The following is a 144,179-nucleotide window of genomic DNA, read 5'->3' as shown; positions in this document are numbered from 1 at the left end:
GCCGTGGTATGGTGTCTGCACAGAAAAAAGGTGCGGAACAATTGTCTGCTGTTGCCCTGACGGAGGGAGGGGCGACTGACAACATGGCTTACCAGGTTGGCTTACAGGGAATTAAAATCAACAAAGGGGGTGGCTTTGCAAGAAACTGAATGGCTGCCTCAAGGATAGAACTCAAAACTGGGTTTAGCAGCCCATTGATTTCACAGAGGGAGGGAGGGAGGAGAAAATGAATACAAAACAAATCTGGTTTATTTCTTGTTTTGAGCCACTTCATCTATCTTTATACATCATGCTGGCAGCAGACTGTGCAGTACGACCGCTAGCCATTGTCACCTCCTGGGTGCTTGGCAGAAGACGGTGCAGTATGACTACTGGCCATCGTCTTCTGCTAGCTGCAGATTAAAAGACAGTGCACTGCCGGTAGGATTCAGTCGCCATGTGACGAAACAAGGGAAATGACCTGGCTGAGTCACTCCCATGTTTGTCCAGGCGCCCAGTTAAAAGAGCACCCAGGACTACATTGACGACGGCTACCAGTCATACTGCACTGTCTGCTGCCAAAAGGCAATAAACTGCTGCTGTGTAGCAATGCAGTACCACGTCCGCCAGCACCCAGGAGACATACGGTGACGGATAGCTGAGCGGGCTCCATGCTTGACCTAGTATGGCATCTGCACAGGTAACTCACGAAAAAAGGCGCAAAACGATTGTCTGCCCTTTCTTTTACAGAGAGAGGGAGGGAATGGGGGCCTGACGATATGTACCCAGAACCACCCACAACAATGTTTTAGCCCCATCAGGCACTGGGATTTCTACCCAGAATTCAAATGGGCAGTGGAGACTGCAGGAACTGTGGAATAGCTACCCACAGTGCAAAGCTCCAGAAGTCAACGGTTGCCTCGGTACTGTGGACACAGTTCACCGACTACATGCACTTAGAGCATTTGTATGGGGACACACGCACTCGACTGTATAAAAATGCTTTCTACAAAACCGACTTCTGTAAATTCGACCTAATTTCATAGTGTAGACATACCCAAAGTAAATAAGGCAAGGCGCATTAGATTATCTTTTGTTTTTACCTTGTGAATTTTCCCTATGCTTAGAGTTTTCCCTTTGTCTCTGTTTTTTGTAACTTTAAAGTTTTGTCTAGAGGGGAATCCTCTGTGTTTTGAATCTGATTACCCTGTAAAGTTACCTTCCATCCTGATTTTACAGAGGTGCTTCTTTTACTTCTTTTCCTTTATAATAAAAGTTCTGTTTTTTAAGAATCTGGTTTACCTATTTGGTTGGTATATTATTCTCAAGCCTCCCCAGGAAAGGGGGTGAAAGAGCTTGGGGGGATATTTTAGGGAACTGGAACTCCAAATGGTCCTTTTCCTGAATCTTCGTCTAACTCACTTGGTGGTGGCAGCAGTACCCATCCAAGGACAAGGAAGGATTTGTGCCTTGGGGAAGTTTGTAACCTAAGTTGCTAGAAATAAGCTTAGGGGGTCTTTCATGGGTCCCCACATCTGTACCCTAGAGTTCAGAGTGGGGAGGGAATCTTGACAACAGTGGTTCCCAAACTTTAACAACCTGTGAACCCCTTTCACTAAAATGTCAAGTCTAGCGAACCCCCTCCTAAAAATTTCCAGGGATTTTCTCCTTTACCTGAGTATAAATTATAAAAGCAGTGATCTTGGAAATATAAAAATTGTTTTTATGACATGCTTATTACACATTATTTATTATTAATTATTATGTATCATTACAGTATTTTTATTACATTATGAAAACGGCAACACTCTTCCAAGATCTCACTTTCGTAGCTTGTATCACTTTGAATAAGCCTGTTATAAGACAAGGCTCCTATGTTTCATCAAGGAGTATCAGATATGAAACAGCATGAAGATATTTAAGAAGCCAGCTCAAAGGATACACAAGCATTCAGGTCTTGAGCAGTCTGGGCAAACAACGCACGGTACAACAAAGCTTAAACTTGTTCTTCATCATAATTTTAAAAACAATACTAGCAGCCTATTTAATTTTAAAATCAGCAAAAAATATCCACCTCCCTTTCCATTTCTAATAAGGAGTCTTGAAGTTTAAATCTCCTCAGTGTGATAGATATGCTTGCTTTGATCTGCTTAGCTCTTGGAAGTCCAGGGGCTCTGGGCTGCTGGCCCTGTGCTGCCCGGGATCCCTAGGGACAGCTCTGTCCGCCATTAGGGAATTTTTCCCCGAGAACCCCCTGTAACATTTCACGAACCCCCAGGGGTTCATGAACCCCAGTTTGGGAACTACTGGCTTAAGACAATGCATTCCTCACTGTAGCCAACTAGCTCTGTGGATGGAATGCTGGCCCAGCAAAGCTAGTTACCTTGGCCTGTTTTTAAGAGGTCTGGAGTTGAATCCACAACACAAGAGCGGGAAATTGACATTGTCTAACACATCCCAAGGTGGGATTGCTGTTCCAAATGCAATTTAGGCTCAAAAAAGATGATGAGGTAGCAGCTCTGGGGCTTTCTGAGAAAAGCTTGAGAAAGTGACTTGAGTGCACCCTAAAGACTCAAAACTTGAAGAAAAATTATCCAAATGTCTCCAACTCAAGGAATATTTCCAAGACACCTCTGAACAACATACTAACCCACAGAGACCTTCCTATCAAGACTACAAAAAGAAGGATTCTGGGCGGACTCCTCCTGAAGATTGAAACAACAGACTGGACTTCTACACAGAGTGCTTCCGCCGACATGCACGGAGTGAAATTGTGGAAAAGCAGCATCACTTGCCCCATAACCTCAGCCGTGCAGAACACAATGCCATCCACAGCCTCAGGAACAACTCTGACATCATAATCAAAAAGGCTGACAAAGGAGGTGCTGTTGTCCTCATCATGAATAGGTCAGAATATGAACAAGAGGCTGCTAGGCAGCACTCCAACGCCACTTTATACAAGCCATTACCCTCTGATCCCACTGAGGATTACCAAAAGAAACTACAGCATTTGCTCAAGAAACTCCCTGAAAAAGCACAAGAACAAATCTGCACAGACACACCCCTAGACCCCCGATCAGGGATATTCTATCTGCTACTCAAGATCCATAAACCTGGAAATCCTGGACGCCCCATCATCTCAGGCATTGGCACCCTGACAGCAGGATTGTCTGGCTATGTAGACTCCCTCCTCAGACCCTTCGTTACCAGCACTCCCAGCTATCTTCGAGACACCACTGACTTCCTGAGGAAACTACAGTCCATTGGTGATCTTCCTAAAAACACCATCCTAGCCACTATGGATGTAGAAGCCCTCTACACCAACATTCCACACAAAGATGGACTACAAGCCGTCAGGAACAGTATCCCCGATACTGTCACGGCTAACCTGGTGGCTGAACTTTGAGACTTTGTCCTCACCCATAACTATTTCACATTTGGGGACAATGTATACCTTCAAATCAGCGGCACTGCTATGGGTACCCGAATGGCCCCACAGTATGCCAACATTTTTATGGCTGACTTAGAACAACGCTTCCTCAGCTCTTGTCCCCGAATGCCCCTACTCTACTTGCGCTACATTGATGACATCTTCATCATCTGGACCCATGGAAAAGAAGCCCTTGAGGAATTCCACCATGATTTCAAAAATTTCCATCCCACCATCAACCTCCGCCTGGACCAGTCCACATAAGAGATCCACTTCCTGGACACTATGGTGCTAATAAGCAAAGGTCACATAAATACCACCCTATGCTGGAAACCTACTGACCGCTATGCTTACCTGTATGCCTCCAGCTTTCATCCAGACCACACCACACGATCCATTGTCTACAGCCAAGCTCTACGATACAACCACATTTGCTCCAACCCTCAGACAGAGACAAAAACCTATAAGATCTCTATCAAGCATTCTTACTACACTACGCACCTGCTGAAGTGAAGAAGCAGATTGACAGAGCCAGAAGAGTACCCAGAAGTCACCTACTACAGGACAGGCCCCACAAAGAAAACAACAGAATGCACTAGCTGTCACCTTCAGCCCCCAACTGAAACCTCTCCAACGCATCATCAAGGATCTACAACCTATCCTGAAGGACGACCCATCACTCTCACAGATCTTGGGAGACAGGCCAGTCCTTGCTTACAGACAGCCTCCCAATCTGAAGCAAATACTCACCAGCAGCCACACACCAGAACCACTAACCCAGGAACCTATCCTTGCAACAATGTCCGTTGCCAACTGTGTCCACATATCTATTCAGGGGACACCATCATAGGGCCTAATCGCATCAGCCACAGTATTAGAGGCTCATTCACCTGCACATCTACCAATGTGATATATGCCATCATGTGCCAGCAATGCCCCTCTGCCATGTACATTGGCCAAACTGGACAGTCTCTACTTAAAAGAATAAATGGACACAAATCAGACGTCAAGAATTATACATTCAAAAACCAGTCGGAGAACACTTCAATATCTTTGTGCACTCGATTACAGATCTAAAAGTGGCAATTCTTCAACAAAAAAACTTCAAAAACAGACTCCAGCGAGAGACTGCTGAATTGGAATTAATTTGCAACCTGGATACAATTAATTTAGGCTTGAATAAAGTCTGGGAGTGGATGGGTCTTTACACAAAGTAACACTATTTCCCCATATTTATCCCCCTCCAGCCAGCCCGCCACTGTTCCTCAAAAGTTCTTGTCAACTGCTGGAAATGGCCCACCTTGATTATCACTTCAAAAATGTCCCCCCCACCTTGCTGGTAATAGCTCACCTTACCTGATCTCTCTCATTACAGTGTGTATGGTAACACCCATTGTTTCATGTTCTCTGTGTATATAAATCTCCCCACTGTATTTTCCACTGAATGCATCCGATGAAGTGAGCTGTAGCTCACGAAAGCTTATGCTCAAATAAATTTGTTAGTCTCTAAGGTGCCACTAGTCCTCCTTTTCTTTTTATCCAAACTGTATGATTTTACATTAAAATCTCATAATTTATAAGACAATAATTATTTTGGTGGGGCAGGGAGCTGACTCATTCTCCTTGAATATTTGGGGTTAGAAATACTGTGTATGTTCTGATTGCCACACAATTCCCATCTCTTTGCATGGGCTTTGCCACAATGAGCTGACTGAAGAACCTATGAGCCGTTTCAGAGGCAGAAAAGGAAAACTTCAGAGAAATAAAAAAAATCCATCCAAGTAGGTAAGAGTAGTTCAGCACAACAGCAGAGTCTTCTGTAGTTAAATCAATCTGGTCCTTTATTTTGTACCAGTGCTTAGGCAGTGTGATTGGATGCTTGATAGATTGACAGATAGGTCATCCATACTGGTGCAGTGTATGTGTAATGTATTTTTACATTGTATTGGTTTGTCTCAGATTAGTTAGTTCACAGATTCCTTGCCTGATTTCCTCCTTGCTTGTAATTTTTATCCCATCTTCTACTAGCTCTTTACAGGAACATCAGAGCACTAACGTTCATTAACTGGTATATGTTAGAGGGCAGATGCTCTTGTGCATTCTGGCCCCTTTTCTTTTTCTCTGGTGTTACACAAAAGGCCAGGAAGCAGCCAATCTGACTAGCTGAGAATTCCTGTGGAATGGTGGAGAAAGATTTGTGATGGGGCATGGATGTACGATAGTGCATTGAGCTCCAACTGATGCAGTCAACTGGCATAAGTTAGAGCAGCCTAGGGGCTGCTCTAACCAACCCTGGGTTTAGAATAACCCTGAGATGCAGGGAGCTGTCCCCTCTGCTGTGCCACATAGAAACTCAGTGCAGCAGAGAATTTGGGCCCCTATGTTTCCAACATTCTCTGTCCACTCTTGTTAAAATTTATGTTATCTCTTGTGTCTGGTGGCTTATTTTCTGTTGTTTTTTTTTTTAAATTTGTATTTCTTTATTTAGCCTCTAATCCTGGGAATTATTTCCCCTTACAGTGTCTTAACACATAAGTGCACAGGTCTTTTCTCATCCATATTGTCCCTGCATTGTCCCAGAAGAAATAAAACAAGCCTTATATTAATATTGGAACAGAAAGGTTTTAGACCTGAAATGAAGGCAGATTAAAAACTTCTATTATAGTTCTGGTAGATGGTCCTTGGCAGACATGTGCTGATGTCTCTAGTCCCTGGAGGGATCTGTCTGTCAGCCAGCAAGTGACTCAAAGTAAGAATGACCCACAGTTGAGGGAAAAAAAATAGACTGAAGGCAGAACTCTTGGTCTAATGGGAGAAGATGCCGTCTGACATAAGCCAGACATTATTCACCCGTCATCCATAAAAATGCATGAGAGCTATCTTTTGTGGGAGTAGTAACCGTGAGCTGACCATAGAGGTCTCTTTGTCACTGGAGGGAACATGTATGTTTTTTTTTTCTGTATTCTTTCCATGGTATAGTTACCTCCTGGACATTTACCAAGTGTGACGGGCTATCATGCCTGTATCCCGTACAGGATCTCCACAGCAAGGCCGAGGTTATGCTAACCAGTACTGCAGGTGTGGAAGTGTGCAAGTGGTCCATTGGCTCTCTGCCAGTTCTTGCCAGCCTTTCCTCCAGTACATCCATTCCCCACCCTTGGCTAAACCTCTTCACAGAGCACATCTCACACCCTTTGGCTTATCTTGACCTAGAAACTCCAAGGAGATTTTGTTCTAAAAGGATGCCTGACAAAACCAGCTATTCTTCACTGCAAACAGCATTAGGGCTTCTTTAAATGTGATAATCAGACATTCAGACAGGAAGAAGCATCTCAAAAAACACTTTCTAATGTGGGTTTCATACACTGTCTCTGGCCAACACAGACTCTTTTGAATTAATGTCTTAAAATAGGTTCAGCTCCTGTGGATTTTTGTTTGTTGGTTGGTTTGTTTTGGGCACTGTACCCAGGAACTGTAATGTAGGCACAACTTGATGCCCAAAGTACTGTTTGCGAGGGAGTTTATTTTTCTAAGATCAGGGCTTATTTCAGTATGAATTAAAAATAGCCTTGCAAGTTACTCCAGACTCTCTCTCTCATGCATCATATGAGATGGAGGAAATTCCTGCGGGCTGCAAATAAACCTATAATCATTTAATCTGCAATAGGTTATTGTGAAATCCAAACAGAAACCATCTTTCGTATAGTTGCACAGTACTTACAGTTACTCAGAATTTCCAAGCCCTAGTGTAGAATCAGAAAGTATAACAGGAAAGAAAGAAGTAGATGAGCGGCAGGCTGGCCTGGGGTAGTGCTTTGAGCTGCCATGCAGGAAAGCTGAGTGGGAGTCCCAGCTCGGTTAGCATTTGGGAATACTATATGGCAGGACGTTCATCCCAATTAAATCTCATCACTACAATGAAAGAAAAGGCAGTGTATAAAAGTGGCACAGGGTCCTGCCAGTTTCATCACACACTTCCACTTCACCCCCTGCAGCACCATGGCAACCCATCTCCTCTAGGAATGACAAGAGCCAGGGATTTCGGCTGCAGCTGCTCTCTGAAACTCCTGTAGGGGGTACGTGTGGAAGGGGGCATCACAACATAGGGCACTTGCTCTGCTTTGACGACCTACAGTTTTAGGAGGAAGGAGCAGGATGCCAAAGAGAGTAGCCAGACCTGCCCGTCCCACAGAGAAGTTTCTGTGGGAATCTGGAGCCATATGTAGAGCTGGTGCTCCCGCGGTGACCTACTCAGATCCAAGAGTTTAGTTTCCTCTGCATTGACAGAAGCAAAGGGAGTGTGGGGCCAGCCCTATATAGGAATCACCTCACTTATCACTGAAACGCAGCCGCCTCTGGCGTGAAACATAGGGTTTGTCGTACAGCACACAGCAGCAACACAACAGTTTAGGACAGGAAGTGAAGAATACTGTATCTTACGTTTGTCCTAGATTTACATATCAGTATAAAGCAAATATCTACCCACACAGCAACAAGCTTGACCTGGCTTACTAATGTAATAGGAAATTGGATCAGAAACATAATTATGTTGCACATGATAGACTTAGCTCAGCCTTCACTTCCTATTGTGCCCGCTTCTGAAAATTTGCTTTATGAAGAGAGAGAACCAAGGAAACAGAACAGTACACAGGCAGTTGTAGAACAAAGAAAAACACTGTCAGCTATACATATGAAAGGCTATCCTCATTTATTTCAACACAACATTTGGCAAAAGGGCCAGTAAAACACTTTCTTACACATGAAACTTACTTTAGGTACCTGCCCACTGACATATTCAACAATGTATAACAAACATACGGTACTCAGGATAAGCAATGAGCACAGTTGTTGGACAATGAAAAAGATGCAATATTTATATGCTTTTTACAAGAAAAACTACAGAAAAATATAAAAGTATAGTCTGCAGTGTTTACAACCTTGCATAGCGTTATCAGTGTTGGGCCTTAATTGTGCAAAGTACAGCCAGCTCCAAGGGCCCACCAGGAAGCCTGCAAAGATGCAGGGATCCATGCACATGATTGGACCCAAAGAGTTTAACTTATGGTAGCAGTGACATTTATTTAAAAAAGCATTGAACTTTTGAAAATGAAATCTATTTGCTTAGCACGCCACACACCCCCTTTAAAAAACTACTTACAGTGAAAGTAAGAAGTTCACAGCATGTTGGGAATGCAAAGCCCTTGCATTAATGTTTTAAAAATACCGCTTTTAGCGAAGCCTGGAAATGACTGATAGAATATAAAATATTTGCCACGCTGAGTCCTGATCCTGAAACCTCTTACTTGGGGGAGTCAAAGACAGTGCTTGTGAGAGTATGGACTGCTCACTCCAGTACATATTTGCAGGTTCAGGCCCCCTTAGGTAGTGGATAAGCCTAGAGAACTCATCACTAATATTTCTGATCAGTGGAAATTTCATCCTCCTCTGCCCTTGGCATTACTACTATTAAGAATGCATTGACAGCGTGCTTGGTTCTATACAAGATACAAAGTATGGAGAATCTCTGCCCCAAAGAGCTTACAGACCAAACAAAAAAAGACACAGTGAAGACAGGATGCATTGGGAAACCTATAGGAGAAGTGTTAATTGTTATTTGTTAATATTATAGTTGTTGACTTGCTTCTTGAGGTCACCCTGTGAACACAATTCAGGCTTCTGCAGCTGGCAAAGATAGTGACTTATTTTGCTGAATAATCAGGTGCATGTCAAATAAGAGCACTGTAGAGTTACAGAGTCATCACTGTCTTTACCAACCCCTCCTCCCAGCATCCAATTAACCTCTTGCTCGCTGAATGTGTCGGTATGCTGGAGACTTTCCAAGTGGCTGCAGGGAGTCAGTTGCCCATCTCCCATTAGAATTAATTGGGAGTTGGGTGTCTATCTCCCTTATGCTCCTTTGAAAACCCCAGCCAGAAACATCTGTGAAGCAGCAAGATTCTCTTAAATGCTGGGAATGTAGGAAGCATGCGAGTTAAGACCGGGAGGGTGATTTTGCCTAACACAGCAGTTTGGTGGGTAGCACTCAAGTTAAAAGTACCTATTATATACATTGTCAACCTATTATATATACCATTATATAATTAATTACAACATGTTCTTTAGATAAAAATTAAGGGTGGGATTTGCAATGGAATCTAAGAGACTCATTCACCCAAATCCAAATGAAATTCAAGGAGAATTGGGCATTTAAATCCATTAGGTACCTTTGAAATTCCTATGTTCTATATATACACCTGTCATATCACAAAATCAATCTCTCTTTCTCTCTATATGTGTGTATATATATATTTATATACACATACACAATTTATATCCAATGTAAGAGATTATGCAGGGAAAAAGTCATTTAACCAATAATACATTTTCGTTTAGTCAATGTTGCACTTGGTTAGTTAGTTCACTGACTTTTTACAAACCTGTTCTACAATCTTAGGTACTTCAACAAAGGTGGTCATTCTCAGGCCTGCAGTCAAAGTGCAATCCCAAAAGATGAATGAATCTGAATGTTTTTAAGGTGCAGTACAAATAAAAGACAGGATTTGGTGGCATCTCCTCCAACAATAGCTAACAATAGAATACTATTGCAAATAAGACATGAAAAATGTTTTTTTACATTGCTCTTGGCCACAATTTATGATAGGCTAAATTTTTCATAATACTCTAAGGCATTCAGGAACTTTTCCCGAAGAATCTCTTCATTGCTGTATCTTGGGAGCACCAAGATGTGATAGCAGGTATTGGCAATAGGATGGAAAAGGTCCGGGTTTTCTTTTTTCAAGTCTGCAATAGTGAATTGAAAATGTCTCATCCCTTCGGCAGGGATTCGATCCGTTCCTGTCAGAAAAGCTGAGGGGAGAAAAGAAAAGTCAACAAGATACAAACAGAAAACACACTAAGATAATATTATTGGAGGACAAATGGGGGGGGGGCAGAGAATCACAAAGTAAATATACAGGTAATTGTACAAGTTACTTGTTTTGTGTTTTTTGTTTTGCACTTCGTGTACTTGAATATTTTGAATCCTTTTACTTGCTGACTTATAATGAGCATGATCCCTTCTTTTCTTTTTTAATTAAAAATATTTTTTAAGTTAGAAAGGCGAGGCTAGGCTTTCTGTGTTTAAAAACTATGAACCTCATCCAGCAACCTTCTTGGATAAAGCTGGGATTACTTGTGTCAGTAAGGACCACTCACATAATTAAGAACTCCTCTTAGGCCCCGACCAAGTCATCTCTTTTGTGCCCCCTCCTTGTGATCTGTGCCACAATTTCACCTCAAAGTTTATAAAATTAAATACAAAAAGACACACCGGAATTTTGGGGGGGCATACCCAATGCTATCTATGGTTATCTTGCACTAAGGTACTATGGCGATAGATGTCTTGAAATACCTTGGAAAGAGAGATTAATTAATAGATCTAGCAGAATTTCTGTTCTGTGGGGAATTTCTGATATTTTGACATTTGTTGTCATCCCAAATCAGGAAAAAATGTCCAAATTTCAATTTTTTTCATGGACTGGAAAGATCATAAACATTTCAATTAGGAAATGTCTAAACATTTTGTTCAACATTTTCAATCAAAATTAAATGTTTCATCACTCCCAAATTTGAAACTTTTCATTTTGGTTTGGTGAACCAAATTAAAAAGTTTCATTTTGACTTGGTTCAACATTAATCTGGGGCCTTCCTTAAAATGTCAAAGCGTCTCATGGGAGTTGTGGTGCTGGTGCCTAATGCCCAAATTCTCCTCTATGGATGGGGCTCCCTGGCTGGACTGCATCTCCCATGATGCATCTCCCTGCTGGTTGAACCATTATGGTGCATCATGGGAAATGCAGTCCAGCCAGGGAGCACTTGCCCATAAAAGATAATGGGGGCATGGGGCAACTGAACTACAAATTCCATAATGATCTAGGGCTGCTCTGGTGAGCATAGATTAATGCTGAACTGACCCGAAACTAAACATTTTGATTCATTTAAAAAAATCAAAATGTTCAATTTGGTACCTGACCCAAAACATTTTGTTTTGATTTTTCTGGAAAATCAAGGAGTGTCAGCAAAATATGAGTTTTGCCTGTAGAAATGGCATTTTCTGTTAGAAAAAATATTGTGACAGAAATCTGCACCCCAGCTGTACTAATAATCAATCAATTAATCCAATCAAAGAGGGAGCTGGGGAAAAAGGCAGAAGTCTTGACTCCTCGTCCTCTGCTCTAACCACTAACACATACTTCTAAAATATTTCCAGCAGAACTACCTGTTACACCAATGAAGAATTAAGAAGTAGATATTCTTCCACTTAGTCAAACTAAATACTCCCATGAGGTGTGAAGCTAATCAAATACCTCCTGTGTCAGCTGCATGCTGATTCATGACCCATCACCTCCACAGGCTCTATATTAGCCTTAGGTGGAATAAAGTTAGGATACCTAGGGATGTTCGGGATAAAGGAAGTATAGAAGAATCATGGCTAACTCAGATGCACTGGGGCAGAGTCTAAGAGTGAGACCTAGAGGAATAGAACTAAATTTGGCAGGGAAGGCTCTGGCATGGAAATGATGAAAACGAGACCAAATGCAGTAAAAAGCAATTTAGAACAAAATTATTTTACAACCAAAATGGCTTTTTGTTTTTTAAATAGAGAGAGAATATTTAGTGTATTCTTTAAAGTGCCTGTTTTATTACCAAGAAAATTCTTCTTCTTTTCTTCTGGGAGTTCATGAAACACAGCCCAAAAGTTCTTGATGGTTTGATCAGACTTTTCATAATCTGTGTACTTTGTATTCTGTCAAAGAGAATAAAAATAACCCTGCCCCGTTAGTCTAGAAATATAAGACCAGAAGGCACCTTGCTAGGTATTATCTAGACCATCCCTGACAGGTACTTGTCTAACCTGTTGTTAAAATCCTTCAATTATGGACATTAACCAAGATGCCTAGGTAATTTGTTACAGTGCTTAACTACCTGACAGGAAGTTTTTCCTAATGTCTAACTTAATTTTCCCCTGCTGCAGTTTAAGACCATTACTTCTTGTCCTGTCCTCAGTGATTAAGAAAAACAATGCATCACTCTCCTTTTTGTAACAGCATTTACATAGTTGAAGACTGTTATGTCTCCCATCAGTCTTCTCGTCTCCAGATTAAACAAACCCAGTTTTTTTAAGTCTTTCCTCATAGGTCATGTTTTGTTGTTCTCCTCTGGACTTTCTCCAATTTGTCCACATCTTTCCTGAAGCGTGGTGCCCACTGCCGAGAACTGGAAAAATACTCCAGTTGAGGCCTTCTCAGTGCTGAGTAGAGTGGAAGAACTACTTCTCATGGCATGCTTACAACACTCCTACTAATATATCCCAGAATGATGAACACTTTTTTTGCAACAGTGGTACACTGATGACTCATTGAGTTTCATCCTATTTACTTCAGATTTTTAAATACCCCTGTACTAATGCAGAAGTTCAGAGCACTCTAATCAAGGGTCTGCCTCAACCAGCTATAGAGAAGGGAGTATAGTACATGGATTTCAGATCTGGGAATGGATTTCTAACATGCCCACTTTGCAGCTTGAAGGTGGTGCGAGGGAAGGACTCAGGTCAGATCTGGGGTATTGCTTTAGGCCCATCTCTAATTCTTCTCGTTTGTTTGTTTTTTTTTATCTTAAGAAGTGGTACCAGGAAAACCGAAGGGACGTCTTTCATATTGGGCAAATTTCCAACAAGGGTGTAACGGGTGGAGCTCTGAAAATTGTTATTAGTATTTGTATTACAGTAATGCCTAGCAACCCCTGCCCTAACTGGGGCCCGACGGTGCTAGATGCTGTATATACGCGTAGTCAGCAAAGGCACCACTTTTCTACTGTCTTTGAGTGCCCAAAGCATGCTCGGTGCAGTACTCTGCAGCATGGACCTCCAGATCATGTTTCTTTGGCTACAGAGCACTAGAAATGAGACAACAGCACAACCCAAAAGAATTTAAAGGAATATCATCAACCTGTTTAGCCCCAAAATGACTAGTAGCCACAAGGAACATTAAATTGGGTCACTGGCGTGAACCTAAGTGAAAAGCCCCTCATCTCTTACCAGGCCCCTGAACCACCTATTCTCTCATTCATGGAGTATGTACTCTACAAAAGAACAAAGACAGGGAACCTATATTCAGCAAGTGAAGCAGGTGCATGCTCTGCTGGACTGCATTACCTCTTCCAGCAGCTTCCAGTCATATTTTGTATGTCCACGGAAAACAGTCAGGAATTCGATAGGAAGGAAGAGCTTCCACTTTTTAGCTGGACAGCCTCTTAAAAACCCATTCCTGAAATCCTCAAACGGCTTCTTTACCGATTCATTGAACACATAATTCACGTATGCATTGACGTATTCTTTCCTGCAAAAGTATCAACCGAATGCTGTAGATTTCTTGCTTTTAGTGAAACAGAGTGAGGGACAACTTTAAAGGGGAAACCTACAATAGTTCATTCCTGAATGTGGCCTTAATCCAACACATGCAAGAAACTTTGTGCACATGAGTAGCCATCCCACTGAGTTCAATAGGATTACCTATGTACATAAACAAACAGGAATGGCCACTACAAATGACGGTCAATTCAGTCACCCCCATGAATGCATTTTATCTGCTATTTTTATGCATTATAAGGTCATTCTTATTAATTATTTATATTATAGTAGTAGCCAAGGGTCCCAGAGTAAGACATGGTAGGTATTCTTTATTTTGTGCTGCATGCACATTTATAAACACTGTTCCCTGGTCCATATTCTGCTCTGTTTTACAGCAGAATAAATCCAGAGTAACACCCATTGAAGTCAACAGAATTATTCTGGATTTACACAGGTTTAACTCAGTTTGAGTCTTCTTTTTATTTGTGACAGGAATGATTCACTGGAATTGTAGTTCTATATCATCTACCCACTTTAAATATTATATATAGGGCTTAAATAGGACTTTCAGTTTCAGAGATTTTAAGCCCAGCTGGGACCATTTCTGAGCTTCTGCATAACACAGACCAAAGACTATCATCTCCCAGTTACCCCTGTGTTGAGGTTATCCCTGATACACTGTAAGGTTAATGAACTTTTACTTCCAACTATCTTTCTGTCCTATGTAACAAACACTTTGCTCATAAGAAAAATCTTACAGTTTAAAACCTATATATATATATATATATATATATATATATATATATATAAATAAATATCTATACCTCTTCCAGGACAGAAACTAAAACACTAGATGCTTAAAGAAAAGTGTGTGTGTGTATATATATATATACAGAGAGAGAAAAAACAACTACCTATTATGCTTTGTGATTGGAATGTCTGCACCATTTTCTTTAAGTTCGATGGAAACTATAGATCCTCCTTGTTCCTTCATTATCTACAGTCAAAGGCAAAGTAAAAAATTGAATGCTGGTTTACACATACCATTCTTATTTTTTATACTGAGCCTGATACTGCAAACACTTATGAAGGTGAAGACTTAACTTATATGATCAGTTGTGCTCATTTCAATAGGACTACTCATAAATCAAGTTACTCTGTGTATAAGTGTTTGCAGAGCTGGGCCCGTAAGTAGGATGATAATGGCTTACTGTGAAATCCATCATCATGTTCTCAAGGATGTCATCATAGTCTTCATCCAGCATTGCTTGAAGATTCCTGTCAGACAAGAAGCAATATGGAAATAGACTCTAAATAATTTTGTTAATGCAAGTTAGCAAAATATTTTCTATTTCTGTACATATACACATTTTTTGTCTTGCATCTTATCTAGCACCGTTCATTCCGAATGACCCACAAATTGGTCTACAACTGGTCTATAAACTTCAGGCCTGATCCAGCAATGAGCTTCATGTGGCCTGAGCAGAGCCCCCCTGACTTTAAAGGAATTCCATGCAGATGTATAGGTCAGCTTACACCCAGGTCATCGTAGGACTGGGGCCTCGGACCCCCATCCTACAGTTATATATGTGAATAACCTTACACACATGAATAGTTCCACTGACAGTTACTCACATGTGTAAGTGTGTGCAGAATCAAGGCCTGAGGCTGCTATGTTTAGTGAGTCAAGAGAATTCCATCATGGACCAGGGGGATGATAGATAAGAACGATTTTGTCGTGCACAGCAGCACCACACAGCAATTTAAGACAGGAAGTGAAGATTTTTTGGTAATTTGGTTCACTGAGGTAATTCATAGTTTGTTTGTTCTTTTAATTTTTGTGTGAAGCACTTAATTGCCATGGTGATAAGTGCTGTGCAAGTTAGTGAAATAAGAAGTGAAACAGCAGGGTGAGGAGGTTGGGTAGGCAGAATGCAAGTAACCAAGTTGGAACTTGTCCCAGACACTGGAGGAAAACAGACATGCTATTAAAAAACAAACAAAATAAATTGCCATGCAATCTTTGTGATCCTGGTCTCTTACTTCTCAGCCAGAATGAGCACCACAGTATCCCCATTGGACATTGGTTCAAAATTAAATCAAAGAGAAAAACACTATCTACTGAATCACCACCACCATTTCCTGCTGTACATATCTGAAATCTCTTATTCAAACCTAATGCAACCAAAGCTTAGTTTCTCAGATCTCACATGATCACAGCATAGGGAAATAATTCTGTTATACTAAACATTTAAGTTGGTTAAAATGGAATCACAACAGAAATTTATAACCCACCAATCAGGAGACTATTAAATGAGACGCAGCTTTGTTTCAGCCAGGCCTAAATTATAGCCAACAACATTCTTAGGGCTTGTCTACACTGGCAAGTTTTGTCACCAAAAACTGCCTTTTGGCGACAAAACAGCAAGAGCGTACCCACTACAATGGAACTTTTGTCGCGAAAAACACCCAGTTTTGGTGACAAAAAACTTCCACCCCTACGAGAGACTTGTCTTTTCCCCTCCCTTTATTGTCCACAAAGAGCCAGTATCCCACAATGCCTGCCCTGATCGGTCTGCTCAGTGTTGTGATCTCTGCTTCCCTGCAGCCATGTGCCCCTCCCCTTTCAAAGCTCCGGGAAGTATCTGTCGGCTGCTCCGTTTGGGGAACAAAGAAAGAGCAAATCACTGGAATGCTCCTGTTCTGCCTTGTGCTAGGAACACAGCGCAGGCAGACTGCTGCTGTGGGGGAGGGGGACAGGCTGCTGTGCTGTTTTGTCATTGTGTCAGCGCGGAGAGCTCCCAGAGCTACTCAGGATGCTGCTCTCGGCAGCTGAGGGGGCTGTGGGAGAACCCGGAGAGAATCTCAAGATGTGCAGCGATCAGCTCTTCCTTCCCACAACACTGCACGGTGGGATACATACCCACGGTGCATTGCTCACCCTGTCGATGATGGTCTCCCCAATGAGGACATGATCGGTCAACAGAGGGAGCAAGCGTGAACACCCTTTGGCGATTTTTTTGTTTTGTTGACTTTTGGGTGTCGACATAAGTTTTGTCAACAAAACTTGGTAGTGTAGACAAGCCCTTAACTTGTCTGTTTGCAGGGGTGCAAGTCAACCTTCCTGCCTGTCCAATGCCCATTTGGGGTGAAATCCTGGCCCCACTGAAGACAAAGGGAGTTTCACTATGGACTTCAGTGGGCGCAGAGTTTCACCCTTAGGGTGTGTCTACACTGAAATCGAAGGAGTGCGTGCAGCACATGTAGACATACCGAGCTATCCGCAATCTAATTAGCGTGAGTATCAATAGCAGTGAAGCCACGGCAGCACGGGCATCAGCATCAACTATACAAGCCAGCCCAGGACTCTGAGTACTGACCCAGTCAGCTAGCCCACACTGCTGCAGCTTCACTGCTAGTGGTACTCGTGCTAACTCGATTAAAGCTAGATCAGGTTTGTATACACGTGCTGCAATTCACTTGCAGAGCAAATGTACCCCGAGCGTCTCATCTCTGGAGCATGTCCTTGTCCTAGTATTATCATATCAAAAGCAGTATGGTATTATAAGTTCATTGAAGGCATGTACTTGAATAACTGCATTTAGCTTTGTTTTTAGTGGTTTCTATGCACACCACAAAGTAGTAGACTCCCCCCCCCACTTTTATTTAATGGCACAAAGCTTGGGAAATTGTTTTATCATACCTCCCTTCTATAGGAGACAGCTCTTTTAAGTCTTCTAGAGTGGGTGGGATGTCCAGCAACTTTTTGTACAGAGCTAGAGGGAAATGAAAGGGAGCGATCTTCATGTTATACAGTGCCATTCCAAACAGAGTGCCAATCAGGAAAAAGGTGTCTTCGCTTCCTGGTACCTAGTTTGTGTGTTTAAAAAACAAAATAAAACCCTTATTACTGACTTTTTATTATGGTGGGGAGGGAGCGTGTCTAGTGGCTAGAGGCAGAGGACTGGGTATCAGGATCCGTGAATTGTATTCATCGTTCTGCTGCTGAGTTCCTGGGCAAGTCACTTACACTCTCTTATAGCTATGTCTCACTTGCAGTTGGGAGGTGTGATTGCAGCATATGTAGGTACACCTGAGCTAACCTTGATCTCACAATAGCAGTGAAGCTGCAGCAGCACAGATGACACTCACTCAAGTATACGCCCAGGGTCCTGGGCAGACAGGGCTAGTCCGTGCCACTGTGGCTTCGCTGTGATTGTTACTTGAGCTAACTTCAAAAGTATCTCATGTTTATCTACGTGTCCTACAGTCACACCTCCTGATTGCAGTGAACATACCCTATGCGTAAATAAAAAAGTAACTGCATACATATAGAACCCTATACCTGCTATTTAAAAGAGGAAGCATTTCTGAGGCCCAAAATATGAACTGGAAACTCCTTTAACTGAGACTCTGGTTGTTGGTGGGACTCCAGGATTTCCCCTAATGGAAACTGAGCTTGCTCAGTGGGATCCAAGCACTGCCCACAGGGAGACCTGCAGGATTTCTAAGTCTGTTTCTCACAGAAGACATGACCCAGATGGTGAGCCAGTTCATAAAAATGTGAAGGGGTGACAGTCATGTGGGGAAATACCAGCTAAAAGGAGACTTTTTTTTTTTTTTTAAAGTGAGGTTAAAAAATAGTATCATCTTAATAACTCACCTGAGAGGGGAACCAAATCAGCTTGGAGTCCTCCAAACTTCTGAATATCTGTGCTTCTGGACAACACAGTTCCCTTGTAATGATAGTGAAGAACTCCTGGGACAACCCTCCATCATCAATACCTTGTTCTCCAATGAACTGCACCTGAATAGTCCAAAAAGACCCCAACAAAATCACTGCTCTTGTGTCCATACTGAAACGATCACTTGCACACTAGGCAGTTACTTGGGCCCTGAAATCTGCAGGGAGCTCGATGCTGGTGCAAGGGACTGTCAATGCATATGAAATTGCAAGATTGGAGCCCTTGTTTGCAGAGGTGGCAATAACAAATTGAATACCCATAACTGCAGTGGCTGTTCAGCATGAAACACTTCAGTGTGTTTACCCTTGAATGATCATCATCTGTTATACTGGACAGGAGATGGAGATAGAAGAAGGAAAAGGTATAAGTGATACCACAGTGTTGTCAGCTGTCAATTTTATTATGAGTCTTGTGCTAGTTGGTATTTTTCTGAAAGCCCCAACTCTTGGAGTCATGTGCATATGTGAAAAAACATTTTGAAAAAAATGTCTAGCCTTTGTAGTTGCAGAAGCAAGCTTGAAAAACATGAACGCAGGTTCCTAAAACCAGAAAGCAAATAAAAAGAATCCAAAATGTATTATTTTTAAAGATCTTATGCATTTCAAGACAGTTTTATAATTTTGGGGGCCTGACTAGTGATTTTTTTTGAATGTTTGAAGTTGGCAGTACTGGTACTATAATCTGACAAATTAGATCCTTATCCTTAAATCCAAGGCACGAATTTTTCCCCTGCCCAGTTTCCACAGGTTCCTTTGCTTCACCAATATTTGCTCGTAGTGCTGTTGAAAGATGCCAGCTAGACAGCTATTGACACCCCCTTTAATGATGATAAGCCACACGTGAATGTTAGTACGCATGAAGGGTGAAATCCTGACCCCAAAGAAATTAGTGACAACGCTCCCATTGATTTCAATGGGGACAAAATTTCATCCCTAGGATATATATCACTGTTGGTCTGCAACCTGTGCAGTTATTTACATCAGGGCCAAGTAGGTGTAAAAGGCTATCATTCTGACTTGGTAATGTTCTACACTCCCTTTGCCCCAATGTAAAAGGCTACACAAGGGGCAAATTTGCATTGCGGCTTTATGCACCGTGCCTGCTATGTGAATAAGCAGGAGACTACTATTTCCAAGGCTGTCTTTTGAGATGGCTCAGTGGGAGAAGAGAATGGAAAGGTGGCACTGGCCTTTTGATAACAATACATTCACTTACCGAAAACACTACTGGTAATTTTACAGCATCGGAATAAGCACAGAAGCTTGAGCTTAAACCTTATTTTATAAACAGCATAGCACCATCTAGTGGAAATCAGTTGGTATTACCTGATTTTAATTCCAAATAATAGCCATATCTGCATTAAAAAAAAAAACCCTGATATTTGTTATATATAACACACACAATGCCATTTAAATAAAATAATATGTATTTACTGTTCTGCATCATTTGTATATTGGTTCTCAGAAAACTCTATATTCCCCAAAAGTGGATTGCTGTATAAAGCTGTAATTCCTTCTTGCCATTCTAGCGAGAATAATAAATCACATGATCTTTTGGGTCATGGTTTCTGATAATCTCAGAACCCCTGGATGGAAATAAATTACCCAGCTAGGAGTTGCCTGAACAACTAAGACTGATCGTTGTGTAAATAAATGTAATACTTTGTTAATTTAAAATGAGTGTTAGACATGCTTATGAAAAAAAATTATAGCATGTATAGTAGTCACATAGGCCTCAACTTGTCAAGTATAAAAGAATCCAAGGAAATGTCCTCATGCACATCTGTAATAAATTCAGGCTCCCACTCCCATTATTCTGTGCTCTCTCATGCCTGATACAGTGTCTCTCTCTCTCTCAAGTCTTCTCTTGTGGTGTGCTTTCTTTGAAATGCTCTTTCATTCTATTCTCCAATGTATTTTCTACTTCTCCAATATACTTCTCTACTCCTCCAGTCTCTCCCATATGTTCCCTTTCCCTCCTTGCTCCTTCACTTCACCTCCCAGTTGTGTTTTGCTGCTCCATCCCTGTCGTATCATAGCAGCAGTAAATAGCATTTACAAAATCCAGTAGCCATGTCCACATTTGGAAGCACATGTGGCTTCCATGTGCTTCAGTTACCTTTTATACGATTACTGAAATATTTGATAGAGTGCCCTCTTCTGGCGGGGCAGCTCTGCGACATCAAACATCAAAGCAAGTGCTGCACTATCTGGGGCATTTGCTGACCCAGTTTGGGGAGTTGAGATTTTTTCTGTATGTCAGCAGGTATTCAGGTCAAAGTGTGGGCTATGGGGAAGCTCACTTGCCAAAATGTAATCATTTTTGTCTCATTTTTATGACATTAGGTTTGTTTTTCTTCCTTTCTTTTTTTAACTGAGTTTAAAACACCCTAGATTCTCTTTTTCCAGTTTCCTGAGCAAGTTATACATCTCTGAAAACAAAGGTTTAGAGCAGTCAAGCTGTCGTATGTTGAACAAGGAAGATGTCAAAAGAAATTCCAATGTCCCACTGAAATCGACTCAACAAAATTCTTTCCTCATCAGTGAGATTAAAAATAAAAATAGACTAAAAATGAACTCCCCACAAGGAAGTATTGCTGACACTCCCTCCACACGAGTACAATTTGTCAACTCTGGGGGAGTGTATATCTGGCCATGGTCCAACAACTTTTCCTAGAGGTGCACAAATAGCCGTAGCCTCAGCTTGTAGACATAGAACCATAGAATACCAGGGTTGGAAGGGACCTCAGGAGATCATCTAGCCCAACCCCCTGCTCAAAGCAGGACCAATCCCCAATTTTTGCCCCAAATCCCTAAATGGCCCCCTCAAGGATTGAACTCACAACCCTGGGTTTAGCAGGCCAATGCTCACTGAGCTATCCCTTCCCCTGGAACTGCTCAGGGAAGTGCTTCAAATGCATCCGACGAAGTGAGCTGTAGCTCACGAAAGCTTATGCTCTAATAAATGTGTTAGTCTCTAAGGTGCCACAAGTCCTCCTTTTCTTTTTGCGAATACAGACTAACACGGCTGCTACTCTGAAACTACTCTCCTTACAGTGTGTACGGTAGCACCCATTGTTTCATGTTCTCTGTGTGTGTATAAAATCTCCCCACTGTATTTTCCACTGAATGCCTCCGACGAAGTGGGCTGTAGCTCACGAAAGCTTATGCTCTAATAAATGTGTTAGTCTCTAAGGTGCCACGGGTCCTCCTTTTCTTTTTGCGGCTACAGACCAACACGGCTGCTGCTCTGCAACCTGTGGAATGAGATTAAGTGCCAGCGGGTGGCCGTGTTAGTCTGTCTGCACAACAACAAGGAGGAGTCCGGTGGCGCCTTCCACAAACTTCTCCTCCCCCTGGTTTTAGAAGGAGATTAGCTGGCCACAGTCCGTGATGGTGCTGGTGCGGAGCCTCCGCGAGTCTCCCAAGTATTTAGAAAACAGAAACCACAGCGTCTGCCTCCCAAACCGCGGGGGAGGCGGCTCCCTTCGCGGCCAGCGTGGAGAGCCAAGGGCAAGGGCCGGCGGAAGAGCTCGGGCGGGGGCCGAACGGGAAGACGAGTCGCTAGCGAGGAAAGAGCCGTGGCCGCGACTAGCGCGGTGCGGGGGGGCCGCGGCCGGCGCCGCTGAGAGCAAGGGCAGCGCTGGCTGAGGACTAGGAACCGACGCGCACGCAGCCGGGGCTGCGCAGGCAGGCGGGAGCGGCCGACGGAAGCCGGCGGGCCCCGGGAGTCCGCGCAGCCGCAGCTCGGCCGGACCATGCGAGGGCGGCGCGCGAGCAGGACCCTCGCCTCCGCGCTGCTGCGCAGGCAGCCCCAGGCCGCGGGAGCCGGCGCGGCAGCGGCCGCTAACAGACCCTGCCCGGGGGCAGCCCTGAGCCGCTCCTCGGGCAGGCCGCAGCCCAAGGCCTTCGACCCGGCTGTGCTGGAGTTCCTGGTCTGCCCGCTCTCCAAGCAGCCGCTGAGGTGAGGCCGGCCTCCTTCCCCCGCCCCGCGCCTCAGAGAGCCTCGGGGACCCGCGGCAGCTGCTGCATGGGGCAAGCCCGAGAGCCGGGCCCCGGAATTCCTGCCGGCAGCCAACGCCCGTCCCCCGCCGCCGCCCCCCTCTTCCCCCCCTTTCCTTCCCCCGCCGCCCCCTCTTCCCCCCCGTCCCCTTCCTTTGCCGGCCCCCGCCCCCTTCCCCCGCCGGCCCCCTCTTCCCCCCCTTTCCTTCCCCCGCCGGCCCCCTCTTCCCCCCCTTTCCTTCCCCCGCCGCCCCCTCTTCCCCCCCGTCCCCTTCCTCTGCCGGCCCCCGCCCCCTTCCCCCGCCGCCCCCTGTTCCCCCCCTTTCCTTCCCCCGCCGCCCCCTCTTCCCCCGCCGGCCCCCTCTTCCCCCCCTTTCCTTCCTCTGCCGGCCCCCTCTTCCCCCCCTTTCCTTCCCCCGCCGCCCCCTGTTCCCCCCCGTCCCCTTCCTTTGCCGGCCCCCGCCCCCTTCCCCCGCCGCCCCCTCTTCCCCCCCTTTCCTTCCCCCGCCGGCCCCCTCTTCCCCCCCTTTCCTTCCTCTGCCGGCCCCCTGTTCCCCCCCGTCCCCTTCCTCTGCCGGCCCCCGCCCCCTTCCCCCGCCGCCCCCTGTTCCCCCCCTTTCCTTCCCCCGCCGCCCCCTCTTCCCCCGCCGGCCCCCTCTTCCCCCCCTTTCCTTCCTCTGCCGGCCCCCTCTTCCCCCCCTTTCCTTCCCCCGCCGCCCCCTGTTCCCCCCCCGTCTCCTTCCTTTGCCGGCCCCCGCCCCCTTCCCCCGCCGGCTCCCTCTTCCCCCCCTTTCCTTCCCCCGCCGCCCCCTCTTCCCCCCCTTTCCTTCCCCCGCCGCCCCCTCTTCCCCCCCTTTCCTTCCTCTGCCGGCCCCCTCTTCCCCCCCTTTCCTTCCCCCGCCGCCCCCTCTTCCCCCCCGTCCCCTTCCTTTGCCGGCCCCCCCCCTTCCCCCGCCCCCCCCCCCCTTCCCCCCCTTTCCTTCCCCCGCCGGCCCCCTCTTCCCCCCCCTTTCCTTCCCCCGCCGCCCCTCTTCCCCCCCCGTCCCCTTCCTCTGCCGCCCCCGCCCCCCTTCCCCCCGCCGCCCCTGTTCCCCCCCCCTTTCCTTCCCGCCCCCGCCCCCTTCCCCCGCCGGCCCCCTCTTCCCCCCCTTTCCTTCCTCTGCCGGCCCCCTCTTCCCCCCCTTTCCTTCCCCCGCCGCCCCCTGTTCCCCCCCGTCCCCTTCCTTTGCCGGCCCCCGCCCCCTTCCCCCGCCGCCCCCCTCTTCCCCCCCTTTCCTTCCCCCCGCCCGGCCCCCTCTTCCCCCCCTTTTCCTTCCCCGCCGCCCCCTCTTCCCCCCGTCCCCTTCCTCTGCCGGCCCCCGCCCCCTTCCCCCCGCCGCCCCCTGTTCCCCCCCTTCCTTCCCCCGCCGCCCCCTCTTCCCCCGCCGGCCCCCTCTTCCCCCCCTTTCCTTCCTCTGCCGGCCCCCTCTTCCCCCCCTTTCCTTCCCCCGCCGCCCCCTGTTCCCCCCCGTCCCCTTCCTTTGCCGGCCCCCGCCCCCTTCCCCCGCCGGCTCCCTCTTCCCCCCCTTTCCTTCCCCCGCCGCCCCCTCTTCCCCCCCTTTCCTTCCCCCGCCGCCCCCTCTTCCCCCCCCTTTCCTTCCTCTGCCGGCCCCCTCTTCCCCCCCCTTTCCTTCCCCCGCCGCCCCCTCTTCCCCCCCGTCCCCTTCCTCTGCCGGCCCCCCGCCCCCTTCCCCCGCCGGCCCCCTCTTCCCCCCCTTTCCTTCCCCCGCCGGCCCCCTCTTCCCCCCCTTTCCTTCCCCCGCCGCCCCCTCTTCCCCCCCTTTCCTTCCTCTGCCGGCCCCCGCCCCCTTCCCCCGCCGCCCCCTCTTCCCCCCCTTTCCTTCCCCCGCCGCCCCCTCTTCCCCCGCCGGCCCCCTCTTCCCCCCCCCTTTCCTTCCTCTGCCGGCCCCCTCTTCCCCCCCTTTCCTTCCCCCGCCGCCCCCTGTTCCCCCCCGTCCCCTTCCTCTGCCGGCCCCCGCCCCCTTCCCCCGCCTTCCTTCCCCCCTTTCCTTCCCCCGCCGGCCCCCTCTCCCCCCCTTCCTTCCCCCGCCCCCCCGCCGCCCCCTCCTTCCCCCCCGTTCCCCTTCCTCTGCCGGCCCCCGCCCCCCTTCCCCCGCCGGCCCCTGTTTCCCCCCCTTTCCTTCCCCCGCCGCCCCCTCTTCCCCCCGCCCCCTCTTCCCCCCCTTTCCTTCCTCTGCCGCCCCCTCTTCCCCCCTTTCCTTCCCCCGCCGCCCCCTGTTCCCCCCCGTCCCCTTCCTTTGCCGGCCCCGCCCGCCCCCTTCCCCCCCGCCGGCCCCCTCTTCCCCCCCCTTTCCTTCCCCCGCCGCCCCCTCTTCCCCCCCTTTCCTTCCCCCGCCGCCCCCTCTTCCCCCCCGTCCCCTTCCTCTGCCGGCCCCCTCTTCCCCCCCTTTCCTTCCCCCGCCGCCCCCTCTTCCCCCCCGTCCCCTTCCTCTGCCGGCCCCCGCCCCCTTCCTCTGCCGGCCGCCGGCCCCCTTTCCTTCCCCCGCCGCCCCCTCTTCCCCCGCCGCCCCCTTTCCTTCCCCCCTTTCCTTCCTCTGCCGGCCCCCCTCTTCCCCCCCTTTCCTTCCCCCGCCGCCCCCTGTTCCCCCCCGTCCCCTTCCTTTGCCGGCCCCCGCCCCCTTCCCCCGCCGGCTCCCTCTTCCCCCCCTTTCCTTCCCCCGCCGCCCCCTCTTCCCCCCCTTTCCTTCCTCTGCCGGCCCCCTCTTCCCCCCCTTTCCTTCCCCCGCCGCCCCCTCTTCCCCCCCGTCCCCTTCCTCTGCCGGCCCCCTGTTCCCCCCCTTTCCTTCCTCTGCCGGCCCCCTGTTCCCCCCCTTTCCTTCCCCCGCCGCCCCCTCTTCCCCCGCCGGCCCCCTCTTCCCCCCCTTTCCTTCCTCTGCCGGCCCCCTGTTCCCCCCCTTTCCTTCCCCCGCCGCCCCCTGTTCCCCCCCGTCCCCTTCCTTTGCCGGCCCCCGCCCCCTTCCCCCGCCGGCTCCCTCTTCCCCCCCCTTTCCTTCCCCCGCCGCCCCCTCTTCCCCCCCCTTTCCTTCCTCTGCCGGCCCCCTCTTCCCCCCCTTTCCTTCCCCCGCCGCCCCCTCTTCCCCCCCGTCCCCTTCCTCTGCCGGCCCCCGCCCCCCTTCCCCCGCCGGCCCCCCGTTCCCCCCCTTTCCTTCCTCTGCCGGCCCCCCGTTCCCCCCCTTTCCTTCCCCCGCCGGCCCCCGCCCCCTTCCCCCGCCGGCCCCCTGTTCCCCCCCTTTCCTTCCTCTGCCGGCCCCCTGTTCCCCCCCCTTTCCTTCCCCCGCCGCCCCCCTCTTCCCCCCCTTTCCTTCCCCCCTTTCCTTCCTCTGCCGCCCTCTTCCCCTGTCCCCCGCCTCTGCCGGCCCCCGCCCCCCTTTCCTTCCTCTGCCGGCCCCCGCCCCCTTCCCCCGCCGGCCCCCTCTTCCCCCCCCTTTCCTTCCTCTGCCGGCCCCCTGTTCCCCCCCTTTCCTTCCCCCGCCGGCCCCCGCCCCCTTCCCCCGCCGGCCCCCTGTTCCCCCCCCTTTCCTTCCTCTGCCGGCCCCCTGTTCCCCCCCTTTCCTTCCTCTGCCGGCCCCCGTTCCCTTCCTCTGCCGGCCGCCGGCCCCCGTTCCCTTCCTCTGCCGGCCGCCGGCCCCCGTCCCCTTCCCCCGCCCCCTTTCCTTCCCCCCTTTCCTTCCTCTGCCGCCCTCTTCCCCCGTCCCCCGCCTCTGCCGGCCCCCGCCCCCCTTTCCTGCCTCTGCCGCCCCCTTTCCTTCCCCCCCGCCCCCCCTTCCCCCACCGGCCCCCCCGTTCCCTTCCCCCACCCCCCCAGCCCCCTTTCCTTCTTCTGCCACCCCCTCTTCCCCCCGCCGCCTTTCCTTCCTCTGCCGGCCCCCCGCCCCCTTCCCCCGCCGCCTTTCCTTTCTCTGCCGCCCCCCGTCCCCTTCCCCCCCCAGCCCCCTTTCCTTCCCCCGCCGCCCCCTTCGCCTTCCCCGCACACGCCGCGCCCTCCGCACTGCGGCCCTGTCCAGCCATGTGGCTCCCGCCCCGTGCTCCGCAGAGATGAGACTCGAACCAACAGGGAGCCTTTTGTCCCGGGCTGAGTTCAAAGCCTCAGTGCAATGTCCCTGTCCTGCTGGGAAACACGGCAACAGCCTCTAAGCCAGGGGCGGGCAGACTTGCTGGCCTGAGGGCCGCACCGGGTTTCGGAAGTTGTGTGGAGGGAGGGTTGGGGGGGGGGCTGCGTCTCCCCCAACAGCCAGGCGTGGCCCGGCCCCCCCCGAGACCCCGCTCCATCCCATCCCACCCCCGCTCCGTGTCCCCTGACCTCCGCTGCCACCCATCCAACCCCTCCTCCTTCCTGTCTGCCCCCCGGGACCCCTGCTCCATCCAACCCCCCCCATTCCCTGCCGGCCCCCCCGAGACCCCTGTCCCATCCCACCCCCGCTCCGTGTCCCCTGACTTCCGCTGCCACCCATCCAACCCTCCTCCTTCCTGTCTGCCCCCCGGGACCCCTGCTCCATCCAACCCCCCCCCATATGGCTACAGTTTGCCATAATTTATTTTTACACCTTGTTGCATTGCAGACACAAACACAATCCGAAAGTACCCTATGAATAGCCTTGAGTACATAATTGTGAAGTACAACTGTGCTGAATGGCATTTTCTACACAAAATCTTAGTTCACAACTGCACTGCTGTAGGGTGCCCAAGCACTTAAGGAGAGTTTTCATTTTTATAATTTAAATGTTATGAAGAGTCACACCCTACCTCCATTCTAAATAGTATCTTTATCTAAAGGCATGATTTCCTGCTTTGAAAATGTGTCCTGGTTACTTTCTGTTAAGATAATTCTACTAGTTCCATAGTTTCTAGCTACATACTTCTGTTGAGATGTTCGTTTCAGTTGTCTTTCACTGCCCTCCAAAAAAAATAAAAAACCCCAACCCAAAATCTTAAACAACAACAACAACCACCACCACCACCCAGGTCATTGTATCTACTGTTGAATTTTTTTAAATTTTTTTTGACCAGGTACGAAGCATCCACCAATGAACTAATTAACAAAGAGCTGGGCATCGCGTATCCGATCATTGATGGCATTCCTAATATGATCCCTCAGGCCGCAAGGATGATTGATAGAAAGGCCCAGGGTGAGGAACCGAAGCAAACCTAGATAGCCGTTATCATTCAAAACAAAACCTGAAGACTAACCTACGCCCACAGTAACTGGGAAAGAAAGATGTTTCTGTCACTGCCTACGCTAACTGTACTTGTTCCACTGTTGTCCTTAGCGGGTCTGTTTTATTCAGCCAGTGTGGATGAAAAGTTCCCAGAGGGCTGCACCAGCACAACCAGCTTGTGTTTCTACAGTCTGCTTCTTCCTATTACCATACCAGTTTACGTGTTCTTTCACCTTTGGACCTGGATGGGTATTAAACTTTTTAGACACAACTGATAAGGCAAAAAGCTTGACAGGCACCACAAAAATAGACTTGCCAACCTTGTGGCTGCTCGAAGAGAGCAATATATCTTCACCTACCCACACCCTAATATTCCATGCACTTGCAATAGTCTCCTAGCATAAGTGGTGGTCTTTATTAATCTCCCAATGATGCCTGAAAATGTAACTTTCTGCACAAGCCTTGATGCACAATGGCCTCATTACTGCTGAGAGAGATAATTAAACAACATTTCTCTTTTTCCTCCTCCATGTTAGCGTGTCCCCTCAAAACCTATGGGTGTATTGTAAGGCTATGCTACTAGCCCGTCAAAGCTGTTGTGTCTCTTTGAAAAGAATAAATGTTGTGCACTGCTTGAGACGAATTTTTTTAAATAAGTTATGGCGAGTTTCACTATGCCTCTTTAAATGAGCAGCACTGTAATTCAGTAGTTGCCTTGCTGCTTTGAACTGATGTCTGCAGTAGAATGCATTTGTCTTACTGTACTATGGAAATAATGGAGTACAATACATCAAACCTTGTATCCACATGTGCTTTGCAGACTCTGTATTAGGAGCTCTTCAGTCACTACTGAAATGTAGCTACATTGTAGGTGGCATCCATTTACGTGCCTGTAACACTATAGGTCTAATTTTAGATGGAGTACTGAAAAGTAATGTCTCTAATTAAATTATAGGGGGAATGAAGACAGGGCATTTGTTATTACTGAAATAGGCATTATTATGATTGCCAGGATAGCAGAGCTGGCACGCCTATTCATGGGATAGTAGCCTGGGGGCTCCTGGAACCTGTGCCAATTGGCAAAGGTCCCTACCAGCTGGAGATAGCAGTAGTGTGGCATGCAGCAACCATACCCTCTCCCCAGCCCCTTGCCAGATCTATGCTGTCTGGGGAAATGCAGTACAAAGGGAGTAGAGCAGGGCTCGGAATCTGGCCTATTAAAGTACCCACTGTTTGTTGTTAGGTGACTCTTGGTTCTCACCCATTTCTAAGTCTTAGGACTTATCTACATGGTGGGGTAATGCACGCTTTGGAGGTGGAGTGTTTTTTTAAAGCACAGGAACGTGTTGTGTATTAATTGGTCTGGGTACACCCTGGTGGTGCACTTCAACATAGTTCTGTTTGAAACTACTGTGTTAAAGTGCACTACGAGGGAACCGTTAGTGCGCAAAAGCAGGGTCTTCAGGGACCAATTAACACACAACACATTTGTGCGCTTTAGAAAGCACAGCCACGTTTAATGTATTACCCCACCATGTAGACAGCCCTTAGTCAACCAGTGCCTGTCATCTTAACTTAAATAGGCACTCCTAGCTGGACAGAGAGACAGCTGTGATATTGAGACACAGAATGGTGGCAGCAAAAGTGACTCCCGTGCATGAGCTAGAATATACATGTACAAATTGTCCTTATGCATACTGTTGCCACCTTGACGTAAAATGCAAGAGGGTAAAGGTGAAGGAGCAGAAAACTCTCCCTACGTAACCTTTTAAGCTTAGGTTGGAAATGTGCTTCCATTTACAGCTCAGTAACAAATATCTCCATGTTAAAATTGAAGAGTAACATCTTTATGTTGGATACCTATCTGGGTAGTGAGATTTATATACGTTCCTGCAGGGTGCACCTCTGAGCCTGTGATTCTGGCTGGTCACATATATAGGGACTCAGAGCCATCCCTTGGGTATGGTGAATGGGGATGACTGCTAGGAGCCCTGCAGGAGGCAGCAGGGGTAAGTGGCAGTGGGGGAGGGGTGAGGAGGAGCCCCCTTCCCCCCCGAACCTTCTCCTGCCCACCCGTAGGTCTTGCTCCCTCTCAGTGCCTACTGCAGATCAGATATTTCGCGGCGTCAGGAGGTGCTGGTGGGGAGGGGAGAGAAGTGAGGGTGCAGTGTGCTTGGGGGAAGGGGCGGAACTGGGTGTGGAAGAAGTGGGGCAGGGGCAGGGTGGGGCCTTGGGGGAAGGGGTGGAGTGGGGAGCAACCCCCAGCAGATTAGAAACTCAGCGCCCATGTCCCAGGTCCTGCATCCCCCTAGGGATGGCCCTGTGGGGACTGGTTAACATTGGTTATGGCTTCTAATGGGGTGGGGAAAAGCTATTCCTTGCATTGGGATGGACTCAGTGATCTGTGGGGTGCGTCTATAACTAACTACTATGACTCTAAGTAAGATGGAGCCACTTGTAAAAGTTGACAGAACAAATACAGCAATAAATCAGAGAATACAAGTCTATCAGATTCATTCTTTGCTACCTCCCTGCCCCACAAGTCTAACTCTGGGAAACAAGAGCTGGCCCCCTTGGGATATAGCACAAGACGACAGCAAGTCATGACACTGCCCCACACTATGAGGTAGAGAGGAATCAGGTAGCATATTTATCCCATTTTCACAGAAACCAAACTACAGGTAAATATTCTTAAAGACTTAGCTACTGAGAAATCAGAAGACAGTAATAAGATGCTCTAGGGAAAAGCAACTAGTTATAATCTGGGAGGGCAGACAATATTTTTGATGTGTTGCTTAATGAAGCAAAGCTGTAAGCAGGGCATTGGATGCTGTAACTCATGGCATAAACGGCAGTGAGCCTGTGTGTTTGCACTGCTGCGGTAGATGCGCGGTGGGAACCGCTGGCAGGGAAGAAGGGCCACCACCGAAAGAAAAAAAAATATTGGGTAACAAGAGTTACTGCATTTGCTGTCTCTCGTGGCATAGATCTGATAACCAGACCACTCCAGTGCGTAGTGCTGATAATATGAGTTTGGAACATAGAACCCTTTATGACCCTATGATGCTGTAGTGAGATCTATGCAGATCCTGATCCTGTGCCCATGCTGAGCTCCATTGAAGTCCACTACCCAGATTTCCTGCAAGGTCAGGACCTAAATTCACTCATCCATCTAATTGTTTTTCCATTATAGTTGGTGCCAGACCGACAGAAATTGAAACTGAAGCCTCCTTTGTAACTACATGATGGTACAGCAGAGGCAGCAACAATACGATCATCTCCCATGCTGTGCCACTGGGGCATCTCATCCATGGTGGGCGGGGGACCATCTCCAATAGGGACAGCAGCAATTAGTCTCTGTGGCCAAGTCAATTCTTGGCCCCTAGTGCTGGTCAATGAGATGACTTGTGTTGTACAGACATCGGTTTGCCTGGCCACTACTTTCACATACACCAGACTACCCAACAGCCATAAGGAGGTGACCTAGCAGTGAAAGTACTCCGTTGGGCAGTGCTAATACGAGTTTGGAAAATACAAACCTATACGTAGTGAGATCTATGCAGATTGCCCATGACCGTTCCCTTAGTCAGTGAGTCATCCCCCGCACCAAGCTATTTCATAATTAAACCACCTGCCATTCACTGGGTATTTGTATTAGCCACTTGCTTTAGTCAATCAAAGATTAATTGCCAGGTGTGCCAAGATTGAGAAGCTAATTCTAGCCTACATGGAACATGCTTTTCAGTAATTTCCGTGATACTTTTCCCTCCTTCCTTTTTAACTGGATTTTAAAATGCCTGATGAATGCTGAAAAGATCTCCTTGTTGCTTATTAGCTATGTTAAAGGCGAAGTACTCTAGAGCAATATACTCAGAGCTAACAAAATAAGCAAGCTTGATTTCTTACTTTCAAGAATTTCTCAAATGCTTTAGGTGGTGCGCTCCTCAAACACTGCCACACGTCATCCACAAGGTGTGCTCTTCTGATCTCTAAACACCATGGACCTCGTGGCACCAGGAAAACATTTGCCTACAAAACAAAATAGACAATGCATTACAAGCTTTACATTCTTTTAGTTTATAAATTTTTTAAAGAAACTTCATTGACTTTGGCAATACTTACGTTATATATCCTGAACAGAATCTGGCGATCCATTTCATAAACCACAATCTTATCTTGCATGTCAAAGATGCAAGGGTATGCAGTCAGTTTCAACAAAGCCTTCTGAAATGACAAGAAAGTTTCATTTTCAATTAGGAAAATGTATTTAAAATGTCACTGTGATAAAGACAAGCTGGATTATCAGTTCTTCCTCTGTCCTATCTCAGAGTCATGTTATGTACATAAGGCAGTATTTTTAAAAAGGAATGTCCAGAAGTGAAATCCCCCATTTCTCTGTTAAAATAGCCACTTACAGGTTCTGTTCCCTACTGTGAGTACCTTAGCTCTAAAGCCTGATATTCTGCACCCTTATTCACAGTGCACCATACCTCATTACCAAGTAGTCCCATTGAAATCAGAATCAGGACCTTTGCATTTTGCATGCACAAATGCAAGGTTTTCACTTGCAAACTCAGTACACTTCTGAAAGCTGCTTTCGAAATTTGGCCCCGGGCATTATAGTTATAGCAGTGAGCATGGGCAGTAGAAATTCCTGGATAGCTTATACAAATTCAGCGTATTTTCATCAAAATCTATTGAATTTTTTCAGAAGTTTTCAGCTCCCCCCATTTCTGTTTGTCACTATTCTTAAATTTCAATGCTAGCTATCATTAAAGGAATAGCGATGAACATTCCGAAGCAATACATTAACCAACTAAAGGGAACAGTGGGCATAGGTTATAAACACAAGGGTGACAGATATTTGTGGATTTCACCTAAATTGCAAAATCTGAAAACAACACCCCAGTCTCTGAGAATGGACCATTTTATGAATAAGTTTGCAGCAAATGTGCGAGAAATGCTGCTGATATGGAGACATCTGAATGGTTTGAGAACTGTGCCACTCACTATAGCAACTATGCTTATTCAAATATTTCTTTGGTAAGTTTCTGCAGGAGGTTTCAATCTGGTATACTTCCAAAACTATTTTGGACAGGTTGAGCCTGTTCCTATCATTTGCTGCTTGTGAGCCAAGTCTTTTATCATCATGGAAACCCCTTGAAGTCAACAAGGCTCAGCTCTGTTGCAACAAATTAGAAGATCGGGGCCTAGAAAAGATAACAGTCCAAAAGAATGCACAGATTAAACAAAAAAAAAAAAAAATCAAATCCCTCTCTTGGTTATATCTCCCCAGCTGCAGAGCAAGAAAGATAGCAGTGTACAGATTTATACTAGGAGGGTCTAGAAAGAAAAATGTAGTGCTTGTATATATTTCTAATGAACTATTATACTCTGTGGAACATCACAATGTTTTTCTACCACTGTGGATGAGCTCTTATTAAACTGCTGTAACACAGGTATAAAAAATGGAAATATTAAGTGAGTGTTGAATACTCACCACATGAGCCCATTTTACACCTTTTTTTGTTTTAAAACAGAGGTTTACAATTAAGTTTTATTTGTAAAAAGCTGGTGCAAGAAGAACACTCAAATATTTCCCTTCTCCTGCTGCCCTAGAGAATGGACTATTTCCAGCCCAGTGTTTCCTCTTGTAAGAACTGGAAGGGACAGTAATTCTTCCCTGTCAATCCCTGAAACTGTATGTGATGGAGATGCTGGGGGAAGCTATGGGGAATCAGACCCCAAACCCATCTCAAAGAAAACCGAGGTCAGGAAAGGGTGTGTGTAGGGCAGGCGGTGTGGGGCTCAGGCCAGATAAATCTTTACAGACTTAGGCAGACGTGTTGAAAAGACTCAAATCCAAACCCAGCTTGAATTCTGGTGGGTTCTGTGTTCCAACCAAACATTTTGCATCACTCTGTTTCTTATAACTAATTTTCACTCAGAACCATCTCTACTAACTGTCTGGGATTTTTTGAATGACTGAGTGTTCCTGTAAAGTTCATAGAGACAACAAGAAGTAAGTTTTAATGCTAATGCTAATGTCCAAAGGCCAGTTTATAATTGGATATGAAATATCGCTCACCATTTGCAAATGCTGTGAAATCAGGTTTTTGTTCCACTGCTCTACAGTCTAAAAAAAGAATAGGATTTTTAATAGCACCTTTCATACTTCAATCCTGCAAAGCACTCTACAAAAGAATGAGTTGCATACCAGTAATGTGAACTTCCAGACCAATGAGTAATCATTGAACAAATTTACCAAAATTATTTATCACTATTGGTACCTTTTAGAAAATATTCAAAAATAGATATTATTATACAAAATAGTCTAATTCAAGATACCACATCAAAAAGAAAAAACTGGAGTTACTAGTTTCTATACTGAATAGGGAAAAACCTCAGACGGTGTGTTATTTAGTGTTTGCCTCGGTATTATTTCTACTCTCCCTTCCCCTGCTCCCTTCTCTTACCTTGTTAATTTCATTATGCTTCATAATACAGTGTTTGTAATTTAACTGCAATTGCAGTGTAATCACACTGCTGTTTTTTTTAAAATGACTTCTTCATAGAACCAGAGGGTGAACTATATGACTGAACTGCTTATGTAAAAGCATCACTGCAATTAGAAAGTGGATTAGAAAGTCACTAGAAAGTGTAACCAGTGGATTTTATTTAAGGAGAAAAACCACAGTAAAGTGCATTGTCAACATGATGAACAATATTAGGCTATAACTGAAATGCATTATTTCAAATATATTTGGAGTTCAAGAAGAGGAGGCAAATATTCTAGTATCCCTCCTTTCTTTCTCCCCTTACTTTATATATCAGCAAGTCTGGTTTTCACCAGTATTTAAATGATAGGGCATTTTGATTTCTATGACTCATTGCTGGTAAGAGAGTTTTTTGTTCATTGCTAAAAATGTAAGAACATAAGAACAGCCATACAGGATCAGACCAAAGGTCTATCTAGCCCAGTATCCTATCTTCCGACAATGGCCAGTGCCAGGGTGCCCCAGAGGGAATGATCAAAACAGGACAATTATGAAGTGATCCATCGCCCGTTGTCCATTTCCAGCTTCAGGCAGTTAGAGGCTTACGACACCCAGAGCATGGGGTTGCATCCCTGACCATCTTGGCTAATAGCCACTGATGGCCCTATCATCCATGAACTTATCTTAGGGTATGTCTACACTGCCCACGTTACCCGTGGCCGTGGCAGCGCTGTGACGTGGGCAGCGTAGACACTCTTTATCGCCGGAGGAGAGCTCTACTGGCAATAAAAAAAACACCCTGAACAAGCGGTGGTAGCTTTCTTGCCGGGATGAAGTGCGGTCTATACTGGCACTTTTCAGCGCTAAAACTTTTGTCGCTCAGCGGGGTGTTTTTTCACACCCCTGAACAACTAAAGTTTAGCGCCGAAAGTGGCTGTGTAGACACAGCCTAATTCTTTTTTGAATCCTTTTATAGTTTTGGCCTTCACAACATCCTCTGGCAACGAGTTTCAAGGGTTGACTGTGTGTCGTATGAAGTAGGCCTTCCTTTTGTTTTTTTTAAACCTGCTGCCTTTTAATTGGGTGACCCCTGGTTTGTTGTGTTATGTGGAGGGGTAAATAACACTTCCTTATTCACTTTCTCCACACCAGTCTTGATTTTATAGACCTCTATCATATCCCCCGCATTGTCCTCGGTTCTCCAAGCTGAACGGTCCCAGTCTTTTTAATCTCTCCTCATATGAAAGCTTTTCCAGCCTCCTAATCATTTCTGTTGCCCTTCTCTGTACCTTCTCCAATTCCAGTATATCTTTTTTGAAATGGGGTAACCAGAACTGCACACAGTATTCAAGGTGTAGGTGTAGCCATGGATTCATATAGTGGCAATATGATATTTTCTGTCTTATCATCTATCCCTTTTTTGATGATTCCCAACGTTCTGTTTGGTTTTCTAACTGCCGCTCCTCATTGAGTGGATGTTTTCAGAGAACCATCCGCTATGACTCCAAGATCTTTCTTGAGTGGTAACAGCTAAGTTAGACCCCATAATTTTGTATGTATAGTTGGGATTATGTTTTCCAATGTCCATTACTTTGCATTTATCAACACTGAATTTCATCTTCCATTTTGTTGCCCAGTCACTCAGTTTTGTAAGATCTCATTGGAACTCTTCACATTCTGCTTTGGACTTGACTATCTTGAGTCATTTTGTATCATTTACAAATTTTGCCACCTCACTATTTACCCCTTTTTCCAGATTTATGAATAAGTTAAACAGCACTGGTCCCAGTGCACATCCCTGGGAACATCACTATTTACCTCTCCATTCTGAAAACTGACCATTTATTCCTACCCTTTGTTTCCTATTTTTTAATCAGTTACTGATCCATGACAGGATCTTCCTTCTTATCCCATGATTGCTTACTTTGTTTAAGAGAACTGGATAAATTCATGGAGAGTCCATTAATGGCTATTAGCCAGGATGGGTAAGGAATGATGTCCCTAGCCTCTTTTTGTCACCGGGAGGAGATGGATGGCAGGAGAGAGATCAACAATCATTACCTGTTAGGTTCACTCCCTCGGGGGCACCTGGTATTGGCAGGATACTGGGCTGGATGGACCTTTGGTTTGATCCAGTATGGCCATTCTTATGTTCTTACGTTCTTAGAGCCTTTGGTGTGGTACCTTGTCAAAGGCTTTCTGAAAGTCCGCATACATTATATCCACTGGATCACCCTTGTCCACATGCTTGTTGACCCCCTAAAAGAATTCTAATAGATTGGTGAGGCATGATTTTCCTTTACAAATGCTATGTTGACTCTTCCCCAACAAATCGTGTTCATTTATGTGTCTGATAATTCTGTTCTTTACTATAGTTTCAACCAATTTGCCTGGCACTAAAGTTACGCGTAATATTGCTAGGATCGCTTCTGGAGCCTTTTAAAAAAAACTGGTGTCACATTAGCTATCCACCAGTCATCTGGTACCAAAGCCCATTTAAGTGATTGTTTACATCACACTTAATAATTCTGCAATTTCATATTTGAGTTCCTTCAGAACTCTTGTGTGAACACCATCTGGTCCTGGTGGCTTATTACTGTTTAATTTATCTATTTGTTTCAAAGCCTCCTTTATTGACACCTCAATCTGGGACAGTTCCTCAGATTTGTCACCTAAAAAGCATGGCTCAGGTGTGGGAATCTTCCTCACATCCTTCAGGTGCAAAGGATTCATTTGGCTTCTCCTCAATGGCTTTGTCTTCCTTGAGTGCTCTTTTAGCACGTCCATTGTCCAGTGGCCCCACTGATTGTTTGGCAGGTTTCCTGCTTCTGATGTACTCAAAAACCAACTTGCTGTTAGATCTTGAGTCATTGGCTAGTTGTTCTTCAAATTCTTTATTGGCCTGTCTAATTCTATTTTTTACACATGACTTGCCAGAGTTTATGCTCCTTTCTAGTTTCCTCAGTGGGATTTGACTTCCAATTTTTAAAGGATACCTTTTTGCCTCTAACTGCTTCTTTTACTATGTTGTTTAGCCATGGTGGTACTTTTTTGGTCCTCTTACTTTGTTTTTTAATTTGGGGTATACATTTAATTTGAGCCTCCGTTATGGTGTTTTTTAAAAAGTTTCCATGAAGCTTGAAGGCATTTCACTATTGTGACTGTACCTTTTAATTTTCCTTTAACTAGCTTCCTCATTTTTGTGTAGTTCCCCTTTCTGAAGTTAAATGCTACTGTGCTGGGCTTCTTTGGTATTTTCCCTCCCGCAAGGATGTTAAATTTAATTACTTTATGGTCACTATTACCAAATGGTTCAGCTATATTCACCTCTTGGACCAGATCCTGTGCTCCACTTAGAACTAATTCCGGAATTCCCTCTCCTCTTGTGGGGTCCAGGAGAAGCTGCTCCAAGAAGCAGTCATTAATGGTGTCTAGAAATTTTCATCTCAATATCCCATCCTGATGTGACATGTACCCAGTCAATATGAAGATAGTTGAAATCCCCCCCAATATTATTGAATTTTCTACTTTTATAGCCTCTCTATTCTCCTAGAATCACCATCCTGGTCAGGTGGTTGATAGTATATTCCTACTGCTATACTCTTGTTATTCAGGCTTGGAATTTCTATCCATAGAGATTCTCTGATACAGTTTGATTCATTTAATTTTTTTTTTTAAAACTATATTTGACTCCATGCTTTCTTTCACATCTAGTGCCACTGCCCCAACAACATGATCTACTCTTGTCATTTCTATATATTTTGTACCCTGGTATTACCATATCCCGTTGATTATCATAGTTCCACCAAGTTTCTCTGATGCATCAAAATCCTCATTTAATCCTCATTTATCAATATCCTCATTTAATACCAGGCACTCAAATTCACCCATCTTAATATTTAGACTTCTAGCATTTGTATACAAGTACTTATAAAATGTGTCATTTTTTAGTTGTCTGCCTTCCTGTGATGTAATTGAATGGGACACTTTTTCACTTGACTGTTTCTCTTCAGTTCCTACCTGTAATCTAGCAACTTTTATCCTCTCATCTTTTTTAGGATATAGAGAATCTCTGTTAATAGAGTCTCCTCTGTGGGATGTCTCAATCCTCTGTACTGTCAGCTTTCCCCCAGCTCCTCTACAATCTTCTCAATTTTACATGCCAGCAATCTGGTTCCGTTGTGATTTAGGAAGAGCCCATCCTTCCTGTAAAGGTTCCTCCTTTCCCAAAAGGTGCCCCCGTTCCTAATAAACTTAAAACCTCCTCCCTACACAATTGTCTCGTTCAAACATTGAGATCCTGCAGCTCTCCCTGTCTAGCTGGCCCTGTGTGTGGAACTCAAAGCATTTCAGAGAATACTACCATAGAGATCCTGGACTTCAATCTCTTACCTAACAGCCTACATTTGGCATCCAGGATCTCTCTCCTATCTTTCCCTATGGAATTGGTACCTATGTGTACCACGATCACCAGCTCCTCCCCAGCACTGTACATAGGACAGTCTAGATGTCTGGAGAGATCCACAACCTTCGTATCCGGCAGGCAATTCTCCATGCAGTTCTCCTTCGGTCATCACAAACCCAGCTATCTATATTTCTAATGATCGAATCTCCCATCACTATTAGCCATCTCTTCCTAATAACTGAGATTTCTTCCCCCAGAGAGGTATCCTCAGTGCAAAAGGATACCATGACATCATCTGGAAGGAGGGTCCCAACTATGAATTCATTTCCCTCTGCGCCAGTTTGATGTTCTCTTTCCCCAAGACTTTCATCCTCCTCAACAGCACAGGGGCTGTCAAACTTGGGGGCGGGGGAGGGGGGGAAGCATTCTACACTGTCCTGGTAAGTCTCACCTATGTCCCTCTCGGTTTCCCTTAGCTCCTCCAGTTCAGCCACTTTGGTCTCCAAAGCCCACACTCTGTCTGTGAGGACCATGAGCTCCTTGCACTGAATGCACACATGTGCCACCTACCCACAGGCAGGTAATCATACATTCCATGCAATGAACTGGATTGACCCCACTCTACTGCTGGACTTCTGCCTGCATTCTTTTATATTCCTGCAGCTTTTTTGGGTGGGGTGGTGTTTGTTGGCCTAAACCAGAGGTGGGCAAACTACGGCCCGCAGGCCACATCCAGCCTGCAGGATCGTCCTGCCCAGCCCTTGAGCTCCAGGCCAGGGAGGCTAGCCCCCCCCCGCAGCCATCCCATTGCACAGGCAACGCAGCTTGTGCCTGCCCACCTCCCAGGCTTTCCAATAAGCAGCATGTTAAGGGGGCGGGGAGAGGGGAGGTTGGATAAGGGGCAGAATATCCTGGGGGGCAGTCAGGGGACAGGGAGCAGGAGGCGGTTGGATGGGGTGGAGGTTGGGGAGGGGGCAATCAGGGGGTGGGGAACAGGGAGTTGGATAGGGGCCGGGGCAGTCAGGGGACAGGGAGGATTGGATAGGGAGTGGGGTCCTGGGGGGGGGGGGGGGAGTCAGAGGACAAGGAGCAGGGGGGAGGATGGGTCAGGGGTTCTGAGGGGGGCGGGCAGGAAGCAGGGACCAGGCTGTTTGGGGAGGCACCGCCTTCCCTACCCGGCCCTCCATACAGTTTTGCAACCCTGATGGGGCCCTCGGGCCAATAAGTCTGCCCACCCCTAGCCTAAACTGAGAGAATGTTAAACTGAGAGGGAGAGTAGCCCTGCTCCCTCCTTAACAGTTAATGGATCCTAAAGGGCTTAGGGATCAAAGCCTCCTTAAGAAGCTGTCAGCCAGGCCACTAAGCTCAGCACACTGGCCCCTCAACAAATCACACTGCATACTTCAGTCAAGCAGCAAGCACACAACAAACAGACATCAAACTCTGCAAACTAAGAACCAATGAGACTCAAAACTAAAGTCCACTATTAGATAAAGATAGGAGAGACCTCAAGGGTGAAGTTTAGGCCTTGTCTATGCTGAGGATTTCAGCCATCAGTGTCAAACCATGGATATAACTGAACTAATGCAAACCCCTAATATTGACAGAGAAAGCAGCTGTGATCTGCACGGGTGCACCGTCCCCTTGCATAGTGCAAATCATCATGGCTTATAACCCACTCTCTATGGTAGGGGTTGCCCTGATGCGGCTGTATCAGTGGCTAGTCACTGATATATGGAATCAGGGAATATTCCCCAAGAAAGAAAAGACCTGATTAAATCTATGACTAAGAAAAGGTGAAAAATCTATAAAACAGCCTCATGTAACAAACACTTAGTACTGTGTGCAGAATTACAGCTGCTAGTTAGAAATAAATGAATACACATCCAATCAGCATGAGACCTGAAGTCATATCCCGTTCTCCCGGATGCGACCTCTGCATATTCCTGTATGAGACTCATTTAAATTAAAGCAGTGCAAAGCCCAGTGTGGACACTCTTGAATCAGTTTAAAAATGGCTTATGTCAATTTTAATATCATTCAAAAATGGGCTTTGTACCAGTTTAACGACAAGAATCGGAAACAATGCCTTTGGTTAAACCGGTGAAAATTAGTTTGCAGAGCGGGTCTCAGTAACAAACAAAATCTGGAATGAAAATTTGTTTGAAGTTGTTATGTAGCGCCCTTCCATGACTCAAAGGAAATTAAAATGTTCTGTTGGCTTCCTGGTGAAAAGTTTCAAAGGGCTGTATAAGGGTACATTAATTCTGAATGGATAAACACAAAAATAAGAGGAAATATAATGGGCCAGATCCTGGCTCCCGTCGCAGCTGCTTTGCAATGACTGGCCAATGGCTTGGCTACGTCAGGCATGGGGGAATCTCCAGATCATGTAGCACCAATGTTTCCTCCTATGCTAACTCTGCTTCCAAGCCCTCAGTGAAGGGGGCATGTGGCCATGGAAAAGGAGGGGTAGCTGGGGCGTGACTGTGCCCAGTCCATCTCTGACTGCCAAAACAACCTTGGAAGTCACGGGCAGCTGGCACAACTTAGAAGAGCCTTGCTGTTCTGAACGGCGTATCAGGGCCAGCCTAATGCCTAGCAGCCACAGGACCGGAGAGGTTGTAAAGCTTTCTAAGCTGTACTGGGGATAGAAGGGCTGGACCCAAGGATTTGGCCCCAATATCTCTAACTTCCTAAACAAGAAAATATATTGCAGTTTTGGAAACATGTTATACTTACTGTTACTTCATTCAAATTCCAAGCCTGTCCCCAAATGCTTTTCACTTCAGGTACATAGAAGTTGTTTTCTTGTATTTTGAAACCAGCACTGGAATTCACCTGCATCGATACGTACAATGTTAAAAGGAAATGGCCAGCAGATCCTATGAGCTAGGAACACTTAATCTGTAAAACAGAACTATATTGCAAATGTACCATAGCACTTTTCACAAAGGAGCAAAGCAGTGTCCAAGAGCAGAAGTGCAAAAACAATACAACAAATATAGAACCATACAGCTAAGAATCGTAGTATACTCTGTGCATTAATTGAGAATTCCAGGCCCTGATTTTCTTTTACACCAAAGCTCCTTTACACAACTCTGACAGTGAGCACATATTGCATTTATACTCATTTAAGGCCCTTCTTTACTATGAGAATTGGGAGAAGGGGCCTTAGTGTAAATGAGAATCAGGCCCTTTGTATTATGCCATATCTTAGAATGACATAATGAACTTGCAGTGTAGATGACCCAAGGGAGAAAATTCTACCAAATGGGGATGAGAGGGACAAAGAAAGACCTTTTACTTAGAAGTGGCAAATATGGGGAGACGGAGGAGGAATCAGAAGAGAAACAGATTCTAATCAGGTCAGTAAATAAAAATCAAGCAGAGCTAATTCAAACAAATCCAGGGCTTCCAGCAAAGATAATATCTTAGGGTCCCCATGATTTAAGGCCCAAGATTCAGTGTGTAAATTTACTCCAGTTCCCTCCAACTTCCCATCTGCCCCCAAATCCTTGCCAATGGCAGAGCAAATCCAGTGGGGGTGGTCAGAAAATCAGGTGTCTGGAACTGGTGCACGGGCTTGTTGAGAGAGAGTTAAGAAAGTGGTGAATGAAACAGGAAGAGGGGGTGGAATCTGTGATGCTGCAGGTCCAGGACAGTAATAAAAGGGGAGAGAACCCCTAGCTCTCCAGAGGATTCAACTTATTATGACCTCAGAGCAGCTGATCAGTGTGAAAAAACTTCTGCAGCATTAGAGTGCAACCAACAAACATCACACTCACATTTCAACCTGCCCCTGGGATGGGGCCCACAAGACATGGGGCAGTCCCCTAATGGAAGAATAAGAGGGAAATAGAGTTCAGACTCACTGATTGCAGACCCCTTTGCAGGTTATTCTTGTGTAGTGGACCAATGGGGCCTGGTAATGGGGCAAAGCAACAATGATCTGACATTACAGTTCCATTCTCTTAGCACTGATGGGACAAAGTGCATACTGCTCTGTAATCAGCAATTGCACCTCAGGTAAAAAAGCCATGTATTCGTAAATTCAAGAAATAAATACATGAAAAAATATTCTAATAGTATGTGTATTTTCTAACCCACCAGAGCCAACTGCTTTTCTACCTGGTAAAGAATCTGCAGCATTTTCAAAGTCCTATTCAAGTGCGGTTCACAGGTAACTTCTTCAGAGTTTCTAACTTGCATGATGAAATGAAGTAGATTGATTCTGGAAACCCTTTGATACATGCTCACTAGGTCCTTGAAAAAGGATATTTCTAGATTTGACCACAGGGATTCTGTAAAGAAAACAACTGTTGACATCGCTACCTTAGACAACATACAAATAGTCCTTAGTAAGATCTGTCCCTTGGACAAACAGCAGCTCGTTTTGTTTTTAAATGAACCGAATAAAGCACTGGTATTAAACTAAACTAGTAAAGCTCAAACTCATATAATGCTTTTATCTGTAGACTGCTCCAGACAAGTTATCTCCTAGCATGTCTTTCTACATAAGCAGCTTGTCAAAACCCTTTTCCATTGTAGAAAATATCTGGGGTGAAATCCAGGCCCAACTCAAGTCAATGGGAGTATTTCCCTCCTCCCTCCCCAGAAAGTGCTGAAGAATTCAGGTGATCCAGCTCTACTGCTATCAGACCTTACCAAGAACTTTCAGGTCTTTTTGTTGGAGACTCAGGATGGCTTTTGCTAGCTGATCAAGACGACAGTCAGACACTTTATCCTGTCCCCGTAAAAGGACAGGAATGATCAGGTAGATCCTGAGAGCTTCAGGTAAACTGGGAGAGGAAGACAGTGATGACAGCAATTTCTCAACTGCAGAGATCATCTGGGGGATTGAGGGAGCAAGGGGACAAGAGAAATTAAAAAATGCAGCTGAGTTTTGCCATAATAATTTATTACTTATAGCAGCAAGACCAATACAGAATTCCAAATTTCATGTACCATCTTCTTTCATACGCTGAACTGGGACTCAGGAGATCTGGGTTCAATTCATGACTCTGCCACAGATTTCCTGTGCGACTTTAGGCAAATCACTTAATCTGTGCCTCAGATTCCCTATCTCTAAAATTAGGATAATAATTCTTCCACCCTTGTCCAGATGCCTGCCAATTTAGAGATTGTAAACTCTTTGAGACAAGCACCATCTCGCACTCTGTGTTTGTACAGTGCCAATGCACAATGCGCACCTTCTGCACCACCATTTTGCAGATTGATCAATTTCACTTTGTCAGTTTCCCTTTCGGCTTCTGTTGCTCTAGCCGGGAGAGTTTGAATTAGGAAAGTAAGCTTAAAAACAAAACACAAAACAAAAATACCATGAAAACATTATGTCAACTTCAGTCATTATATGACCTTCATCGCCATAATATCTTGGCAACTCCTAATTTAATACAAAGAAATAACAGCAAACAAAACTCTCTTTGCTCCACTGGAGGCAGCTCTGAGAGGTAGTAGATTTGTTTTTTTCCTGTTTATGTTAGGGTCTATAAAGCACTTGAAATACCCAGACCTACATTTTGTCAGCATCCCTTTATGGAAAAAAATGCAGTGATCCAAAGCTACTGGGTATCAGTGTAACAAGTATCATTTCTATGCCACGTCTTACCTCCTGCAAGACTTTTGGTTTCTTTTTCATCTTCTCATAAAAAAGAAGCACTGCTGACATATCTACGCCTGAGATTTCTTTGGAGGTTCTGAAATGTTTGTCTCTACTGGAAGGGAAGAAAAATCAGGGATGTGAAACATCTGCTCCTCTGCTGTGTATTTCTGGCTCAACTTTGAAGCATTTTAACAATCCCTGGGTGTGAAGGGAATGTACATTCTGAGAAATGCTAAACCCTAATTCCAATTAGTATAATTATATTCTGCCTACCAAGAAATTCTCACTGCAGCCTCAGTTGAATGCTATTCCGTACTTCCTGTTCTAAACTCTCACATAGCGTGGCTGTGTGTTGTTAATCAGCTGCTTGCCATATTTCACCCTAGAAGTGGTTGCATTTCAGCGCTGGGTAAAGTAACATTTGTGAAATGATTTGGAATCCTTCTGGGTACAAGATGCTATATAAATGTAAGTTCATTAACAGTAAATGTTAATATGTGACAAACCTGTCCGATCTTCATTTTGGGTAAAGTGCTTTTCTCATATCCATGTGATAAATCTCCGCTCAGATCCTCTGCCCTCTCTACATATGTAAAATACCCATTTAGTGGGAGATGGGAGCATAAAAGGAGAGCAGAGTTCTGGAGACCAAGAGACAAATTTTCAAACTTGGATGCCTAAGTCTTGGCTCCTACATCCCTATTTAGGCAACAAAGTGATTAGATTTTGAAAGAGTGCTGAGCACCCCTAGTTCCCATTGACCTCAATGGGACCTGGGTTTGCTCCGCACCTTTGAAAATCAGGCCACTTATTTAAGTGCCAAAATGTGAATTTAGAAGCTTAATTTTAGGCACTCATTTTTTAAAATCTTGGTCAAAATCTATTATGTGGATCAGAGGAGAATTTTAGCCTTTTCTTGAAAAATATTCTATAGACTTGTATTTTACAAATCCAGATAATCCTATCAATCTCTACATTCTTTGTAATGTAGCTAATTTCTGACCAATTTATACACAGCAGATGTACTATTTTGTTTTCAAATTAGTGCTCTCTACCTTTTGTCCAAGAAACTTCCATTGACACAAGCCACAGATGAAAAGATCAGGTGAATATTCCTGTTAATTTAAAAGAACAACAAAAACAACCCAGAATTAATCATTCCAACAAAAAAAGCAGCAACAGCTATTCAGTCTGAACAAACAGCAAAGATGTGCACAAATTGGTTTGTGATTTAAAGATGCCAGTTGTTCTAAATGCCACTTTCCTTACCACTTACCTTAGATCACTGGTTCTCAACTCTGGTCCACTGCTTGTTCAGGGAAAGCCCCTGGCGTGCCAGGCCAGTTTGCTTACCTGCCGCGTCCTCAGGTTCGGCCAATTGCGGCTCCCACTGGCTGCGGTTCGCCGCTCCAGGCCAATAGGGGCTGCAGAAAGCGGTGTGGGACGTGCTGACCACCTTTCCTGAAGCCCCCATTGGCCAGTGGGAGCCGCGGCAGGTAAACAAACTGGCCCGGCGTGCCGGGGCTTTCCCTAAACAAGTGGTGGACCACAGTTGAGAACCACTGCCTTAGATTGAAAATACTTGGAAAATCACTGAGCTACAAATTAGCCATGTGGGGATAGATTTTCAAAAGAGCCAGTTTTTGAAGTACTCAGCATGGGTAATTCGGGCCAGATTTCCTGAAAGAAAGTCAGCTCTCTTTCAGGCACCTCAAAAAGGCGAGATTTTTCAGAAGTGTTCAGCATTCCAATGTACCAAGTTATTGGAATCTGCCCATTTCTTTCTGTGCCTAAAAGAGAGCTGAGCATTTCTGAATATTGGACACCAATTGTGAATGCTGAGTCCTTCTGAAAATTCCAGTCGTGCTGCTCAATGGACTTTCATCGGGCTCTTTTGTTTTAAGGCCACCACTCTTTGGGGTTCAGTTTCCCCCTGGATGTACGCTCTTAATTCCCAATAACACTAGTGGCAATGATATATTTGCAATAAGAGGCGGACACACTCCTAAAGCTGGCTGGTGTGTCTCAACCTCTGTACTTGTGAAATGTCCACTTCCATCTCTTTGCAAGAAAATAGTGACCAAGGGCCAAACACGAGGGCCCTTATTTCATTAATGTGAGTTTTGCCTGAGCAAAGACGAAGTAAAGCACGCTGGACTGAGTCTCAAAACAGCAAACAAGCAAATATCCAATACTGCCATACCCCTTTTAATTGCGCTCCCTGCAAGATTTTTTGAAAGGGAAGAAAATATAGTGTTTTGAAGGTTTAGAGTTTACAGTATTAATGGAAAAACCCACCAGGGATCTGACTTACTTCTTTATATTTTCCCACTGTTTAGGATCCGAATTAGAAATCCATTTATCCACCTCCTTGTCTTCCGCTATGGCAGTTCCGTTCAAAGTAACATATGGATTCTGTATAAAAGGGGCAAGAATGTTAATGAGGTTAGAAGCCCAGTAGATGAGACTCTGGTTCGCGAGGATCACAGCCTTCTGTGGGCCAAACTGGGAGTGAACAAATGGGCTTCAAATCAGTAGACCAGGGGTGGGCAAACTACAGCCCATGGGCCAGATCCGGCCCCTCAGGGCTTTGGATCCGGCCTGTGGCACTGCCACTGCTCCACTCTGGGAAGTGGCCAGCACCACGTTCCTGCGGCCCCTGCGGGAGTGGAGGCAGAGAGCTCCGCACGCTGCTCTTGCCTGTGGGTACCTCCCCCAAAGCTCCCATTGGCCATTTGCTCCCCTCCCCCAGGGGCCGCAGGGATGTGGTGCTGGCTGCTTCCTGCACCCCAACCCCCTTCCCTGAGCCCCTTCCTGAACACTGCACCCTCTCCCACATCATGCACTCCCTTCTGCACCCCAACGCCCAGCTCCAGCTCTACATTCATGGCCCTGCAAGCAATTTCCCCATGCAGATGTGGCCCTTGGGCCAAAATATTTTCCCACCCCTGCAGTAGACAATACCACAAGCATAAAATACAGAAACGATGTCATGAGAGAGAGAGAGAGATTTGCTTTTCTAACACAATTTGGTCTCAGTGAAGGGATGGAGGGAGGTGTGGAGAGTGCTGTGATTTTGGAAGAAAAACCTATTATGGGGCTAGATGGCAAATCCAAATTCATACATGGCTCAACAGCAGCAAAGCAGAAGCCTTGGCCAGGAACTACATTGTTAAAAACCATGTCAGATACTTCGCATACCTTTTTCTTCAAGCAAAGCACAATGCTTTGGTTTCCTCCAGCAATAATTTTAATCACCTTTTTGGAGGTACTGTTTCCTTTGAAGGGATAAAGAAGAAAAGGATAAGCCAAACCCTTATCTTTGGAAGTTCAGTGCATGGACAAGGCATATAAAAACAAACCTTTAAAAACTAATCAAAAGCTCCCAGTCCCAGAAGTGATTCTATATAACATTTATTTATCATGATGAAGCAGTAAATATGTGTCTATGATGGGATCAGCAAGCAGCATGGGGACATTGGAAGAGGTGGCTGGCCAATCTAAAAGCAGCATGCAAGTTCCTGCATCTTCTGGTGGGCAGGAAAAAGCCAGCTGTGGAGAAGCCCCCGCTGCGGGGAGCTGTGTTTGTCTCTAGTTCATGGAAGGTCTTGGTTCCGGATCTGCAACACAGAGGCAGAGCTTCTTCCACAGACGAGTGGGATACTAGTGGTTATCAAGCCTAAAGAGACCCAAGGAAAGTCACTGTCTCCTAAATACAAAAACCAGAGGAATCCCATTTCTGAGAAGGGTAAAAGCTGTCCACTGCAAGTTAACCTGAGTCACCTTAAGGTTATAATAAACCCATCAAGAGGGAGTCTGTTTCCGTAGTTGATTACTGTACAGTTTTTGTGGTGCTATCTAGCTAGTGTTTCTCATTATTTTCCATATTTTCCTTTGTTACTCGTACTTACTTTGTTGTTAGAAAAGTGTGATATAACGGTTTCCAACTGTAACTTTGGAATATGGTACTTTTTTTTTTTTTTTTTTTTTTTAAGGGAATATAAAAAAGGAAGAAGAAGCTAATTTTTATCTGCCCTCAATCTCACTGCATAAACATGCAATATATGAGAGAGATCTGGATACATCCCAGATGCTCTGAGCAGCTAAAAACCCAGGAGCATGGAGGGCAACAGTGAAAAACTATTGTTATAATCCTCTTAAGAACTGCCTAGTTATGGCCAGGGTCTGCTGTTGAGAAGACCATACTGTCCTATTCATTAAAATTGAGTTTGGCACCAGAGTCGATGGCTCTTCACTAGCTTGCTTTCCACATCTCTAATGTTACTAGACTCAATCAATGCCTCATGGACAAGACTAATTGAAGAGGTTTAAATCTGAATTTCAGAATAAGGTGTGAAGTAATTTAAAATGACTTAATTTTTAAAAAAAATCCAACGAATGAGAATGCACAGCCCATCTAGCTGAACAGCAGTAGATAGAATGATGCAAGTAGCTATTAAGCAACCCTTTAAGGCATGATGTTCTTTCTACGATTGCACTGGATCAGAGAAGGGGCAACTGAGACAATTAAATAGATTGAAGAGCACAGCAGTAAGAGTAGCCTGCAGTACATTGCCTGAAGAGGAGAAAGTACAGAGATACCAGAATCCACAGTTGACCCTTAACATCTACACCATGGCTGCTCAGTAACACCCCCTGCTGGCTCCCTGTGGTGTAGCCAGCACTCCCTGCCTCAGTTTCCTTCCCAAAGGTTGTCTCCTTGGCTTTCCAGACACCTGGCTGTGATGGAGATGTGACTTAACCGTCTGGCCAAGTGACAAACAAACTTAACTTGTTCCCGGGTAGCAAAAGTTCAAACTAAAAACTCCCAAACAAGCAAAAGGGCTTCTGCCCTTCAGGGCTTCCTTTCAGCAACGCCCTCCCGGCCCCATTCCCAGCCCCTTTCTGGGCTAACTTTGGAGAATATAGATGCCTCTGGGATAGATCACTCGGCCCCTAGGCTTGCTCCCCTGGAGTACCATTTCCCCCCCAAACATCAGTTCAGGGCCTTCCTCAAGAGCCAACTCCCTGTGGTTCCAACTCAGACTGATCTCATACAACCCCTTTAAAAGGACCAGGTGTTCACGAATCTATCACTTGACCTCTCCTTAGTCCTGCCCCCTCAGGGTGGGAAGCAGCTAATTAATTATGGTGGCACAGGTGTGGCTGGCCCCAATCTTCCCTTAGAGGGGACAGTTGCCCTGGTATCTTCTTTACCTCTCAGCCTGAGCTCTAAATAAGCTGTCACAGGGTAACTGTTGCTTCAGGCTAAGAAACCCTGCTGGAATGTTTTTCCCTTAGAGTCTTCTAGTACATTAGTCATCAGGGAAACCACTCATTTATTCAGGCTAGAGAGAAAGATGGTAATTTTTGCCTTTGGAAGTGAGTGATTCTCCTGAGTTGCCCAATTTGAAGGAGAAGATAGCAGTTAGTGACTTTGTCCTGGCAGGAACTTCCCCACACAGATATCTACTTAGTTCTTCTCAAGTGTGTGTAAGGTCAATCATCTTAATTGCTTGCAGGCTGTCCAATGTTTAGGGACAAATCTCCTTGCTCCCAGTCCTTTCTCCCCCACGCTCGTCACTCCCCTCGTTAAACAAAATGCGTTTAAAACATACTCCTACCTAGTTTGGATCTAAAATAAAGTACAGCTCAAAAAGATCTACTGTGTAAATTACCTGGGTTGAGTTTTTCACCATTCACCCAATCTGAAGGTAATTCGACAGGCAGTGGTATCAACTGATTAGATGTGTCACCATTGCCCAGCTGTCCTTCTGCTCCACAACCAAATGAATAGACTTTTCCCAAGGAGGGGACATAGACAAGCGTGTGCCACCTGTTCAGAAAAGGAAAATGGACCACATAAGAGTGCCATTGAGCTAGTTAGGATAATACAGACAGGCACATTTTCAGAGCAGTACATGGGGGTGCTTCCCATTAAAGTTACTAAGAACCATGCTACAGAAGACCTCCAGTCAAATTTGTAGGGCGCTCCTTACAATAAGCATGGAGAACTGAAAGAACAATGTATGCCTCTTTAGTTAAAGGAACACTATTCCACTGCTTCCAAATAGCTCTTTATTTTCTAATTTTGAACCAGTGAGAATTACAAAACAGTAAAGTGTTCTGCGTTGATATTTTTCCATTTGGCAAGCATAAATATTTTCTGTGGTTTTAGATCTGATCCAAAGCCAACAGGAGTGAACAGGAGATTTTCTGTTGATTTCAATGGACATTGTATCAGGCTGTTAATATAATATATTATATTAATTATATAATTATCATATAACATAATATAATACAATTTCATAGTTTCCATCATTCACAGATGGATTGTAAGGAACCACCATTTTCCCATGTTGTACAGGGATTGACTGGAAATTTTGATAGATTTCGTCCCTGTTAGGTAACTTGATGGTCTTTTTCTGTTTGCTGCATGTATATATTCTTCATCACCTGGTAAGAGCAGCCAGGGATTATGGGTACAGTACAATTTTAAAATCTGCTCACTCCATTGGAGCGTGACTTTGTCCTCATGAAGCTCAATGCAGGGTAGGGTCTGTGTGTGGAAAAGTTAATAAATAAAATGTGTGTCTAGTCAATATTCTATCAGCTGTGAGCTGCTAAAATAAGTAATGTAGAGATTTCTTTTCCTAACATCCTCCAGTGCTTCCCAAAAGCTCAGCAAAGTTATCTCTTTGTCATTATAAAGCTTCAAAGACATTGCCATTTCCTACCTTCCGCATGCTATCTGAGACACCTTTGCTCCAAACAGCTCAGCCACAATACGAGGTGTCAGCTCATTCTGGGTGGAGTTGTGACCAAGTTGCCCATAATTTCCAGCTCCAAAGGTACACACCAGCCCATCCTTGGAGAAGAACAAACAGACATGAGGGTCATGTAATCTCAAAATAGCACACACTCTTAAAAAATGGTAATTGCCAACTATGGGCCAGATCCTGCGAATGCTTACACAACTTCACTCACATGGATAGTCCAGTTGATTATCCATATAAGACATTAGAGAGAAAAGGTGGGTGAGGTAATATCTTCTGTTGGACCAGCTTCTGCTGGCAAAAGAGACAAGCCTTTGAGCATTTGGTCCAACAGAAGATGTTACCTCACCCACCTTGTCTCTCTAATATCCTGGGACCAACACTGCTACAACTATACTACATACATGTAAGAACATGCTATAGACCATAGATCAGGGAATGGTGATGCAAATACAAATGGAATAATGCTAATATAAGGCCTGATCCTGCATTACCTATACATGTGAGTAACTTTACTCCTGAGAAAAGTCCTATTGCTTAAGGGCTTTACTCATATGAGTAAACCTAGTAAATAAGTTGTTGCTATTGTTCTCAGTCAGTGAGGACACTATAAAAACCATCAAAAAGTAATAACGTTTGGTCATCATTGACAGTTGAACTGCGTGTTGTTAACATTGCCTTGAGACATCCAGTCTCAGTGTACTTGGGTTCAAAGTTTCCAGTCTCAGTGTACTTGGGTTCAAAGTTTCAGCTTCTGCCAGACACTACTGGAATGTCCCTTCGGTTCTTTGATAACCCATGGCTGAATGAGAACAACAACTCATCTAATGTTCTGCAGGAATTTAAGTTGACTATGGTCCTACAAAAAACTCAAGTTAGCAACTACCAGGGGCCAGCTTCACATTCCCACAAATGTAAATATTGCCCTTGCAGGGAATCAACACTCTAGCAGTTAGTGTATCATCTCTGTTGGGCTAAACTTCCCTTGCCGCTCTGTGAAGTGAATGAATTCAAATTCAACCAAACCTGTGAGAGAACGGCAGTGTGCTCTCCACCACATGAGATGTACACAGTCTTCTTATGTTCTAGGGCTCTGATGTATGAAGGGTAATATTTATCTGAAAAGAAAAAACTGTAAATTGACAACGTTGGTAATCTAAAGCAAATATAGGTCTAGAAAAATACGTATAGCCATGCTTGGAATGGCTTCTTTTAAAAAAAAAAAAGAAAAAAAAAAAAAAAAAAAAAAGCCTTTTCCCTGTACATAGAACTTGCTTACAAGGCTTAGTCATCTTCCATTACAATGCATAATGCTTCATAATACCCTGGCAAGTTTGTTTATTTGGTTGTTTTACATATTTATATAGTTAGAGCTAAGAATAAAACTTGGGCCAATATTCAAACCTGAGGGCCTTAAATTAGGCTCTTAAATCCATATTTATGCACCTAGATAAGTAGCCTGATTTTCAAAGGTGCTGAGCACCTGCAGTTCCCATTGACTTTTGTGGGATTTGTGGGTGTTCAGTACCTCTGGAAATCAGGCCATATATATTTAGTTATGAATTTATGATCCTAACTTTAAAAATCGACCAACATTTCCAAATCTGGATATCTAATTTTCCCTCACCTTGTACGTATAAAATCAAACAGAAAATTGAAGGAGGGAGGTAAGTATAAGAACATGTACTTACTTGCTGCAAACTACTGGCAGAGCATAATGCGATCAGGGAGAGAACTCAGAGGCCTGAGCATTTTATGAGCCCATGCTATTTGGGTGGGAGTGTAAAATGATTGATTAGTTCTCTGGAAGTAAAACACCAGACTCCCTTGTTCCAGCTGGTTTTTCCATGGGCAGTAGCTGATCAGGGCAAACTAGCAAGTGGAACACCAATCTATCTGCATTTGCTGTTCCCAGAGACACTGTCAGACATCATTGCTCTGATGGTGGTTGGCATCCTTAATAGTTTGTTTCAGAGTAGCAGCCGTGTTAGTCTGTATTCGCAAAAAGAAAAGGAGTACTTGTGGCACCTTAGAGACTAACAAATTTATTAGAGCATAAGCTTTCGTGAGCTACAGCTCACTTCATCGGATGCATTTGGTGGAAAGTGAGCTGTAGCTCACGAAAGCTTATGCTCTAATAAATTTGTTAGTCTCTAAGGTGCCACAAGTACTCCTTTTCTTAATAGTTTGTGTGTCTGTGTCAAGCTCCTCTGTTAGGAAAGTATCCTCCCCACCTAATTTTTCATGCTGCTCTGTGTCTTTCCTTACTTTCTGTGTCTCCAAGTCCCAGCTGTCCAAAATCGTTCTTCCCCCATGAGTAAACGGCTCCAGAGAGCGACAGGGCAAGGCTGTGAGTTCCTCCTGCAGCAATCTGAGCCAGCGGGATGCCTCTGAGCTCCTGCACCAGTTGCGGTTTGTGGATAAAGTCAATCTGGTTCCCCACTCCAAGCTGACCGTGCGAGTTCTGTCCCCAGGTAAAAAGCTCACCACCTTAACACAAGAAAGAGAAAAAAAAAATTACAGTTTCAAACATACAGGTTTCCACCTAATGGGCCCTCATACTTTCACACCAGGGACCCAAAGATTGAGCCTAACTTCTTTATATATGAATCGAGACCCCAGTTAAGACTCAGTAATGGCAGAGATCCTGGATGCCTCAGCACTGGCTTTCAGAGGCCCATAGCGAGGTTAGCCTTAGGAGCAGCTGGAGGAGGTGGTCCCAAACCCAGCCTTCTCAACCTTTGCTCCATAGTGTTTTATCAGTGCATGATTATGTTACATCATCACATCATCAAATGATGTCATCACATGCTGATAAGGTGTCAGGCTGTAAAAAAGCAGTGTTTCCACAATGGGGACAATAAATCAGTTCAGGACTCGCTGGACCTGGTTCTGATTTGTGAAAATCAAGAGTGTGCCCTAAAGTTGTGATGGGTCGTAACCCTCCCTGCCAATCTGCAATTCACAGACCTTTCATCCATAGATCTCAAAGCATTTTATCGCCCCCATTTTATATATGTGGAAAGAGAGAGAGTAAAGTTCAGTAACTTGTCCAAGGGCACACAGTGACTCACTGGCAGAGTCAGGAATAAACCAAGGATCTCCTTACTCCTAGCCCTATGCTTAGTCTACTAGATGTAGCTGCCCTCTGCTATCTACTAAGGCTCCAATCCTGTAATCCCCACTCTGGAATAGCTTTATCAAAGACATAATGAGTAGCTTTCTTAAAAAATTTTAATGGAAAAGTGACACTTCTATACATTCAGTATTTTAAAAAGTGAAAAACCCTAATTAATAATTTTGACATTTATAGAAATAAATAAATGATTCACACAATTTTAATATGAAGAATAAATTATGGCTCAGAGTAGGAGCTTTTTTTTTTATTTCCAGGAACAAGTGACAGAAAGAAATCTGATAGGAAGCGGTATGACAATAGCCCCATTCTCTTTTATCCAATGTTAAATTAACACATTCTGTCATTTGGAGAAAACGAGCATGCACGTTCAGAGAAGAGCACAATTTGAGATATACAGATTAACAAATTCATGTAAATATAGTGAGAGTTATATCTATCCTAGGTGTTTACATGGCCCCATAACCATAGTATCAGAGCAAATCCCAGGATATATTTATCTTCACAACACTCCTTTGAGGAGGGCAGTCCTATTGCCCCTAAATTACAGATGGGGAAACGGAGGCACAGAGAGAGACTCAGAGTCTTGCTCAAGGTTGTATAGAAAGTTTCTAGCAGACTAGGGAATTGAGCCTAGATCTCTTGAGTTGCAGGCTACTGCCCTAACCACTGGACCACTCTTCCTCTCTGGCCCTTGTGAAAAGAGTTTCCTATCCAGTATTTACCTTTTCATAATAATGACATTAACTAATTGTGATGCTTAAAATTTTAGCTCTTGAGGAGAGGGTTGCAATACTCCGATTTAATAATTTAGAGAAAACTCTAAACAAGAAGAATACCTTTAGACAGTGCCATGGAATGATGGTCCCCACATGCGATTTGGACAATGTATTTGTCTCTTAATTCTTTCAGCAGTCTGGAAAAAAAAAAAAAACACATGAAGTGCTGTGAATCCAACATAAATTATTCTAATCTTAATCCAAGAAGAGCCTGCCTGAGAATCTATTTTTAGCCTGTTCTACCACCTTCAGCATGCTTAAATGTTGTATAGTCTTGATTCTAACCTTCTACCCAGGTGTAGTTCCATTGGGTTCAGATGAGCTGATCTTGATTTAGACCAATGTAAGCTAGAGTAGGATCAGGCCTTATATTTACATATTTTTTAAACTCTGACTGGGGCAAGGTTACAGAACACAGCATCACAAAGGTGATGGCAATGTACTTATGCGCTTCCTGTAGGTCAGTGGGTGAGTCAATTTATACAGTTCAGTCAGATGCTCCATGGACACTTTGGGCCCAGTTCTCCCACCCTCATCCCACTGAGAAGTACCTCTGCTCCACAAGTAGTGCCATTGAGACCAGCGGGGCTCATGGAATAAGGTACTGCTTGATGCTAAGGGAATGTGGTGCTCAGATAGTCCATTTAGTCTGGTGCTATTAACAATCCTCAATCGTCTAGTTCTTGCTGAGTTAAAAAAACAAAGTAGGCTCCAAACCTGACTCCGCTCCATCCCCCTCCTTTAAAACGGGAGCACCTCTCAGTCCATTGCTATAGGATGCACTTTTCTGTCATCGTTAGGAGAAACAGGCAGGCACTCATGTGGCTATCCTCAGACATGCTCAATGCACTACAGTGTAATCACAGGAATCAGCTTGGGGTCGCACATCCCTTCCGGCGACGCTCAAGCCTTGTTCCAGCATGGTTGGTCTTTCAGGGCATTGACCATGCTTTCTGTATAAACAAAGCTACCCCCTAACTTACCTTTTAGACCCATGTTTTCTTTGGTTGAAAAACAAAAAACCTCTTTCTTCCCTAGGTAAAGGGGAAGCATATCTCCAAAATACCCCACTATTTCAGTCTCTGCCACTGTGCACCGTTGGCCTACTACTACCATTCCCCACTTCCCTTCCCAGTGGCTGGGGCAACAGTGATGGATGGGTTCCTTCTCTTGCCCTGTTATTATTTCAGGACCTCCCTCATCTATCCTTCTCTGATGACCATTCCATCCTTCTTATCTCTCTCCCTGCTCTCTCTAGCTGGCTGTCAGTTACACTTGACCCCACATTTCCAACCCTGACTTTGATGCTAAGGTGTCCCCTCTCCTCTCAATCAATCATTTATCCTTATTTTGGGCCACTTCAGTCCAGATCTTTCTCTGCTTAAGTTCATTATTTGACCCACAGCTCTGGACCAACTTCCCCCCTTTTTTGGTCACTCCCTGAACTTGTTTCAAAGTAGCAGCCCTGTTAGTCTGTATTTGCAGAAAGAAAAGGAGGACTTGTGGCACCTTAGAGACTAACAAATTTATTTGAGCATAAGCTTTCGTGAGCTACAGCTTGGTCTCACTCTCTAACCACCATCATCATCATCCACTGAGACATTTCCCACCTTATCTTCGACTTATTAGCTGTGTCTGAAATGCTCTGCTCAAAAAGTTTTCCTTCCGAGGTGAGAATGAGCATATACGCTGCTCCACAGTCCAAGGAATGCCCCCTCATGTTCTGTCCTAAAGACACGCATTCTGCAGAGTAAATCAAGACAGAAACCCACAATCATTTTGAGACATTGAACATATTAAAAGCTACTCAGCAACTTCACTCTCTGTTAATGCATCACAGAATGAGTTTCTGCTCTTCAGCACAAAGCTTTGCACATATGCATGTACTGGTATGTGGCCTTTCTCAGGCACACAATTCTCTCCTAGGTGGCCTGCAGAGCACCCAGATGACCTGGATATAGTAGCATAGCCATAACAAGGGCAAGGCGAGTGAGGCACTTGCCTCGGACGCGCAAAGCTCAGGCGTGCAGAAAACTCCCCGAGCCGTGCCACGGCTCTCTCCACCTCTGTGTCCATGTCAGCGGCATTGCACTTGCCTCGGGTGCTGCAAAGCTAAGGGGAACAGAAAACTCCCTGGCAGCCCAATCGCTGCTGCCGTCTTCGGCGGCGAGGGTCCTTTGAATTGGGCCCCACACTTCGTAATGCCGCCAACATGGACGCAGTTTTATATTCTTGTCTCGGGCACAAGAATAGCTAGTTACGGCTCTGGTGTGGGCCATAGGTTTCAGTAATGGTCGAACCTTACTCTTCCCCCCTCCACATGGTGGTGTGTTCTAGTGCAGCCATACAGTTTGTACACCCACTGTCCGTGCCTCCACAACTTCCCATAGAGAAAGAAACACTGCAGAGCTCAGTTCTGTGGCTTATGGAACCCACGCAGGACCACTTTGCTTCCTGTCTCCCAAATGCAGTGGAATGTGGCATGACTAATAATAAATTATGACCTGATTTTCAGAGGTGCTGAACACCCAGATCTCCTTCAGCAAGAGCTGTGAGTGCTCAGTTCTTCTGAAAGTCAGCCCAGCGGATTATTACAAATGAAGGAGAGTTTTAAATCACTCTAATTTGCTTGCCACTATTTTTTCTGGCTGTTTGTCTTTATTGCACATCCCTGGGTCTAGACAATAGAAAACAAACTAGTCAGTTTCACTGTTGTATATAGTCTGTCTGGATCTCATGCCTGCTGGGGTTCACCGTCCTGCAGGGAAAGGGTTACATCCATAAATTAAAACCTGTATTAGTGCAACAGCAAAAAAAATCAAAGCATTTCTAGTCAGCTTAGATTTTGTAACTCCTCTTCTTCTTTAATAGCATCAAAAAGGGAGGCAAAAATTAGCCACCGTCCCTTTAAATTTTTTTTCTAGCCTATAGGTCCCCTTCTCACAGACTCTTATTCCATGACCAAAGTAGAAGTGTCCCACTAAATCCCTTGAACTTCATTCTTACTAGACTTGGACTTCTGCACACAGGAGTCTGAGTTTGTTTGTTCATTTCCTTCCAAAGAAATCCGCTCAGAAGGGTGAAAAGGGGAAGATGATTATGCCGGGACCATAATCAAGTCAATAGTTTTTATCTAAAATTGGGCTTTAGCGCAGAAGCTTTAACATTCACAGTATATAACAAAATCTCAGATACCCGTAAGTGCGCATCAGATCTTTACCCCATTTTACTAATTTGTGCCTTCATTTGCCTTACACCATAAGTTATGGTCCTCTCATTCAAATTTATCTTAAACTAAATCAACCTGAAACCAGTGATCAGGGCTTACATTTACATGCCCAAGGCACTCAGATCACTGAAAAGTCAAGGAGAGTCAAAAAGAAAAGGAGTACTTGTGGCACCTTAGAGACGAACAAGTTTATTAGAGCATAAGCTTTCGTGAGTTACAGCTCACTTCATGGGATGCAAATGCATCGGATGAAGTGAGCTGTAACTCACGAAAGCTTATGCTCTAATAAACTTGTTCGTCTCTAAGGTGCCACAAGTACTCCTTTTCTTTTTGCGAATACAGACTAACATGGCTGCTACTCTGAAAGGAGAGTCAAGTATCTGTAATAACAAAATTCCCATTTTTCTGGCCTCCTGCACTTCACCCATTATTGCCTGGCAGCTGCAGGCAGCCTGACAGGCTCCTGAATAATGTTCTGCTCAGCCTCTGGAATGGAAACCGAAACTGGTACTTAGCATCACAGAGAAAGGAAACTGCTCTAGTGAGAAGAGAAGAGAAATAAGAGTGGCAGCAGGGATTTGAGAATTGGACTTCTGAACAGGAAAAGTAGGCAAATCACAAACCACTTGGAAAAAAGAAAAGGAGTACTTGTGGCACCTTAGAGACTAACAAATTTATTAGAGCATAAGCTTTCGTGAGCTACAGCTCAAAGTTTCCTGTGAAAAATCAACCTAAGCCCTAAATTACCTTGGTCTCCTGTGATAAGTTTAATGTAAAGAGAAAGAATATAAACATATTAATGCACTGTAAAAACAATGTATTACAGAATCACAGCAGGGACAGCTTCCATTTCTATCACATATTTAAACTCTATTGTTATATTACATATTACATATATATTACATATTAACTCTATCTAGCTCACTGATCTGGGTACAGGACAGCAAAAAAGAAAATGTCTTATATCAGTCCAGATTCTAAGGTGCTGGAAAGCAGTGCAGCTCCCTGACATCTCTGGAGCTATGGCAGTTTACACCAGATCAAAACCTGGTCCTTGGGCCTGAAAAACAAATACTCACCTGGTTTTCTGTGTTCTCCCTCTTTGTCAAACATGAGAACGCTCCCATTTTTCTCCACGACAGCGAGGGAGCTCTCTTTGCAGTTTATCTGGCTGATTTCTTGCGGGTGCTTCTTGAAGAAGTTGGGGTGGCAGTTTGATTTTGGGACCAACAACAACAACGATGAGGATGCTGCTCCCGCTGATTGAGGAGGTGGTGACAATAAACTCATTTGGCTGCTGCTTTGTTGCCTGCCTGCCCCTTTAGATACGCTCCGAGTCTCCAGCTGTATTCAGCACTCCAGAGAAAGCCAGCCAGGACACACTGTACTGTGGAAACAGCTCCAGATGTAGCAAAAAACAAAAAACAAAACAAAACAAAAACCCCCACCAAACCAACCAACCAGCTGATAAACACAAAGTCCACGTTGGAAAGGATACGTCTGTCTCTCGGCTTTTTGCTGGTGGCAAGAACTGGAGAGAGGAAAGGATTTTTACTCTCTAAAGAGCTGCCAAAGGAAGACAGAGCCAGGCAGCCTGCGGATTGTTTAGCTCCCTGTATTCGGGGCAGCAGCCGTGTTGGTCTGTAGCCGCAAGAGAGGAAAGGAGGACTTGTGGCACCTTGGAGACTAACACATTTACTAGAGCACAAGCTTCCGCGAGCTACAGCTCACTGCATCCGCTCCCTGGAGGGCTGAAGCGCGGGTCCGACGCCACCGCGAGCGGCAACGTGGGGTGGAGAGGCGGGCAGAGGCTGCGGGTTCAAAGCTCCACCAAGGGCCCCGCCCCTCTGCCTGCTGTGAAAGGGAGGGATCCGCGGGGAGCGGCCTGGGCAGGAGGGCCAATGCCGGCGGCTTCGGCGGGAGGAGGGCGAGGGAAGCTTGTGGCGCCGTAGCGAGTCACGCCAGCAGGAGCTTCCGTGAGCCCCAGCGGCAAAAGGCAGCAAGGTGCCAGGCCATTAAAAGAGAAAAGCGTAGAGCCGCCGCCGCCGCCCTCGTTTTGCAAGGAACCCCGGAGCCAGAGTTGCATTGGCGGGGCGGCTACAATGCACCGTCTCCCGCAGAGACCGCCAGCCTCCGACGGCCACGCGCCAGCGGCCGGCTGCAAAACCAGGGACCTGGCTGCTCTCGGATATCGTCGCGCCTGTCGGAGGACCTGGAGGTGTTTAGCTCCTCCCCTATTGCATTTGTTAGTCTCTAAGGTGCCACAAGTCCTCCTTTTCTTTTTGCGAATCTTTTTCCACCAAATGCATCCGATGAAGTGAGCTGTAGCTCACGAAAGCTTATGCTCAAATAAATTGGTTAGTCTCTAAGGTGCCACAAGTCCTCCTTTTCTTTTTGCGAATACAGGCTAACACGGCTGCTACTCTGAAAGCCGTGAAGTTGTAGTCGAGGAGACAGTGGTTGTGTTTTCTTTTCGCACGTTGGGAATGGAGGTTTCAGTCATGGACAGAAACGTAGGGTCTCTCAGCAGAAGTGTGTTTAACTTCCCTCTTGAGGATCTTGTAGCACTAGAACCAATAGTTCGGTGATCAGAAACTGGAGCATGATCAGAGATGATGATATTACCGATTTACACCTTTACAAGATAGCACCTGAGAGATCATTTAAAAAAAAAAATCTCAGCTGGAATCGGAGGCATGAACCATAGAGAAATGTGTATTTATGCTTTGTAGGATGCTTCCATCTCCAAACATCCATTTGTCCCCTATCTTTCAGCAGGGGTAATGGATAGTTTGTAACGGCCTGAGATTTTTGCTTAGAGATTTGTCTAAAATATCAACCATGGCATCATTCCAATCTCCTCCTGGTACCACTCGGACATCAGGTCTGTTGGAAATAATATATCTGTTTTTTCTGCAATAAAGGGTGCAGTCTCACCACTAGGATTACATACACTCCCCCAAATTAATCTTTTAGCATTGAAAATGCCTTCAATTATTATGTAGCTGCCTCCTGGAGCCACTCATGACAGAATACATCGAAAAATTAGGTTCTTGTGGATTAATATCACTACTTCCCTTCCTCTGGAGTTGAAAAAGGAGTGATATTCATGTTCCCACTCAGTTTTTTAATTCTGTCTGCATCTTCATTCCTTAAATAGCTTTCCTTCAGGAGATCTATGAGACATCCATTTGATTTTAAGTGTCTCAAAGCAAGTGTTTTGCTTCTCTCGGAGACTTCATTACGCCACTGTGCATTCCAGGAACAAAACTTTAAAAAGAGCTCATGAAAAATCAGTGATTGTTCAGCTGCTAGTTGATGCCCAATAGATTGACAGCCTCCAAGTACCTCTCCATAAAACAAAACAAAAACACCCCATACTACCCTCCATCCCTGTAACATCCCAGATTTCCAATATGGGCATGTCCAGATTCTAGGCAGCGTATGCCTGCACCAACCTTCCCTTCCCCCATACACAATACAAATTAAGAATCCCCCAGAAATATACCTGTATTTACCAAAATACCTACATGTGCCAAGATCATGCTGTTAGCGAGATCGAGGTTTGATTCCTGTAGCGTCTGCCAAGCATCCAATTGGATATTGAAGTATTTCACAGAGTCTGTCAACTTCATTATGAAGATCACAGTCTATTTGAGGCTGTATTTAATATCTGACTCCCTGAGAGCTCATTTGATGCCATTAAATGCTGCTGTCTTTAGTTAAATTTGCAGAGAAGTCTGGACACAAAGAAAATTTAAAATCCTTATACTTGAGTTCCTTTTTGCCTAGCAGCAGACATCAGCTTAGTCATTAAATCTTAGCAATTTAAAGAGTTATTATTGTTCTCTCTCGTTCTGACCCCTAGCACTTGATGGGCACTTTCAATCTCCACTAACTCAGAGAGCGTGTTCTGGAGAAAGCTAATCATGTTTTTCCTTCCAGCCCTCCAGAGAGGCCCAGTAACCACAAATTATTCCTGCATGATTGGTTTTCAAGATCTTCTTGTTTCTCCTCAAGCCTGGGTAGTTTGTGCCTTAAGGAAGCATTCTCTGTTTTAACTTCCTTCAGTTCTATGGCAGTTTTTCATAGTTCATCATCTAAAAAGAGATGAAACAAACTTTGACTTCTCCTGGATCTTTAGAGAGCTCATATACATCTTGAGATAAAAGATCAAATATGGTAGTTTGAAAGTCCTTCAGAGCTGCCGAGTTGTGTGAGAGAGACTGCTTCATTTCCTCAGCCTTCTTTCTTTGGAGACAGGCTTGGGTCATTTGGTGTTTCTATTTGTCCCAGCAGGATCCATAAAAACACAACAAAAAGGGTCCCCCTTGTTTAATTAGTACATTTCTGACAAAGTTATTGTGTAGGTATCCGTGAGTCCTTAATTGACAAGGATTAGTGTGCAGGGATTTAGGAGACCTGGAGTCGGGCAGCCATCTTCTATACAGGTCAAGTGAACCCCCCCCCCCCCCCATGACATTCTCATGGATGAAAACTTACTCCACTGACACACCTGTTCTCTACCCCGTGCCAACTTCTGAAGGATGGCAGAGACTTGACTTAGAAAATACAGCCCCTGGGCCAGAGCAGAACACACAAACGGATGCTATTTTTGAGTTGTTTCTCTCTCACTGTTCAGAAACAAGACCAGGCCAGAGAACAAGGTTTGGGGGGAAGAAGTAACTCAGAGGTTTCTCTCATCCATCTGAATTTGCATTTCTTCCCACCTCCACCTCTCAGTCCCGGAGTTGCAGTTTATGAAGGATGCATTCTCCCACTGATTCTCAGCCTCAGTCGAGTGAAGAGCAATTTTTAACAGTTGTCTCTCACCCATCAGAAAATGCCACCCTTCTGCAAACAAAGAGAATGTTGTGTTGACTATTAAACTTCTTTAAGAGTACAAGCAACATAGCAGTAATGCCTGTAGTTAAGGTTTGCTTAACACTATAATGTTATAACTTCCAGTTTCCAGAAGGTAAACTTTAATCTTTAGGGCTTAAATTTTCCATGCTTTGTGCCTACCTCAGGTGAAACTTTTTTGGAAAATCTGATCAAAAACAGTTCATCCACTTGTAGGAATGAGATTAATGAACAATATGTGAATATTGCTTTTTCTTTTAAACAGTTCTTGGCCCTCAGGGTAGGGAGCAGTTAACAGATGTAGAAGAGGTGATGTTGTGCCTTTTCATAAAGTGAAAATGTATCTCTTTCACTTAATTATGCAGCATAGAAAACTGCCATTTGTGTATCCGCAATAGGAGTTTGTTCATTATTTCTAGAAGTTCAAGATCTAGTCAAACTGCACATTTTTTACTAAGCCTCCTGCATCATTTCTAAGTGACTATGTGAGCGGAAATAAATGGGGGGTACTCATGTGATTAAAGTCAGGCAGGTGCTTAAATATCTTGCTGAATCTGGGCCCAAGCAGAAAGTGTGACTACCTCCATTCTCCTTTATATTCTTTTCCATTCCTAATCCCTTTATTTTCCCCAGCTCCCTTCCTCAGATGTCCATCCCATGCATAAAATAGCGTCAGGTCATTCAATCGCTTTTTTCGCTAGAGTAATGCCTACAGGACCAGATGACTGACTTCTTTACTAGTAAAGACAATGTGAAGAATGAAGGAAATAAAAGCGGGTTACAATTTTATTTGACATTACTTTCATTAGCAAACTACATGCAACTAGCAGTCGGATCAAGGAAATCAGAGTTCTGGGCTGCTAAATACTAAGAACAAAAAGGCCATGTAATGCAATTTCTTTCTAAGTAGATCTCATTGATTTCAATGGGGAGTTCTATTTAAACATCAGTGATATAACGTGGACCTAAAAGTTTACATTGTCTTTATCTAAATACAGTAGAAACACCATTATATGCAAAAATATTATAGGACTTTATCCCATCAAATGTATTTTCTTCATTAACATTCTTTTTACCCTGCTCACCCAACTACCAAGTAGGTCAGAATTATTCACATGCAATTTCACTCTTACTACATTGTATTGAATAGTGTTTGCAAGTTGCTAACATCAAAATGAGGCCAGAGAATTTTACCTCCTTAAGACGCTACCAAAAAAAAGTAGGTCAAAATTGCTTCAATAAGTGGCAGAGTTGTCATGAAGCCAGTGAAATTTGACAAACTACGGAAGTTAAGGTTAGAAACTGGAACTCACTGTTTGATCTGCTGCGTGCAGTAAACAGGCTATAATCTTGTATTAGGTTGAAAACTAAAAAAATAATTCCTTGGACACTGATATTTTATATTTTTATTTTAAGTTGTCTTTTAATACAATGCAGGGTTAATAATACTTGATCATAACATAAACAACTAGTCTCTATTCTTCCCATAAACTTCAAGACAATATTTTATGGAGTTTCTAATACAAAAATGTATACTCTGAATGGTTAGAGTGTTTTTTTAATTTGAGATTTAAGTGATATAGCAGTAATTTAATATAGTTTGGTGGTTAGATGCTTTCAATATAGGGCAGTTAAATTCTCATCCTATAGCACTGCAGTTTTGGATTAGTATTAGAGCGTGCCATAGTTTTGGTTATAAACCCTATTTTAGGTTAGGCTCTACATTTCTCTGCTTTGCCAAGGCTTAGTCAAACCATTAAACTTACATAGATATGATTTGGGTTTAATCAGTTTCTTCACATAAGTGAGACCCTAAATAATTCTGACACTCGGGAACAAGGGTGTTTGGGAACTGAAGCTGAAGACTTAAAACAAAACAAAAACAAACCAACCCATTTTTGTAAGTGGCGTGTAAATTATCGGGCCTGATGCCAATGGGAATTTTGGTGAGAAAGAAATCCAGAATAAAGAGATTAGGGAGCATTTCTGTTTCTGATTCATGTTGTGCATATTTGTGACTCAATTTTTTCCAAACCCCCGATTGTTATTGATCGCTAGAAGAAGTTTCTCCCGGAGTTTTTCTATTGTAGAATACTGTGGGAGGATCAGGATGTGAAAGCAGGTCTGTGCTTCAGGGATGTGATCTTCAGACATAGACACATGTGCATTGAACTTTATCTTTATACAGTCCATTCCCATTACAGGGATCCGGTCACTTCCTGTGAGAAACACTACAGAGCAGAACAGAATTAGATTTCAGCTGGAAGAAGAGTTATAAGTATGTATTTCAAGTTATCTTTTATTAAGTGATAGGCAATTGAGGAATATTTACTATAGCACATTTCATATAAACTTATCTCCAATAACACTTTTCAGAATGGTACTGTTTCAGAATGATATTCAAATTATTTATACAGCCCCATAGGCGTGAATAGCGCTTTAAGGGCAAACAGATAGACAAAGTCCCTGCAGTTGAGATGCTTACAGTCTAAGGCCTTGATCCTGAAACGCTGCACATATGTATAGTTTCATTGACATCAGTGGTGCTAAACACGCACATAAAGGGCCTGATCCAAAGACTGCTGAAGTCAATGGGAGTATTTCATTCAGAAATCATTTACTGCACAGAATCTTTGGGTACTGTACATCTTGGGACAGACTTTGGAGCAGAATTGACTTCTCTGGGGTTCTACAAGGAAGAGTGGCTCATGGTAACTACTCTATTTTGAAAGATTTTGGGAGAAATAAACTCATCTGTTGGTGGACATGATACTCACAGAGAAAGCCCTTCTTATCTGCCACTGTGAGCTCATGGAAAACCTTCCAGAACATTTTGATGGTGGGGTGTGATGGAGTGTACATTCCCCAGTAGACTGCATTCTTCAAAATAGAAGAAAGGAAAAAATGTTTACTCTAAAGAAGTGAAACTCAATGGATAAATCAGAATAATATTGGAGAAGATTCTTTCTCCTGTTCCCTTCAAACCTGTTCAAATTTGTTCCAGTCATAATTAGCATTTCCAATTGCCACCTCCATCAGTTCTTGAGGCTGGAAGAATCTAAGTATCTCTCTGTCCAGGACTTTATAAAATCCCCTCTTGAACTCCTCATAAACCACCTCCACAGATTTGTTGAAGACGTAATCCACATACTTTTTGACAAAGTCCTTCCTTCACAGAAGCAAAGAGATGTTGGTTAGCTCACACACAATATTGTTCTCTTCATACACATAGGACAGTAAATATATTTGCCTGGTCACCTTGCTCCTCACCTCACAGAAATACAATAGTAATAAGAATAGCTTTTATTCAGATACAGTTCGACACACACTTTTTCCTGTAATATTTTTTTAAGTATTTTTCTCCTTGTTAGAATTAAACTGACTGACATTCCCTTGACACTAAGGAAGAGGGAAATGTTCATTTAATGGCTCAGATAATAGTTTCAAAAGGTGGCTATAATAGAAAAGTTTCTATTGAGGTTCTAAAAAGAACTAGGTGAGTTCATGCAGAATAGCTCCTTCAATGGCTATTAGCCAATATGACCAGGGATGCAACCCCAGCCTCCAGGTATCCCTAAAGCCTCTGACTGCCAGATCCTGGGACTGGATGACAGGGGATGGATCACTTGATGATCACTTGTTCTGTTCATTCTCTCTATCGCACCTGTCATTGGCCACTGTCAGAAGACAGGATACTGGATAAGCTGGATCTTTGGTCTGATCCAGTATGGCCGTTCTTATGTTTTGTATTCCGGGATAGAATTACTTTAGAATCTGACCCTCCAAACATTTATTGCCTACTACTGCGAACTATCCCACTGAAATCACGACAGTCCCAGTGACTACTCATGACAGCAAGAGCTACACTCAGTACTAAGTATTCACAGCATCTGGGCCCGAGTTTGTAACAAAATGGCAAAAACTTCATTAGGGATTGTGTCCTCATCGGGAGCCTGAAGTGGGTAAAGTCGCAACAAATGCCTTTAGACTGCTCGGTTCTAGGGAGAGAATTCCGGTATCATGCAATTGCACACACACATTTGGGGGAAAATGTTGGTGAGTCTCTCAAAGACACATGCCAAAGGAGGAGTTGTTTTAAATCAGCTCATCAGGTGACAAGTCAGGGGCTCACATAACCTCAATAGGGAGAGGAGTCTGGGACTGAAGAAAGGAGACATGTGGTCACTCCCAGCCTTCCACACAGAGAGGATGGTGAGATGGACAGAGGCTAGCTCAAGTCTCTATACAGGGGTATTTGTAAGTGTTAAGCTTAATCTTTTCCTGTACCTTCCACCTGATCCCTGCTCTCCCAGGTAGGAGGATTTGCCTCATTCTCACTGGCATGTAGGTACTGAGAACTGCAGTACTTAAAAGGACACTATTGTAAAGAACTGGACAGTTGCTCTGTCTCTGAGGCCTGGCTGTGAAAGCCTCACCAGTTAGAATTAAATAAACCAATCTGCTTTAAGATACTTGTTTTTGTTGTTCACAGCTATGGAACTGCCATCTGGAATCAGGTCTACTTCCTTGTTGTCCCACGACACCTGAAACCATGAAAACATTCTTGTGAGAAGAGGCAACAATCCAGGCAACCTTCTCTCCATTAAATAATTCCCTTCTAAGGTATTTGAAATCAATACGGCTGCAAAGTTCCCACTGGTGTTGTGCACCAATGCACATCCAATCACTTTAATCCAATCACCTTCAAAACTGCATTATAGTGGCAAGAGAGAATGAGGTGCCTGGTGCAAATGTGACCACAATTTCAGTGGACTTCCCATAGCTATTACATGGGTGTGTCAGTAGTGTGCACAGGTAGAACTCTTGTGTGTCATTTTCAGATGGATATGTTTCTCGGCATTAAAGAAAACATGAAGATTTTTGTCCTCTTTTTTGCCTTTCCCATCTCCCCTTCAAGCCCAGGTCTTCCCTATCATACACAGGGCTTTTGCTCATTGACTGACAGGATAGAATGGGCTAAATTCAGCACCAGTGAAGTCCATGGAATTGCATTTTCTTACAACAAGTCAAGATCTGGCCCACTGTCATTGGAAGAGACAAGCCTCAGAGCCAAAGGGCTCGTTACTCCAAGAAGAGGCCAAGGTAAATCAAAACAAAATCAGTTAGTTCCTACGAGTATCTTATTTAAAGTGGGGTTTTCATTTTTCAAAGATTGGGAAGCAGGGAAAATAATTTGTGTTGCAGAAGCACATCGGAGCCCCAGTCACGAACTAGGACCCCATTGTGCCAGGCACTATACAAACACAGAACAAAAAGATTGCCTCTGCCTCAAAAAGCTGATAAAAAACCATTCCCATAGTGGCTTATTCTGAATTTCCAAAGGGAACAGCCATTGTTTCCTAAACTGGATAGCATGTGGGGGGAAAGAAATGAATAAGCAACTGCAGTAAGTTTATGAAAAGCTTCTAAATTCCACATCAGCAGTGTAAGAGCGCCCAATCCACCATGTGAATCAAAGAACAACATTTCAAAAGTGACAGCAATTGTAACTACTGTAGTGCACAGTAAATGAAATAGACATGTATCATAATGGCTTTCAGAGGTACTCACACAATAATGTATCTGAAGATTCTCTTCAATATCATCCCACTCATAATCTAGAACTGCCTGCAAACTCCTAAAGGGGGAGGGGGGGAAAGACAAAAATATACTTGTATGTTGTTAGATGACAGACCACATGATAAATTACCCTGCATCATGAGTAGTGCAATCCCAACAATTTATTACTGATGAGCCATTATGTTTAATAAACAATTAAAAAAAAACCTATTGATTGTTTGTAGATTAAATTATGCTAACCATAGTAGTAAATACTGTAGTGAAACATATTTCCAGTCGCAAGCAACAAAAAATTGTAAATTCTGCACTTAGGTAGAAGAACCTAATACATGTCAGGGACAAAAGGCCACCATGAAAAGTTTTGGGCTCAAAAACCAGTAGAAAATCTTCACCCACTTCCCCCATCTCTGCTACCATGTGCCACAGAGTTCTGTCCTTCTCATCAATCTCTGTCTCCCTTCCCTATTGCAGGTCAAGCTGGGAATTTTTTGTTTTCTCAATAACTATCCAGGAAAAACCTGCATCTCAAGTCTGGTTGTCCCATAAAACATAGGGTATTTCAACTTCTTAGAAGTCAAAATGAGTTCTGTTATAAAGCGTTAAGTTGCGTTTGTGTGCGTCACTTGTATGCATGTTTTTATTATCCAGCGCAATTACTAGCAACTGTAATTTGTCCTTTTATTTATTTCTTAACACAGAACCTCTGGGCTTTGATGATAACACAAGCTGTTCAGGCTTTGCTCTTTTAGTTGTGCCGACGTCCTCACAACAGCACAATATATGTAATAGGTTGTATTTCACAGCTGCCTGAGCTGCATTCTCTCCTTCTGTTCCAAACAGACAGCAGAGAAGATGCAACATATGGCAGGGTGTGCAGCTATCTGATAGAGCTTCACCGTTAGGGCTTTGCGTGGCTCCTGGTGCTAATGATTCCCTAACATAAAAATGGATCTAGATGTACTCATGAATGCCTCTCCTCCTCTTACAATGCATGACCTTAATCCTCAAATTAAACCACAACCAACAGAAAGGTACTACAAAAATAGGCAAAACCAGACAGACAGAACCTGGTACAAGGGTGGCCGAAGTGTGGCATGCTACAGTGTGGCTCACAGCAGCCCTCATTCTTAATATGGGCCCAGAGAGTGGAGATTATGAGACTGCATATAAAAGTCCATTTGATCAAGACTGCAATCTGCTCTATTTAAAGAGCAACTGTGCTGCTGGCAAATTATTGCCAACGCGAGCCTCACAAAGGCAGCTTGCATGACCCTGACACAGAACTCGAGCTCAGAAAAATAATAGAACATTTGCTACTCTTATGCTTCCATCTATCTATGTTGTTATATAGCCCCATTTTACCTCAGTACCTGAAGACCTCACATATATTAGCCAATTTATCCTCACAACCCCTTTGTAGGGAAATGTTAATCCCATTTTACAGACACGAAACTGAGGCAGAGAATTTAAGTGACTTGCCCAAAGTCACACACAAGAAATCAGTGGGAGAGCTGGAAATAGAACCCTACCTCAAGTCCCAGGTCAGTGTCTGAACCACAAGACTATCCTTCCTCCACTCTACAGACAATATAGTGAAAGCCAACAAACTATCCAGCCCATTCATATACATGTGGGTACATGCACACACTCCTTTAGAGATCCAGCTGGAACCAATAGCTGAAATCACTTACTTCCCTACCACAGGACTCAGCTCTTTCAAGTCTTCGAGCGAAGGCTTCTTATCCAGAAGTTTCTTAAAAATAGCGAGTGGGAAAGGGATGAAAGCAATGATCCTGTTGAACAGGGAGAGCCCACACAGGATCCCAAAAAGGAAATACTTTTTCTTCTCTACTGAAGACTGGAAAAAAAAAAAACAAGTGTTGCAATATTGTAACTGGAGAACCAAGTAAGTAGTAGGTCATGGTGGAACCGAAAAAACTAAACAAGCCAGAATGGAGAGATCGGGAAGATAAAATTTACAGTAAATCTTTTGGTTCATTTTTGAGCCCTAAAAACGTTAATGACAGAATTTTTTATATTAATTAAAGGGGCACCATGTCAAGGTCAATCAGTGCAAAATGCAACTCGTCCTGCAAATTTTTTTAAACATTATTGTTCTGGTAATTAAGAAAAAGCAAAATCAGCAGCAACAAAACCTATCAATCATTAAGAAGAGCTGAAACTATGTTTAAAGAGACCCCACCAGAACCTTCTGATGATCCCCAAGGCTCCAAACCTGCTCCATTCAAGTCAATGGCAAAACTCCCATTGAAACAAATGGGAGGAGGACAGAGCCCTAAGTGGGGGGGACGGGATGGACACTTGGAATAAGAGGCCTGCTTCTGTTTTGAAGCCCAATCCAAGATCCACTGAAGTTAGTGACAGGTTTCAGAGTAGCAGCCGTGTTAGTCTGTATTCGCAAAAAGAAAAGGAGTACTTGTGGCACCTTAGAGACTAACAAATTTATTAGAGCATAAGCTTTCGTGAGCTACAGCTCACATCCGATGAAGTGAGCTGTAGCTCACGAAAGCTTATGCTCTAATAAATTTGTTAGTCTCTAAGGTGCCACAAGTACTCCTTTTCTTTTTTTGAAGTTAGTGAGACTCTAAGGAGAACTGAATCAAGCTACTGGTAAAGAGAGGGCATCTGGCAACTTTGGGGCATGCATTAGCCACAGATCTGCCATCAGTGGATTTCACTGTCCTCTTGTGTCACACTGGGGAATGAGTTAGAGGTCTCACTCTGTGGCTCATCTGCCAAGGACAAGAGTCCGTTTCAGGCCCTCCGAGCACACCTTGGCTCTTTAACTCAAGCTGTAGCAGTTCATGCTTTTAATCCCTGGTGCGTCAGCCAAGATGGTGTCTGACACACTATCACTTCACAGAGTGCAAACCAAAGGCAATTAATGAGCAAAATTATATTGAAAAGCCCTCTTTTAGACTTAATTTGCTGCATTATGTCTTCCCCTTTTTTGTTCACATTTATTTGGAAATCAGGATGAAGGTATTTACCTTTTTTCTTTCCCCTCCCTGATAAAAATAGATTTTGCTGAGCAATACAACTAAATTTCACAAAGGAGTAAGGACACAGAATTAATTGGGCCACTGCCAGATAAAGTGTACAAAAGCAGCATTTGACCACTTGAGGAGTTGCCACTGATTGTAGGAATTTAATTGTTTTTGACTATGCTCGTAGTTAGCCTGGGAACATCAGTCATTCAGAATTCTAGACCATGGAACTGGTCCCCCATCTGACTGCAGCTCACCTCAACTTTCAGAGGTGCACTCTGATGATCAGTTACAATTTGTTTACTAATGGAAAGTGTCAGTATATAGAACAGTAACACACACATTGCTGTGGTCTGGTTAATTACTGCGGTCAGCCAGGGAATATAGTCTGAGTGGTTAAAGTTCTCTAAATTTATTTCTTAGAAAATATTTCTTGTAGGAATACAGGGATTGCCAGACCTGGATCAGAAGTCCCGCTAGTCAGAAGCGGCAAGAACCCCCACAGGAAGTAGAAGTGGTATAATCTGCCTCTCAAAGATCTCATCCTAATCCCTACTATCTAGAGAATGATGTAAAACATGAGGCATGAGATTTTTATCCCTTTAAAAACTATTATTTGTACTATAACAACTCTGGATAAACTTGTAATCCATATAAATGTCCAGTCCCTTTCTGAATCTCATTAAATTCTTAGCCACTGAGAGCTCCACAGTCTAATTATTCACTGAATGGAAAATTATTTCCTTCAATACTTTTCAGTTTTGTTGAACATCCCCTTGTTCTTGTGTTGTGAGAGAACAAAGCTCACGATTTATCATGTATAGAGCATTCATTGGTTTATGTGCTTTAATCATGTCCTCTCCTTTCTACGGTAAACAAAGCTAAGTGCCAGGCTTTGAAATCTCTCTGCATTCGAGTTTCCCCTTGCACCCAATCATTCTCTGAACCCTCTCCAATTCTGCAATATAAAACACCCAGGTGGCACAGGCCCTCTGCTCTGGAAAATTGCCACTGCCTTCCAAGACCCTCCCCTGCTGACTCCAGCTACCGTGCAGAAGGTAAGGAAGCTTGGAGTCAAAATGCAAATGACTTCCTTTGTCGCTTGACCCTGAATGGTTTGAGCAGATTCTGACTTACGCTGGTAGGAAACCACATTGGGGATGCAGGGTCACAATACACGAACATCCCATATTGTGGATTCACCATCTCTTCAAATACATACAGGAAGAATTCTAACGTCACTCCGCCTGCATCCAGGCCCATCAACTCCCCTTCAAATTGCACCTGCAGAAACACAGAGAAAGATGGCTATTCTTAGTGGCTGTTGTTCCAAAGTCATTGCAGACTATTATTTCCCCAGAAATGGAACCATCAACACCACATTCATCCCTTAGTGCTGGAGTCAAACTACTAAGTGCAGTGTATGCACAGGTTTAGGGTCTGAAGTAATCAGCCCTTTCCAAGACCAGAGCAGGAACAACTTTGCAAAGGGATGATTTGGGAAGACTTCATCATTCCTGTTCTTACAAATTGCCATTCTTACCTCACTTTTGAACTGTGACTCATCTCCTTTCCCTCCTCCACCTCCTGAAAAATGATGTCCACAACACACTGCTACAGTACAAGTTAGGTCTGCTTAGAGACACACTGCTCTCTCTTCTTTTCTCAAGATAAGTTGAAGTTGACTTTTGAACTCACCAGCCCTCTGAGGTCCCATGACAAAGCAATAGACAAGCCATACCAAGTCAGCCTGCATTCTAATGAAAAACCACAAGCTGGGGTGTCACGCTGATCCAAGGGCAGGAAGTATTAACAGAGAGGGGTAAATGTTCACTGTTGTGCACATGTAAGACCACAAACCTTGCAGTAATTGATCTTTGTTATTAGGGGGAGGGAATCATGTGGTTAAAATCTCAAAACCCTGGTTAACATTTTCAAAGCTGTCGAGGGTGACCAAGTATAAAAATCTGCCTAATGTGTTGAACGGATCCTTGCTAATTAGGCACCTGTCTTCAGGTGCATGCTAGCTAGATATGACCAGAAAATGGTTTTTCTTCCATGGAAAATTCTGACTTTTCATCAAAAACTGAAACCAAAATGTTTTTGGGTTTTCACCCAAAAAATTTTCATTCCCCCCCCCCAACTAAAACATGACATTTTTGTGGAAAGCAGGCATTTTCACAAATAATTTCAGGTAATTGAGAGGCAGTTTAAACAGAAATTTTTCAATCAGCCCTAATTCTAACCAGCTATACAGTTTCTCTAATCTCCCTGGTATTGCTAAGTAGGAAGAACATGACTGGGCACCATACCAACAACTGCTTTTTCAGGACACTGTCCTCCACCAGACTTAGTTTACGTAAAGTATCTTCAACCAGGTTGCTGCGTTTAACTAGCAGAGGAAAAACAGGCAATGCAGGAAGCTCACTCTTTCTCAGCCATTCATTCTGCGTCAGTATGCACTGGGCTTCTGCCTTCGCACTCTAAAAAAGAATGAAAATATAACTATATTTCCAGCATCTTGCCTGAAAAAATACTGCACTGATAATGGGTAAAACATTTCCCCCTCTATGTGACATTTGCCCAGCTCTAATCACTAATTTATTGCATTGCACACCCATTTTCTTTCGTTTGAAACCTACTGTGTTAGGAGTAAGTGGTATTCACGTCATACAGCATAATTAGAACAACTTTTATAAGGAGAGTTAGATAAAAATGTGAATGAACTCCATATCAAAAGAGTCATTTTCCAGGAAACCATGACAGAAATGACTATGGTAAACCATAGATTTATAGCTTATTGCAACAATCTATAACACACTAAACCCCCCCGCCCACACACATACACTCATGGCTCCCATGACTGGAGGGGTGTTAACTGGACACTTCACCTGGTATGGTCCCTTGAAATATGTTAACTGCTTATGCTAAAACTGATCCCCCTTGTATTTAGCTGTGAGACTTTGCATACCTTTCCCTAGAGCTCTGTGTAAGCTCAAAAGCCTGTCTCTCTCCCCAGCAGAAGTTGGTCCAATAAAAGATATTACCTCGCCCACCTTGTCTCTCTATGGCAAACCAAAACACTCATTGGTAAAAGAAGACTTAAGTGATGTTTAAAGGAGTAACTTCTGATGTTCAATTGCAAATTCCGTTACATCAAATTGTGTTACATCAAAATGGCCCCAAATCCTGCAATTCAATCCACACAGGAACACTCCTGAGCCTGGTCAGACCCCCGCCACCATCACCACCACCGAGGGTTCAGAATGCTGACGCAGTGTGGCAACACTTAATAAGATCTAAATAATTCTCATTTAGGGGGAACTACTCTTCTCCTATAGGAATAGCAGCAAGGCCCTGGCCGAGGCTCCAGAAGCCTTTTGTTAAAATTCTGCCACCAAGACACAGGGAAATTAGGACAAATCCCCTCCCCCACCTTATAAATGGACTAAATTCCACTGAACTGCAAGTGTATTTTCAAATAATTGTCCTGGGAGACAATGCTCCCAAACTCCACTACAAGTTCTTTTCCTCTCCCTCCTTCACCCCCGAATCTAAAATCACACCGATCCATGTCATGTTACAGAGTCGATCATGTTAGTATATTATTTGAACAACCAGTGCCATTTTTCCCCAAGAACAAAATATAAACCTCTCCAGCAAAATACTCTACATTGGTAAGTGATAGCACCTGGTGGGTCATGAAAATAGTTTACTTAGGCCATGGCTACACTATAGCTTAAGTCGGTAAAAGTTGTGTCGTTCAGGGGTGTGAATAAGCCACCCCCATGAGCGACGTAAGTTACATCGACCTAAGTGCTGGTGAGGACAGCACTATGGACATAGCTACTGCCACTCACAGAGGTTGGAGTCATGAAGTCGACGGGAGAGCTCCCTCTTGTCGGCATAGACTCTGCACTATCAGTGCTACAGCGGCACCACTGTAAGCTGTGTAGTTTAGCCATAGCCTTAGTTTGGAAGAAGAAAAAAAAAAGTGAATAGATTCTAAGTCCCTCCCATGTTCCTGGGGTTGAAATGTCACTGTAGATCTGTGGCCCACAAAAAACAAACCAACCTAAACTGTGTTTCAGAGTATAAAGAGACCAGGTCATACCTCTTGCATGAAAAATGAATCAAGGTGGAACACTTGAATCTTGGAAACCAAGTTAAAGATAAAAGGGAAACGGCAGAATATGACGGGAACGTGGTCTTCATGACACGAATTCTACCAAGGAGAATGGTACATATCTTTTGAATACTTAAAAATAAAACAGGTAATTCCCACTTTCCGCATTCTTAACTCATGGATTCACCCTCTTTCCTCCCTCCCCACACAAAGAAACGGCCCCACAAGACTGCAGTCTCCTTCCCCTTCTTGCCTAGGAGAGAATTATAACTGTCCCTCTACCCCTTTGGATTAGCTGCTGTGCACCAAGGGCAAGTCCTGGGCCCATTTCCCCCACCAACCAGGTACTGCAACTAAACCCAGACTTAAAAAATCCAAAACACAGCTACAATATGGAGTGAAGATTAAGGTTAGAAATTTCAGAGGTAGGCAACAGAGTCTAGTGGTTATGGCACTGGATTGGGAGTCAGGAAACCGAGGTTCTACTCCTGGTTCCGTCACTGACCTACTGGGTGCAATTGGGCAAGTCACTTCAACCCTCTGTGCCTCTATTTCCCCTCCCACGTTTGTGTGTGCTTCTCTATTTAGACTGTGAGCTCTTCTGGGCAGACACAGTCTCTTGCTTAGCGTCTGTTCAGAGCCTGGCACAATCTGGCCCTCATCTCAGCTGGAGATGCTAGGTGTTACAATAATAAGAAACTGCTGTCTTTTAACCATCCACTGTCCTTAGAAACTCTGGAATAACCAGGAGATGGTACAATGTCATACTCACAGCTGTAACTTGCCATGAGCGCCACCTCCATACATCGTTTGAAAGAATAAATGTTCCGGAGATTTCATCTATGTAAAAATTGCTTAACTGTAGCGTGTAGTTAGCTTTCCTGTTTGCCTTGAAATGGAATAAAATATGGGTTCAGATGCACGTTTGCTTAGAACCGGTGACGATTCTCTATGCATTTATTCAGACTAGACATGCTTACCCTGTACAGCTTTTCAAGCACTTCTAGGAGAGGTTTGGTGTCCTGGTAACGGGGAAAGGCGTAATATGGCAGCTGAGATACTACAGCCTTTTTAAACATCTGTACCACTTTGTCCAAAAAGGATGCTGACAAGGATGACCAGCATTCTTCTGAAATATGAGGGGAAAATATTCATGTAAATGAAACTCCCCTGCCAAAAAAACAATGAAACAAAATCTCTAAAGAAACACATGTTCCAGCCTTCCTCCACAAACACACCTTGCAGTTTGCATTCTTATGAATGATACATGGATTCAAAGTGTTTTTTAATGCAACGTGGTTTTGGAAGGAAACAATGCAGCCACTAAATGCAATCAGACACCATACTTCAGCTATTTACACCCACTCATATAAAAAACACATACAAAACTACAGCAGATGAGAGCAACACCAAGCCTAAACATGTGAACTTACGACCACCCCAGCCCAATAACCAGAGTTCCAGGGTAATTTTCCTAGCCCGTCTAAGGCTCGTCATCCCTCTCTTTGAGTCCCTCTCCGCTGGCTCCCTCTTCTCTATTGTATCAAACATAAAAGTTACTTGTCCTTAATTTCAAGGCCCTTCACAATCTATCCCTACCCTACCCTCTCATTCAGTATCGAAAGGTTGAGTCCTGCCTCCGAACGGACCATGATGCCAGCCTCCACTGTCCACTTGTTAAACTTTCAAACAAGCACCTTCATGCTTTCTTCCACGCTGCCCCTAAGGCTTGGGAGTGCTTACCATAAACATCCACACAGCTGCTTCATTATCCTCCTTCAAAACCCCACTGCCAAGGTGCCTATACATCCCTGACAACAACTGGGCTACTGGTGTGCTGAGCCCATTGCCAATCACGCTGACCAATATTATCTCATTGTTTCCTATGCTCGCCAGTCTGTCCGCGTCCATCTCATTTATCTTGACTTATCATTAGATTGTAAGCTCTCTGGGGTAGTGACCGTCTTTTTGTTCTCTGCATACAGTGCCCCATGGACCAGGAGCTTGTGTGCCTAGGATTTCTAGGCCTGGTAGTAGATACAACAACAAGAAAGGGAGCCCACTGGTTGTTTAGGATGAAGGTGGAGATATATGGTCTGTGAGTTGTAGAACAGATGCACATGAAATTGAGAAGAGGAGCTGAGGAGTAGAGTGTAGATGGAGTATAGAATATATTAGTTCCTTGCTTTTTAGGGTTTGCATTGATTGACTATGCAGTCTAGTACCTTTGGCTCTAACTAACAAAAATTGTGTGAGAGAATAAAACTCTCTCTCTCTCTCTCTCTCTCTCTCTCTCTCTCTCTCTCTCTCTCTCACACACACACACACGTCATATAAAGATTTTGGGATAGCAGCACTATCCACAAGTAGTGAAGGGACGAGGCAAAAATTATCACTTTGTATGTTTGCACCAGTATGTTAACAGTGTCCTAATTAAGTCATTTTAAAATGTGTGCTGAAGTTACCATTTCAGGTAGTGGCTTCTCCTCAGGCTCAAAGTGAAACAACCTTACCCAGAATGTTTGAGGAACGGTCACTCATGGTATTAATGGCCTGCGCAAGTCGCATGACAAAAGGCTCCGAGTTCGGTTCTTTGTACATCACAGAGCATTCTGGCAGGAGTAGGAAAATAGATAAAGCCTCATGATGAGGAGAACGCAGTGGAAGACCAGGAATCAGATCAGCCAACAGATAGCAATTTATCTGTATGCAATATAATAAAATAAAATAAAGAAAGGTGGAAGAGAGAAAGCATTTAGAGAATGATTTGCAGTGCAATACACAATAAAGCCTATACTTTCTACCTGGCATAATGCTAGACTTGAAACTTTGCAAAAAAAAATTTTTTGTAGAGTTTAGATGCAGTTAAAATAAAAAAAAATCTACGTTAAAATTGGGGTAAAAAGGGATGAAGAGAGGTTTGTTTTTAGAGCTGTTGGATACTTACTGTCAACTGTGCCTTAAAACTGATTCCTAAGTACTATTTTGCACCTTTCTATTCAGAGATGATAAGCCACTTACTGTCCCAAATGCCTAAACTATCCAAACTATTTGGAAGTTGTGCAGCTGCTGCTCTGTTTCTTGTCTATCTCCCAATTCCAAAGTCACGGTGTTAAAAAAACAGAAATACTTTTGATATTATACCACACTCAAGGTGATTTAGACATGGGATAAAGAGTTGTCCCCATCCTCTCATATACTTGCCAGCTACCTCTTTTTTATGTTTAAAAACAATTCCTCATACTTGGGAGGTGGAAACTTTGGGAGATGAGAAGTTTAGGGAAATTAACAGTCTATCAGAAGAGTCCATGTGTTAGCATATCCAAGTGCAATGCATCACTGCACAGGGAGCAGAGTTTGGATCCTATGCTTGTCCTGAGCAACTTTGGCAGATAGCATTACAGACCCTTCATGTCTTCCCCAAACATACAAAGAAAAATTCCCATGCAAGTTAATTAATTAAATTAATCAGTAGCTTCCTGTGTGATGAAGTGGGAATTTACTTAATGTTTTGTAGGAATACGGTGTGTGCCTCAGTTTCCCCTATATGTTGCACAAGTATCTAGGTGGTGGAACAAGGATGCGTGATTGTGCAGAGACCCTAGAGGGCAGGCGTGACTGCCGCCTAGCACCCTGGGCCCAGACAATGGACAGACATTCCGTGTCCTGGAAACTGATAACTGGGCTTCACCCTCTGCAAGAAGACCTGGAAACAGATCAAAAGACGGAGGAGGGGAAACTGAGGGTGAGCTGCTGGAAGCGAGTCAGTCTCCTGGTTTGGGACTTGTGGGGGGGAGAGCCCAAGGCTCTAGGGCTCCCCAAAATGGACTTTGCTGAATCTTCCTGCTTTCTATGCTAACGATCTGTTCTGTACTGTGTTCCAGATGACTAAGAAACTCTTCTGTTTTACAAGGCTGGCTGAGAGTCACTGCTGACTGCGAAGTTGGGGGTTCATGGCCCCTGGGGCTGTATGGAAGACTTTCCCAGGTACCCTATTCACTGCAGGGAGCTCACAGCATGAAAAGGGTACTGAACACTCCAAGGTCACACGCAGGAGATGCTGAAGCCAAGGAGTTGTGCCCTCGAGAGTGTGTGCCCTACGGGGTGTCACACTACAAGAGGGTCCTGTCTCAACTTCATTCAGAGCAATTCCAGAGTACCGAGCCTGTGGACCCCTGATGACCTGTTAAATTAAGTTATACCCTGGGTGTAATTTGCACAAAAACTTGCTAGATGTTTTACCTGGTTAACAATCCACTCCTTTTTGGTTAGCTCATCAAATACGTCCCTCGCCTTTTGTAGATCAACACCAATACAATTTGCTTCCAAAGCAGAGCTAAGGTGATTAGGAAAAAAATACACCTCATTTTATATAGTAAAGGAGGATGCTGCAATATACCTCAATGGTTACATTTTGGTTTTAGGTTTTACATTTACGTTTTGGTTTTTTTAAATCTTTTCTAACAAATGCTCTTTCCTTTTTAGCAAATACTGATTTTTAAAAGGTTCTTCTTCAGAATTTAGTGCTGTGCAATGTGCCAAACTGACAGCCCTAGAAATTGGATCTCTCTGCTCATCTACAGGACAGAGAATGGCAATGCAAGCTTTCCCACAATGCCCGGTCAGCGTGCCTCAACCAAGCGTCACCTGTAAGGGGGGAGAGGACAGCTGATTATTTGTGCCCATTCAATCCTTGGTCACTCTGCTGAGACTGTTAAAAAAGAAGGCCAGTTCCAACTGTGACATGGACAAGGGTCCACTGTCCGGGAAATGACCTAAGACTACCTGCTTAGGTCACACTGCCACCAAACAGCCCTCAGACGGTCCCAAGTGTCAGTCACTGTTTTAATGAGCTGGATTTGAACCAGTGACTCTGTAGGCTCAATAGCACAATACCAACTCTGTCCTCTAAATCATACACCCGCGGGTTTTTTGTTTTTTTTTAAATAAACAAGCTTAGAATCATTATAGCTCTGTAAAAAGCCCCAAAAGATTATTGTTAGCCTTAGAGCTGTAGAACTGCTAAGTGAAGTGAAAGAGTACGAGAATCTTAGCTCAGCCGGCAGCTTGTTTCTGCAATTCTTATTCAGGTATTTTAAAATTAAAGCTTTAGGAATCTCAGATAAATTCCATGGGCTAGATCTGCCCTGCCCAGGATGAAGGAGTGGGAAGAGGGGAAAGAGAGCATTTTCCAACACACCCCTAAGCACACTTACAGACTAGGTGGTCAGGATTCTCAGCGAGCACTTGAAAATGCTGAGGCGGCCAGTAGTCTGGCCAGTTGACAAGCATGGTCTGCTGGCTAGCGGTATGGTTGGGCGTCTGGCTGCCTAGTGCATATACTGCTGGGGATTCAGCAGATTGAATGGTGTTCCTTTATTAAAGAAGTAGTGGAGTGTATCACAACTACATAATCCCCCTTTGCTACCTGGAATCTTCTTGTCCAGCAACATGACGGTTATTCAAACTTTAAAATGGCTGGCACCGCTCTGCTTTAACTCCCTTGCCACTCCTAAGCCCAGCAGGTACATCTTCTGGATACAGGATAGGGTTTTGCCTTCATAATTTAGTTGATTTACAATTTTAGCTTCTTGTTTAAACTTAGCAAAGAATGGCATTGAAAGTATCACTTACCTGGGTTTTAAAAAACTTGCACTTAAACAAGCAGAAGAAGAAAATATCAGGGCTATTTCCCTACAAAAGGCACAATAATACAAGAAAGGAGGCATTAAACAATTATCCCACCTAGTAGGTCAATGTATTAGCACTCAGACATTTACAAGATTGAATCTTAAGTAATTACTCTCTTATTTAAGATATTAAGAAAGCACGTGTCTGTTTTTTTTTTTGCATGATGAATTTTCTACTGCCAAAAGATGCTTTCTTAAGACATGTCATTTAGAGGAAGATACTGTTTGCTGCAGGATTTTTCTTCTCTCTCAGGGCCTGATCTAAACCCCAGTGAAGACAGTCTTTCCGTTAACTTCAACGGCTTTTGCATCAGGCCTTTAGAATCTAATCTGACTCTAAACAAAATGAGAGGGTATCTTTCAAGTCAGTTTAGAGTCTGCTTCAATTCCCATTTAGCAGCAAACAGATCTCTGATGATTCAATGAAAAACGATTAAAGAATCGAGTTCAGAAACAGTGTTTAGTCATGGCTGGTTGTCATCAAAGAGTGTTCATACAAGGCTGGCTAAATTGTAGGACAGCCACGTTATAGGCTAAGTATGGGCACATTACCTAGGTATGGACATGTTTTAGGCTAGGTATGGGCCTAGTAGTTTCAGTAAAGGCAGTAAAACAGACCCTACTTTTGTTTAAAGTTTATGAATAAGTTTTTAGTACATTGACTATAAAGAGTCTAAAGACAAGTCTTCTTATCCCATAATATAGAAAAGTGGTAGACACCAACCTTTTAGCCTCCTGGAATTCATCGGTGCCAGTTGTCACTGCCAACCATTTATCTATCAATGTCCTGTCAAGCCTGCTAATCTTTGGCAGGGTATCTGTGGAAGAGAGCCCATGTGCATGCTCAAGATCCTTAAATAAAACCAAAAAGCAAAGATACAACATATGAGTGTATATAAAATTATAAACCACCACTGCAAATAAGCTTTTTACAAAGCAATTGATCAAATCTACTCCCACTTTTGCTCAAACTGAAGACCCTGCATTTGCATTAGGCAGGTAAACGCAACAGGCTACGTGGAGAAACTACCAGTTCTCTAATCTTGTAATACTCTTCCTGACATTAAAGTAGGTTTATTTTATGTGGGATGCTATAAAGTAAAACAAGATGAGAGTACTACCATGATGTCCCTGATGCTTCCCAAATTGAAAAGAAAATGTTTGTTTTTATTTACATTTTGTAACAGTGTGGGAGGACAAGCAATAAACACATGCAATTCTCATGCCTTGGATTCTGAAGTAGAAGGAGATCATCATTACTAACCCTTAGAGATGGCACCAAACTGTACCTAAGATCCCTCACAATTTAATTTTAGCTCCTGAAGGTCACCAATTTTTCTCTTCACTGTATCCCTTATCTATTCAAGAGTTAGTAAAATGAAAAGGGACACGGGTTAAGATATATTGTAGTAACAATCTGAAAGCTCCTGCATTGATTCTCTATGTCAACCAGTTCTTTGAGATAGCAACCAATTCTAAAACCATGCTCCCATTGCAGTCAATGAGAATTTTGACGTCCATATGAGTAGAACAAGCCCTAGAATGATCTGGACACAATTCTAGAGAGGAAGAAGGGTGAATACAGGAAGAGAGCCACTAACTAGGTTTTGGATATTAAAATTGTTAAATTGGGGGATGTGGGGGAGGGAGAGGAGTTAGGGGACCACACAGTTTCCTACCAACCACCGTGGGTCTCCAGATCTGCTTTGTATTTATGGATCACACTTTCTGGAGATTAAAGTGAGCTGCTTGAGAAATCCTTGAGCTGATGACTGGAGAATCTTCTCTGCTCAACTGGCTCTCCTAGCCTGAACCAGGCAATATAGATAAATGAGCTGTGTTCTAACTAACTTCAGATTACTGAATGAAAACTTCCAGTCTCACCTGGACCTCCTCCTGCTCCAACAACCATCACTTAGCTCCAAACTATTTCATTCAGCAGACTACCAGGAAGGGCTTTGTGGATGACTTATGGTTAACAGAGCATCCATGGAGAACCACTATTCTCCACCAAAGGGCTCAAAGCCATAAATCATTACTAGTCTATTGCTATGGTTAATTACTGTTTTTACAGAACACTGAAGATGCAAAGCTCAATGAAAGTACCAAATATTATCATCAGCCCATACTCCAGCTCTTCAACCTCAACTTCCTCCTTGTGATATTATGGTCAGAATTATACCCACCACTGTAACTCTGATTCTTTCTACCATTCTCTGTGTGCTAGGTTAACACTGGGTGATTTACTCTTGCAACACCATCTTGTTATATAGTTCCTTTAAAAACAACATTGGTTCATATACTTGAGTACATTTAAGGAATGGATTTTCCTTTCTTAAAACACTGTGTCAGATCCTCATGCCAAATCAACAAAGTTTCATTGAAATCAATGCAGTGATGATCACTGACAGCAGCTCAGGATCTGGCCCATAAAATTTTAGAAAAAAGTTACTAAGAGCAAATATTAAAGTTGCATAATACTTCCCATAAAAAAGTAATAGAAACCTTAATTAAGACCTCTAATGCCTTCATTGTTTACAGCCAGCAAAACTGAAACTTCACAAGGAAATAAACTTGGGGTCAGGGAGGTGTCTTTTGTGGGCCCCATGTAAATCTATTCAGATTTGGCTGAGTTATAAACTGGAAATTACCATTTTCCCCTCTCTGTTTTGCTAACTACTGCTTGGCAAAAACTGCTGCAGCTGTTGCTGCTTCCAACCCTTTCTCCATAAACACGACATATCTACTTTAAAATGAATAAAGCTTACATTTGCTAAAATGTAGTGACAAACTGCTTGCAATTCTGCCCACCATCACTGAAACTAATGAGTTAAATGAAATCACTACCTGGGACTGAAGAGTACTGACGAAGTTGACATACGTTCCAGCAAAAATCATTTTCACTTGGACGCCCGACAGATCTACAAGAATATGAATAAGATCAACCGCAAATCCTCAATGTCTACTGCTGCTATTTATGATGCTACTTTATTCTCTTGGGCCTTAGGCACTGATCCAAAGCCCACTGAAGCCAGTGCAAGTCCTTCTATTGACTTCAATGGGGTTTTGGATCTGGCCCCAGACCTGCAAGTTGCTAAATGCCCGCAGCTCCCATTAAAGTCAAGAGAATTGAGCGGGCTAAGAAATGTCCAGCAGCTGCTCAGCATGTTACAGGACTGGACCCTGGGAGATGTTACAGAAAAATACAGGCAAGAGGCACAACAACATTTTACTCTCCCATATATTTTCATTGGATGTTCTCTGTTTCTTGAAAATAATTACATGACAGTTATATTACAGTGATGATATCATCCGTTTCTTCGTAGCCCAGGTTAGTGCGAGATTTATGCCATGAAGCATGAGGGCTTTATATTCCTTCTAAATATAGATATTCTAATACCATCTAATATTACTGGTGATGTTTTTGTTATTTAAGTAAATGTCAAATCCTTTTTTAAATCCAATAAAGGTCTTGACCTCAATTATCTCTGTGGCAATGAGTTCCACGGATTCATTATGCATTGTGTAAAACCAAACATATTTCCACTTATAATCAGTACCGTTAGCTGAAACCAGGCTGCTGATGTCAAAGTTCTGTATCTGCTCTCCTGGGTTACTGGCTGTACCATTTTCAATGTGTCTTTGGGGACCACGTCCAAAAGATATAATCTGCCTAGAAGTAGACATATAGACCAGGGTGTGATAGCTGCCAAAGAGAAGAGATAACATGTTACAAACCTGTCACAGAAAACTCTCTGTTTTCCCCTCCAGTCAATAAGAGTTAGCTGATGGTAAAACAGGGTTATAAAGGCACTTGTACAAATTCACTAGGACATCTAGTGGTTGGAGCACAGGACTGGGAATCAGACAAGATGGGCTTTATTCTTCACCACTGCAGACTGTGAGACCTTCAGTAAGTCACAGTCCCAGTGTAACTCAGTGTTCCTGTCTGAAAAGGACTACTTAGTGACCAAGACCTATTTGCCTTATTTGACTTCAGCTTGGCCCTTGATTTGCAAAACAATTTGAGATCAAAGAAGAGCAATACATACACTATACATAAATGCCCTGCCTTATTTTTATTTCATATTACAGTATGCATCAGACCTCTGAACCCTCTAGAATTTGCTATACAGAGACCATCCACAAAAAAATCCAGATAGCTGAACTACTTCAGGAATGTCTAATCTGCCTATCCAAGTTGTATTATAATTATACATTAAGAGCCGGCTTTACTGGAATAGTCTGAATGCTTTGCATCCCTCCAGTGATGAGAAGGAGCAAGAAATCCAGTTTCATAGGCCAGCTAAAGCTGGGTTTACAGACATTTACTGTTAGTGAAGGAATGAGTGCAAAGCAGTCAGAGCATACCACTGAACTTCACCCTAAAACTCTGTTTCTACTGGCTGCTGCAAACACCTAATGTATCTGTGTTCTCATAGAACTGGAGGGTAACTTCTTCACTAACTGACCTTAAGACTGTAACTGTGCAACTTTAGCTTTATATTGAAGCAGTTATTTGCTTTTAATGGGCACACATCTGGTTAAAAAAAAAAAGACCCAACATTGTCTATCTTCCTTTAGAAAATAATATTGTTTTCCCTTGCAAAATGTGACTATTATGAAAAACATACAAGCTACAGTATACACCTTCCACATGCCAAGTGGGAAACTGGACCATCTATCCATTCGACCTTTTGAGGACCAGGCATCTGGGTTGAAGAGCGATGTCCCAGCTGTCCAGCACTGTCATCTCCAAATGTGAACACACTGCCATCCTGTTGAAACAAAAGCAAATTTAGTTTGCCATGGTTCTGGGACTTTCCCCTCCTAATTCTTTTTAACCCCTCCAGTAAAAAAGAAGAAAACCTGAAGACTGTTGAAAGAAGATGATACAATCTAGCCATGCACAAGTGAAACCAAGGAAGGATCATATTCACAGTGGGCATGTAACTAATCCAGTTTGGGCTGTCAGCATGGTTTGAACCTGGGATTTCTCATACTAAAAGCATGGACCTGCTGCTTGAGGTAAAGGGCTAAGTTCCCTGTATGGAAGAGATAGATTCATAACCCTCTTGTAAGGAGCAGCCAAAGTAATGGGGGTCAAACCCCTCCACCCCACAGTGTGGATTACAAGCACACTGATCCAGGGAAAAGCAACCTACTGAACATATGCACTGGCTGGTCGGAGAACATTTCTACGTCAGAAGTAGTGCAGGGATGTGGCTTTTACTTCATGTGCTTTCCATTAATTTTTGGTAATTTTTCAGAAAACAGCTTTTGGTACTAGAAAAAAAATATATTCCATTTCTATTCTCTTTAGTAGCCTTTGTTTAGACTTAAAGTAAAATTTCTTTTAAAAAATTTCCAAAATACCAACGTTTTTCTAGAGTACAAAACCTCTTTACATTTGTCATTACATCTGTTTGTACATATTGGAATAATTGTTAATTTTAGGATAAACTACAAAACAGTAACTATAAGTAGGGTGTTTCCAAAAGCTCTGTTTTGGGAACCAAAGCTTCTTGAATTATCCATTGATAATGGAGATTTTCATGGTTATACAGAACTTTGGGCCATATCCTACTCCCTGTCTTCCTCATCTGAGTAGTCCCATCATAGGTTTGAGTAAAATGAGCAGGATTTGGCCCAATCCTACACTTACTGAGGTCAATGGCAAAGTTTCCATTGAATATAATGGGAGCAAGACTGGGTCTCAAAACCTTAAGCTGCCCTTGTTCTTTTTCACGTAAACACTCAGCAGGGATTTCCAATGCCAGAGGCTGCAGCAATGTGCAACCCGGACATCCTTGAGCACATAAACATCCCAGAGATCTCAGTGAAAGTTACGAGGCCTAAGGTCTTCACACAAGGTTAGCACTGCCCAGGTCTTCTAATCCCTCCACCCCAAAATCAAATAAAGACCCTTAAGCCTTGCTGTGCCATCATACCTACTAAGCATGAGCTCATGCGTGCGCGCATGCACACACGCACACACAACTTATTTGTAAATGGTCATGGCCTGGCCACGCATCACACAGAAGGATTTGGAGCATACCTGAGTGAGCACTGCAGTGTGCTCATCTCCACAGCTGATATAGACCACGCCAATAGTCTTCAGAGCAGCTACTGCATACGGTTTGAAGACTTGCTCTGTTGGAGAAGCACAGATTCCTATAGCATGTGAAATGGCTTCTTTCCTTCAGAACACCATCCACCAGATGTTGGGTTACCCTAACCCTGCTTTTTAGCATCTTGCCCTCTGAGATTTCATATCATCTGACCATGATTTATTTAAAAAATATTTAAAAGGAAAGGGGAGTTTAAGGTCAAAATGAGATCATCTGTGCTTTAGTCTCCTCATATTTACATACACACCTTCTACAGCATCAACTAGTGCAAGAAATGTAAGTGCTTTGTCTGGTGAGCAGAAATAGAAACAGAAGAGTTTTTGTTCTAGGCCATGTTGAAGTTGCATTTGAAAGCTCTCAACCTGACTGTAGTTTTTGTCTTTGTTTTGGATTTGTAATCTACAAAGAGACCACAGATTTGGCTCATGGTGGGAAGTCTTACAGGCTGAGCAAGAAACCCAAAGGGGGCTTGAAGATGCTGACTTGAATATGCTGATCTAGACTGCCAAACAAAACAACCCGCCACTCACGAACCTCACATTCCATACAGGTTAAATCTGGCCTAACAGATTCTCTGCAAATAGCGAGCCATCAAAATTTCCATCCAGACAGAAAATGCATATTGTTAGCTTGGCCAGAATGTTATGAGTATAAAATACTGTCACATTAATGTGCTGGGTTTTATACCATCTGCTTCCAAATGAATTGGTCATTCTTTCTGGTTTCCAAAGATCCTACTGTCTCCACAGCTATCGGACCTGTGGACCCTTTATACAAGCTGTGGAAATGTTATGGTTCAAGCTAGCTGAATAGAGTCAATCATCTCATCTTTTCCTGTCCAAACACATCATTTTCCTCAAATTTAAATCGCTGTTCACATGATTCACTGATTTTCTGCAAATAATTCTTACCTGGTACCTTGTTTGTAAGGGGGACATTGAAAGAGTTCAAGTTAGAAATTCAAGCTGTTTTGATTGACTAGGTGGTATGTGTGACAGTCTGTCCCCCTATGTTCACCCCTTTTAGAGGATTATGGTAAAACTTGTACAAAGTATGCACTGGGAGGTATCATTTGAACATGCAGGATTTGCTGATCATTATTGTCTTGGTAAAATGTGTATGGCAACACTGTATGTACAGATTCTGCTGTGTGGTATTGCGGAGACATGTTGCAACCTGTTCTGGGGGCGGGTCACAAACCAGATCCCCAGAGACAAAAGGCTAGCCAAGGGCTCAGCCATGTGTCAACAAGATCAAATGGACCCTCAGCTGATTAAGTGGCCACTCTTCTGCAGGAGAGAGGGTGTGGGCAAAGAATTGACATTTTGACAAAGCAGCAGCTTTGTGAGGTTCCTGACAGACTTTCTGTCTCCTGAATGTCAGCTGGAGGTGATTCTTGTGGAAGAGAAATGGCTGGAAGAGCAGACATCCCAAACCACCTCTTCCTTTCTCTCCACCCTCAGCATCAACAACGCTTGAAAAACAAAAGGTAGCGGCATTGGAGAGGCATCCTGACTGAAGGATTCAGCCAGTAAGACAGTTGGAACTTCTGCTGAGAGAGCCCTTTGCTTTGAATTCACTTAGTCTGTTAAGCATTAGTTACGTTTTACCTTTTATTCCTTGTAACCAATTCTGATTTTTATGCCTTATTACTTGTAATCAGTTAAAATCTTTCTGTAGTTAATAAATTTATTTTATCTAAACCAGTGTGTTTGGGAAACTTCATTTGGGAGAACGGGATTTGTGCGTATCATATTCCAGGGGTGGCCAAACTTACTGAGCCATATACAACAATCTTTAGAAGTTCAAGAGCCAGGTCACACCCGCTGGGAGCCGGGGCTTCAGCCCCATTCCTGCTGAAGCCCCAAGCCCCAGCAAGTGCCCCCCGCAGGGCTGAAGCCCTGAGACTGCTCCCCTCCCCGCTGGACTGAAGCCCCTATCCCACCACCCCATTGCAAGGTGAGGTCCTGAGCTTCTCCCCACGGCCCCCCGTCTGGTAGGTGGAGACTGGGAGGGAGTCTGGGGGACTTGCGAGCCGCACTTTAACGGTAAAAGAGTCGAATGTGGCTCACGAGCCACAGTTTGGCCACCCTTGTTATTCTATTAATGAAATAAAGGACTTTATATGAACTTGTATTGTCCAGGAGAGTGCTGGGCAGTACAAGATGCATGTTTCTGAGGGGAAGTCTAGAACTGGGAGTTTGCTGGTGTTGCCCTGCAGCGGAGTTCATGAGTGGCTGGCTGAAGCACTCATACAGTATAGCTGGGAGTAACCTACTTGCTGGAAGCTCTCTGTGAGCAGACCAGGAGTGGTTGCTCTCACGGCAAAGCAGTGTAAAAGTCACCCCAGGTCGGAGAATTGAGGGGACACAGCTGTCCATCAGTCCAGATTGTACCCTGGGTAATGTCACAGTATGTTTCTGCTCCCTCTTTGGGTAGGTACAACTCTTACAATCAAGCTTCCAGTGTGAATATGAATTCAAAATGTATTTCCTGCAAACATTCTGCCAATTTTTGCTTAAAGTTTGCCGTTTTGGTGATTTCTCCCGCCAGTAAACTCATTTGATAGAACATGAACAGAAGGCAAACACAGTTGGTGCAAATTCATTCAAACATTTACATATCTTTTCCCCCTCATATTCATCTAGTTCTAGTCATGGTTCATTCTAGCGAACAGTCTAAGTCCATCCCATTATCTCAGAAGAGTCTATACAACGAGAGGAAATCTGGAATTAAGATGGAGTTTCCTTGAGAAATGAAAGGATAGAGTTACCTCTTGTATTAGCGTGGTTTAATCCCAGCTGCCGTGCGTTGTTCCTTCCCCACCCATACACAACTCCTGAGAGAGACAGCGCAAAGGTGTGTCCCCCGCCGGCAGCAACCTGAGCCAAGGGGATCCCGTTGAGAGATGTGACATGCTGTGGGCTAGGCTGGGAGGGGGTTTCTTTACCCAGGCCCAGCTGGCCATGGGTGTTCTGTCCCCATGAAAAGACTCTGCCATCTTTATTTTTTTTAAAAGAGAGAGAGAGAAACAAAGTAAAAGACGACACACCTTCAAGTGACACATGCACTAACTAGCTCACTAAGAGCTGTGAAAAATTATGCCCCTGGTGTGAACTTGATGCCACAAAGGAGGGGAGATTTACCACTCAGTCAAGCCACATACGGGTGAATTCTATGCTCTCTAATCCACACACTACCCCAATGACTGTGGGGTGTGATGACAACTAAATTTGGCCCATACCCATTATTCCTCATACTTGTGATTTGGCAAATACCTGGAGCTGCATGACGCTGTGCTGACAGAATAATTTTACACAGCTTGTGTTGGTAGCAAACTGAAATTAGTATCTGTAGTTTCCTAATCCATCCAAAGCTGAGGAATCAGGTAGTCCTGTATGCTCATAGAAACGGCATTACATTTTTCATCTAACAATTACAAATAATGAACGGAGAATGCTTTTCTCAGCGTCCCCTTCTACCAGTTTAATGCCAGTGAACCTGCATAATAGAATAAAATACCACCCTCTTAATATGGCACCCTATGCCAAATGCATATATTTAATGTAGTGCTCATGACAAGTGCCAGATTGACAGCCCTGAACCCAGTGCCTTCTGTTTAGCCACAGAACAAGTACAGAACAGGCAAGGGCAGAGGAAGCTTCTTCTCTGCCCATTTAACCATCAGTGCTGGATGTAAGACACCTCACTGCATGTAGCAGGAATTGTGGTTCCTCACTAGGAGGAGGAGGAAGGGGACGCATCCATCTCTTTATTATTGAAGATGGATTTTAGCTATCAAATGAACAATTCCCCAAAAGAACGTGGGGAAGATTTTTGACATTTTCTTATCTAAATACAAGTTTTGAGAAGGGTTGCCTTCCCATCACAGACAACACCCGACACAACAGCTAACGCTTTGACAAAAAATGTTACTAGCAGCTCCTTTGTGAGCATAACTAACCAATAGCTAACTTAGCCCCACTGGGCTTTTTCAGAAATGAGGTACTGGGCATTATTTGGGCTGTAAGAAAAACAGAAAAAGATAAATTGACGTTTGCCCGCATCACACTGATTGCTCTGGTTGTATATTGTATCCCTTTGCCCTCCCTTTTCTCTGTCTCGTCTATTAGACGGTAAACTCTTCAGGGCAAGGACTGCGTACTACTCTCTGTTTGCATTGTACCTGACACGATAGGGTTCCATTCTAGGTTGGTCCATGAGCACTACCGTAATGAGCATGATTAATAATAATAATAATAATAATAATTTCTGTTACAGGAGTAATGGATAACTTAACATCTGACTTACATATTAATTAACTGCACCAAAGAACAGAATTGCTTGCATGGCACTTTGGAAATAATTTAAAAATGAAATGTGTATTACCTTGTGCCAGTGCAACCGAGTGATAGTGCCCACAGGTGACTTGTATTATTCTGAGAGCAGAAAGGCCATCTATTTTCCTGTAGTAGAAACAGGACAGCCAAGTTAACATGGCTTCTAGATCATATGAAAAACTCAATTATGTTTCAGAAAACAGATAATGTAATATTATATTTTATAACACTGACTCTGCAGTCTCTGTTTTACCTTTGCCTGGTCATTAGCCAGTCAGAGTTTTCTGCAATAGGTGTTTCTCCACTACTTAAGATATATGCATATAAATGTGTCATTTGGACTCTGACTTAATTTGTCTTGTGCTTCAGTTGTCTATTATTCACACAGAGGTAAATGTGCACTGTATTTTGATCCTATTCAGAATAAATTCTTACACATCCACTGCAATGCAACTTTGTTGACAGCAAAAGTATCCATATATAAGCATTATAGCTGGAGAGCATAGCTACAGCTAAAGTTAAAGTTCCCTGAACATGCCCATGCTAACAAGACTTTTGCCTAGAACTTTGTCAAACTTTCATCTGGAGGGGTGAAACTTTCTGGGTCTGGTTTCTTCCTAATCATGAATGTTTTTAGAAAGCTCAAGCAAATATTGTTCTGCTGTTTGTTTTACTACAAAGGCAGGGTGGGAAACAGAAAGCAAACATAAATGTTAATAATGGAGAAAATGTTGTAAGGTAGGTTTTTTTTAAGAGCTTTGGTGTCTTAGCAGTTTGGAACAGAAACTAAAAATTTAGCATGAAGATTGTTTATAGGTCAGATTTTTAGGTAGTCTAATGAAAATCCATTATGGATTGGATTTTGGATCACTTGATGATTACCTGTTCTGTTCATTCCCTCAGTGGCATTGTCCACTGTCAGAAGACAGAATACTGGCCTAGATGGATCTTTGGTCTGACCCAGTATGGCCGTTCTTATGTCTGAATTTTAAGGGTCTAAAAAGCCTGATATATTTCTTAATTATAAAAGCTTCTTTTCTAATAGTGCTCTCTGAATATACTCTGTTGGTATTGCCTATGCATGTAAAACAAAGTTGACTGGAGTTTTGGACTGTTCCAAAGATTTTGAAAAACCCTGTCTCTTCTACAAAAAGAAAAGGAGTACTTGTGGCACCTTAGAGACTAACAAATTTATTAGAGCATAAGCTTTCGTGAGCTACAGCTCACTTCATCGGATGCATTTGGTGGAAAAAACAGGGGAGATTTATATACACACACAGAGAACATGAAACAATGGGTTTATCATACACACTGTAAGGAGATAAGCCATTACCAGCAGCGGGGGGCGGGGGGGGGGGTGTTATAATGCGGTTATATCGTAGAGCTTGGCTGTAGACAATGGATCGTGTGGTATGATCTGGATGAAAGCTAGAGGCATGTAGGTAGGAATAGCGGTCAGTAGGTTTCCGATATAGGGTGGTGTTTATGTGACCATCGCTTATTAGCACCATAGTGTCCAGGAAGTGGATCTCTTGTGTGGACTGGTCCAGGCTGAGGTTGATGGTGGGATGGAAATTGTTGAAATCATGGTGGAATTCCTCAAGGGCTTCTTTTCCATGGGTCCAGATGATGAAGATGTCATCAATGTAGCGCAAGTAGAGTAGGGGCATTAGGGGACGAGAGCTGAGGAAGCGTTCTTCTAAGTCAGCCATAAAAATGTTGGCATACTGTGGGGCCATGCGGGTACCCATCGCAGTGCCGCTGATTTGAAGGTATATAACCGCATTTGCTCCAACCCCTCAGACAGAGACAAACACCTACAAGATCTCTATCATGCATTCCTACAACTACAATACCCACCTGCTGAAGTGAAGAAACAGATTGACAGAGCCAGAAGAGTACCCAGAAGTCACCTACTACAGGACAGGCCCAACAAAGAAAACAACAGAACGCCACTAGCCATCACCTTCAGCCCCCAACTAAAACCTCTCCAACGCATCATCAAGGATCTACAACCTATCCTGAAGGACGACCCATCACTCTCACAGATCTTGGGAGACAGGCCAGTCCTTGCTTACAGACAGCCCCCCAATCTGAAGCAAATACTCACCAGCAACCACACACCACACAACAGAACCACTAACCCAGGAACCTATCCTTGCAACAAAGCCCGTTGCCAACTCTGTCCACATATCTATTCAGGGGATACGATCATAGGGCCTAATCACAGCAGCCACACTATCAGAGGCTCGTTCACCTGCGCATCTACCAATGTGATATATGCCATCATGTGCCAGCAATGCCCCTCTGCCATGTACATTGGCCAAACTGGACAGTCTCTACGTAAAAGAATGAATGGACACAAATCAGACGTCAAGAATTATAACATTCAAAAACCAGTTGGAGAACACTTCAATCTCTCTGGTCACTCGATTACAGACCTAAGAGCGGCTATCCTTCAACAAAAAAGCTTCAAAAACAGACTCCAACGAGAGACTGCTGCATTGGAATTAATTTGCAAACTGGATACAATTAATTTAGGCTTGAATAGAGACTGGGAATGGATGAGTCATTACACAAAGTAAAACTATTTCCCCATGTTATTTCTCCACCCCACCCCACCCCCACTGTTCCTCAGATATTCTTGTTAACTGCTGGAATTAGCCTACCTTGCTTGTCACCATGAAAGGTTTTCCTCCTTCCCCCCCCCCCCCGCTGCTGGTGATGGCTTATCTTAAGTGATCACTCTCCTTACAGTGTGTATGATAAACCCATTGTTTCATGTTCTCTGTGTGTGTATATAAATCTCCCCTCTGTTTTTTCCATCAAATGCATCCGATGAAGTGAGCTGTAGCTCACGAAAGCTTATGCTCTAATAAATTTGTTAGTCTCTAAGGTGCCACAAGTACTCCTTTTCTTTTTGCGAATACAGACTAACACGGCTGCTACTCTGAAACCTGTCTCTTCTACAGACTTCCTGGAGGAACCACGTTTGATATGCAATAAGGGCATCCAGACTGGGTCTACTCCATGTGCTAAATTCCCACTTAAGTCTGTATGTAGAGTGCTTTTAAGAATGGGCCCAATATTTTTCACTAAATCATTTTCAAATGTGAGTTTTAATACACTGCTTACAATTTCCCAACCCCATGCCCAACAAGCAGATAGAAAGGGCATGCATGGGAGGGTGGAGTGGGGAATAACTAAAAATGTTGTCTTTCAAGACTGAAAAACAACATTATGCATGGGTAAAGAAGTGTTAGAGTTTCATCTGATACAGGATCAGAGCGTTTTGTTCCTGAGTTCAGAAAGCCCTCAGAATTTAATATGCCAGCTAAACCACTCCTCGCGTGACCAAACAGTCATGGTCTGGTCAAGGCGATTCTTTTTCCATGGTGTACAGATGTTAGTGACTATTTTACAACATTCACTGGCTTTTTCAGAACTTGATGTGCTGAGGAGTTATTTGCATCCCTGCTGGTGAGGAGAGGTCTAGTGATCTCCTGCTGGGAAGTAAAGTGGGGGAAGGAAAGACTTAAGGTCAAGGAAAGAGCAGGCACCATCCCACCACAAGGAGTCTCCTAGGGAAGTGCAGCTTTAAATTGGTCATGCCCCCATAGGATCATCACTAAGCCATCACTGCCACATACCCTTCCTGACCACTTCTGGAGCTTCTCTGTTTGGCTGTTACCCTCTTCCCCACCCCACCACAAACTGTAAGCTCTAGAGCTTGATCCTCAATTTTCGGTGCACCCTGCAAGAGAGTTGAGACCTGTTCCCACGCTTCTTGCATAGCCTAAACTTTAGTCAGGATTAAAGGGAGCTGAAGTAGCTGATCTCATCTTTGATGCATCCAACTTTGCGGGAGGAGGAGGGATAAGGGAAGGAGAGGTAAACAACAATTCTCCTTAAACAGAAAAGAGAGAGACAGAAATATACTTGCTATAAAAATAGCAAAGGGTTTGTGGTCATACTGTTTGTGCTTTACATTTCTGTATACCATTCAGATGTCATGTCATAAACATGTCAGGTGCAAAATGGTTAGAAAAAGGCGTTTTGGCAAAGTAACGTAACTTGCATTGATCTGACATTCGCGGTGGAGAATGCAAAACAAATGTCATTTACAAGAACAACTAACAGGATTATGTGAAATAAATACGTCTCCCCTACTTTAACTTGTGGCTGCACCACTGCCCAAAAATTGCAGGGGGCAAATCCTGCTCTGGCACTGACTTCCACTGATACGCTTATGCTAGAGCTGAATTTAGTCCCATATTCACAGATGAGTGCATGTACTGATATTTATAAATAAGTCCTGTAACTGCACTTGAAAAAAAAAATATCTGAAATCTTCAAGCAATCTTCTCTCCATGCATGCCGAAGCCTACATCACCCCAATATAGTTAGCATAAAAATCTCTTCTAAACAAGCTGCAAACAATTCAGGTGATGTTGAACCTGTCTAATCCCTCATTTATGATAAAAGAAATCATACAGAGACAAAGTTAACTTGTGGACGAAATGCTGTGTTTGGGTAAGTAAAGAACATGCTATGCAAGAGTGGGAAACCACGCACAGCATCTAAATACTCTTACACCTGTTTTGAGACAGCTTTATGGGAGATTCAATGCTCTGCAAACTTCCCCCAAAACTCAACTTTTCTCTCTCAGACCTTCCAGTTCCAGTCCTGACCAATGTCAAACTGGGCCAGTAGTGGTTTCGTGACGTGCACAAATGGGGACCATACAGTGAGTCTGAAACATTATGCTTAAATGGCTACTTACTTCGGGATTAAACTTTGTTTCTTAAATTCTCCAGTGCCCAGCTGGCCTTCAGACCCAGCTCCCCAGGAGAAGACCTTTCCTTTGTTGCAAACAGCCAGAGAGTGTTCTTTTCCACAGCTCACATGAACAATAATCTGTGCTTCTAAAGCTTGAATTTGTTCTTTTTGATGGGGAAAAAACGTTATTCAGAGGTTACAGAAAGAAAAGATATACACAAACCCTACCTGCCAATAGCAAAGAATTAGTCATATAGCAACACTCAGCTCTGGGGGAAGAAATTCACATTGGTGATTCCTCCCACTAATTAAGAAGTAGCATAAATAGGCTCTAAATGGAGTTTCCTTCCTCTACTGGACAGATCAAGGGTGACACAGGACCATGAGTGTGTTGGTTAATACAGAGGAAAAACAAGAGCACGCTCAGGTTTCTAATGTGCCTTGGGAAAAAATTATGGCAGTACCACAAGAATATAAGAGAACTTTTATACGAATGAAATATTTAAACACATCAGCCTAAAATCTTAATTCACCTTTCACAGCTTTTCATTTCTCCTTACTAGGTTTGCTAATTACCAATGTTACTGTACTTTTACTTGAAAAGATGGGTTGAGAGAACTTTTTCTCTTCTTTGGTGCTGGAAATAAGTCATAAACCAAATTTGTAGCAATAATTTTATTGTTAAGAACAGACCATGATATCTTTTGTACAGAATTATGACTTCAATGCAGGAAAAAACAGAAAGTAGGCTGAGATGGACAAAGCACTAACATTTAAATAGCTTCAAAAATAGTAAAAAGAGAAGGGGGGGGGAATTTAGCCAAGTAATTGTCTTTGTGTAAAATTCTATTTTTATCCAAACTTACAGCAATGAGACAATCCTTCCACTCTCCTGATTTTGAACCTAAAATTTTGCCTTGCCTTTATAAAACTGTTATAACCTGGTTGGAAATAACTTTATTATAAATACATACTTTGAATCTAGATAACAGAATACAATTCTGCTTTAGATAGGGCTTTGATGATCCAGGCAGCAAGAAGAGAAATAAGCAAAGGAAAGAGAGAGGCTGGTAGAGAACTGTTAATAGAGAAAGCAACTTTCCTATTCCGGAGGAATGGAACACAGCCCCAGAAGTAGGAAAGAAGACAGAAATTGTAAGGAAAGTATAAGAAGCGAGCAGGGAGAGGAAAGGAGTGGATTCACAGGGGAACAGCTCTATGTTTACTTCTGAACACAATAGAAAAAGAAAAGGAAGCAATCAGATGGACGGGAGACAAAATACATTGCTTCCTGATTGGTCACATTCCAGCCATAAACAATACTAGTAACCAGGCGCTAGAACAATGGTAGGCAACCTGTGGCCTGTCGGGGTAATCTGCTGGTGGGCCGCGAGACAGTTTGTTTACATTGACCGTCCGCAGCTCCCAGGGGCTGCAGTTTGCCATTCCTGGCCAATGGGAGCTGTGGGAAGCGGCAGCCAACACATCCCGGCAGCCCACACCGCTTTCTGCAGGTCCCATTGATCAGGAACAGTGAACCGTGGCCACTGGGAGCTGCGGGCGGCTGTGCAAATGTAAACAAACTGTCTGGCGGCCCACCAGCAGATTACCCTTATGGGCCGCAGGTTGCCCACCACTGATCTAAGTAGTGGGACAAGGGTGTGTGATCGATACAGAGACTCCCAGAGGGCAGGTGTGACTGCCGTCTAGCTCCCTGGGTCCAGACAATGGGCGGACACTCTGTATCCTGGCAACTGATGGCCGGGACCCCTCTGCAAGGAGCCAGCCGTAGGAGGTGAAGCCGGAGGAGGTGACCAGTTTGCCCAGGAAAGAGACAAAGGATGGAGGAGGAGCAACTGGGTTGAGTGAGGGTGGGCTGCTGGAAGCTAGTCAGTCTCCTGGTTTGGGACTGGTCGGGAGGAGGGCTCAGGGCCCCACATGGATCTGCTGAATCTTCCTACTTTATGTGCTAACAAGATCTGTTCTCTATTGTGTTCCAGAAAACTAATAAACCCTTCTGTTTTACAAGGCTGGCTGAGAGTCACTGCTGACTGCGAAGTTGGGGGTGCATGGCCCTTGTGGGGGGGCGTATAAGGCTTCCACAGTTGTCCTATTCAGGTGGACTCATTGCGGGGAGCTCAGGGAAACAGCCAAGGAGGCTTGCCCTGAAGAGTGTGTGCCCTGAAGGGTAGTCACACTACAAGAGGGTCCTGTCTGAATTTCATTCAGAGCAGTTCCAGAGTACTGAATCTGTGGACCTGCAACAAGTACATTTCCTTATCTTGTTGGAAGCAAAAGGAAGTTCCTTGGGAGGATGCTGAGTCTGTCAGTCAGGGAAAATGCACTGCATGGCCACTGGGGTACAGTTAAAAGGTATTCCATAAATTGGTATTTTCTTGCTTTTCAGGAATTGTATTTTGGGCAGAGGAGGGAACCAACACAACCATCCTTAATTCTTTTCAACAAAAGTTTTTGCTTCTGGAATATTATTAATATATTAATAAGGCATCATGGAAACCTGAGGCATCATGGAAACAGTGAATATACAGGAAGATCTGGACAAGGGAAGCGGTAGCTCATTGTATTTACAAGATACAGTAGTCCACAAAACTGAGTTTAGGGATTTGAACATCACATCTGAACCGATTTTTTCCACAAATTGAAGTTTGGTAATAAATATTTTAAACATTTCAAAATGTTCTTATACACCGTTCATTAGGTCTCAGTGTGGAATGTTCTACACCCTCCTTTAAGTTAGAAAGAAATAGATAACCTGTGAATAAAGGATAATAGCTTGGCACTAAAACAAATTGGAAGCCACACCAAAGCAACAGCACTCGAACGGGGGGATTCCATGCAACAGTTCATGTGTATTCAAAATAACATTCAACCAATTTTTAAAAATTTAATTATACAAAAAGCTAGCCAACAGTTTAAATACATAACCCCTGCTGTGCAGAAGTGTGCAGAGCAGCAGACAAGCCATTCAGAGAAGATTCCCTGCAGTCTTTTTTGATTATGATGCCAAAATATTAGCTATGTCAGCCACATAAGAATTTCCTCAGGGGATAGCTTTAGATTCAGATACTGATAACTCCTGACATATTTTTGCTTCTTTAACATCAATAATGTTGTTAGAGAGAAGTATCTTCTATTGTTTTTAATGCTTTATACCCAAAGTCTCGCTTGTGTTGTATTTTACTAAACACTTTCCCTTTGTTAATTTTTTTTTAACCTTATTGTGGGGGTGGGGGCACACTTCTTTGAGCAAGGTTTATCTTTTTAAACTTCATGTTCTTCCCTATGGGATGACTTTGAAGTCCTGCCATTTGAATTATTTTTCTCATCACAGAGTTTAAAGACAGAAGGGTCTACTAGATCATCTAGTCTGATCATCTGTAGATACTAGGCCACCCCCACCACCTGCACACTAAAACCCAACAACCAAAATCAGGCCAAAGTATTACAGCCCACAGCAGACGAGGCTATTCTATGCCACATAGAGAAAACAGCAGGGATTGAGCCGCACCCATGTCCAAGGCTCCTGTCATGGCAGGAGAACGATTATGTGAGATATACCCAGATAATCCTGGCAAGTGACACACACTCCATGCTGCAGAGAAAGGCAAGCGTCCCCTCCTCCCTGCAAACCAATGCCAATCTGATCTGGGAGGAAATTCCTTCCCGATCCCACATACAGTGATCAGTTAGAATCACCGAGCACCTGAGCAAGAACCAGCCAGGCAAGCCCCCAAGAGAGAATGTTCAATGCCCCCTCAGAACCCTGGCCCACCCCAACGAGCATCATATCTCCAGCCACGCCATTTGTGATGTTTCACAGGAAGGCGACAAAAAAACCAAAAGCCACATAACCTTTGCTTGGTGACAGCACTCTCTTTGCAGAAAGTTTCAGAGTAGCAGCCGTGTTAGCCTGTATTCGCAAAAAGAAAAGGAGTACTTGTGGCACCTTAGAGACTAACAAATTTATTAGAGCATAAGCTTTCGTGAGCTACAGCTCACTTCATCAGATGCATCATCGGAAGTGAGCTGTAGCTCACGAAAGCTTATGCTCTAATAAATTTGTTAGTCTCTAAGGTGCCACAAGTACTCCTTTTCTTTTTGCAGAAAGTGTGACTCATCTTGTCTGCATGATATGCAACTTGACAACACCAGGACACCAAATTAGGCTGTGCTTTATTTAAAATAAAAAAATTGCTTGTAGCCAGAATACCATGAAGAAAACAAAAAAGTATAATGGGTCAGATTCTGTGCCGAGCCTCCTGTAGGCACTGTAATTTTAATGGGACTACCTGCAGGCTACAAGTTAAGCAAACACGCAAGTCTCTCTGCAGGAGCAAGGCTTGTTTGTACCGATACTTTTGGTAAATGAAATAACCCAACAATCATTCATTGTCTGATATAGCTGTAAACCCAATCTGAAAAGTTTTCAAAATAAATCAGTTTAAAAATGTATAGTTGTACCTTCTAAAAACGAAACCCACATCTATCTCTGGGTTGTGAAGAATATGTATTAAGGATATAACGACCAACAGAAAAGTTGTGGCAAATTTGTTAGTCTCGAAGGTGCCACAAGTGCTCCTTTTCTTTTTGCGAACACAGACTAACACGGCTGCTACTCTGAAACAACCAACAGGAATGCACTTTTATGTAGAAAACCATGATTAAATCGAGTCTTCCTGACTAGTGATTTAAACTATGCTTTAAATCTAATCCACCCTGGCACCGCTATTGATTTGTAGGTGCAGAGAGGGCTGTCACCTTCTCCACCTGCTCTCGCTAGCCTCTCTCCGAGTTACTGGTGAGGAGGAGAGCCAGCCAGCCAGCCAGCCAGCGGCAGAAAGCAGAGCAGCCGCTGCGGCTGGGTTTCGCTTCTCAGCAGCCGACTGCCCCCACCAGGAAGCCGAAACCGAAAGAAGCAGCGACCTGGAGGCGGAATCCGAAACCTGCAGCTGGATCGGCAGGAGGGAGAAATGGAAAGCGACCGGAGCGGGAGCGGCTTTCCCAGCCGGCTGCATACACCCAGCGGGGCGCCTGCCCTGCCCTAGTGCCGGGACAGCCCCGGCCCCAGCGCTGGGGGGGGAGGAAGAAGCAGCGCCCAGCCCCGCGCTGCACCCAGCCCCCGGCACCACCCGCCTCGCCCCGTGCTCCTGGCCCCCAGCTGCCTGAGCGGGGCTGGGCAGCGCAGCGCCCGGCCTCTTACCCGGCGTGTAGCTGCGAGCCGGGGGTCGCTGCCCCGGGCGGAGCCTCCTGCCCAGCTGCCCCCGGGCGTTGCCCCCGCAGGAGCAGACGGTGCCGTCGGGCCGCAGCAGGAGCGTGTGGCGCTCCCCGCAAGCCGCTTCCAGCAGCGTCCGGCCGCCGCCGGCCCCCGGCCCCCGCCGGCACCGCACCGGCCCGCCGGCTGCCGCCTCGCCCAGCCCCAGCTGCCCGCAGGAGCCGGCTCCCCAGCAGTACGACATGCTAGCCCGGCGGCGGCTGCTGCTTCGCCCAGCCTGTGCCTCGCCCCGGGGAACCCTGCTTCCGCCCTCTGTGTCGAGCCAGCCCAGCCCAGCCCAGCCCCGCCGGCCCTGCCTTGCAGCGGGGGGGGCTTTCCCTGGGGCCCCTTCCCTGGCGTTACGGGGGGCGTTGGAGGAGAGAGAGGAGGCGCCTCTGTTCAAAGTCCCCCAGGGCAGCGGGGCTCGGGTGACCAGATCGTATAGGGACAGGCCCGCTAGTGGCGGCTTTCTCTGACCCCCCCCCCCCTTCGCTCCCGCTTGTTCGCACTTGCTCTCTGCTCACCCTAAGCGAGGCACCCAACTCCCATGGGAGGGGGACCCCAACGTGCTCTTCGGGCCTTTGGAAATCTCTCCCCCAAGTGTGTATAAACAAGCCCTAGCCCAGCAGCCTCCCCCAAACCAGAAAACAAACCCCAGCCAACCAGAGAGGACAGACTCAACCCACTTGCCCTCCTTTATCGACTGCAGGCGTTTGGCCCACCCTGCTCCTGCACCGCTGCACCTGGCATCCATCTGAAGTGCCACTGATTTGCACTGGGCTTTGTGTGGGCACATGAAACCCACCCACCCGGAAACCATTGCAGGGTCAAAGCCGTACACTGTAACTAAGGCCATGTCTACACTAGAGAGCTTTAGTCAGTACAGCAATGCCAGGAGAAGGAATTCTTCTGTGGGCATAGCTACATTAGCTAAATCCACAGAATACGCTTTTGCTGGCATAGTTGCGTCTACCCTGGGGGTAGCTAGTGAGAGTGACTTTTTCCTCATTCCTAGCCAATATAGCTATGCTCACAAAACTTTGTAGCATAGACCAGGCCAATACTCTATTAAAAGACGCCATGTTCTCAGCTGGCCAAGCTTTTCAGAGAGGGTCCACATTTTTGCTAAGGAACTGGGGCAAATCAAAGCCTGAATTTTAAATGCTAAGCACATGGGTAATTTACTCACGTGAACAGTACCATAGAAATCAGTGGGATTACTCACATGGGCAAAATTACACACATTTAAATGTTTGCAGGATTGAAGACCTTGACTCTAACAGGGATCTAATCGGGATGTGGTTAAAATGGCAGAACTTTCCTAGTATGGATTCAGTTATACTGGCAGTATAGTTTATGCCAGTTCAAGAAGCAATATACTAGTATAACTGCGTACACTTAGGGCTTATACTGGAATGATTATATTGGTTAAAAATTCACATCCTTAACTGATACATCACTATAACTTTTCTAGCGTAGACCAGTCCTTACAAGCAGCACCATAGATTGATTAGTGTTCACACAGAGCAGATGGGGACATGATTTTTTATGGCAATCAGAAAGAGCCACAGAGTAAATTACATGGTATTCAGTGTATCTGACACATTTGGGGGTTCAGTTCAGACCAGTAAGGGATTGGGACACTGCCAGTTCTGTAACCCTGGGTGCCTAAAATGCTCTGCTGCTGGGCAGAGCCATCCCTTGGGTACAGCAAATTGGGGTCACTGCTCTGGGCCCCATGCTTTGGGGGTCCCTGCAGGCTGGTGCAATTGACCTGGCATGGTCGGTCCCGGAAGTGATGGGTCAGTCACAAATTCATCATTTCCGCCCTGGGCCCCACACACCCGTAGGGATGGCCCTGCTGCTGGGGCTCACAGCCTGGACACCAACATCCAGCAGACAAGCGTGCAGTTCCTTGAGTGTCTGTGTGTCATGCAGTCCTCGTTCCACGCTCCGACCCCAGCAGCCTGCCTACATCCTGGTCTCCACCAGCCTGGGTTACTACTTTTAGGGTGAGCCCAATACACCCCCAGTCTTGAAGTTCCCCAAAACCATCTGCCTGGAAGCATCCGGTCATCTCCTGGAATGCTCAGAAGTAATAAGGTTTGTTGCTCCCTTAAAGAGACAAAAGTACACCTTATTACTGTAACTAGAGTCAACAATCACTTCAATTCAAACACAGCACTGGATTGGTTTAAATTAAAAGTAAAACAAGTTTATTAATAAAAAGAGGGAGATCATCACTTGTACTTGAACTCACTTAACGACAAAAATGGTTACAAGCAAATAACTTCACTTACATGAGCATACATGCATAAAAGTGTTTCAACAATAGGGCCTAAATTTTACAATTTTTACTCTTTAGATGGCATTTCTCTTTTCTTATACTACATTTTACAGAAAAAATGTGTGAGTCTACAGAAAAGTGAAAAATGATTAAAGGATTAGAAAACATTTCTTACAGTGATAGACTCAAGGAGCTCAGTCAATTTAGCTTAAAAAGAGAAGGCTAAGGGGTGAGTTGATTACAGTTTAAGTATTTACTTAAGGAACAAATATTTAATAGTGGGCTCTTCAATCTATCAGAGAAAGGTATAACATGATCCAATCACAGGAAGTTGAAGTTAGGCACATTCAGGCTGGAAATAAGGTATACGTTTGAAATGGATTGGAACTATTGGAACATTTTGCCAAGATTCACAGTGGATTCACAATCACTGACCATTTTAAAATCAAGATTGGATGTTTGTGTAAAAGATCTGCTCTAGGAATTATTTTGGGGAAGTTCTAGGACACGGGGTCAGACTAGATGATCACAATAGTCTCTTCTGGCCTTGGAATCTATGAATGTCAGGCAGTTCCCACAGTTCAACTTGGCTAATTCATAAAGTGGACTCAACAGCTGACAAGAGCTTCAGTGTTCATGGTCAAGATGTTGATGATTTCTGTGATGTGTTCTCATCTGATTGCAATATATTATAATGCACAGACAAATTTCTGTTTGAAAGATGATTTGAGTCAGATTGTAACAGTCCTCACTTGGGGTTGGTCAGGAAGTGTGGCCTAGTGGTTAGGGTTATGACCCTTGACCAGTAGAGAGGTTGTTGGTAGAAGAGCTCCCACTCCACCAGGCTCCAACCCAGGGCTTTTTTGGGCTATTAGTGATCTGGCAACCAAAGCTGCTTAAGGCTGCCCTCTGAGTCACTTCCCACCCACCCAGGCTAGCTCAGTCCAAGGCTTCCCCTGCTTGGGTAGTCCAAATCGCGAGAATAAAAAGGGATTGCCAATGTCCAGGATCCATATGTGAGGGAGAGGGGAATGTTCCTCTCTCTGACTGTTTCTGGGTTGGATCCTCCCTCCCTTCCTTCTAGGAGGGCCCTTTGGGGCAGTTATCTTAGAGATTCCAGCCTTCCCTTTGCTCTGCACTGCAGGAATCACAGGCCTGCCCCCAAATAAGATGTTTCCCTGATTTTTAATTCCTCTGCCAAATGGAGCATTTGCTGCAGGTGTGGCAGGGCAGGGCTGGCTGGGCCCAAAGTAATTCATTAACCCCTTGTTGCCCAGTGTGGGGTTTGCACACCCCATCACACACAATCTAAGGAATGTTTTAATGTCCCATTATGAAGTGAGTGTGTTTAGCTGTTTATGGATCCATTTGGTCACATAGACTCCTTTCTGATATATTCCATCTCTTCTCTCTTTCCTCTTCCCTGAGCCGTTTCCCATTACAATCACACAAGATGGTGGGTTTCAGAGTAGCAGCTGTGTTAGTCTGTATTCGCAAAAAGAAAAAAGGAGTACTTGTGGCACCTTAGAGACTAACAAATTTATTTGAGCATAAGCTTTCGTGAGCTACAGCTCACTTCATCGGATGCATTTGGTGGAAAATACAGAGCGGAGATTGATATACACACACTGAGAACATGAAACAATGGGTTTTATCATACACACTGTAAGGAGAGTGATCACTTAAGATAAGCCATCACCAGCAGTGGGGGGGAAGGGGGGAGGAGGAAAACCTTTCATGATGACAAGCAAGGTAGGCTATTTCCAGCAGTTAACAAGAATATCTGAGGAACAATGGGGGGTGGGGTGGGGTGGAGAAATAATATGGGGAAATAGTTTTACTTTGTGTAATGACTCATCCATTCCCAGTCTCTATTCAAGCCTAAATTAATTGTATCCAGTTTGCAAATTAATTCCAATTCAGCAGTCTCTCGTTGGAGTCTGTTTTTGAAGTTTTTTTGTTGAAGAATAGCCACTCTCAGGTCTGTAATCGAGTGACCAGAGAGACTGAAGTGTTCTCCAACTGGTTTTTGAATGTTCTAATTCTTGACGTCTGATTTGTGTCCATTTATTCTTTTACGTAGAGACTGTCCAGTTTGACCAATGTACATGGCAGAGGGGCATTGCTGGCACATGATGGCATATATCACATTGGTAGATGCGCAGGTGAACGAGCCTCTGATAGTGTGGCTGCTGTGATTAGGCCCTATGATGGTGTCCCCTGAATAGATATGTGGACACAGTTGGCAACGGGGTTTGTTGCAAGAATAGGTTCCTGGGTTAGTGGTTCTGTTGTGTGGTGTGTGGTTGCTGGTGAGTATTTGTTTCAGGTTGGGGGGCTGTCTGTAAGCAAGGACTGGCCTGTCCCCAAGATTTGTGAGAGTGATGGGTCATCCTTCAGGATAGGTTGTAGATCCTTGATGATGCGTTGGAGAGGTTTTAGTTGGTGGCTGAAGGTGATAGCTAATGGCGTTCTGTTATTTTCTTTGTCGGGCGTGTCCTGTAGTAAATGACTTCTGGGTACTCTTCTGGCTCTGTCAATCTGTTTCTTCACTTCAGCAGGTGGGTATTGTAGTTGTAGGAATGCATGATAGAGATCTTGTAGGTGTTTGTCTCTGTCTGAGGGGTTGGAGTAAATGCGGTTATATCGTATAGCTTGGCTGTAGACAATGGATCGTGTGGTATGATCTGGATGAAAGCTAGAGGCATGTAGGTAGGAATAGCGGTCAGTAGGTTTCCGATATAGGGTGGTGTTTAAGTGACCATCGCTTATTAGCACCGTAGTGTCCAGGAAGTGGATCTCTTGTGTGGACTGGTCCAGGCTGAGGTTGATGGTGGGATGGAAATTGTTGAAATCCTGGTGGAATTCCTCAAGGGCTTCTTTTCCATGGGTCCAGATGATGAAGATGTCATCAATGTAGCGCAAGTAGAGTAGGGGCATTAGGAGACGAGAGCTGAGGAAGCGTTGTTCTAAGTCAGCCATAAAAATGTTGGCATACTGTGGGGCCATGCGGGTACCCATCGCAGTGCACCTGATTTGAAGGTATACATTGTCCCCAAATGTGAAATAGTTATGAGTTAAGGTTTTCCTCCTTCCTCCCCCCCCCCCGCTGCTGGTGATGGCTTATCTTAAGTGATCACTCTCCTTACAGTGTGTATGATAAACCCATTGTTTCATGTTCTCTGTGTATGTATATCAATCTCCCCTCTGTATTTTCCACCAAATACATCCGATGAAGTGAGCTGTAGCTCACGAAAGCTTATGCTCAAATAAATTTGTTAGTCTCTAAGGTGCCACAAGTACTCCTTTTCTTTTTACAAGATGATGCATCGTGTCACTTTAGCCCACAACATCAAGACTTATGATGACACACAATCGCCAGAATTGGTGAGCTCCCACACTCCCTTTTTGATCTACTTTATCCACTAGTTGAGAGCATTCCCTGTCGTGCAGGCCCAGAGCCAGGACCTGAAAAGGATTATCTGACTGTATAAGTATGTAGCTGGATCACAACTAAAGGGATGTTTAAAATCACTTTATAATGGGCTACTGAAACATGCCTTAGACTCTGGCTCAAATTATCTTTCAAACAGAAGTTTGTCTGTGTATTATAATACATTGCAATCAGATGAGAACACATCACAGAAATCATCAACATCTTGACCTTGAACACTGAAGCTCTTGTCAGCTGTTGAGTCCACTTTATGAATTAGCCAAGTTGAACTGTGGGAAATGCCTGACATTCGTAGATTCCAAGGCCAGAAGAGACTATTGTGATCATCTAGTCTGACCTCCTATGTAACACAGGCCATAGAACTTCCCTGAGTTAATTCCTGCTTCAAGTCTAGTAGCTATGGTTGAACTAGCATGTATCTTTTAGAAAAACCTCATAACACCAAACAGAAAAACATATATAAAAATGATTCAATGTTGAAAGGAACAGATTGAGTCTAGCCACCTGATCAGCATCACTGGTGATATTATTAAGAAAACTCTGTCAACTTGAAATCTAGCTCATTTTAAAAAATATGTCAAATAGTTTCACATGCTACTCTGTCCCTGGCTTCATCTGCCAGTTTTGTGGTTTTATAAGTTCATTTTCCTATTTGATAGATGGGTTGTCACTCACCTGTCGCTGTGAAAACCGCAGACAGCCAAAACAACAATCTGACTAATCTAGGCTGCATTCCTGCAGGCACATTAATAATTTTGGCTTCAGTGGGACAACTCATTGTCACAGAATATGGGGTAGTCAAGGCCCTGCACCTGCTACTTCCTGTGATTCACCGTGACTCTCAGCCAGCCAGCAAAACAGAAGGTTTATTAGACGACAGGAACACAGTCCAAAACAGAGCTTGTAGGTCCAGACAACAGGACCCTCTCAGTCAGGTCCATCTTGGGGGCAGAGAGCCTAGACCCCGGCCCTGGATCTCCCTTCATTTCCCCAGCCAGCTCCAAATTGAAACTCCCTCCAGCCATCTCACCCAGCCACACACCCTCGCTCCTCCTCCAGCCTTTGTCCAGTTTCTGGGCAGAAGGTGTCACCTGACCCCAGCTACCTCCTGGCTCAGGTTATGTGCTCAGGTATCGTCCCTCAAGTGAAGCCACACCCTGATACCCCATCACCAATGCAGACAGTACCGGTAAAACTCCCCCGCAACACTCCCAGGTCAATTCTCCCCACTCCCTACTCTGTCACACTCATATATGTACATCTATTCTTGTGCGCTAGTATTTGCAGGATCAGGGCCTTACAGTGTATACAGAGGAGAGAGTGAAACTGATTAGGCACAAAGAGTTACTGAATGCACAAGCTGGAAAAAAATGGAGGAATCTATATATTTTTCATTATTCCAGTCATTCTTGATGTTACTTGCAACAATAGTAGTAAAATATTTTTGGACAGAAGTGAGATATTTAAGTTGATTGTCCCTTGAGCCCAGAGTTATTTTTTATCATAACTACTATCTATTGTTGGGTTTTGTTCTGCCACCCACCACCATAGTACCTGAGTGCCTTCCCTGTAAAATCAATAGCAGTTGCAAAGTCCTTCGTGGACTTCTTGGAGTCTCTGGCACTTCTGTCACAACCTCAGCCTGATCACCTGATGCCCCATGCAGATTGGTAACATAAATCTGTCACACTTCTTCCTTTTCAAGGTCAAAACTCTGCTTGCAACAGGTTTGGGGATTTTTTTTGGGGGTGGTGATGGGAGAATTGGTTGGGTTTGGGAATGAAAAGGGCGTTTGTATTGTGAGCATCATTTTTGGTCTTAAAGAGTTAGGTTTTGGAGCATTTCCTAAAGATGGTCAGCTGCTGGATTTGCCTGATCTCCTCTGGAGGATTGTTCCGTAGCTAGAGCCTCTTGATGGAGGAGACTTTGTTCCCAACTCTCACATGCTTTGTCTTGGGTGTTGTGATCTGCATTGTCCCAGAGGAGCGCTGATATCAAGGTGATTCACAGATGGAAATTTGGACTTTGATATAGCTGAAGCTTGAGGTGTTAATTGCGTTGGCGATTCGAACCAAGGCCTTAAACTGGTGCGGGAAACTTACTGAGAGCAAGTGACGGGACTTATGCCTGGGTTTGATATGCTTGCAGCAGCTTGAGCCATAGAGAAATTGGACAGTCGCTTTCTGTACCAGGTGGAGAACGTGCATCATCTTCACATTCAGCTCCGACGCAACGAGTTACGAGGTATGTCGACGCAGCAATCTGGGTAGGTGACAGCAGCCTGTGTAGACATTCCCAAGTTTAGTTTTTTCTAGCTAGCACAAATACCAATAGCAGCCAAAGCCGTGGCAGCAAGGACGTCAGTATAGGACAGCTACCTGAGTAAGTACCCCTTCACTGCTATTGTACTCACAGCTAGCTAGATTAAAGCTAGCTCAGTTATGGCTGCATGTGGTATAGTCACATCTCCAGCGGCAGTGTAAACATACCCACAGTCGTCCACCCTGGAGATAACAAATGCATGGAGTACTGTGGGTAGGGCCCCATCTAGGGGGAAGGGATGGAGTTTCCTGGCAAGCAGGAGGTGAAAGAAAGCATTTTTGGAAATTGATGCTACTGGACTAGCCAAGTATAGTAAGGAGTCAAACAGGGCCTGTAGGCTTCGCACCACTCTGATGAAAGTAGATTGTGTGCCTTTGATGACAGCTGGAGACCACATCTTGGCCAGCTATTTCAATAACACACTTCTGTAAACAATTAGTTTTCTTCTTTCAAGCCCTTAGGATTTATGTGAGCAAGCTAACAGAGATTATATCAAAACTGACATTGTTCCCTCTCCTTTACAATAGAACAGCTCTTTAATAACTAATTGTATTTAACAAAATCAGGGGCTATTCGGACACATAACTTTGTTAAAAGAAAAGGAGTACTTGTGGCACCTTAGAGACTAACAAATTTATTAGAGCATAAGCTTTCGTGAGCTACAGCTCACTTCATCGGATGCATTTGGTGGAAAAAACAGAGGAGAGATTTATATACACACACACAGAGAACATGAAACAATGGGTTTATCATACACACTGTAAGGAGAGTGATCACTTAAGATAAGCCATCACCAACAGCGGGGGGGGGGGGGGAGGGGGGGGAAGGAGGAAAACCTTTCATGGTGACAAGCAGGTAGGCTAATTCCAGCAGTTAACAAGAATATCAGAGGAACAGTGGGGGGTAGGGTTGGGAGGGAGAAATACCATGGGGAAATAGTTTTACTTTGTGTAATGACTCATCCATTCCCAGTCTCTATTCAAGCCTAAGTTAATTGTATCCAGTTTGCAAATTAATTCCAATTCAGCAGTCTCTCGTTGGAGTCTGTTTTTGAAGCTTTTTTGTTGAAGTATAGCCACTCTTAGGTCTGTGATCGAGTGACCAGAGAGATTGAAGTGTTCTCCAACTGGTTTTTGAATGTTATAATTCTTGACGTCTGATTTGTGTCCATTCATTCTTTTACGTAGAGACTGTCCAGTTTGGCCAATGTACATGGCAGAGGGGCATTGCTGGCACATGATGGCATATATCACATTGGTAGATGCGCAGGTGAACGAGCCTCTGATAGTGTGGCTGATGTGATTAGGCCCTATGATGGTATCCCCTGAATAGATATGTGGACAGAGTTGGCAACGGGCTTTGTTGCAAGGATAGGTTCCTGGGTTAGTGGTTCTGTTGTGTGGTGTGTGGTTGCTGGTGAGTATTTGCTTCAGATTGGGGGGCTGTCTGTAAGCAAGGACTGGTCTGTCTCCCAAGATCTGAGAGAGCGATGGCTCGTCCTTCAGGATAGGTTGTAGATCCTTGATGATGCGTTGGAGAGGTTTTAGTTGGGGGCTGAAGGTGATGGCTAGTGGCGTTCTGTTGTTTTCTTTGTTGGGCCTGTCCTGTAGTAGGTGACTTCTGGGTACTCTTCTGGCTCTGTCAATCTGTTTCTTCACTTCAGCAGGTGGGTATTGTAGTTGTAGGAATGCATGATAGAGATCTTGTAGGTGTTTGTCTCTGTCTGAGGGGTTGGAGCAAATGCGGTTATATCGTAGCGCTTGGCTGTAGACAATGGATCGAGTGGTATGATCTGGATGAAAGCTAGAGGCATGTAGGTAGGAATAGCGGTCAGTAGGTTTCCGATATAGGGTGGTGTTTATGTGACCATCGCTTATTAGCACCGTAGTGTCCAGGAAGTGGATCTCTTCTGTGGACTGGTCCAGGCTGAGGTTGATGGTGGGATGGAAATTGTTGAAATCATGGTGGAATTCCTCAAGAGCTTCTTTTCCATGGGTCCAGATGATGAAGATGTCATCAATGTAGCGCAAGTAGAGTAGGGGCATTAGGGGACGAGAGCTGAGGAAGCGTTGTTCTAAGTCAGCCATAAAAATGTTGGCATACTGTGGGACCATGCGGGTACCCATCGCAGTGCCGCTGATTTGAAGGTATACATTGTCACCAAATGTGAAATAGTTATGGGTCAGGACAAAGTCACAAAGTTCTGCCACCAGATTAGCCGTGACAGTATCGGGGATACTGTTCCTGACGGCTTGTAGTCCATCTTTGTGTGGAATGTTGGTGTAGAGGGCTTCTACATCCATAGTGGCTAGGATGGTGTTTTTAGGAAGATCACCAATGGACTGTAGTTTCCTCAGGAAATCGGTGGTGTCTCGAAGATAGCTGGGAGTGCTGGTAACGAAGGGCCTGAGGAGGGAGTCTACATAGCCAGACAATCCTGCTGTCAGGGTGCCAATGCCTGAGATGATGGGGCGTCCAGGATTTCCAGGTTTATGGATCTTGGGTAGCAGATAGAATACCCCAGGTCGGGGCTCCAGGGGTGTGTCTGTGCGGATTTGTTCTTGTGCTTTTTCAGGGAGTTTCTTGAGCAAATGCTGTAGTTTCTTTTGGTAACTCTCAGTGGGATCAGAGGGTAATGGCTTGTAGAAAGTGGTGTTGGAGAGCTGCCTAGTAGCCTCTTGTTCATACTCCGACCTATTCATGATGACGACAGCACCTCCTTTGTCAGCCTTTTTGATTATGATGTCAGAGTTGTTTCTGAGGCTGTGGATGGCGGTGTGTTCTGCATGGCTGAGGTTATGGGGTAAGCGATGCTGCTTTTCCACAATTTCAGCTCGTGCACGTCGGCGGAAGCAGTCTATGTAGAAATCCAGGCTGCTGTTTTGACCTTCAGGAGGAGTCCACCCAGAATCCTTCTTTTTGTAGTGTTGGCAGGAAGGTCTCTGTGGGTTAATATGTTGGTCAGAGGTGTGTTGGAAATATTCCTTGAGTCTGAGACGTCGAAAATAGGATTCTAGGTCACCACAGAACTGTATCATGTTCGTGGGGGTGGAGGGGCAAAAGGAGAGGCCCCGAGATAGGACAGATTCTTCCGCTGGGCTAAGAGTATAGTTGGATAGATTAACAATATTGCTGGGTGGGTTACTGGAACCATTGTTGTGGCCCCTTGTGGCATATAGTAGTTTAGATAGCTTAGTGTCCTTTTTCTTTTGTAGAGAATCAAAGTGTGTTTTGTAAATGGCTTGTCTAGTTTTTGTAAAGTCCAGCCACGAGGAAGTTTGTGTGGAAGGTTGGTTCTTTATGAGAGTATCCAGTTTTGAGAGCTCATTCTTAATCTTTCCCTGTTTGCTGTAGAGGATGTTGATCAGGTGGTTCCGCAGTTTCCTTGAGAGTGTGTGGCACAAGCTGTCAGCATAGTCTGTGTGGTATGTAGATTGTAATGGATTTTTTACCTTCAGTCCTTTTGGTATGATGTCCATCTGTTTGCATTTGGAGAGGAAGATGATGTCTGTCTGTATCTGTGCGAGTTTTTTCATGAAGTTGACAGATTTCCACTCTATATGGCTAAATTCAGTGCCTTGCATAATCACAGGTTTCAGAGTAGCAGCCGTGTTAGTCTGTATTCGCAAAAAGAAAAGGAGTACTTGTGGCACCTTAGAGACTAACAAATTTATTAGAGCATAAGCTTTCGTGAGCTACAGCTCACTTCATCGGATGCATTTGGTGGAAAAAACAGAGGAGAGATTTATATACACACACACAGAGAACATGAAACAATGGGTTTATCATACACACTGTAAGGAGAGTGATCACTTAAGATAAGCCATCACCAACAGCAGGGGGGGGGAAGGAGGAAAACCTTTCATGGTGACAAGCAGGTAGGCTAATTCCAGCAGTTAACAAGAATATCAGAGGAACAGTGGGGGGTGGGGTGGGAGGGAGAAATACCATGGGGAAATAGTTTTACTTTGTGTAATGACTCATCCATTCCCAGTCTCTATTCAAGCCTAAGTTAATTGTATCCAGTTTGCAAATTAATTCCAATTCAGCAGTCTCTCGTTGGAGTCTGTTTTTGAAGCTTTTTTGTTGAAGTATAGCCACTCTTAGGTCTGTGATCGAGTGACCAGAGAGATTGAAGTGTTCTCCAACTGGTTTTTGAATGTTATAATTCTTGACGTCTGATTTGTGTCCATTCATTCTTTTACGTAGAGACTGTCCAGTTTGGCCAATGTACATGGCAGAGGGGCATTGCTGGCACATGATGGCATATATCACATTGGTAGATGCGCAGGTGAACGAGCCTCTGATAGTGTGGCTGATGTGATTAGGCCCTATGATGGTATCCCCTGAATAGATATGTGGACAGAGTTGGCAACGGGCTTTGTTGCAAGGATAGGTTCCTGGGTTAGTGGTTCTGTTGTGTGGTGTGTGGTTGCTGGTGAGTATTTGCTTCAGATTGGGGGGCTGTCTGTAAGCAAGGACTGGTCTGTCTCCCAAGATCTGAGAGAGCGATGGCTCGTCCTTCAGGATAGGTTGTAGATCCTTGATGATGCGTTGGAGAGGTTTTAGTTGGGGGCTGAAGGTGATGGCTAGTGGCGTTCTGTTGTTTTCTTTGTTGGGCCTGTCCTGTAGTAGGTGACTTCTGGGTACTCTTCTGGCTCTGTCAATCTGTTTCTTCACTTCAGCAGGTGGGTATTGTAGTTGTAGGAATGCATGATAGAGATCTTGTAGGTGTTTGTCTCTGTCTGAGGGGTTGGAGCAAATGCGGTTATATCGTAGCGCTTGGCTGTAGACAATGGATCGAGTGGTATGATCTGGATGAAAGCTAGAGGCATGTAGGTAGGAATAGCGGTCAGTAGGTTTCCGATATAGGGTGGTGTTTATGTGACCATCGCTTATTAGCACCGTAGTGTCCAGGAAGTGGATCTCTTCTGTGGACTGGTCCAGGCTGAGGTTGATGGTGGGATGGAAATTGTTGAAATCATGGTGGAATTCCTCAAGAGCTTCTTTTCCATGGGTCCAGATGATGAAGATGTCATCAATGTAGCGCAAGTAGAGTAGGGGCATTAGGGGACGAGAGCTGAGGAAGCGTTGTTCTAAGTCAGCCATAAAAATGTTGGCATACTGTGGGACCATGCGGGTACCCATCGCAGTGCCGCTGATTTGAAGGTATACATTGTCACCAAATGTGAAATAGTTATGGGTCAGGACAAAGTCACAAAGTTCTGCCACCAGATTAGCCGTGACAGTATCGGGGATACTGTTCCTGACGGCTTGTAGTCCATCTTTGTGTGGAATGTTGGTGTAGAGGGCTTCTACATCCATAGTGGCTAGGATGGTGTTTTTAGGAAGATCACCAATGGACTGTAGTTTCCTCAGGAAATCGGTGGTGTCTCGAAGATAGCTGGGAGTGCTGGTAACGAAGGGCCTGAGGAGGGAGTCTACATAGCCAGACAATCCTGCTGTCAGGGTGCCAATGCCTGAGATGATGGGGCGTCCAGGATTTCCAGGTTTATGGATCTTGGGTAGCAGATAGAATACCCCAGGTCGGGGCTCCAGGGGTGTGTCTGTGCGGATTTGTTCTTGTGCTTTTTCAGGGAGTTTCTTGAGCAAATGCTGTAGTTTCTTTTGGTAACTCTCAGTGGGATCAGAGGGTAATGGCTTGTAGAAAGTGGTGTTGGAGAGCTGCCTAGTAGCCTCTTGTTCATACTCCGACCTATTCATGATGACGACAGCACCTCCTTTGTCAGCCTTTTTGATTATGATGTCAGAGTTGTTTCTGAGGCTGTGGATGGCGGTGTGTTCTGCATGGCTGAGGTTATGGGGTAAGCGATGCTGCTTTTCCACAATTTCAGCTCGTGCACGTCGGCGGAAGCAGTCTATGTAGAAATCCAGGCTGCTGTTTTGACCTTCAGGAGGAGTCCACCCAGAATCCTTCTTTTTGTAGTGTTGGCAGGAAGGTCTCTGTGGGTTAATATGTTGGTCAGAGGTGTGTTGGAAATATTCCTTGAGTCTGAGACGTCGAAAATAGGATTCTAGGTCACCACAGAACTGTATCATGTTCGTGGGGGTGGAGGGGCAAAAGGAGAGGCCCCGAGATAGGACAGATTCTTCCGCTGGGCTAAGAGTATAGTTGGATAGATTAACAATATTGCTGGGTGGGTTACTGGAACCATTGTTGTGGCCCCTTGTGGCATATAGTAGTTTAGATAGCTTAGTGTCCTTTTTCTTTTGTAGAGAATCAAAGTGTGTTTTGTAAATGGCTTGTCTAGTTTTTGTAAAGTCCAGCCACGAGGAAGTTTGTGTGGAAGGTTGGTTCTTTATGAGAGTATCCAGTTTTGAGAGCTCATTCTTAATCTTTCCCTGTTTGCTGTAGAGGATGTTGATCAGGTGGTTCCGCAGTTTCCTTGAGAGTGTGTGGCACAAGCTGTCAGCATAGTCTGTGTGGTATGTAGATTGTAATGGATTTTTTACCTTCAGTCCTTTTGGTATGATGTCCATCTGTTTGCATTTGGAGAGGAAGATGATGTCTGTCTGTATCTGTGCGAGTTTTTTCATGAAGTTGACAGATTTCCACTCTATATGGCTAAATTCAGTGCCTTGCATAATCACAGGTTTCAGAGTAGCAGCCGTGTTAGTCTGTATTCGCAAAAAGAAAAGGAGTACTTGTGGCACCTTAGAGACTAACAAATTTATTAGAGCATAAGCTTTCGTGAGCTACAGCTCACTTCATCGGATGCATTTGGTGGAAAAAACAGAGGAGAGATTTATATACACACACACAGAGAACATGAAACAATGGGTTTATCATACACACTGTAAGGAGAGTGATCACTTAAGATAAGCCATCACCAACAGCAGGGGGGGGGAAGGAGGAAAACCTTTCATGGTGACAAGCAGGTAGGCTAATTCCAGCAGTTAACAAGAATATCAGAGGAACAGTGGGGGGTGGGGTGGGAGGGAGAAATACCATGGGGAAATAGTTTTACTTTGTGTAATGACTCATCCATTCCCAGTCTCTATTCAAGCCTAAGTTAATTGTATCCAGTTTGCAAATTAATTCCAATTCAGCAGTCTCTCGTTGGAGTCTGTTTTTGAAGCTTTTTTGTTGAAGTATAGCCACTCTTAGGTCTGTGATCGAGTGACCAGAGAGATTGAAGTGTTCTCCAACTGGTTTTTGAATGTTATAATTCTTGACGTCTGATTTGTGTCCATTCATTCTTTTACGTAGAGACTGTCCAGTTTGGCCAATGTACATGGCAGAGGGGCATTGCTGGCACATGATGGCATATATCACATTGGTAGATGCGCAGGTGAACGAGCCTCTGATAGTGTGGCTGCTGTGATTAGGCCCTATGATGGTGTCCCCTGAATAGATATGTGGACAGAGTTGGCAACGGGCTTTGTTGCAAGGATAGGTTCCTGGGTTAGTGGTTCTGTTGTGTGGTGTGTGGTTGCTGGTGAGTATTTGCTTCAGATTGGGGGGCTGTCTGTAAGCAAGGACTGGCCTGTCTCCCAAGATCTGAGAGAGCGATGGCTCGTCCTTCAGGATAGGTTGTAGATCCTTGATGATGTGTTGGAGAGGTTTTAGTTAGGGGCTGAAGGTGATGGCTAGTGGCGTTCTGTTGTTTTCTTTGTTGGGCCTGTCCTGTAGTAGGTGACTTCTGGGTACTCTTCTGGCTCTGTCAATCTGATCTTGGGAGACAGACCAGTCCTTGCTTACAGACAGCCCCCCAATCTGAAGCAAATACTCACCAGCAACCACACACCACACAACAGAACCACTAACCCAGGAACCTATCCTTGCAACAAAGCCCGTTGCCAACTCTGTCCACATATCTATTCAGGGGATACCATCATAGGGCCTAATCACATCAGCCACACTATCAGAGGCTCGTTCACCTGCGCATCTACCAATGTGATATATGCCATCATGTGCCAGCAATGCCCCTCTGCCATGTACATTGGCCAAACTGGACAGTCTCTACGTAAAAGAATGAATGGACACAAATCAGACGTCAAGAATTATAACATTCAAAAACCAGTTGGAGAACACTTCAATCTCTCTGGTCACTCGATCACAGACCTAAGAGTGGCTATCCTTCAACAAAAAGCTTCAAAAACAGACTCCAACGAGAGACTGCTGAATTGGAATTAATTTGCAAACTGGATACAATTAACTTAGGCTTGAATAGAGACTGGGAATGGATGAGTCATTACACAAAGTAAAACTATTTCCCCATGGTATTTCTCCCTCCCACCCCACCCCCCACTGTTCCTCTGATATTCTTGTTAACTGCTGGAATTAGCCTACCTGCTTGTCACCATGAAAGGTTTTCCTCCTTCCCCCCCCTGCTGTTGGTGATGGCTTATCTTAAGTGATCACTCTCCTTACAGTGTGTATGATAAACCCATTGTTTCATGTTCTCTGTGTGTGTGTATATAAATCTCTCCTCTGTTTTTTCCACCAAATGCATCCGATGAAGTGAGCTGTAGCTCACGAAAGCTTATGCTCTAATAAATTTGTTAGTCTCTAAGGTGCCACAAGTACTCCTTTTCTTTTTGCGAATACAGACTAACACGGCTGCTACTCTGAAACCTATAACTTTGTTATTATTCTTTTTCACCATATTTCACACACACAAAATTCATTTTAGTGAATAAATATTACCCCTGCTATATGACTGGAGTCAAATAACCTATTTTATGTAGTAAGGTTACTGCTCTTACAGCATTGTTTCCCAAGAGTGTGGGATGCATCCTCCTGGAGGGGCATGGCAGACTAGCTGGGGAGGCGGGGGAAAAGTTGGGACAGAGCTTTCAACTGTTTTCCAGAACCTCAGCTTTCAGTTGTTTTAAAAAGTAAATCTCTAGTTATTCTAGTTGTGAAAAAGAGCATGAAAAATATGGCCTGGGTGTAAATGACATGGTGATGTCTGCCTGAATTGCAGAGAGGCTGAAACAATAACTCTGAGGTGTGACCTGCCCCATTCATTTCAATGCTGCCCGCTAACTCAGATGCCAGTGCTGATACTTTAAATGTCAACATTGTAAATGTTTGTGGAGCTTGTCAAAGCATGTAAGACAACAAAGGAAGAGACCTGAGGAAGAGCTCTGTGAAGCTTGAAAGCCTGTCCCTTTCACGAACAGAAGTTGGTCCACTAAAAGATATCTCTCTCACCTTGTCTCTCTCAGGAAAGGAAGTGTCATATTATGAGGAGCTACACCAGTGTTTCCCCAGGTGTAGGTTGCACAGAGGCCTAGTTGGAAATGAATACATGTAGATAGGTTGGTCTTTACTAGTACATGGCAGCATTCTGAGGTGGAGGGCAGAAAAAAGCAGTTATTTTCCTAAAAGAGGGAGTTGGCTTTCAAAAATGAAGGAAATGCTACCTTAGACATTAACTTTCCGAACTATTTTGAAAGGGCTTAAAGAGTTGAGTAATCAAATCAACTGTCTGTAACTCTACAGTGCCTCAAGTGTATATCTGTGTGACCATCTGAATCAGAAATACAATAACCAAGGAGTTTATAACAGAAAACCCTGATTGTTGTTGTGTTCCCATGTTGAAGAGGATAAGATGATTTCAAGGCATTCAGTGTCTTGAAAAGTCACCTGTGCACAAAACCAGTGCTGCAAGGCTTGAATCTCAAGGTTACTTTACTTAACTTCTGTTATTATCCAAGTCGATTGATATATATGCCTAGATTCTGCACAGCTGCAAGACTAGACTTCAGCAGGTCTGTATGCTAGTTGTAGTTTCATATGGTTTCACTAGATGGCATTGCATATCAGAATCTACGCATCCACAGACTGGATCACTGTAATATTGCATCAGCTTTTGCAACGCTGAAGCACTGAGACATGCAATTGATAGTTGACATAAGTTTTATCTTCCCTAAGGAAGAAATGGACTTCATTTTGAGTAGAGCTGTGATGATTCCTTGAACTGGAATATTTTTAAACACAAGTCCTCCCATGTCCTTACTCTATGGTTGGCCTGGTAATATAGGTAGACTAGATACTCCTGGAATTATGAGTATGTTGTTCTACTTAGATTATGAAGAATTTTTAGTTCATATTCAATTGATTAGTAAAACGTTAGTTGTCTTTTAGTCAGTCCCAAAGTATTATTTAATAAAGTTTAAAATACTCCATTTTTAAAACTATAAATGTTTTAATTTTTTAAAGCTATTTTTATCTCATGGAGGAGTCTGACCCAAACCCCTATGTTCAAACATCCCAGAACTTTGGGGCTCTTCAGACCTCAACCTTGTAACTCAGGCCCATCTTTGTGTTATACATTCAAACTCATTCCTTAGCGTTTGACGCGTGTTATCTGTTGAAACTGATGCTTTCCATTTCAGCTTTCTCCTTTTCTGTGGCAGTTGCTGTCTTTGAGATAACTCATACTCAAGGTCCAGCTGCTTTCAGCAACTCAGAAGACAAAAAGGTAATTTAAAAGGCATGCATGCAGCTGCACACCGCTTTATGATCCTTTACAGCTATTTGAATATATTTCGGGGTTATTGTTAAGTTATCCTGTTTTCTTTGGGTTGGTGGTGGCAGCTATACAGAGACATTGGACACCACAGTATAGGCTGATGAGAGATACTTCTGGATGTATTTTGTAATCAGTTTGTGGAATTTACTACCGTAGAAAATCACTGAGGCAAACAGTTGTGTGCTGTAGTTAAGGGGTCTGGAATATTAATAAGTATATTATTAATAGATTTTAGGGCCAGAAGAGACCATTATGATCAGCTAGTCTAGTGTTTCTCAACTGGTGCTTGTGACAACTGGGGGGTTGACAAAGATGTTAACAAAGATGTTAACATTTTATTACAATCCAAAGCAAAGAAAATCTCATTTCCCAATTAGTCACACACTGTTACCCTTCAAGATCAAGTATTCTCTCTCAGCCTCTCCACACACTCACTCTCTCTCATACACAGGCCTATCAGTGTTAACATTGCTACATCTTTTTGTATTCTTATTTTTATAGTGCAGATAATGGGAGAGTTGTGAATATTTCTGACTTCAAATACGGGGTCATCTGCCTGAAAAAACATTGAGAAATGCTAATCTAGTCTGATCTAGGCAGTTACAGTAAATGTAACCAAGGCAGTTACACTAAGCTCAGATGCTGGGTGAAAATGTATCACAAGGAAAATTGGCTATCAGACTTCAGGATACAAGTGGATCTCTCACAGAGAGGTGTCAAGGAAAGTTTCTTCATGCAGTAGCATTACAAAATTGGCTAGATGCAGTAACAGAGTGTTTGGCTTTCCTTAAGGGAAGATAGGGGGGAGGGATAGCTCAGTGGTTTGAGCATTAGCTTGCTAAACCCAGGGTTGTGAGTTCAATCCCTGAGGGGGCCATTTGGGGCAAAAATTGGGGATTGGTCCTGCTTTGAGCAGGGGGTTGGACTAGATGATCTCCTGAGGTCCCTTCCAACTCTGATATTCTATGATTCTATGTATAGGCCACTGCCAGAGGCAAGATACCAGATTGGGCAGAGCAGTTGTCTATTTTAGAGTACATTTACACTACAAGCAATACACCAGCTCACCTGCGGTGCGTGGCGGTAGTGTAGACACTTGCTACAGTGAGGGAAGGGTTTTTCCTCTCACTGTAATTAATCCATCCCCTCAAGAGGTGGTAGCTAGGTTGAGGAAAGAATCAGGGCCAGTGCAAGGATGTTTCGTGCCCTAGGCCCCCAAGCCCTGCAGCAGCTCCCTGCCCCCCCCTCGCCCTGAGGTGCCCCCCCGTGGCAGCTCCGTGCCTCCCCCCCACCCTGAGGTGCCCCCCCTGCGGCAGCTCCCCGCCACCCCCTCCCTCGGTCCGGGGAGCCATGCGGCAACTCCTCGCAGCTCCCTCTCTCTCTCTCTCTCCCCTCAGCCCGGGGAGCCGTGTGCAGCAACTCCCCGCTGCCCCCTCCCTTGGCCCGGGGAGCCACTGCTTCTCCCGCCTCCCAGACTTGCGGCACCAATCAGCTGTTTGGCGCGCAAGCCTGGGAGGGAGAGAAGCAGAGCGGGGCGGCATGCTCAGGGGAGGAGGCGGAGCAGAGGTGAGCTGGGGCGGGGAGCGGTTCTCCTGTGCACCGGCCCCCCTCCCATTACTTGCTGCAGGTGGCCCTCCCCGTGCCCCCCTGCCGCAGCTCACCTCTGCTCCACTGCCTCCCCAGAGCGCGCTTTTGGCCGCCCACAATCACTTGGCACCCTAGGCAACCGCTTAGTTTGCCTAGTGGTTGCACCGGCCCTGGGAAGAATTCTTCCTTTGGCCTACCACTGTCTACAGTGGGACTTAGGTTGGCTTGACTATATCTCTCAGGGGTGTGAATTTTCCGCATCCCAAGAGACATAGCTAGGTCAACCTAAGTTTTAGGTATAGACTGAGTCTCAATGTGGCCACTTCTACATTCCTATAAAGCTGCAGCTGAAAGTGTAAATGAGAACAGACATTGGGGCTTTTCGGTCCCAAGGATGTCAGAACTCCTGGCTTATGCTCAAATAAATTTGTTAGTCTCTAAGGTGCCACAAGTACTCCTTTTCTTTTTTGCACATGTTAAGAGTTTGTCTGGGGGTGGGGGATAGGGTGGTTAAGTTGTGTTGGTCTCATGGCTGGTAATTAGTTGATGTGTGCTAAGGTGGTAGGAGGCATGCTACTCTTTTGGACTATTTATATTTTATACTTCCTATGCTTGTGTTTTTAATGCATGTCGCAGGTACCCAGAGCTTTGGATGGAGTTTTGTGTGGAGTTTCTTTTAGAAAAAGAAAACAAATAAAATAGATGCATTGACTATAATAAGTACCGGAGGGATAATTCTCACATATTTTGATTACACTTTATCATACCGTGTCTAATTATATGGTAGTTACATGGAATTACAGTGTAATTGCAGGGGTTATGCTCTTTCAGTAACTAGTTGCCCCAAATTCATATTAATGGAGGGTTAGTGACATGACTGAATTACTAAATACAAATTTTTTATAATCCTGGTGCATTATCTACACTGGCTTTATGCTATAGTTTCTCTCAGTCATGTGGGCTTACTCATACTCCTGTTCATGTCAATGGAAAACTCCCATTGATTTCAATTAACGTTATTACAGGTATTAAACCCCAGACCCGCACTCTAATGGCAGTGATACCACAATGTAATTTCAGCCTCAGTATTACAAATTGTAACCAATTCTTTTTCCTTCGTTTTCCTTAAGTGTCTAATAATAAATTCTGACCCATATTTCTTTTGTTCCATCATCACATTGAGCCTGATCCTGCATCCTTCACTGACATTCAGTTTATGGACAGCTGCTCTTAGTATTCCTAGCTGTGTGTGCTTAGGGTGACCAGATGTCCCGTTTTTAAAGGAACAGTCCCATTTTTTGGCACTTTTTCTTATATAGGCACTTATTACCCCCACCCCATCCCGTTTTTTCACAGTTGCTATCTGGTAACTCTATGTGTGCTGATCATAGCACAGCATCCATAAAAATAAATCAGAGATTCTCCTGAAAAAACATTACACCAATGGGAAGGCCTAATAGTTAGAATTACAAACGGCTTAGCAGGAGACTATGGTTGAATTAATTACTGGCTCTGCAGTTGCTCTCTCAGGCTGAAATTCAATCTTATGTAGAAGACCTGCAAAAGGCCTACTCACCACTGGAGTCAAGTCCTTCTTAAGTCCTCAAAATAGGGCCGCCAGAAGAGCCGTACATTTCAGAGGAAAGGGCTGTTGATGAGGTAGGGAGGTATTTTTATTCATGACAGCTACAGCTTTCTAATGTGACTTTGTTAAGTAACATACTGGTCAGTTTTCACAGTGAAAAAGCCAGACTTCATTGCAAAGGGAGAAGCTGCTTGCATCATCCTTCCGAACCAGGAGCCAGGCCTGTGTTTAAAGTGACAGCAAGCCAAGGGGAACAGCAAGGCCTCAGCAGCACTTTGAAAACAAATACAACTGGAAAAAAAATAAGTCTGCTTTGTAGCTAACTGGGGTATTATGATAATGTTAGTTACGCATAGGAAAGGAAGGGTCCTACTTCACCTCCTTAGCATCATAGTGGCTGACGGGGGAGGGGGGGAGGTCTGTTAACAGTACACCAACTTGATTTCAAGAGCTTTATGAAAAGGATTTGGCTATTAGGAATGGAAATGTAAGATACATAAGAACGGCCACACTGGATCAGACTACTGGTCCATCTAGTCCAGTATCCTGTCTTCTGATAGTGGCCAATGCCAGGTGCTTCAGAGGGAATGAACAGAACATAGCAATCATCAACTGATCCATCCCCTGTCATCCAGTCCCCACATCTGGCAGTCAGAGGCTTTGCCATATTGGCTAATAGCCATTGGTGGATCTAAAGGAAGAAGCCAGTTAAGGGAACATGCTATTTACCCAAATTCCCCTGTCACTTTTAACTGGTGATAGAATTGCTTTTCACTTGCTTTCCCAAGGGGATTGTTCAGTGTTGCTGTTATGACTGCTGCATTTTGGTGATGGGTGAGTATTGTATAAACACACAGTAAGAAACAGATGCTGTCCTGCAGAACTTTCAAACTAAATAAAAAAGACAAACAGTGGGGAAAAGAGATGAAACAGAGTGAAAGTTGAAAAACATCTTATTACTGTTTGTGTTTTGTTTACTGTACATGGCATATTTGGATGCAGGATTGAGGCTATATAGAATCTCACTGAAGCAGATGTTGCTGCAGGATTGGGCACCCAAGGACCAGATTTTTGAAGGTGTTTAGCCACTGTAAAAGAGTGGCCTCCTCCTGGGCGCCTCCTCGTGGCAGCCTTACTCATAGCTCCTTGCCTCAGTTTCCCTCTTGGATAACCTAAAGGACTCCACTTCAGGATCTTACTTAAACAATTCTTCTCCTGGGGGGCCAGTTTATTACAAGGACATTGTGCAGATAGGCTATAACTAAAGTCCCAAAGCATAGTTCATATCACCCCAGGGCACATAGTCCTTGTTCTCACTGTACCCCCCAGTGTCTTCCATCACAGGTAGGCCCTTATCCAGCGGCTTTTCTCCTTATGTCAGGACAGCCACCCAGACATTCCTTCTGGGGTGGAACCCTGCTCCTCTCAGCAGGAACTCCCACTCTCTGCTAGGAGCATGACTCCCACTCCCCCAGCCGAGGTCTATCCACTGCTTCCCCTTCATTCAGCCCTCTCTGGCCATCTCACTGCTGGTGCTGCTGCCACTCCCACCCCCAGCCCTCTGCACCCCTGGCCCTCTGGGTTGGGGAAGGTCAGCCAGCAAACCCCTCTTGTTGCTCTCCTGCTGTCAGCCCTCTCTCAGGAACAACCTTATCTCTGGCAGCTCTCATCTGCTGCCCTTCTCCTGTCTGACCCCTGACTAACTCAGTCTGCTCTGACGGCTGAATGAGCTTCTATAGCTCCCCAGGTGCCGTCTTGCCCTTTTAAGTGGCCCCACTGGGAGCCTGTGGACTGGAACAGGAGAGCTGAGTGCAGTTTCATTTAGTGGGTCAACCACCCTCTTACAACCACAAGAAATGCCGGCAAGGCACTTAAGTCCCATTAAGTCAATGGAAGCTAGGCACCTAACTCACTTAAGTGCTTTTGGGAATCTCACTAGGCGCCAGATTGATAAGGGGGACTTACAGTGCTGCCCTGCCCCTGAGTAGAATTCACTCTCTTGAGTTAGGTGCCCAGGTACAAAGCCTGTGGAGAGTTGGGCCCCTAAAAAAAGGAAGTCACAAAAGCCAGAAAGCTGAGTGAGGAGCCACCACCTAGGCTAGCCAGTAGGAAATGCCAAGGAGCGCGGTGTAGCCTAAGTCCTGCTCCTCAAAGGGAGTTAGGCTGAAGGAAGGTGCCTCCTTCTAGGGATTCACAGCCATGAATGCCTCTTCTGGAGCGAGGTTAGTGGGGTTTCCATAGGGTGACCATATTTCCCAAAGGGAAAACAGGACACCACAAGGGGCTAGCCTGAGGCCCCCCCTCCAGGGCTGGCCTGCTCACCTGAAGCCCCCCTCCGCAGGGCTGGCAATGCTGCTCTGCCTGTCCACCCCCCCCCCCCTTGAGCCCTGCCTCCCCCCCTGCACGGGGGTGGCCTCGCCACTTGCCCCTCCACGGGCTCTGGTCCCAAAAGTAAGATAGGCAGGAGAAACCCCTCATTTGTAAGCCCTGCTGTGAGTTAGGCACTGGCTAGGGACAGGGCTTAGGCAGCTATACGTGTGTCCAGCTGCTCAAATGTAGCCACCTTGGGGCCTTTAATTGTGGAAACTTAGGGCTTGGCTCAACTTGCCAGTTAGAGTGCATTAAAGCAGCCCGGGGCGCCCTAACTCCCGACCCGTCCACACTGGCAAGGCATGTGGAGCACCTGGACTCTGCAGCTGGAGTGCTCCCAGTACTCCACCTCGGCGAGAAGATTAACGCTTGCCGTGCTCCGGCTGAAATGCCCGGGCGCCAGCGTGAACGAGGTGTTGCATTACTGCGCTGTGATCGGCCTCCGGAAACGTCCCCTAATCCCTTGAACTCAAGTGGCCACTCTGGTCATTGTTTTGAACTCACTGTAGGACTGCAGATATGCCCTTTCAAAGCTCTGTTTCTGACAGCCAGCTGCTTCTCTGCTCCGGGACAAAGCAACTATTAGTGTGAAATGCTGGGTGCATGTGAGAGAGAGAAAGGCTGGGGGAGGGGGGAGGGGGGTCTGCTACTGTCCGAACTTACAGGACAGAATGCTGACACGCTCTCAGCACCCCAAAAAACCAACTCTCACGCCCCTCACATACACACAACACACTCCCTGTCACACTGCACCCCACCCACCCCTCATTTGAAAAGCACTTTGCCGCCACTTGAACGCTGGGATGCGCTGCTCTCTGTGGCATGGCAAGAGCTGCTAATGTGGCCACGCCAGCATGCTTGAATCTGACAGTGTAAACACATGGCAGTGTTTTCCCTGCTGCGGTCTCCGAAGGCTGGTTTAACTCCCAGTGCTCTACATCTGGAAGTGTAGCCATGCCATTAGGTGCCTACAGGGTTGGACAGCAGCTGAGTGGGGGGTTGGTGAATGCCAGTGGTGCCTAGATCTCCCTTGTGAATTCCACCCTAGGTACCTATCTGCTTCTTGAAAATCTGGCCTTAAGTCAAGGCATCTGATCACATGAGCAGAATATACTGCTAAGAATGCACTCAAATGGGTGATTTTGTTACTATAGAGCCAGATTCCCAACCCACCCACCCCCCCCAAAAAATTAGTACTGTATTATTAGTGCTTCATTTTGGTTACGGGTTCTGTGGCTTTTTGTGGTTTTTAAAATGTATCTTTTGATACTAAGGGATTTTTGTGGGAGGATGGAGGGATGTGCTGGTAAACAGCAGAACTGATTTCCCTGAGAACTGTGAGTGCTGCCAAGTTAAACCTTGGGCTGGCTGGGAGGCTGAGAGAGAGAGCGCTTATCAACAACACTTGTAGGGACGCTGAAGTCTGGCCCCATGCAATTCCCTGTTGCGGGTGTTTTTCTTTGCTTTGGAGGAGGAAGGAACCTCACCACATGTGGAGGAATTAGATGGGTTCAAAAGAAGAATCAAGGCCAGGTACTTAGCCTGGGGTCTGTAAATTATCAGATTGCAAGTGCTTCATGATTCAGTGTCAGGGATCGAAGTCAATGATCTTGTTTTACAGAACAACAGATTAGAAATGGCTAAACTGTTAACAATAATAAATCAACCAGGGAGCTGTGGAAGTGCTGAGATCTGGGAGAAACACAGATGTTGCTGCAACATAGACAATGCCTATTATTGCAGCGGCAGGTAGAATACAGGTACTACATGTGTAGCTACATGCCACAGTGAAAGGCAGGCTGTGTCCACACTTGTTACTGGCATGTAGCTACACACAGCAGGGAAAGGCTCTTGCAGCAGGGAGGCAGTGGGCCATTACACTCCTAAAAATAGCAGTATAGATGCCATCAGCGTAGACATACCTTTAGAGGTATGTCATTCCGAGGGTAAAAACCTGGCCCCATTGAAGTCAACAAGAGTTTTGCCCTACAGTGGAAGTTTTACCCGAGGCATTTCAGCAGAGATTGTGTCAGGAAAAGGTTTTCTGCATGCACACCACATAAAAATGTGAGACGTCAAAGACAACCGCTTGGTCGTACATGGTGTGAGAGTACCCTTGGTTGTTGGAATGAGAGAAAAATACAGGCCATGTGACAGGTCACTTGGCCTGGGTCATGCCCTTTTATGAGCACTGTAGCTTCCATTGCAAGAGATGTGTTGGATCATATTAAAGTAGTTCTGTATTAAAATCACAAATGAGTTGGATTCCCCATAGTTTAAATTCCAGGGTATTCTCTTGGTTTTTGGTACTGTTTCTCTCCCTCTATGTGTGAAATTTGCAAGCTGCTAATTGTGTTAGTACATTATAAGACAGAGTCTGTTCTCAAAGCAATTCTTTGTAACAACAACTACTCACACAGAGAGAGACTCAAAGCAATACTCTGTAACAATGGAAACAGCACCCAGAGACTCCCCGCCCTTTTGTTGTATTCATCTCGCTTTGTTAACAATTGTGATTAAAATAGAGATAGAGGATGTGTGTGGATAATAACTGAATGATCAGGGAGGTGCCAGCCTAAGAATCTAGTGTCCATCAGCCAAAGAAGGCGTCAAGTGGAAATAACCAGAGGACCCCCGGAGGGCAGACTGGAATCCACCCGACAGCCTCAAGAATGGGAGAACCAAAGAACAAGATAACATCTGGCAGCACGAAGCCATCAGGAACGTGCCAGCTGCTGATTGATTCAGCAACAGCATGATGAAGCAATTCCCATAGACTGTCATAGGAAGAAATTCCTATAAAAATGGGCTCTAGAAAGTGAGAACTTTGGGGTCTGATTCTGCAAACCAACTTCCAGGAGCATCAGATGTGCATCTGAAGAGGCCCTGCTCCCTCCTCATGTCCAGGCCACCTGGCCCGTGGCTTGGCATGAGCAACTCTAAGGCTGGTAACTATGATAACAACCTTGCAGAACCTGTGTGTGTGTGTGTGTGTGTGTGAATAAATATGAAATTGAATGGAATGTTATAGCTATAACTAACTGCTTACTATGATTCTTTCTGTATTCACAATAAATGTAGCATTTTGCCTTTTTCCCTTTAATAAGATCCTGCTGGTTTTTATTTTATTGGTATAACAGATGGAACAGAATCATGTCAAGCCCGGGATGGTGCCTATTGTGGCTCTGTGTCAGGTTATATTACAGCCAGCGTCAGTGTCTGTTCTCGGTTTCCAGGCTTCTTTGAAGAAGGTAATGCATGCGAGGGCGCTCTGATGAGTAAAGCATTAATGTCCAGGGGTCCCAGTGGAGACAAGCAGTTCAATGCAGAGTACTAACTCTCCAGGAACTTGTGACACTGATATTCAAAGACATGGAAGGGGATGGGTCTCACCCGGTCCTAGTAAGGAAGTCAGATGGTGCCATTGGCTATAGGCAGAGCCCTGAAGGCTGCATCCCCTCCATCCGTAAGAGAACTGTCTGCTCTCCAAGAGGGTGGAAGAAACGTTTGACCAACTTTATGGAGTAAAATGTTTCCTATTATCTGAAACTGAAGCCTCGCACAGGAAGGCTATTGCACGTCATTCCTGCCCCCTCCCCCAGTGACCTTTTGTCATGACTCCCGTTCCAATTCAGTTGCTCCAGCACCATTCAATGAATGGTAAGTTACCTGTCAGGTTGCTGACCTGGGTGACTGTTCACATGAAGCGCTGGCAGAGCTGGTCCTAGATGGTTCAGAGTGTGTAGATTCATGTCTCCCTATCTACTTTAGGTACCTCATCACTGTAGTACCTCAGTGCCTTCCACGCTAACCTATTTAACCTCAACATGCCTCTGAGGTAGAGAAGTGCTAAAATCTCCATTTTACAGCTGGGGAACTGAGACACAGAGAGCCGACATGACTTGCCCAAGGTCATATAGAATCCTGTGATGGAGCAAGGAATTGAACCTGGCTCTCCCAAATTATTGCCCTAACCACCGGACCATGCAGCACCTTGTAGGCAATCACAAAACCACAATCTGGTGTAATCAAAACTAGAGGGTGAAATTCATTTCAGCACAAGGCTTAAGGTTTTAAATCCCACTTAAACCCTCGATGGGACTCGAGTGGTACATAGGCTGTGCACTGGCTTTCTGTACAGGACTGAAAGTCATCCTGTATTTTTAAAATAGTCCATAGCATTAATGAAAAGTCCATTTCAAATGTAAAATGAGCCTTTGTCAATTGTAATGCAAACTGCACATCTAAACTGGTTACTTATCTGCATAAGAGTCCGTGGCTGCTTTTTACATACCCTATTTAAGGTAACATCAAATGCTTTCTGGATTCTCACTAAGACATTAATTAAAGAGGGAGAAGAATGTAGAAAACGGTCAAGGAAGAATTACAGGCTCCTGAGCTAATCCAGATACTGGCCAGGCAATGCAAAACTGAACGTTAATAAGTAAAGGGAGCCATTTTCAAAAGGCCCTTCTTCGATCAGGGCAGAATAAGGCAAGCTGCAGTGGTCAGTCCTGGTACGGTGGATCGGGGAGGAATGCTACCAATGTGGTGATTCAGAGAAAAGGCCTTTCAAATAATCTTCACAATCATTAATTTACTATACCTCGTGCAGAGTCTCGGCCTTGCCCAGCAGCTTTCAGGATCAGGATCACAATGCCGTTTATTTTCACGCTGTGGTACATCTACTGCAAATTAAAGGGCAGTTATAGTGCAGTTAGTCACAACTCTTAATCCATTGCAAGTACCAAGTCATGCCAATGTGCATGTTGGATATATTCAGCTATTCTGTTTTATTCAAAGCTTTGGAGATGCTTGAGCATGTGAGGATCTATATTTAAAAGATTACAGAAAGGGAAACAGTTAGCCAGAGGCTGCTAGAACATAGGCTACAGCTACACCTCAAATTAAGGTGTAATTATATCTCTTTCTGAAGTGGCTAATAAAACAGAAGAGCTGAATATATCACAGGTGCACAAATGCACATTGGGATGACTTTGAATTTACAATGTATTAAGAGTTGTGACAGGCAAACCTAAAAAGGCTCAGGGTTTGGCTTATCAACATTACCCCAAACACTGCAAAGCCGAATCCGTTCTACCTTCTCTGTCAGTCTGTCTGTCCTATCTCATCTATCATGTGATGAGAGGGAAACCAGAACTATAGGCAACCCCAAAAGGATGGCAATATATGTATTGTGGGGCCAGGGCATAGATAGGTGGGAATAATGTATCCATGTGTTTTTGGAATGGAAAGGGAATATGTCATGAAACCTTAACTAACATATCCCATGAACCCTTATTGGGCTACTTGCATGAGTAAGGATTACTCAAGTAGGTTAGCATTTGCAGAATCAGACCCTAACATTTTATAACCACAAGATCTAGACACTAACAACGTTATCTTGAATATCTGGCAGTGGTTGATGTGAGGTTGTGCTGTCTCTGCCCCAGATTTGATGTTCTCTCTTTCCAGCCAGAGTTACAGGCCAGCACAGTTCCCAGGATGGTCCTGCGTCCTAGCCAGTGACAGAGCTCCCACACATTCCAAACTGTGTCCAACATTAACGATCCAATTTTCTTTGGGCTGGTCTACACTAATGAGGTAACAGAGTAGCAGCCGTGTTAGTCTGTATTCACAAAAAGAAAAGGAGTACTTGTGGCACCTTAGAGACTAACAAATTTATTTGAGCATAAGCTTTCGTGGGCTACATCGTGATCTGATGAAGTGAGCTGTAGCTCACGAAAGCTTATGCTCAAATAAATTTGATAGTCTCTAAGGTGCCACAAGTCCTCCTTTTCTTTTTACTAATGAGGTAAGTCGATCTAAGTTACACTAGTTCCATTATGTAAGTTACATAACTGAAATCAAAGTAACTTAGGTCGACTTACAATGGTGTCTACACCATGCTATGTCGACGGCAGATGTCTCCCATCGACATAGCTTCTGCCTCTGGGGGAGCTGGAGTACAGACGTCGACGGGAGAACGCTCTCCCATTGATTTAGCGTGTCTTCACCGGACCCACTAAATCGACACTGCTGCATCAATCACAGTGGTGTTGATTTAGCCCGTAGTGTAGACATGGCCTTTGTATGTGATACAGGGATCTTCCAGCAGGAGGGTGGAGTAGTGTCCTCCTAGCCATTTTCTTGGAGTTAAATCTTCCATTCTGCCTGAAGGATTGCATGTTTTACAGACCCTGAAAACAAGGAGCTGGAGGTGGTTATTGTCTGAAACCAGTCTCCTGTCTTTATTCTTCTTGCCCATTTGCAGCAATAAATGCTGGAGTACAATTGCACTGAAGGCTATGGGTAAAATCCAGGCTCCACTGAAGTCAATGGCATAATCCCACTGGCTTCTGTGGGGTCAGGATTTCATCCTACTTCTTTTTAGGCTGTTTGCATGGCTTGTGAATCTCCTTTAGTTTATGGTAACAATGCTAATATGTTAAATTCTACACCTGCCTCTGCCTTCCATTAGCACGATGGGACCTTGAGTAAAAAGTAATGGAATGCTAACGACTTTAACATAATCAGCATAGTTGTTTTTTTTTTTTTTTTAAAGGAGTGAAGTGGAAAAAACTCCTGTGTATCAAACTGCAGGAGGCGTTTCAGGAGAGAAGAATGCAATTATTCACATTGGAATTTGTTCAGGGTTGACATCCCTCTGGCCACAAGAATGCCGGGTGCTACAGGAAATAGTGAGTCAGTCACAATTTCCCTCTGAGTTAACCAAAAGGAAGATTTTCCCATAAACACCTGCTCAACCTTTTTTGATAGCAGCACAGCTCAGTACATTTAACAGCTTGAAGTGGCTCTGACTTTAAGGCTGGTTTGCTCTGATCTTATAGATAATTGTAGCAATGTCATTTGGACAGAGTCTACTGTGTGGCGCAAATTCTCCAAACAGACCCAGGAGAACAAGGTAAAAGTATGGAGGTGGGTGGCATGAAAAGGTGGCTTTGTGTCTCCCGAGTACATCTGGTTCTCTGGTATAAGTCAGAGCAACCTGTAGGCACCTGGGGATCAGCAGGATGCAGCAACAAACCAGCCATAACCCCTTTCGCTGGCCATGCCTCCTACCCCAGCAACTGGAAGGGAATACAATATAAGAACTGCTGGGAAATCCTTCCCTGGTCAGACCTGCTGGCTTAAGGGCTGCTTTGAGCACAGCTATAGCGCACCAGAGAATCAAGGCCCTTATCTCCCATATTTAATATTATTTCTTACCTGAAATTGCAACAACATCCCAGCCAATCCAATCATAACAATATACTACTTCAAACCATTTGTCATTGTGTCAGGCTACTGAAACCTATATTAAAGTGTAAGACAGTTACAATACTAAATACAACTATAGAACAGAAAATGTTAGTTTAGATTCTATTCCTCTATTTCTTTTCCAGCTATCCACTGTCCTGGTTCAAATCTTTCTGGAATGTTTTCTTTTAATTCATGAATCTGATAGAGATGCCACAACTAATTTGTGAATATGACAAGAGACTGTTGACTTCACGTATTAATAACACAAATCTAAAAACCTTAGTAGCTTCAAAATAATATATTAGATATTTCTTGAAACTGCCATTTTTTTCATTGACTGTCATATCAAATCAATTTGATCCATTCCATGTTATAAACATACACACACGCACACTGAGCTATCAAATGTATTATAACTTAACACTGCAGTTTCCTTTTAAGCTTCCAAAGGAGCAGTGAGTCATGGGCTAGAATGTGCATCTGCAGCTGAAGTGTCAATTAACTGACAGGCTGAATCTCTTAGTTTTCTGAGGGCAGATAACCCCTACATCCATCTCAACACTTAGATAAAGAAATCCCTGTGGTTCCCAGGCACTGTATGGGCTCCCGACATCATGTTCCCTTTTGTAGAAGAAAGAAGAACCACACTGATATGACCGTCTGTTGAATCTTACACCCTCCCAGGACCAGGGGAGCAAAGTGGGCAGTGAATCTGACCAGCAAGCAGGCAGGCCCAAAGGATAGTTGACAGATGATGCAAGTTCTTCCTTAACGTTTCATCAGGGCCTCACATCAGCCACATTATGTACAAGCAATGCAAGCAACTGGCTGGAGCATTCCAGCTTCTGTGTACAGTGCTAGTCCTAGATACATGGCTGTTCGGCCTCACACTGCCAAGCAACCTGCAGCTCCTAAGAACCCTGGTACTTATATGGTTTGAGCACTTCAGAATCTTTAATGTATTTATCCTCATAACAACCCTGTGTGTGACAGGGCAGTTGTTATTATCCCCAGGTCACAGATGGGGAACTGAGGCAGAGAGAGGCTAAGTGACTTTCCCAGAAGTCTGTGGCAAAGGAGGGAATTGAACCAAGGCCTCTCCCTGGCTAGATCCCTAACCATTGGACCATTCTTCCTCTCAAAATCACAAATGACACTACAGCTGCATGTTTTCATCATGGCAGTTCAAACAGGACATTCATACAGAGGCTTTTCATTTTATCTAATGCAGCAAAAAACACATCTTAAAGGGTTAAGACTTTCCCCCGACTGAAATGTAACAAGCTAGTTTGGGGCAGTCACAGGGTGATGGCCGCTGGAAAAAAATTCCACACTCTGTGTTACTTCTTTCAAGGACTTCTTTCAAGGATATATCAGCCAAGAGACTTCCAGTAAATGCTAGCTCTGTGCTGTTCCCAATATCCAGTGGTTTAATGGGCGAGAGAAACATAATCACTCAAATCTGATGATCTAAGATTTCAACAATTAGGGATTTAGACTATCTCACAATCCCTATGCTGGGAAAACTCCCAAAGTCAATGGAAAATTTTATCATTCTATGGGCTGCAGGAGCAGGCTCACTGGACCTGATACAAACCTCATTTAAGTCAAGGGAAAGACTCTTGTTAACTTAAGTGGGCTCTGGGTCAGGCCTGTGATAGCCAGAAAAAATTATATTTTGAAGACTGAAGAGTTAGTTTAAATCTCTGTATATAGTCATGCCTTATCTCTGTGTACTTTCTTATGCTAAAAGCAGTAAGCTTTGACAATTCTAAACACAAGTTTTTGAATAACTCTGACGGGAAAGCCCAAGACATTGACTTTGTATGGAAACCATTTCTGGACCACTGGAAACAATAGGATTATATTAGAAAATGCAATAACTACCCACAAATCAACACTAAGGACAAGAGCAGGGGATATCTCTATAGAGAGAACAACTGCTGCAATACCTCACCCCTTCTCATATTCTATACATATTCTTTTGTCTTGAAAACACTGAATATCACATGTTCTGTGTAGCATGAAGAACTCAAGTGTTCTGCTTTTACTACTCTGCATGCATTTACTTTAGGCTGTAAAATTTCATTTTGCAAACCATGTAACACTGATGCCATGTGCTTTTTGTTTTCCACAAACATGTATCATATACCCCAAATAGAGCACATTGCAAGTCTAATCTTGAGGTGACAAAGGCATGAAGCACAGTGGCAAATTTCACATCAGAAAGAAAAAGCTGCAACCTTCTAGCTAGATGTAGATGAAAAGCCTGCCCCACAATCACCCAACAACAGTTGGGGATTGAACCAGACTCCCCAAGTGAGTAACAAACAGCAGGCAAATCACAAAAACACATACGATCCTCCCATGTTTTTCAGTTCCTTTCCACAAGCCGCCAACATCCCCTCTGTTTGAGCTGAGCCGCAGACAGCTTGCTTTCATTCATGCCCCAGACCTTAGGGCAGCACTCAGCTGAAACATCCGAGCTGGATGACACAGAAACACAGGTGTGTGTGGCATACACATACTGAAGACACCACAACCCGTGCTTCCTCATTAAACCTCCTCGCAGCCTCAACTACAGTTAAACAAGAGGCGAATAGATGAGGAAATACAATAAACATACAGAGCAGAGCACACAAAGGACAACAATAAAATAACTATTCAGAAAAGATTGTGAATTACACTGAGTTTGCACCTGTATATGATACATCTTTGAAGAAGAATTGCAAGTCACAAGCGTGTTCTTGCCCAGGTAATATGAATGAGAAGGGAAAAAAAAAAATGTTATTTTCGTTGCAGTCATTGGATGAGAAATTGACCAATAGCAATCCAAATCAGCGCCTACGCCCATCTGCATACCGTTTCACAACAGGGAGGTGTGTGCTTGTTTGTATGGAAAGAAATCAGGCAGGCAGTGATCTTTCATTCCATAATCAAGTGCATTACAGACAGTCATCCCTACTCTCAGTACTTTAGCATCAAGTCTGGAGCTGGAAGCAGAGGGAGCAGCTTCGCAGATGGCAATAAAGGCGCGGTCTGTGGAGGAATGGGACTATATTAAAGGAGTGTCTGATCCTATATATCTGATATATAACACAGACTGTCCCAAACATTGCTTCTTGGTTAGTACCAAACAACTCTCTAACAAAACTGATGAAGAATAGCTGCTATAGATACTTTTTAAGAGTCTGTTTTAAAATATTCACCACATAGTACTGAAAGAATAATTCCCTGTCATTGAATTACAACTGTCTGAAGGTTTTAGCCGCACAAATAAAATACAACTCTTAAAAAAAGTTCATTTACCATTTTATTGTAACAGTGTTTATGATTTCTCTCAGCAGACTTGGGGCCAGATTTTGAACTCAGTTTTGCCTGTGTAAATCTGAAGTAACTCTGTTGAAGTCAGTTAGGTTACTCCAGATTTACTGAGATCAGAATCTGGCATCACTGAGATCAGAATCTGGTCTACTGTATTTCAAGTACATAATGCTTAACTGATGCTTTGATTCAGCACGACCCTAATTTGTGTTGCTTTACAGAAATGACCAATGTTCCGGGACAATTTCAACTCAGACAGTTGAAACGCTATTCAGGGAGAGTGCCAAGGGCAATTCTACCATGGATTTTTAAAAAAATATATTTTAAATAGTGGATTTTTCACAACACCGTGGTAAAAATATCTTAACAAACATCTATGTGTCGATTTTTTAAATAGTAAAACAACATACAAATTCTACAATCTTTTCAAGTTGGAGTGTAATCAAAATAACCTTTTCTGAGTGCGCTTTTCAGAAAGCGTGGACTCTGGTTAAAGACAATAGATTTTTTTCAGAGTAGCAGCCGTGTTAGTCTGTATTCGCAAAAAGAAAAGGAGTACTTGTGGCACCTTAGAGACTAACAAATTTATTAGAGCATAAGCTTTCGTGAGCTACAGCTCACTTCATCGGATGCATTTGGTGGAAAAAACAGAGGGGAGATTTATATACACACACAGAGAACATGAAACAATGGGTTTATCATACACACTGTAAGGAGAGTGATCACTTAAGATAAACCATCACCAGCAGCGGGGGGGGGGAGGAGGGGGAGGGGGAGAAAGGAGGAAAACCTTTCATGGTGACAAGCAAGGTAGGCTAATTCCAGCAGTTAACAAGAATATCTGAGGAACAGTGGGGGGTGGGGTGGGGGGGGAGAAATAACATGGGGAAATAGTTTTACTTTGTGTAATGACTCATCCATTCCCAGTCTCTATTCAAGCCTAAGTTAATTGTATCCAGTTTGCAAATTAATTCCAATTCAGCAGTCTCTACTTGGAGTCTGTTTTTGAAGCTTTTTTGTTGAAGGATAGCCACTCTTAGGTCTGTAATCGAGTGACCAGAGAGATTGAAGTGTTCTCCAACTGGTTTTTGAATATTCTAATTCTTGACATCTGATTTGTGTCCATTCATTCTTTTACGTAGAGACTGTCCAGTTTGGCCAATGTACATGGCAGAGGGGCATTGCTGGCACATGATGGCATATATCACATTGGTAGATGCGCAGGTGAACGAGCCTCTGATAGTGTGGCTGATGTGATTAGGCCCTATGATGGTATCCCCTGAATAGATATGTGGACAGAGTTGGATTGATTTTTTGTTTTAGTGATTAGAAATGGGCCCTAATTATCACTCTTGATCTGAACTTTACATTTGGTTTGAACCTTTGTAGAGATAGAAGCCAGCCATGAAGCTTGGATCCAGATGATTATATAGCTCACAGATGTGTAACCAGTTCTGATCTTCCCAAAGAATCAGGAGTGTTTGGATCTAAGATTCTGGTATGGACCCAACTCTGTGAATGTGTTCGTTTTACAAGGTTCAGCTGGGTCACATAATTAATATTTCAAAACATGATCCCTTATCTACCTAGCGAGCCCAAAGTCAGAGGCAGAGCAAGCACATAAGGTATGTTAGGAATAGGGGCTTGCAACGCAATAAAGTCTTATGACAAATACATGATCTAAACGTAAGGGTATTTTTGCTAAGTATCAGGCCAAAGGCTAAATGCTGTAACTCACCTGAGAAGCGCCACTGTCTATCAGAACATATGGCTTAGATTGTCTCATTGGTATCATATGATGGCCTTAGGTTAATTTTAATTTTATTTTTGAGCATATGCAATGCTTGTGAAATGTATCAGAATGACAGCCTTGAAGAAAGAGATCTCCTGTATCCACCAAACCAGACACACTATGGGTGGCAGCTATACATGCTTTGCCCACACTAACCTGCCACTGTGACTTATACCTGAGGTGGAGAGGCCTACTCTAGGGTCAAGAGGGCAAATCAGTCTCCATTTCATTGGTTTCACTTTGTTGAATACTCTTGGGACTACCAAGAAGAGAAACAGTTGTTTGATGGTGAGTGCTGGAGTGTGACTGTGACCTTATTGACATGAACTGTGACCGTATAGATCATTGTTGCAGCCAGGGTCCTATGGTTGCACCAGGTCTTGTACAGAGGAGGTCAAGTGGGGTGTCTATGGAAAGGTTGTAGTTTGCTGATTATGATTATGCTATCTGTATGTGTGTATCTTTTTGTATTTGAAGTTATGTAATATTGGCTATGTACTTATATCTCAGTGTGTTTGATTCTAAGTAGCCTCAGTGAAGCATTTGGTCAGCTTCTTGAAAAAGGATTATTCTCAGTAAGTGCCCAATGAAGAAACACTTAACTGACAATGGACTTTGGGACTTTGCCAATCCACATCTAAGCTTTCTTGGGAACATTCAAACTAACATGTAAACAATGGCATTGGCCTGCAAAAAGCTGAATCATTCATAGACATGTGACTTGTCCAGGTGGCTACAAACTCCATCTTGTTGCTGCGATTTTGCACAGGAGAAGAAAGGGGTTTCCACCCACAAGAGAAAGAATATAAAAGGCCCTGAAACCCCTTCATTTTGTTTATAAATTAACCTAGAGTAAGTAATTAATACCTGGGGGAGCAAACAGCTGTGCATATCTCTCTATCAGGGTTATAGAGGACAGACAATTTATGAGCTTACCCTGTATAAGATTTATATAGAGTAAAACTGATTTATTTGGGGTTTGGATCCTATTGGGAGCTGGGTGTCTGGGTACTAGAGACAGGAGCACTTCTTAAGCTGTTTTCATTTAAGTCTGCAGCTTTCAGGCGTGTGGTTCAGACCCTGGGTCTGTGTTGGAGCAGACTGGAGTGTCTGGCTCAACAAGGCAGGGCTTTGGAGGCCCAAGCTGGCAGAGAAAACAGGTTAGAGATAGTCTCAGCACATCAGGTGACAATCCCAAGGGGGTCACTGTGACCCAACCCATCACAGTGACCATCTCAGTTCACATAGGCCATCAGATGATTTTTGGTCACTGTTGACCTGGGCTGGTTCTGAAGTGACGACATGGAGATGTTACCTGGCTCCACACTCTATTACCAATCCTAGAGAGGGCAAACAATCTTGCACTGGCAGCGGTATAGACGAGATGGCCTAACAGTGTAATCCCTACGATTACATTCAGATTACATTGCCTCTGAGTCTCTGCTCTGATTGCAAGCCTAATACAAACTGTCCATGGAGATTAAAATACATTTTTCCAAGTTTCAGTGCAGCCTGTGGACATGAGCCATGGCTCTGGGCACTTACTACTGAACTGACATGGCACCATTCAAATCTCCACCTGGACAGCTTGGCTTATTCCCCGACTGAATGAGACAACACTATTATGCTTTTAGATTCCAAAGCTAGAAGCACTTAGAGCAGAAGGCAATGTGAATGAGGAGGGAAATAAAAAGAATGAGAGAGACAATTGCAGAAGAACTTGAGCAGAGTGTACTAATGAAGGATGGGAAGAAAGGGTGGGAAAAAACCAGCTGGGGAGAAGAGGGCAGAGACAATAATGCAGGGAGCAAAACACATAGTGGAAAAAGTAAGGTGGAAAAAACAAGAGGAAATCTTGCAGGAACAGGGAATCATAGTAAAGAGGGGCTGCTTCTAGAAAAGCAAATTCCCGTCTCATGAAGAAACAACAGTGAGAGGAAGGTCCAAATCAGCTCAGCATTGCTGACAGTAAGTGCGGTCTGGTGGATAAGGCCCTGGAATGGGAGTCATGAGAGTAGAGTTTTCTTTCCAGCTCTGCCAGTGACCTGCTGTGTCTGTGTGACTGTTGTAAGTTACTGTGCCTGCATTTTCCCTCCCTTTTGTTTGTTTAGGCCCCTGTTTAAGTCAGTGGGACTACTGTCAAGCTTAGGGTTAAGCATATTATCAAGAGCTTTGCTGGATCAGAGACTTAGACTGTGAACAGGTAAGAGCAGGGATTGACACTGAGAGACACTGAGTGTCTCTCACTCAGTATTTGTTTGTACAGTGCCTAGTACAAAAGTGCACCAGTGTCGGTTTGGGCCCTAGCTGCTACTGTAATACCAATAATAGCCTTTGTTCTTAAATGTTAAACCCTTGTTTTTCATCACTGACAGGGCCCTGCACCACTTGGATCCAGTTCTGAAAGGAACCCCTCCCTTCAGAAAGAATTCCAACTCTTTTTCGGACTCCATAATTAGTAGTTTCTGGAGAGGGTTTATTTTCTTTGTGTTGCTTAAACAGAGATTCAGTGAACACTAGCACCACAGTAATAAGATTTACCAGGGTGGATTTAATTCTGAATGCTGACAAGGATGTATGTCTTCTGGAAACCACATAATGTTCTGATGAGTCTTGGCTGCTGCTATGGCCAGCTAACTCTCGTTTTACATGCAGTCCACTGGGATGGATTCTTTCAGAAGGCTCTTTGGCTGCATTTCTGCCACTTGGAAACGAGAAATGAATACATTTAATAGCAAAGACATATTGTTATGATGGAAGTGCTGATTCTGTGGCTGATGCTAGGCCTATTTAACTGGACATTAGAAGATTTGGAACAGGGACAACCGACATTCAAGTCTGATTCAGAGCAGAGAGTAAAGCTGGCACTGCAGAAGATGATGATACCTGTGGGTAGCTCTAAAAGAGTAAAACAGTTGCCTTGTGATGACTTTGCATATACTCATACATGGCTAAGAATCTTCCTAGTGATTTTGGCTGCTTCAGTTTTTGGGTGCTCAATCTGAGGCACCTTAAAGGGGCTTAAGTGCTAAATCCTCTGAAAATTAGGTGTCTTTAAGGTGTCTCAAATTGGGTATCCCAAATGATTAGTCTCTTCTGAAAATCTTGTTCCTACAGATGTAACACCACCTGCTGTAATGCGTCTGCCAGAGTGATGGGATTTGGATATCAAAGCAAGACACAAGGAAAACTATGGCAGGGGTTACACTTTATGAAGTACTAATACTGTAGGAATCTTAACCAAATAAAGAAAAATCCCATGTGTTATGAACATTGAATAAAGCTGATGCTGCCCTTTCTTCATCTTCATAAATGATGCCAGATTTCCTTTTCCTCAATTCCTACTGTGAAGGCTCTCTGTTCTGAGTAGACAGGGTAAGGTTAATGGGAGGATTTATTTCAAAAGCTTTTACAATTAATCTCATCATATTCTGTGCCTAGTCAAAGATTGCGTTTTGGTGGCACCATATGACACAAGACTAGAGTGACCTTGTGCGATGCATTACCTGAAGATGAGTCAGCTCTTTCCCTACAACCAACTGCTTTGGAAGAGAAGTGTGCACTGCAGAAAACCCACTTCTCTTTCCTTCAAATAACCCTGAAGGGGAACATCTGAGAAAACAATAACTGGTCTTTTTTTTACTAGAAGAGGCCCTCTTTCTTGAGGGATTTATTATTTTAATCTATTGCCACATATGACTTATGATTTTTTTTATTACTCTTCTCTAGAAAATGAACACAAAATAGGCCAGATTCAACTAGTGCAACTATATTCTCTTTGGTGGAGTTACACCAGTGATTAATGTGATTCTACCCTTAGATATAATTAAATAAGTATACTATTAACTGGTGTAATAAGCAGGCATTGGGCCAAATTCTCTGCTGGTGTAAAATGCAAAAAACTCTGTTGAAGGCAATGGAGCTGCACCCAATAAAAAATATGGCCTGGCCCACTTACTTCTTGTTTCAGTTCATTGCAGAATATGTACCTCATGGGACAACACATCTAGCCAGGGACAGCTTTCAGCACAGTCTGATTTGGCAGCTGTCACGTTCTAGGGAGGCACATGAGGTGGCTCTGCTTTTGATGATGACAATGAATCCTTCTGCCAGCCCATCCTGAAGTGCTTGCTCTCTTCATGTGCTCCTCATCTCCTACTCAGGTTCACATTGCACACACCAGGAGCACAGAGACATGTGGGAAGAGTAAATGGCTGCTGGGAACAGTGTTGTCCATGTGTTATAATAATTAAGATGTGTGGATGTTGCTGCCGTTCTGTGGGGGAAAATAGCGAGGGACGTTGCTTGGTGAGAGGACTGAGAGCTATCAGCTAGGATTGCCACTACTGATTCCCCAGAAGGGGTGAAGAAGAGCAGCTGTCTGTTTCCCCATTGGAGGAGAAAAAGGATGTGGTGTTGGATTCCCAAATTTCCTGGTGGAAAGGAGGAACCTGCTGATAGGCTCCTCCCAGAAGAGATTCCCATTGTGGTATGATGAAGCCCCAGTGACAAGCTAAGCCCCCCACAGAAGACATAAGTTTTGTGTGCCCTGCTTGTAGGTAAATGATCAGGGTGACATGACATGAACACATAGAAAGACAAGGTTCCTGCAGCAGAGTCCAGAATCAAAGCAGTGGAACTTGTGTGGGAACCTGGGGGGTAAAAGGAGAACCGGGGCATGCTGGGGTCACACGGAGGAGGAAATGAAATAATGAGTTGTTGCCCAGTAGCGACTGACTTTCAAGCATCCCTCTCCCCATATCTAAAGCTACACACTTGATCAGTCCAATGATAGCTGCCCAACACGGGCCAAGGACCCAGAGATGGGAATTTAGGACAGGCATAACTTTTGTGAAGTGAAGTTACTCATTCAGTATTTACCAGAGGCTGCTGATATAGAGCTTTTAAACAAATCCCCTGGCCCTGGAGGCCCTGAGATTGGTCTAAGTGCCATACAAACGAAACTCCCTTACAGAAGCACACAGAATTCAAGGCGAGCCAAGGACCAGCTAAAGAATTTGGGAGCTTGTAACAAGCATTGCCTCCTTTCATAAGAACTGGGTCAGACCAAAGGTCTATCTAGCCCAGTATCCTGTGTTCCAACAGTGGGCCAATTCCAGGTGCCCCAGAGGGAATGAACTGAACAAATGATCATCCCGTTGCCCATTCCCAGATTCTGGCAAACAGAAGATAGGGACACCATCCCTGCCCTTCCTGGCTAATAGCAGGTCCTGAAAGGATCAGCAAAAAAATGCAGCCTTCCAGTATCCCATTATGCAGCTTTTGGCAGGGAAACATTTGTTTTTTTCCCCTGGCACACATCATATGTGGGGACATGGTGTTGTTGCCATCTTTTGGCAGGGAAACTTTGTGTAACTGATTCTGTCAGAGTACAGATGAGATTCAAACCAATCATTTGGGTGATGTGATCCAAGGTCAGAGATGACAAGTTTCAGAGTAGCAGCCGTGTTAGTACGTATTTGCTAAAAAAAAAAAAAAAAAAGGAGTACTTGTGGCACCTTAGAGACTAACAAATTTATTAGAGCATAAGCTTTCGTGAGCTACAGCTCACTTCATCGGATTCAGAGATGACTCTGATAACACATCTTTTTTCCAAGGGAGCCCAGAGACAAACAAATAATTTGATTTTGCAAACAGAGTGAATTATTTATTC

The 144,179-nt window shown here is 44.2% G+C and overlaps 4 protein-coding genes across 9 annotated transcripts; 2 read left to right on the top strand and 2 right to left on the bottom strand.

Moving 5' to 3' along the window:
- Positions 1–8,094: 8,094 nt before the first annotated feature.
- Positions 8,095–59,646, bottom strand: LOC119854724 (E3 ISG15--protein ligase HERC5-like). 2 transcript variants are annotated; one of them, XM_038399724.2, is made up of 24 exons: positions 59,307–59,646; positions 56,609–56,741; positions 55,059–55,135; positions 53,352–53,573; positions 52,110–52,201; positions 51,045–51,175; positions 49,986–50,143; positions 47,509–47,585; positions 46,622–46,722; positions 45,363–45,422; positions 44,314–44,419; positions 43,350–43,533; positions 42,813–42,985; positions 41,424–41,522; positions 33,868–33,915; positions 31,902–32,003; positions 31,686–31,808; positions 18,481–18,624; positions 17,521–17,687; positions 15,029–15,095; positions 14,732–14,814; positions 13,623–13,806; positions 12,116–12,215; positions 8,095–10,276 (listed from the first exon to the last, which is right to left on the bottom strand). In XM_038399724.2, exons 1-24 carry the CDS (start codon positions 59,515–59,517, stop codon positions 10,062–10,064), a joined length of 3,057 nt encoding a protein of 1,018 aa, XP_038255652.1. In that variant the 5' UTR covers positions 59,518–59,646; the 3' UTR covers positions 8,095–10,061. The 2 variants fall into 2 exon arrangements, with proteins under 2 accessions (XP_038255652.1, XP_038255653.1); XM_038399725.2 differs by lacking the exon at positions 33,868–33,915.
- On the top strand, positions 22,041–28,581 carry PYURF (PIGY upstream open reading frame). Its single transcript, XM_038399726.2, has 2 exons — positions 22,041–22,525; positions 27,631–28,581. Exons 1-2 carry the CDS (start codon positions 22,320–22,322, stop codon positions 27,770–27,772), a joined length of 348 nt encoding a protein of 115 aa, XP_038255654.1. The 5' UTR covers positions 22,041–22,319; the 3' UTR covers positions 27,773–28,581.
- PIGY (phosphatidylinositol glycan anchor biosynthesis class Y) lies at positions 27,839–28,416 on the top strand. Its single transcript, XM_038399727.2, has one exon. The coding sequence runs from the start codon at positions 27,839–27,841 to the stop codon at positions 28,052–28,054; it is 216 nt and encodes a 71-aa protein (XP_038255655.1). The 3' UTR covers positions 28,055–28,416.
- A 4,208-nt stretch (positions 59,647–63,854) lies between the features above and the next one.
- On the bottom strand, positions 63,855–136,155 carry LOC119854723 (probable E3 ubiquitin-protein ligase HERC6). Of its 5 annotated transcripts, XM_043513877.1 has the most exons (25): positions 136,088–136,155; positions 130,733–130,814; positions 104,044–104,131; positions 96,749–96,908; positions 92,015–92,091; positions 90,399–90,626; positions 87,553–87,647; positions 86,145–86,272; positions 85,055–85,200; positions 84,342–84,415; positions 82,219–82,346; positions 81,439–81,498; positions 80,047–80,140; positions 78,318–78,507; positions 76,785–76,933; positions 76,577–76,693; positions 75,793–75,903; positions 73,991–74,161; positions 72,816–72,962; positions 70,362–70,528; positions 68,662–68,728; positions 67,564–67,634; positions 66,076–66,259; positions 65,868–65,970; positions 63,855–65,321 (listed from the first exon to the last, which is right to left on the bottom strand). In XM_043513877.1, exons 3-25 carry the CDS (start codon positions 104,069–104,071, stop codon positions 65,110–65,112), a joined length of 2,907 nt encoding a protein of 968 aa, XP_043369812.1. In that variant the 5' UTR covers positions 104,072–104,131; positions 130,733–130,814; positions 136,088–136,155; the 3' UTR covers positions 63,855–65,109. The 5 variants fall into 5 exon arrangements, with proteins under 5 accessions (XP_043369812.1, XP_043369813.1, XP_038255650.1 ...); XM_043513878.1 differs by lacking the exon at positions 130,733–130,814 and having other exon boundaries at positions 136,088–136,145; XM_038399722.2 differs by lacking the exons at positions 104,044–104,131; positions 130,733–130,814; positions 136,088–136,155 and adding an exon at positions 101,966–102,298.
- Positions 136,156–144,179: the final 8,024 nt, after the last annotated feature.

The sequence above is a fragment of the Dermochelys coriacea genome, chromosome 4 (assembly GCF_009764565.3).
Source record: "Dermochelys coriacea isolate rDerCor1 chromosome 4, rDerCor1.pri.v4, whole genome shotgun sequence".
NCBI lineage: Eukaryota > Metazoa > Chordata > Testudines > Dermochelyidae > Dermochelys > Dermochelys coriacea.
This window is presented reverse-complemented; position numbering and strand designations above follow the sequence as displayed.

Bases quoted from the DNA above. Each gene is read 5' to 3' on its own strand.
- PYURF (XM_038399726.2), top strand. From the start codon at position 22,320: ATGCGAGGGCGGCGCGCGAGCAGGACCCTCGCCTCCGCGCTGCTGCGC. The intron at 22,526-27,630 runs GTGAGGCCGGCC...TTTTTTGACCAG, and splicing joins CTCTCCAAGCAGCCGCTGAG to GTACGAAGCATCCACCAATG.
- PIGY (XM_038399727.2), top strand. From the start codon at position 27,839: ATGTTTCTGTCACTGCCTACGCTAACTGTACTTGTTCCACTGTTGTCC.
- LOC119854724 (XM_038399724.2), bottom strand. From the start codon at position 59,517: ATGAGTTTATTGTCACCACCTCCTCAATCAGCGGGAGCAGCATCCTCA. The intron at 45,423-46,621 runs GTAAGTCAGATC...TTAAATTAACAG, and splicing joins CAGTGGGAAAATATAAAGAA to GAATATTCACCTGATCTTTT. The intron at 44,420-45,362 runs GTAGAGAGCACT...CTTCCCTTCCAG, and splicing joins GGAAGTTTCTTGGACAAAAG to TAGAGACAAACATTTCAGAA.
- LOC119854723 (XM_038399722.2), bottom strand. From the start codon at position 102,221: ATGTCGTACTGCTGGGGAGCCGGCTCCTGCGGGCAGCTGGGGCTGGGC. The intron at 66,260-67,563 runs GTATCTTAAAGC...GCTTCTGTGAAG, and splicing joins GCTGTGAACAACAAAAACAA to GAAGGACTTTGTCAAAAAGT. The intron at 65,322-65,867 runs GTGAGTATCATG...TCTGCTCTGTAG, and splicing joins AGATAAGAAGGGCTTTCTCT to TGTTTCTCACAGGAAGTGAC.